This window comes from Orcinus orca, chromosome 6 (assembly GCF_937001465.1).
Source record: "Orcinus orca chromosome 6, mOrcOrc1.1, whole genome shotgun sequence".
NCBI lineage: Eukaryota > Metazoa > Chordata > Mammalia > Artiodactyla > Delphinidae > Orcinus > Orcinus orca.
Genome location: NC_064564.1, coordinates 41,272,301 through 41,416,479, shown reverse-complemented (window position 1 = coordinate 41,416,479; position 144,179 = coordinate 41,272,301). Strand labels below are relative to the sequence as shown.

Genomic DNA, 144,179 nt, shown 5'->3' with positions numbered 1-144,179 from the left:
CCACTCGTGCCAGGCACCCACCCAGGATCACTGTCGCATGTGTGTAGAGTTGCGTGGGTACACAGGTGCCCATTTAATCTCATTGATCTTTAATGCTGATAAATGTACAAAGTAAAAATGAAGGGACTGGAAAGAAGCACTTCCAGAATGGTGGAGTAAAAATGGAAACTGAGGACTTCCCTGGTGCAGTGGTTAAGACTCCACGCTTCCACTGCAGGGGGCACGGGTTCAATCCCTGCTCAGGGAAGTTCCACATGCCGTGCAGCCAAAAAAAAAAAAAAAGAACTGAAACCGAGCAGGACTTTGCAGGGCCTTCCTGGGTACAAGCCTCTCCATGTCCCTTGCTTCTTGTTTGTAAAAAAACTTTAGTCTCCTAGGCCCTTCTCGAGTTCCAAAGAGCAGACTTAAATAGTTAATGATTAGAGAGGTGAGAAAATGCAGAAACAAAGGAAAAGCAGTCAAGCAAGAAAAGTACTAATATTTTGAACAATAGTTCAGCAATAAAACAGAGTCACAGGACTCCTAGTTTCTCCTCAAGGGATATAGACAACAATCTGGTGCATACCTTTAAGTCATTTTGTAGAAACTAAAACCCAGTGGAGGATGTTTACTACTTGCTGGTCACAAACACATAGACCCCAGACTGGTGGGAGCCAGAGACTGATGATTAAAATTCCCAAAACATCACCCTGTTACCTCACCACCAACCAATCAGAAGAGTGTTCATAAGCTGATCATGTACCCAAGGACCCCACCCCTAATGTTGCCTTTTAAAGCCCTTGCCTAAAATCTATGAAGGAGTTTGAGTCTTTTGAACATTAGCTGTCCATTCTCCTTGCTTGGACAAGAATTATTTGAGAATTATTTGCAGGGAATTATTTGAGAATTATTGCATTGCAAATAAATGCTGTACTTTCCTTCAACACACCCCCGTGTCAGTAGATTGGCTTTGCTGTGCACGTTGGGCAAGCAAACCCGAGTTCGGTTCGGTAAAGAACCTCTGAAACTCCATTCCTCCCTAAAAGCAACCAGAATACTGACCAAAAAAAAGTCAAAATTAACTTTTTCAGAACGCTATAAATTAACTGAAGGCATACAATGATCCAAGGAGTATTTATTCAAGAAAAGTGGCTGAACCTCAGTAAAAAGGGCAAACTTTGTGATGTTTGGACTTGTCCCATTACCATACAGTTTTGAATCAGAAAGTCTGCACTATTATTTGTTGAACAAATACATGCAGTTTGCTCTGGTTGATTAAGCATCAACTGGTTTATAATATGGCTGAGAAAATACATTAATGGCAAATCAACAATTTCTCCATCCATAGACCAAGCTTTGGCAGCTAAGATTTTTACCAGTAAGTGAACTGACACAGTAATTTTTTTCATGGCTTTCTGGAGTTCATGTAGATCCTAACACATGATTTTAATGAGGAGAGAATCTGAAAGCTTAAGGTACACGGCACATATTGAGTTCTTTGTGAGTTGTTAATATGCTACCATTATCACTACCTTCACTATAAAACATGCCCATGAGCTTTTAACTGAGCCTCTGCCACTGAGCTTAGAATTATAAAATAGGAGTTGTAGAGGAAGCAACAAATAACCCTTAATTATAACTTCCACTCCTGCTGGGATGTAACTCCTCCATCAGAATGAAAAAAGAATAGTTAAATTGCCTAGAACTGTTAGTGAGTGTTTCAGGACTTTTCACACTTTTTTTTTTCCAATTCATTTTTGCCAAGAGTCTATGTCCTTTTAACATCATCTCTGACTACATTGGTTGCCATGGTTTCCTAGCTTTCGCTACTTCTAGAAATAAACAACCCATTAGATTTATGTCATTGTTAATTTGTCTCTTTGTATAAAACATATAGGTGATTTGTAGCTTGGAAATCAGCACTAGTTACCGCAAGTCTCCCTTAGCAAAAAGTTGGCCCCAAAATGTTTTAACAGTATATCTAATAGCATGACTTCTATTTAGGAGACCTGTCTTCATGAAAAGGTAAGTATTATTTTTAATTAGTGTGTCAAATTTGTGTGCTTCTAGAGTTGCTAGAGACAGTTTATTTCATTTATCTTTTGTATATTTCCAGTATTATCTTGTGTCCAAGCCACTTTGTCTATAGAAAATGTGAAAATAAAAATTAGCCTAAATTGTTTCAAAAAAATCACAAATTCCAAAGTGATAGACTCCAAATGAATGATATATTTTAAAAACATATTTACTTGAAAATAATATTACAGCATCACGTGGGTGTTATTTTTGGAGATTCTAAACTGCTCTTACAAAACTTCTGACACCTAATATGTAGGGGGTTTTTTCCACATCAACCAATTTTCTAACTCTCCAGAATCAACTGGGCGTCCACAATTCAGTTTTGACACTAACTATCCAGAGTCAGCACAGAACCCCCAGGTTAAGAGCTCAGTCCCACAAGACTGAGACGCCAGTCACAAGTCCTGGGCCTCCCATACTGTTGACTGACCACCTATAAACCCAGGTTCCCATGACCCCCTCCTCAGGTTTGATGATTTGCTAGGATGACTCACAAAACTCAGGAAAAGTTTACTTACTGCCACTGATTTATTCTAAAATATACAACTGGGAAAAAAATAAATAAAATAAAATAAAATATACAACTGGGAAACAGCCAAATGAAGGAGATGCATGGGGCAAAGTATAGGGTGGGGTGCACAGAGCTTCCATGCTCTCTCCAGGTGTGCCACCCTCCAATCTCTGACCCAGAAGCTCTCCAATCTCTGTCTTTTAGGAGTTTTTATAGAGGGTTCATTAAGTAAGCATAATTAAACATTGGCCATTGATGATCAACTCAACCTCCAGCCCTTCTCAGAGGTCAAGGGATGAGGATGAAAGCTCCAACCCTCTAATCATGAGCTAGTCTTTCTGGCAACCAGCCCCCATCCTGAAGCTACCTAGGTGCCCCCAGCCACTAGTAATCTCATTAGCATACAAAAAGACACCTTATCACCCCACAGATTACAAGGGTCTTAGAAGCTCTTGTGTCAGGAACTATGGACTAAGGCCAAACATTATAACAAAAGATGTCCCTATCGTCTCTGTCATTCAGGAAGTAAGAGTTTTAAGAGCTCTGTGCCAGGAACTGAGGAACTGAGAGACAATATCACAGAAGCACATCAATTCTTTCAAGCCACCAAGAGAACCATTCTACAATCTGGTGGGTGTGACTCTCCCAAATGACCTCAGCCCCATCCAGTCCAAGACCCAAAGAGAGCTCAGGCTGAAAGACTATAAATAGCTTCATACCCAGTAGAAAGAAAGGAAGTTGAGGAAAAGTTTATAATCTCCTAAGGGACCAGGTCCTTTTTCCTATGGAAATTATCTTAGAAGCTCCTGAATCATATTCCCTTTCGATGTCATGGAGAACTGCTGCCTAAAATCTTGATGCTGGGACTTCCCATCCATCCACTCCACCCCACCCTCACCATCTCTAGCTCAGTTGAAACTTGGCATATAATACTTGCCAGTAACTTAGGGTAAAGGTCCTATCTTATTCGTTCTTGTATTGTCAGCGCATACTACAGAGCCCAGGGCATAGGAAGCTCTCAATTGTGTTGAAATATGCGGAACTTAAATATTTGTTGAATGAGCAATGTCTGCACAGGCCTACAATCATAACAAGTTGAATGTAGCTAAAGTGAGATATTTGAGGGAATAGGCCAACGTGCCCATCCTAGGCTGAGCCTAGTCAGCCTCACAGGAAGAAGGATAGCAAATCAGAGGAGAGTGGCCAAGAACCAGAACCTTCAGGAAGGTCAGATACACCTAGGCCACTGGCCAATCCAGATAACGCCAAAGGGTCAATTGCTTTCCCTACTGGCTTTGAGACATAGATTGGATTTCCAATGTGCCCTGAACCAGTTTATTCTTTTTTTTTTTTCATTTTATGATACACTCTATCAGTTTATTCTTTGATTCAACATTCAACAAGCTCACTTACAAAACCTTTCTCCGAGTGATACAAGGAAAATGAAGGCCTTCCAGAGCCTGCAGAGATCCTTTGGTGATGCACATAAGTAGCCATGACACCAACTCAAACGGGTATGGCCATAAGAAGGAGATAAATGAAGCTCCACCTGATAAGAGAGCTGGTAATAATCATCTGATTATTACCAAAGAAGTTCTTTCTCACTTAAGACTTTTCTTTCTAAATAGATATACACCCAGCAGAAAGGGATTATGAAGTGGTGCTCAGACTCGTCCCTCTGCTTACAACACTGGCTTCTCCCCACCCCTTCTCTTTCTTAAGTCCTTTCATCTTCAGGTCTCAACCTAGAAGTCTGTTCCTCTAGAACAACTTCGTTGCTCCTTCTAAGGTCGCTGCTACATGCTTCAAGACACATAGGACTTACATTACCAGAGCACTTACTACACTGTCTCCTAATTATTTGCTTAATTTTCTGTCCCTTTAATTAGATTAAATTCCGTGAAGAAAGAACTACACTTGGCCAGGTCACCCTGTATCTCTACTCAGGGTCTGGTGCACAGTAGGCCTGCAGCAAATATTTTATATGGATTTATCAATCAATCAACACAGAGCACATTTCAAGAGCCTCAACAAAAATCAAAGTGGAATAGCACTGAGTAGTCAAACTGTTCATCAATCTACTTGGACATGAAAATAGATCAATGCAAATTTTCCCCACCAAATATGTAATTCAAGGCTAAAGGCTCTGGGACTTCCCTGGTGGTCCAGTGGGTAAGACTCCACACTCCCAATGCAGGGGGCCCGGATTTGATCCCTGGTCAGGTAACTAGATCCCACATGCCTGCCGCAACTAAGAGTTCACATGCCACAACTAAGAAGTCCGCATGCTGCAACTAAGAACTGGTGCAGCCTAAATAAATAAATACTTAAAAAAAAAAAAAAAAAGGCTAAAGGCCCCGCCCTCATTATGGAAAGGAGTTCACTTGTACTAGCAATGAGTCATGAAGGAAATGGAAGCAGAGAGAGCATTTGAAACCCAAAATTATCCAACATTTGTTTATTCCTACCATTAGTTCCCTCACCACCACAATACCTTTTAATAGAACTGCTAATAAAGAAAAAGGAAAAACCATGCCCTAAATTTCCACTCCTCCCACTTCCGGCTTCTGGGAGCCTTGAGAGCTGGCAATAGCCAGAAGAAGAATGAGGAATAAAGGGAGTGAATAATCCCTGCACTTCAATTTTCAGTTGTCATGTCTGACAAACGATCAGAATCATGCCCAAGGCTTGAACAACCTGGGGGGCCAGTGTTCACGGTTCTGTATCCCCAGTCCTGGACCCCCTGCTCGGGAAGCTTCCCCATACAGCCTCTCCACCTAAGAACTAGGCTACCAGGGGAGGCTGGGTCCAACACCCATCAGCATCACTGAGTGTCATACACACCTGGACACCACTGAACGTGACCCTGAGCAGCCACATTACCAATGGGATGCAAAAAACAACCCATGCTATACTTTCCAATGGAAATGCTCCCGTTTGATCTGTATCTATACAGATTGCTTTTTCTATAAGGCTGTTATTGCATGTGATGCCTCTATTACATCCACAGCCTCTGGAACCATGGACAAGGCTGATCCTTGTCCAAAATCAAAACGTGCCAAAGCAGATCAAAATATGAAGCAGTGCTTAAGTTGAGGTGGAGAGTAATTCACAGGCACAGACATCTAACTTAACTCCTTCTTTGCTGTGGCAATTGGACTGTGGCAACCTAATTGGAGGCCACGTCACCACCCTCCTCCCTGCTCCTCAAAGCCATTATCACCACCTAGAATCACCAGATTCTACTATATCACATGATGCTATTCATTGGATTCTAGCAGAGGGGCAATGGAAACACGACAGGACATCTTCCATTTCCAAACAGAGCTCAGGGAAAGCATCGCTCCACTGAAGAATGCTTGCTTTCAGGCGCTCCCAGCTATCCCCAAGTGGTTCATACGCACACCCAGTTGGAGAGTGGCACTTTCCACCTAGAGCAGCTTCTCCACTGAGCCACCCTCAGAAGGTTGCCTCAGCTAAAAGCCAATTTTTTTATAGCAGTGCTCACAGATTAATAAAGTATGTACAAAGAGACAGCCCTCCAAATAATTAGCCTTCTCATTTCAGATCTTGGGAAGTCATGCCTGATCCAAGCCTGCCTGCAAATCTGGCTCCTTATCCAGTACAGTTGTGAGCAAATACGGTCTTCTGTTATAAATTTCAAGTGCTTTTCTTAAAGCACAGTTAAGAAACACAGTACAAAGTAGCTTCTCCCAGCTCTTACCAGAATGCAAACACACTTCTCCCTCTGACCCAGAAGGCACCGGGGGGTAACCATAAAGCTCCCAATGAAAATGAATCCAGATTGGGGAGGGGTGAGAATAAGAGCTGATGTTAGAGCTTCTTGAATCCATATTTGAGGAGGTGTGAGAAAAAGGACTGATAACGGACCTTGTTGGGATTGATTCTTACAGCTGTTTAAAGAATAATGTGTTTCTTATTACAAAGTAATTAATATTCACTGTAGAAATACCAACAAGCATGAGAAGAAAGATAAATTAGCAATATCCACTTTCCAAAAGTAAGCACTGTTAAGATTTGAGTACAATTGCTCCCTTCCATGCTTGTGTGCGTATGTTTGTTGTGAGTACTCTTTTGTAACTATTATTTTTACTTATAAAACTGCTATATAAATATTTTGTACATTTTTTAAAGACCACATGTATGGGCACTAAAAATAGCTAACATTTATTGAGCCAGGAAACTTGCTGTATTATCTCTTGTTAAAAGTTAAACTGAGGCATAGTAAACATTTTAAGATTTGAGCAAAAATCTATTCAAATCCAGTAGCGCCAAACCTGAAAGTGGTTAGGAGCGCTCCACTGACAGGAGCTCGGGGAAAGTCTTATATAGAGAAAGTGCAGAAGCAAATTAAGAAAACTGTTGATTGGCTATAGCTTAAAGCCTAGTTGGCTGTTTGTGATTGGTTGCCCTTAGCGTTTTGATTTTGTAACTTTGAGGCACTTACAGGCTTAGATTTTGGTTTGCTTACATAGGTGCAGGACGGTCTAATGGCCTTCTTGGTTAAATAATTTTGCATTCCCTTACTCTTCACAAGGACTCTCTGAGTTAGACACTCTCACATTTTACCCTTTTATAAATGAGAAAACAGGGATGTAGAGATAAAGCTGTGATGTCTCTTCTCTGTTCCTCCTCGTCCCCTTACACCATCCTCATACCAAGAGCAACAAGACAGCTTCAGGCACCTCCTCAGCTCTCTACACACCAGCTAGACCAGCCCTGAAAGAACAGGTCACCAGGCAGGTCTTCCAGGACCACCTCTGCCAGGGCAGAGCAGGTGTGCCTGCCACACACACCGCAGGTTCCCAACGACCACACCAATGCTTTCCTGCCCTGTTTCTCCCCATGTTGGACCAGGACTCAGTTTTAATACTAATATGAAGACAGAGCACCATTTTCTGTGCAGTGTTCCCTCTGTACCATTTTGAAATCATAGTTCACAGCTTCTACTTCAGGCTTGCCAGGACCAGAAATCACAAGCACCATATTTTCTCTTGTTTGTACCATCTCTTATTAAACAAGGGGTTGAATCTTGTTCTCTCCTGCTTTTTATCTCTTGTTTCGAATTATTTTTCTTCCATTTCTCTTCTCTTTCACACTCTTTCCATTACTGCTTATGTCTTTGCAAGACAAGATTTGTTCTCCTTTCTTCTCTTGTTCCCTTTGTTCACTGCACCTCTCCCTCACCTCACCCCGGTCTCCTCCACCAACTTATGAGCTCTCAGCTTCATCTTCTGGTAGAGAAGGTCCCCTTCCTATTGCCCTTAATCTAGCATGCTCATTCAAGGCTGCTCCTAGCATATAAAGGAGCCAGTGGCACCAAAGTTGTCAAATCCTCGTTCCATATAATAAAGAGATGGTAGGAAGTTATCCCATCAAGAAGAACCCACTAGCTGCTGCCACATACAAGCACACATTCCCGACTTTCCATTCGTCTGCACTCTTCCTCGGTGATCTCCAGCTACCACTAGTTCCTCATACAACCAAAACCAGCGTGATGTTGTACATGCTAAAGGGTCTTTCCTAGAGCCGCTCCGCAACGGTTATAGCTCACAAATGCAAATACAGGTAATGAGTGCAGAAAGATTACAATGCACCCTCCAGCTAACATCTGGAGGCAGCTCTGCTTAGCTTTCTGACAAAGGCTGAGGTGTTTCAGAGACATTTCACTGCAATCCAACCTGCTACCTAGAAACCAGGCTGCCTAATTTCACTTGTCACCAATAACTCAGGTTTAGGAGTCAGAACATTGCAAGCAGTTTAGGGTGAGGTGGGAGAAGTGGGGCGTCTGAAATGCAATTCATTTTGCTTCCGGGCTGGCTCTCCAGCAAGACTGTAGGCAGCACTTGTTTTTCAGCTTAATTCTATTCCTTTACCACCCCAGTGTCTCCAGCGCCTCCTGTCTCTTCTCTGTGCCCCGCCTGCCCCCCAGTTTTCACATGCACTCACACACACTCTCACACATACACACACACAAAAATATACACCCAAGATTCCAAGGCTTTCAAAATGTACTCACTGATAGGAACCAAGCGCTGTTTATAACGGGTCTTTTTGTGCGTGTTTTTAATTTTTACCATAATAGAAAATAGAGAAGAAAATTAAAGATACCACTATCAGGAGGACAAATCCCTACTTATCTGCTGCGACCTGACCACCAAACATCTCCCCAGAGGACTGGACAGCCTCCCTGGGACTAGTCCCCACAGGCTTGCTGCTGTAGGGTCCCAAGTTGTTGGCAGCATCATCTGAAAATAATAAACAATCCAAGACTGCATGCTGTGGATCTTTCTTCTAGAAGTATATTCAGTCCTGACCTGTCCCCTAATGGCAACCCTGGGAACCTATTTCACAAACATCAGCGCTGCACTGAAGAGTAAAGAGGCTCCTATTTGGATACTGTAAGATCAAAACCATGTGGCTGCTTTTCCTCAACACAGCCTCTAACTTGAGGCTAAATAACAGTGGTGCACTTCTGCTTTGCACCAAGCTGAGAAAGAGTTTGTGTGATTTTCTCAAGGATGATGGAAACATGCAAAAATATGTCAGGATACAAATATCTTACTTAAGACTGAGTGCACAGGGCTTCCCTGGTGGCGCAGTGGTTAAGAATCCGCCTGCCAATGCAGGGGACATGGGTTCAAGCCCTGGTCCGGGAAGATCCTACATGCCGCAGAGCAACTAAGCCCGTGTGCCACAACTACTGAGACTGTGCTCTAGAGCCCATGAGTCACAACTACTGAGCCCGCGAGCCACAACTACCGAAGTCCACGCACCTAGAGCCTGTGCTCCGCAACAAAAGAAGCCACTGCAATGAGAAGCCCGTGCACCGCAACAAAGAGCAGCCCTCACTCACTGTAACTAGAGAAAGCCCACGCGCAGCAACGAAGACCCAACGCAGCCAAAAATAAATAAATTACAAAAAAAAAAAAAAAAAGACTGAGTGCACAGGATTCAGACAAAGTCTGCAGAGAAATTCAAAGAATCATTGATTTGGGACAATCTCAAGCAGGTAAGAGTGAGAGGCAAGGTTTTAACTAGCTGTTGCCAGCTATAACAATCAGTGAACTGTAAATTTTTCTGACTGGAGGTTTCCTAAAACAGTGGAGAAATCCTAATGCAGGGAAAGTCACTCAAATAAATACTTCTTAAGGTAATCGATGCATTAAAAGGAAACATTTGTGGACTAAAAGCCACATAACACACAGAGGTTGCATCCTGACAGGATAGTTGTTAAAAGAATCCATTTGTGGATTCCAATACTCAGGGTCAGTAATTGCTCAGAAAAAGGTAAATGGAAACAAAACAGAACTCAGGGCACATTCTCCCAAACTATGCAGAAATGTAAGCAAAAATATACCCTTAGCATATCCTCCAGCTATAGAATGCAAAATCATTGCAACATTCTATTTAGTAGAATTTGCAGTCAATACAATGGAGAACTAAGGGAGACTAGATGTAGGGGGACATTTGCGTGATTGGGCAGAGGGACTAAATGACCTCTGGTCACTTCCAACCTAAGGCTGCAATGATTCCATGTTTGAAGGCAGAGGGTCTGGATGTGAATAAACCAGGGGGTGACTGGATGGAGCTGAAGGACTTTTCTCAAATCAGCTTCTAGCCCCAGAAGCTGCTCTGAGAATTTTATAAATATGTCACAGACTCACACAAATTATGGTAAATTGACCGAGAATGAATCCATAAAACCTAAAGGCTGTGGTCTAATCTTCCTTCCTAGAAATAAAGGGAAACCTGATCTGGGCAGCAGTATTTTAGAAATGTTGGGACAGTGGGAGTCTGGCGTGGGTTTCAGGATCTAGAGCAGCGATGTCCTTGGAACATCACGAACAGAGCAAGAGAAGGATCGAGCTAGAGAAGGTGTCAAGAGAGAGTCTAGAATCATGAAGAGAACCCAGGAGCCTCGTACAAGAGGTTTGGAACCGGGATGAATGAGCGAATATGAGGCTGGAGGGAATCCTTCCAGAAAGGGATGCCAAAGCTATCCTAGTTCAAACGACTTTTGAAAACTACACCACTGCGTTTAACAGGCCACACAGATAACCACACGAGTCAGCCACAGCAAGTACTGTGTGTCCTTTGGCTGGGGGTTATGCACGGTCCAGGCTGGTAGTGGATAGCTTTTAGCGAGGCCTCACTCCCTCCGGACTCAGAGCTAAGTGTTCTGCATTCAACATGTTATGTAGTCTTCATAGCAACCCTCCAGCCTTATCAAATCCCTCAGCTAGAGAAATAATACTTATGAAGGATTCGTGGATTCAAAATTGTATCCTTCAGCTAAACTAAATCAGAAAGCTACACAACAAGGAATGCTTGGGGGTACATGGTGCTTACCCTCCATCCTCCACCTCCAACTCCTTTAACTGAACAGCACTGTGTTGCTACCACCAGCTGACACATGTGAAGAGTAAGGTAAGAATAGTAAGAATAAGGTAAGAATAGTATCTATTACATTACATAGTATCCTCTTCATGAATCCCCAAGTGACATAATTCCTGATCTTAATACATTATACCTAAGAATTATTATAGCTCTCCTAGCACTTGGCATGTTTTTATGTTATAGACACTAGATTATGCAACTGATCCTGTTTTCCTACTAGCATTAGCTGCTAGGAAGCTCCAGTCAGATTTGTGAATCAAGTCAAGACGTGCTATTACCCTAACGACATTCCATTCTTTCTTGCTCCAGTTTAACACTTAGTTATGATTTTTCTTTTTTAAAATTTATTTATTTATTTTATTTTTGGCTGCGTTGGGTCTTCGTTGCTGTGCGCAGGCTCTCTCTAGTTGCAGTGAGCAGGGGCTACTCTTCGTTGCGGTGCACAGGCTTCTCACTGTAGTGGCTTCTCTTGTTGCAGAGCACGGGCTCTAGGCGTGCAGGTTTCAGTAGTTGAGCATGTGGCCTCAGTAGTTGTGGCTCGTGGGCTCTAGCGCGCAGGCTCAGTAGTTATGGTGTACGGGCTTAGCTGCTCCGCAGCATGTGGGATCTTCCCGGACCAGGGCTCGAACCTGTGTCCCCTGAATTGGCAGGCAAATTCTTATCCACTGCATCACCAAGGAAGTTCTAGTTATGTTTTATCTTTTTTATCCTATAAAATTTTGTACATTGCTAAAAATCCTTTATGTACGAGAGCATTTTGTACAAAATAAACATAGACATACACATATTCATATGTACAGATCTAAAAGTGCTACGGCCAAATTGTAAAAACAGTGCAGGTACTAAGGGTTTCGTGTAGATATAATTGAAATTAGTGAAATTCCTGTCCCCTGTTAAAGTTATTTATTATTAATATTTATAAGTAACCCAGTTTTCCTGTTTCACATTTTTATTAAGGAAATCCATTGTCCACTTGCCAGAAACCTGGATTTCTTTAGTCTTCATGGAGAAACCAAGCATTCTGTTTTGTATGGAACAACTTCTCCATCTATTGGCACAATTTAATATTGCAAATAATATCTTGGAATCAGATGTTCCCTTATTATGTTATGGTAAGTTTTCCCCCACTAAGAATCTCAAGAAGTTTCCACTGTCAGTAATTAAATACATCTCCCCTGCTTTAAGCTTTTTACTTTTAGGAGCTAATAAACCTATAGAAATTAAATTCATGGCAATATCGCTGGGCTGAGAGGCTTGCTGGATCACAATCCCCACCTCCTAAAGGAAGTCAAGCCAAATTTTCCAAAATAAGATGAAGAAGTATTATGCATAGACTTAGTCTAAACCAACATAGGATGTGACAATTATTTTATATTTTTATTTATTTTTTTAAATAAATTTATTTGTTTCATTTATTTATTATTTTTGGCTGCATTGGGTCTTCGTTGCTGCGCACGGGATTTCCCTAGTTGTGGCAAGCAGGGACTACTCTTCGTTGTGGTGCGCAGGCTTCTCATTGCAGTAGCTTCTCTTGTTGTGGAGCATGGGCTCTAGGCGCGCGGAGTTCAGTAGCTGTGGCTCGCGGGCTTCAGTAGTTGTGGCTTGTGGGCTTAGTTGCTCTGCACCATGTGGGATCTTCCCAGACCAGGGCTCGAACCCATGTCCCCTGCATTGGCAGGTGGATTCTTAACCACTGAGCCACCAGGGAAGCCCGACAATTATTTTTAAATCACTTTTAAAGGCTGAGTGAAATCTGGACATGACAACATTTCAATCCTCATTTGTTACACCTTATAAGTGACAAAACACATAGGCATCTAAAAGGGCCAATCAATTTTGTAAGCATGTTTCATAAACTAATACTAAAAATTGAGACAGAACCAGTCTTACCATTCCTCACCCACCAACAAATCTCTACCTTTGAATAAGTCATTCCCTTCATCTGACAAAGCAATGCCACTTTCTCATAAACAAAAGTTTTCCCTTAAAATTTTTTAAAGCATAAGATGTTTTCAAAACCCCTGTGATGTTGCAACATCTATATGACTATATATCTGCAGTGAATTTATTTATATGTACAGCTCTTATATTATTATTCTACAGATCTGAGTTTAAAATCCAATTCTTCCACTTATACAAAGTATGCAGGCTTGAGTAAGTTATTTTACCTCTGGAACCTTCTTTCCTCATGTATACATGAAAATAACACTAATTACCTTGTAGGACTGTTTTGAAGATTAAATAAGATATGTTTTTAAATACCTAGCACTTAGTAAATACTCAATAAATGGTAGATTTTAGTAATAGTTGCAGTTGTTGTAGGAAGAAGAAAAGGCTTTGTTAGATTTTTCCCACAAGTCCCTTGACCTCTCAATCCTTCACAAATTGAATCTCTGACCTGAAGAAACAACTTAAGAGGACCTAAAATCAGGGAGGTTTATAAACAGCAAGAAATAAGAGCCTTAATGAAAACTATGAAGTTTCAGACAGGAAGAAGCAAATGTGAACAGAAGAAAAAATAAGAATTAGAACAGAAATCAGTGAAATTGAAAATAGGAAATCAATAGAGAAAATCAACAAAAAGCAAAGTTAGCTCTTTGAAAAAAAAAATCAGTAAAATTGATAAGCCTCTAGCCAGGGTAACTAAGCAAAAAAGAGAAAAGACACAAATTACTAATATTAGAAATGGAAGAGGGAACATCACTATAGATCTCATGGACATCGAAATGATAATAAAGGAATACTATGAACCTCTATGCCCTCAAATTTGATAACCTAGATGACATCAACCAATTCCTTGAATGAAACGATATGCCAAAACTCACACAAAAAGAAGAGGAAAATCTGAAGAGGCCTATAGCTATTAAGGAAAATTAATAACCCTCCAAAACAGAAAGCATTAAGCTCAGATGGGTTCACTGGTGAATTTTACTAAACATTTAAATTAGAAATATTACCAATTGTCCACAGTCTCTTTCAGAAGATAAAAGCAGAGGAAATACATCCTAACTCATTCTGTGAAGCCAGTATTACCCTAATACCAAAACTAGACAAAGATATTCGAGAAAACCACAGATCAATATCTCTGATGAACATAGATGAAAAAATCCTTGACAAAATATTAGCAAATCAAACCTGACAATGTATTAAAAACATGTGGTAGGGACTTCCCTGGTGGTCCAGTGGGCAAGACTCCACGCTCCCAATGCAGGGGGCCTGGGTTTGATCCCTGATCGGGGAACTAGATCACACATGCTGCAACTAAGAAGCCTGCAAGCCACAACTAAGACCCGGCACAGCCTAAATAAATAAATAAATAAATAAAAATCTTTATGCGCACTGCAACTAGAGAGCCCACGCACCGCAACTACTGAGCCTGCACATCACAACTAGAGAGAAGCCTGTGTGCTGCAATGAAAGATCCCACATGCTGCAATGAAGATCCTGTGCGCTGCAACTAAGACCCAATGCAGCCAAATAAATAAATACATATTTAAAAAATAAATACATTTTTATAAGTAAAAAATTAAAAATAAATTTTTTAATGTGGTACACCACAACCAAAAGGGATTTAAACCAGCTATGCACAAAACTGGTTCAACATCTGAAAATCATTTAATATGATCCATCACATCAACAGGCTAAAGAAGAAAAATCACATGATCATATCAATAGATGGAGACAAAGCATTTCACAAAATCCAACACCGATTTATGATAAAAAAAAAAAAACCTCTCAGCAAATTAGGAATAGAGGGGAACTTCCTCAATTTGATAAAGAACATCTACAGAAAAACCTATTGCTAACATCAAACTTAATAACAAAAACCTCAAAGCCTTCCCCCTAAGATTAGGAGCAGGTAAGAATGTCCCCTCTCACCATTGCTTTTAACATCTTATTGGAAGTTTTTTTTTAATTGAAGTATAGTTGATTTACAATGTTGTGTTAGTTTCAGGTGTACCACAAACTGATTCATATATATATATATATATATATATATATATATATATATATATGTTGTTTTTCAAATTCTTTTCCCATATAGGTTATTACAAAATACCGATTATAGTTCCCTGTGCTATACAGTAGGTCCTTGTCGTTTGTCTATTTTATATACAGTAGTGTGTATATGTTACTCCCAACTTCCTAACTGGATTTAACTAATTCAATAAGACAAGAGAAGTAAATAAAAGGTATACAGATTGTGAAGGAGGAAGTAAAACTTTGTTTACAGATGATAGGATTGTTTATGCCGAAAATTCAAAAGAATAAACAAAAAAACTCCTGAAACTAATAAGATATTACAGCAAGGTTGCAGGATACAAAAATAAAATATGAAAGTCAATCACTTTCCTACATACCAGCAATGAACAAGTGGAATCTGAAATTAAAAACACATTACCAATTATACTAACACCCCCTAAACATGAAATGTCTAGGTATAAATCTAACAAAATATGTACAATGATGAGAGAAATCAAAGAAAAACTGAATAAAATGGAGAGATATTTCATGTTCATGAATAGTAAGATTCAATATTGTCAAGATGACAATTCTTCCCAACTTGATCTATAGAATCAACACAATCCCAATCAAAATATCAGCAAGTTATTTTATGGATATAAACAAGCTGATTTTAAAGTTTATATAGAAAGGTAAAAGACTCAAAATAGCCAACTCAATATTAAAGGACAGACTACCTGAATGCCTGACTTCAAGACTTACTATGAAACTACAGTAATCAAGACCATGATATTAGTGAAAGAATAGTCAAATAGATCAGTGTAACAGAATAGAGAGCCCAGAAATAGACCCATAAAAATATAGTCAACTGATCTCTGACAAAGGAGCAAAGGCAATACAATGGAGCAAAGACAGTCTTTTCAACAAATGGTGCTGAAATACTAGACATCCACGTGCAAAAAAAAAAAAACCAAAAAACCAAAACACAGACTTTACACCCTTCAGAAAAATTAACTCAAAATGGACCACAGACCTAAATGCAAAATCAGAACTAGAAAACTAGAAGATAATGTAGGAGAAAGTCTAGATGACCTTAGGTATGGCAATGATATTTTTTTAATTATTTTTTATTTATATTTATTTATTTATATTTTTTATTTTTGGCTTCATTGGGTCTTCATTGCTGCATGCAGGCTTCCTGCATGCAGTGAGTGGGGGCTACTCTTCATTGCGGTGCACAGGCTTCTCATTGCAGTGGTTTCTCTTGTTGGGAGCACGGGCTCTAGGCATGCAGGCTTCAGTAGTTGTGGCACAGGAGCTCAGTAGTTGTGGCGTGCAGGCTCAGTAGTTGTGGCGCACAGGCTTAGTTGCTCCACGGCATGTGGGATCTTCCCAGACCAGGGCTTGAACCCGTGTCTCCTGCATTGGCAGGCGGATTCTTAACCACTGCACCACCTGGGAAGCCCTCCTCTAGAACTTTTATAGTTTTAGATTTTAGATTTAAGAATATGCTTGAGGGCAGACAGCAGAAGCAAGAACTACAATCCTGCAGCCTGTGGAACAAAAACCACATTCACAGAAAGACAGACAAGATGGAAAGACAGATGGCTATGTACCACATGAAGGAACAAAATAAAACACCAGAAAAACAACTAAATGAAGTGGAGATAGGCAATCTTCCAGAAAAAGAATTCAGAATAATGATAGTGAAGATGATCCAGGACCTCGGAAAAAGAATGGAGGCAAAGATCGAGAAGATGTAAGAAATGTTTAACAAAGACCTAGACGAATTAAAGAACAAACAAACAGAGATGAACAATATAATAACTGAAATGAAAACTACACTAGAAGGAATCAATAGAAGAATAACTGAGGCAGAAGAACGGATAAGTGACGTGGAAGACAGAATGTTGGAATTCACAGCTGTGGAACATAATAAAGAAAAAAGAATGAAAAGAAATGAAGACAGCCTAAGAGACCTCTGGGACAACAGTAAACGCAACAGCATTCACATTATAGGGGTCCCAGAAGGACGAGAGAGAGAAAGGACCAGAGAAAATATTTGAAGAGATTATAGTCGAAAACTTCCCTAACATGGGAAAGGAAATAGCCACCCAAGTCCAGGAAGTGCAGCAAGTCCCATACAGGATAAACCCAAGGAGAAACACACCAAGACACATAGTAATCAAATTGACAAAAATTAAAGACAAAGAAAAATTATTGAAAGCAACAAGGGAAAAATGACAAATAACATACAAGGGAACGCCCATAAGGTTAACAGCTGATTTCTCAGCAGAAACTCTACAAGTCAGAAGAGAGCAGCATGATATACTTAAAGTGATGAAAGGGAAGAACCTACAGTCAAGATTACTCTACCCGGCAAGGATCTCATTCAGATTCAAAGAAGAAATCAAAAGCTTTACAGACAAGCAAAAGCTAAGAGAACTCAGCAACACCAAACCAGCTCTACAACAAATGCTAAAGGAACTTCTCTAATTGGGAAATGCAAGAGAAGAAAAGGACCTACAAAAACAAACCCAAAATAATTAAGAAAATGGTCATACGAACATACATATCGATACATACATATCATTTACCTTCAAAGTATGATATGATATGTATGTATGTATGATACATACATATCATTTACCTTCAAGGTAAATGGATTAAATGCTCCAACTAAAAGACACAGGCTTGGTGAATGGATACAAAAACAAGACGCATATATATGCTGTCTACAAGAGACCCACATCAAACCTAGGGACACATACAGACTGAAAGTGAGGGGGTGGAAAAAGATATTCCATGCAAATGGAAATCAAAAGAAAGCTGGAATAACAATACTCATATCAGATAAAATAGACTTTAAAATAAAGAATGTTACAAGAGACAAGGAAGGACACTACATAATGATCAAGGGATCAATCCAAGAAGAAGATATAACAATTATAAATATATATGCACCCAACAGAGGAGCACCTCAATACATAAGGTAACTGCTAAGAGCTATAAAAGAAGAAATCGACAGTAACACAATAATATTGGGGGATGTTAACACCTCACTTACACCAATGGACAGATCATCCAGCCAGAAAATTAATAAGGAAACACAAGCTTTAAAAAACACAACAGACCAGATTGATTTAACTGATATTCATAGGACAGTCCATCCAAAAACAGCAGATTACACTTTCTTCTCAAGTGCACACGGAACATTCTCCAGGATAGATCACATCTTGGGTCACAAATCAAGCCTCAGTAAATTTAAGAAAACTGAAATCATATCAAGCATCTTTTCTGACCACAACACTATGAGATTAGAAATGAATTACAGGGAAAAAAATGTAAAAAACACAAACACATGGAAGCTAAACAATACGTTACTAAATAACCAAGAGATCACTGAAGAAGTCAAAGGAGAAATCAAAAAATAACTAGAGACAAATGACAATGAAAACACGATGATCCAAAACCTATGAGATGCAGCAAAAGCAGTTCTAAGAGGGAAGTTTATAACTATACAAGCCTACCTCAAGAAACAAGAAAAATCTCAAATAAACAATCTAAACTTACACCTAAAGGAACTAGAGAAAGAAGAACAAACAAAACCCGAAGTTATTAGAAGGAAAGAAATCATAAAGATCAGACCAGAAATAAATGAAATAGAGACAAAGAAAACAATAGCAAAGATCAATAAAACTAAAAGCTGGTTCTTTGAGAAGATCAACAAAATTGATAAACCATTAGCCAGACTCATCAAGAAAAAGAGGGAGACAACTCGAATCAATAAAATTAGAAATGAAAAAGGAGAAGTTACAACAGACACCGCAGAAGTACAAAGCACCCTAAGAGACTACTACAACAAACTCTATGCCAATAAGATGGACAACCTGGAAGAAATGGACAAATTCTTAGAAAGGTATAACCTTCCAAGACTGAACCAGGAAGAAACAGAAAATATGAACAGACGAATCACACGTAATGAAATTGAAACTGGGATTAAAAATCTTCCAACCAACAAAAGTTCAGGACCAGATGGCTTCACAGGTGAATTCTATCAAACATTTAGAGAAGAGCTAACACCCATCCTTCTCAAACGCTTCCAAAAAATTGCAGAGGAAGGAACACTCCCAAACTCATTCTATGAGGCCACCATCAACATGATACCAAAACCAAAGATCAAATATACTACAAAAAAAAAATTACAGACCAATATCACTGATGAATATAGATGCAAAAATCCTCAACAAAATTCTAGCAAACAGAATGCAACAACACATTAAAAGGATCATACACCATGATCAAGTGGGATTTAACCTAGGGATGCAAGGATTCTTCAATATACGCAAATCAATCAATGTGATATACCATATTAACAAATTGAAGAATAAAAACCAGATGATCATCTCATTAGATGCAGAAACTTTTGAGAAAATTCAACACCCATTTATGATAAAAACTCTCCAGAAAGTGGGCATAGAGGGAACCTACCTCAACATAATAAAGGCCGTATACAACAAACCCACAGCAAACATCATTCTCAATGGTGAAAAACTGAAACCATTTCCTCTAAGATCAGGAACAAGACAAGGATGTCCACTCACGCCACTATTAGTCAACATAGTTTTGGAAGTCCTAGCCATGGCAATCAGAGAAGAAAAAGAAATAAAAAGAATAAAAATTGGAAAAGAAGATGTAAAACTGTCACTGTTTGCAGATGACATGATACTATACATAGAGAATCCTAAAGATGCCACCAGAAAACTACTAGAGCTAATCAATTAATTTGGTAAAGTTGAAGGATACAAAATTAATGCACAGAAATCTCTTGCATTCCTATACACTAATCATGAAAAATCTGAAAGAGAAATTAAAGAAACACTCCCATTTACCATTGCAACAAAAAGAATAAAATACCTTGGAATAAACTTACCTAAGGAGACAAAAGACCTGTATGCAGAACACTATAAGACACTGATGAAAGAAATTAAAGATGATACCAACAGATGAAGAGATATACCATGATCTTGGATTGGAAGAATCAACATTGTGAAAATGACTATACTACCCAAAGCAATCTACAGATTCAATGCAATCCTTATCAAATTACCAATGGCATTTTTTACAGAACGAGAACAAAAAATCTTAAAATTTGTATGGAGACACAAAAGACCCCGAATAGCCAAAGCAGCCTTGAGGGAAAAAAACGGAGCTGGAGGAATCAGACTCCCTGACTTCAGACTATACTACAAAGCTACAGTAATCAAGACAATATGGTACTGGCACAGAAACAGAAACATAGATCAATGGAACAAGATAGAAAGCCCAGAGATAAACCCACGCACCTATGGTCAACTAATCTATGACCAAGGAGGCAAGGATATACAATGGAGAAAAGACAGCCTCTTCAATAAGTGGTGCTGGGAAAACTGGACAGCTACATGCAAAAGAATGAAATTAGAACACTCCCTAACACCATACACAAAAATAAACTCAAAATGGATTCGAGACCTAAATGTAAGACCGGACACTATAAAACTCTTAGAGGAAAACATAGGAAGAACACTCTTTGACATAAATCACAGCAAGATCTTTTTTGATCCACCTCCTAGAGTAATGGAAATAAAAACAAAAATAAACAAATGGGACCTAATGAAAGTTCAAAGCTTTTGCACAGCAAAGGAAACCATAAACAAGACGAAAAGACAACCCTCAGAACGGGAGAAAATATTTGCAAACGAATCAATGGACAAAGGATTAATCTCCAAAATATATAAACAGCTCATGCAGCTCAATATTAAAGAAACAAACAACCCAATCCAAAAATGGGCAGAAGACCTAAATAGATATTTCTCCAAAGACATACAGATGGCCAAGAAGCATGTGAAAAGCTGCTCAACATCACTAATTATTAGAGAAATGCAAATCAAAACTACAATGAGGTATCACCTCACACCAGTTAGAATGGGCATCATCAGAAAATCTACAAACAACAAATACTAGAGAGGGTGTGGAGAAAAGGGAACCCTCTTGCATTGTCGGTGAGAATGTAGACTGATACAGACACTATGGAGAACAATATGGAGGTTCCTTAGAAAACTAAAAATAGAATTACCATATGATTCAGCAATCCCACTACTGGGCATATACCCAGAGAAAACCACAATTCAAAAAGACACATGCACCCCAATGTTCACTGCAGCACTATTTACAATAGCCAGGTCATGGAAGCAACCTAAATGCCCATCGACAGACAAATGGATAAAGAAGATGTGGTACATATATACAATGGAATATTACTCAGCCATAAAAAGCAACGAAATTGAGTCATTTGTTGAGACGTGGATGGATCTAGAGACTGTCATACAGAGTGAAGTAAGTCAGAAAGAGAAAAAAAATATCATGTATTAACGCATGTATGTGGAACCTAAGAAAATGGTACAGATGAACTGGTTTGCAGGGCAGAAGTTGAGACACAGATGTAGAGAACAAACGTATGGACACTAAGGGGGGAAATCCATGTGGGGGTGGGGATGGTGGTGTGCTGAATTCAGCGATTGGGATTGACATGTATACACTGATGTGTATAAAATTGATGACTAATAAGAACCTGCTATATAAAAAAATAAATAAAATTCAAAAATTAAAACAAAAACAAATAGAGACTTGAAAGTCACCTTAAATTCCACCATGTGGAGGGAACTAGTTAAACATGTGTTTGTGTATTCTATAAACTGTAAAGATAACATTTTGGTAAAAAAAAAAAAAAAAAAGAATGTGCTCTATTTTGAGTAATTCTTGAATATAATATGAGGTATGGGTTGAAACCGATTTTCTTAGATATGGTTATATAATTGTTCCTGCCTTTTTTTCCATTGACTTACATTTGCACCTTTGTTGATAATCAATTTTCTTTGAAAAAGATACATATATGTATGCATGTCTATTTCCAGACTCTCTATTCTCCTGCATTGATCTATGTGTCTATTCTTTTGCCAATACTACACTAACTTAATTAAAATAGTTTTACAATAAATCTTGAAATCAGGTACAGTGAATGCTTCAGCTTGATTCTTCTTTTTCAAAATTGTTATGGATATTCTATTTCATTTGTCTTTCCATCATAGGAAATTTTAGAATTAGCTTATCAACTTCTACCAAAACAATCCTGCTGGATTTGATTGGTATTGCATTGAATCTACAGTTCAACTTGGAAAGAACTGATATTCCAACAATATTAAGGCTTGAAATCCATGAACACTGTATGGCTCTCTATTTACTTAGCTCTTCTTTGATTTCATTCATCAGTGTTTTGTAGTTCCACATACAGATCCCTCACATATTTTTTTAGATTTATACCTAAGTATTGTATAATTTTCATATTATTATAAATAGTACTGGTCTTTAATTTTAATTTCCAACTGTTTATTGCTAATTTATAAAAATACAATTGAATTTTATATATTGAACTTGTACCCTAAAATTCTGCTAAACTTAATATTAGTTTTAGTAATCTTTTTGTAAATTCTTTGGGATTTTCCTCATAGTCATTAATGTCACCCACGAATAGAATACAGCTCTCTCTTCCCAGATTGTATACCTTTTATCCTTTTTCCTGGCTTATTTCACTGGCTTGTATATGGAACAAAATCAAATAGAAGTGATAACAGTAGACATCCTTGCCTTGTTTCTGATCTTACAGGGAAAGCAGTCAGCCTTTTGCCATTAAGTATGACATTAGCTGTAAGTTTTTCATAGATGCCCTTTATCAGGTTGAGGAAGTTCCCTTCTATTCCTAGTTTGCTGAAGTTTTTATTGTGAATGGATGCTGAATTTTGTCAGATGATTTTTCTCCATCTATTGAGGTAGTTATAGTTTATCTTAGTCTGTTGATACAGTGAATTACAGTGGTTAATTTTTGAATGTTGAACCACTCCTGCTTTCCTGAGATAAATCTCTTTTTCATGATATACTATCCTATTTATTTAGTTGGTAAACTTGATTGGCTAATATTTTGTTGAGGATTTGCCTGTTCTGGACATTTCATACAAATGGAATCATACAATATGTGGTCTTTTATGACTGACTTCTTTCATTTAGCATGATGTTTTCAACATTCACCCATGGTGTAGCATGTATCAATACTTCATTTCTTTTTATTGTCAAATAATATTCCATTATATGGATATACTACTTTTTGTTTATACATTCTTTAGTTGACAGACGTTTGGGTTGTTTCTACTTTTGGCCATCATAAATAATGCTTCCATAAACATTCATGTATAAATTTTCATACGGACATATGTTTTCATATCTCTTGGGTTTATACCTAGAAGCAGAATTGCTGGGACATATGGTAAGTGTGTCTAACCTTTGAGAAATGTCCAAACTGTTTTCAAAGTGGCTGCACTATTTTACATTCTCACCAGTAATGTATGAAGGTTCCAGTTTCTCCACATCCTCATCAATACTTGCTATTGTAATTTTTTAATTGTGTTTGGTTTTTAAATGTTTCTGCTTTAAATACCAAATATTTCTACCATGTAGCCCATGTATTTCCAAGAGAATCTTTTATATTTTTGTTTAATTATAACAAGGTCAATAAAGTCATAATCAGTTAGTGAAATAGTATGAAATCCAAATATAAATGTCTATAACCTGTGTTAAATAAATAAAATTTTCTACTCCAAAATAGTTTTTTAAAATAGTCCCAAAGTTAAAAATCAGTGTGTCACTGGAGAAAATCTTGCTGATAAACTAGCCAGATCCAAATTCACGATGACAAAAATATATTTATACATATATATATATATATATATATAAAATTTGACTAGAACTTTATTCTCCAACCTAATTAATATTTATACTTCTTTTTCCCAAAGGGCTAAACCGTTTTTTTCAGCTGTACTGCGGTGTAATTAACAAATAAAAATTGTATATTTAAGGTACACAATGTGATAATTTGATATATGTATATTGAGAAATTATTACCACAAGCAATTTAATGAGCACATCCAACACCTCACATTGTTGCCCTTTTTGTGTGTGTGGTGAAACACTTAAGATCTACTTGGTTAACCAATAAAACTATACGACATTAATGAAAAAAACTGAAGCAGACAAAAATAAATGGAAAGATATCCCATGTTTATGAACTGGAAGAATTAACATTGTTAAAATGTCCATACTACTAAAAGCAATCTAGAGATTCAATGCAACCCCTACCAAAATTCCAATGGCACTTTTCACAGAAATGGAAAAAGCAATCCTAAAATTCATATGGAGGGCTTCCCTGGTGGCACAGTGGTTGAGAGTCCGCCTGCCGATGCGGGGGACACAGGTTTGTGCCCCGGTCCAGGAAGATCCCACATGCCGCGGAGCGGCTAGGCCCATAAGCCATGGCTGCTGAGCCTGCGTGTCCAGAACCTGTTGCTCCGCAACGGGAGAGGTCACAACAGTGAAAGGCCCGTGTACCGCAAAAAAAAAAAAAAAAAAAAAAAAAAAAAATTCATATGGAACTACAAAAGACTCCAAATAGCCAAAGCAATCTTGAAAATAACAGTGCTGAAAGTATCACATGTCCTGGTTTCAAACTATATTACAAAGCTATAGTAACCAAAACAGTGTGGTTCTGGTTAATATTACACTTTAAAAATATCAAGTTTTCAGCTTTTGCCCTCGTCTCCTTAATAGCATAAAATCTCAGTGCTTTACACCTTCAAACCATCCTTGTCAACAATTATTTTTCTTCTCAAGATTCCTGCTACTGAAATGTGTGGCCTCTGGTTTCAGCTATAATTTTGATCAAAGCTAAATCAGGAATATTTTGATCTTATAATTTTATTTATAAATTAATATTCAAGAAATAGAAATTTTTAACAAGTACAAATTATCAATTTCTCCCATCAAATTAAAAAAAATTAATATCCAGCATTATGAAGGATCCCAAAAGACAGTTATTCTGCCTAAGAAGGTGGAAATTTAAACTATTATAAGTTTTCTGGAGGATAATTTATAAACATAATTTAAAAGTTTTAAGAATGTACAAACCCTTTGAACCAGCAATTCTTCTTCTAGGAATTTTTTTTCCTATTTTTTGGCCATGCTGTGTGACATGCAGGATCTTAGTTCCCTGACAAGGAATCGAACCTGTGCCCCCTGAAGTAGAAAGCACAGTGTCTTAACCAGTGGATTGCCAGGGAAGACCCCCTTCTTCTAGGAATTTGTGCAAAGGAAATAATTATAAATGTGGTCAGAATTTTATGCATAAAAATGTTCATCTTTATAATGGAAAAATAAGGAAATTTTTACATAGCTAAAAATGTAGAATGGTCAATGGTTAAATATTGGGTTGGCCAAAAAGTTCGTTCGGGGTTTGCTGTAACATCTTAATGGAAAACATGAACTAACTTTTTGGCCAACCCAATGAAATACAATCTATTTGTGTGATGCAATATTATGCAGCAATACAAAAATCATGGTTTCAATTAACTTTCAATGGTCTGAGAAAAGTTTTTAATGTTATGTTTTGACAAAAATGCAACATACAAAACTACCTGTTGTGTGTTCCCCACTATTGAGATAAGACGGAGACCAATAGAGCTAAACATACTGCCAGTGATAAGTCATTCATGGGTGGTAGGATTATGGGCAGTTTTTAATTGAGTGTGTATGTGTGTGTGTGTGTGTGTGTGTGTGCATGTGCACATGGGTATATTTTCAAAGTTTTCTGCAGTGTACGTGTTTTACTTTTACAATGATAATGAAAGTGATGTACAAAACTGTTCTTAATTTCTATTTAAAACCACTTTTTTATTTCACTGCACAGCCATAAATGTCTCCTTCATGAATACCTCATTTTGCTTTCTCCAAAAGTTGCAAAAACAACTTAGATAATGAGCAGTTTATTTGCAGTAATAACGTATTGGCTCCACTTAGGGAAAAAGCTCACAGAACTTTTCCCTATGGCAAAACAAAAATGTCATACAAAGAGGCATTACAATGTTTATGCTAACTCTGGCATTTTACATGCTTGAGCTCATTATTATTCTCATTAATTTTGTGACTGTTAATAGTGCTGCTATTTATATGATGACTTAACCTTTACAGATTTCAATCAAAGATTTCAAAACTTAATGAAGAATGTGTCTAGAATGTAAGAGGATGTATCTCTGAGTGGTTTTCCCCAGCAGGAGGCATATTTTGATCCTCAATATACTTAAAAGACTGGGATGCCTAGCTAGGGAGAAGTCAAGAAACAATTATTTTATCAGTACAGGTATAAAAATTGTAGATGAGAAATTGGCCTTCATAAAAATATGTATGAATGTCAAAATATACATGAAATGAAAACAAACTACGGGGGTATTTTCTAAATGGTCCCTTTTATGTAAGTAATCTTAAAATAAGCAAGGAGTAAAAACGTTTTTTAACGAAAAGTCTTAATTTATAGCAAAAGCTGTTCTAGGATTAAATCTGAGCAGGATAAACTAAAATTTCCAAGGGGTAGAAATACAGAAGATTCCACTGTTCGCTTTTGCCAACAGATGGTTTAGGCCATCTTGCACAACCATTTTATCCTTGGTCATAGAGTTGTCCATTAGTCTGTGTCAGCTGTGTTTCTGTATAGTTGTGTAGTGTTTTACAAGCATTGTTAAAGCCATTTATGCATGATAAACATAAAAGCAGTAAGAACTATTATATCTTCCATCTTTTTCTCTACTTCAGAACAGTTTATAGGGCAGATAATTACCTGTTGTTTAAAAGAACCATCTGATGGCAAAAATCTGCAAGTCTGATGAAATATTCCATCGCTAAGGCTGTGGTGAAAAGGCACTGGGTAATTGAAATGCTTAACAGTTCTACCACACCTGTGGAGATTATGAAATTGCTGCCGCTCAGCTCCAAATCTAACCTTTCGTACTCTGCTTTTTGATCCTGGGGCCAGGACTCTCCAACCACCTTTCTGCTTGGTCAGGTGGCTCTAAGTTAGGATGTGTCAGTGGGAGCCTGAGAGGCTACAGGAAGACGAAGGGACTTGCTTCTTCCTGTCTGCTTCCTGGGGGCTTCCTGTTTGTTTGCCGTTCCCAGGAGCCGGCCCTGCAGTGCCTTCACTCTGCAGCAGCAGGTACCTTTGCAGAGCAGCAGCCAAATTCAGTTTTCAGTTTTCCCCATACTTGCAAACCCGTCTCCCACAGAGACATCAGAATCAGCTGGCCCTCTCCTCCTGCAAGGCCTGGGCCCCAGGCCCATAAGGCTCCCCGTATCAGACTCAGAACCTCCCACCAGTCCAGTAGTACCATCTCCTCGGAGTTCTGAGTTGCAGCTCCATAGGACCTCTCCTCTAAGTTTCCTCAGCTGGGGGTTGGGAGCAGCTGCCTACAGTTGCTGCCTTTTGATACCTTAAAGTTCTCTTTTTACCTTCAGCTATTAATAACATTATACCTAATTAACAAGCCTTTATATTAAATTCTTTTGGTTCACATAACTGGTGTGGTCTCTGTTTCCAAATGTGACCTTGTCTTAGTCAGTTTAGGCTGCTATTACAAGTTACCATAGACTGGGTGGCTAAAACAGCAAACATTTATTTCTCATGGTTCTGAAAGGTAAAGTCCAAGATGAAGGTGCTGGCCTGGTCGGGTCCCGGTGAGAGTCCTCTTCTGGGTTGCAGAAGAAGTTACAACTGCTAACATTGTATGTTCACATGGCAGAAAGAGACCTAGCTAGCTCTCTAGACTCTTCTTCTAAGGGCACTAACCCCATTCATGAGGGCTCCACCCTCATGATCTAATCATTTCCCAAAGGGCCCACTTTCAAATACCATCACATTAGGGGAGTCAGGATTTCAACATATAAATTTTGGAAGGACATAAACATTCAGTCCACTGTAGAACCCAACTAATACAGAAAAGAAGTGGGCAATATCTAGCAAAAATGACATGGACTTACACTTTGACCCAACAATACCACTGCTAGTACTCTATGCAGAAAGATATATGATCTTTCTTTGAAATGCTATTCATAATAGCAAAGATTGGAGACAAAAGTCTACCAATGGTACATGCACATAATAGGATATTATAAAGTCATAAAAAGAAATGAGAAAAGGCACTATATACAGCCATGGAGTGATCTCCATGATATGTGGTTAGGCAAAAAAAAAAAAAAAAAAAAGGCAAGAGGGAGAAAATGTGTGTAGGATGCTGCTGTTTGTCTAAGAAAGGAAAGAATAAGAACACAGTCACATATTTACTTTTATTAAATTAAGTTGAAGGATAAACCAAAAAATCAAAAAACAAGATACCCATTGGAGGTAGGAAAGAATAGGTTGAAGAAGATTGGGACAGAAGCTAGACTTCTCTACATTTACCTTGTTTTACAGATTTGACTTTAAGAGGTTCTGGTGAACAATTCCACCATGTAGGTGTGTATGTGGAGTGGGAGTCCCCACACCAACAAGCAATTCTTCAACACCAGCTAGGTGTCCTACAAATCAACTGAACACTGACTATACCTGGAGATGGCATCAGATCCCACAGGTTAAAGGCTCCATCCTATAAGACTGTCCCCCTGACACCCCCAACTTTAGACACCAATCACAAGCCCAGGTTATCACCTGTGCTTCTGACCAACCAACAGTAGATTGGAGGCTCCAATGACCTTCAAATTCAATTAACTTGCTAGAATGACTCACAGAACTCAGAGGAACATTTTACTTACGAGATCCATCAATTTATTATAAAAGGATATAACTCAGGAACAGCCAGATGGAATAGACACACAGGGCAAAGTATGGGGAAAGGGCATGGAGCTTCTATGCCCTCTCCAGGCACACCAGTCTTCCCAAATGTCCACATGTTCACCAGTCTGGAACCCTCCAAACCCTGTCCCTTTGGGGTTTATGGAGGCTTCATTACATATACTGGGTTGATTAAATCATTGGCTATGACTGATTCAACCTCCAGCCCCTCTCCCCTCCCTAGAGACCAGGGGTTTGGACTAAAAGTTCCAGCCCTAATCACAGGTTAGCTCCTCTGGCAAACAGGTCCCATCCTTAGGTGCTTTCCGAAAGCCACGTCATTAACATAACAAAAGATACCTTTATGCTCTTATCACTCAGGAAATCCCAAGGGTTTTAGGAGCTCTGTGCCAGGATCAGGGACAAAGACCAAACATATATTTCTTACTACAAATCACAATATCACAACTTTGCAACCATAAAAATCATTTAAATAATCATAAATAATATTTAATTTTTTAAATGATGTATTATATAAACAAATAAACAAAAACTATATCCACTTAAAAGGCAGTGTTTCTACAAAGACCAATCCAACAGCAATGAGGACCCCTAGTGCCCAGGTTATGACTCTAAATACCATTTCCCACTAAGAGGAACCAGGGCTCCTTTGAGAAATGGCAGATTCTAGGTCAGGAGCAGAAAATGTACAAAGCAAGTAAGGAAGCTCTTGTTACACCAAAAAGCAAGAACAGTATCAAGGGACTTCCCTGGTGGTGCGGTGGTTAAGAATCCGCCTGCCAATTCAGGGGACACGGGTTCGATCCCTGGTCAGGAAAGATCCCACACACCATGGAGCTACTGAGCTCGCACGCTACAACTACTGAAGCCTGAGTGCTCTACGGCCCACGTGCTGCCACTACCGAGCCCATGTGCCACAACTACTGAAGCCCGCGTGCCTAGAGCCCATGCTCCGCAACAAGAGAAGCCACCACAATGAGAAGCCTGCGCACCGCAACAAAGAGTAGGCCCCGCTCGCTGCAACTAGAGAAAGCCCACACATAGCAACAAAGACCCAACACAGCCAAATATAAATTTAAAAAATTTTTTTAAATAATATGTTTAAAAAAAAAAAAGAACAGTATCAAGGATGACTGGGTTCTGTCAAAAGGACTCAGGAGTCAACTTGAAGAGATTCTATTAGAATATCTTCATTTGCAAACCCTAATGATTAATGAGTCTAAACATTGATCATCAATGCCTGCTCACATTCACAAAAAAAGAGAGACAGTCAGATACAGCAAGTCCCCTACATACGAACAATTTCTGTTCTGAGAGCAAGTTCGTAAGTCCAATTTGTTCCTAAGTCCAACAAAGTTAGCCTAGGTACCCAACTAACACAATCGGCTATATAGTACTGTACTGTAATAGGTTTATAATACTTTTCACACAAATAATACATAAAAAACAAACACAAAAAATAGAGAACACATTTTTAATCTTACAGTACAGTACCTTGAAAAGTATAGTGGTACAGTACAACAGCTGGCATACAGGAGCTGGCGTCGAGTGAACAGGCAAGAAGAGTTACTGACTGGAGGAGGGAGAGGAGGTGGGAGATGGTAGAGCTGAAGGATCGTCAGCAATAGGAGACGGAGGGCAAGCTGCAGTTTCACTCACGCCTGACTTTGATGGAATGCATCTTTGAAATTTTGCAACTGGAAATTTCACAACTTGAAGGTTCGTATGTACTGGACTTACTGTATTATATACCTCCTGATAAAAGTACACAGTATCATCTTTGAAGTATTCTTGTGCAAAACATGGGAACCATAATCTAATCAAGCTTCAAGATACATGTATCTATTTGCAGGAGACAGAAGAACATATTAATGACATCATGGAGATGCAATTAGCAAAATCCAGGTGGTAGAACACAACTATTTCTTCAACAAATAAACTACAAGAAAAAAAATAGAGTGTAAATCTGTAACTTAACAGAGAAAAGATAATGGGCCTGATTTAAATAAATTGTTTCAAAAACTTTATAAGACAGGGAAATTTGAACATGGGATATTTTATGATTTTTGGAATTATTTTTAACTTTGTTATGTGATGATACTATAGTTACATTTTTAAAACAAAATATATAATACATGAAATTGTATAAAGACAGGTATTTACTTCAAAACTGTCAGGTTGGGCTTCCCTGGTGGCGCAGTGGTTAAGAATCTGCCTGCCAATGCAGGGGACACGGATTCGAGCCCTGGTCCAGGAAGATCCCACATGTCGCGGTGCAACTAGGCCCATGCACCACAACTACTGAGCCTGTGCTCTATAGCCCGCGAGCCACAACTAATGAGCCCACGCACCACAACTACTGAAGCCCGCGTGCCTAGAGACCATGTTTTGCAATGAGAGAAGCCACCACAATGAGAAGCCCGCGCACAGGAACAAAGAGTAGCCCCTCTCGCTGCAACTAGAGAAAGCCTGGGCGGAGCAGCAAAGACCCAACACAGCCAAAAATAAATTAAAAAATAAAAATTAAAAAAAAAACAAAAACTGTCAGGTGTGAGGAAGAATTGAGTGAGGATATAGAAGAAAGAAAATTGTCCAAGAATTTATAATTGTAGAGTCTGGGTCATGGGCATGTTGACTGAAAAAAAAAACATATGATGTAAAAGTAGTAAGTTTCAGTTTTATTTGGAGATCTTTCTGAGGACAATAGCCCAGAAGACAGCCTCTCAGGTAGCTCTGAGGAACTGCTCTGAAGAGGTAGGGGAGGAACTAGTCTATATATGAATTTTTTGGCTGAAAAATACATGTAGTCAAGCATACATCTTGGCGAAAGGTTACTGCTAATTACAAAAAAAGATATCTCAAGCTAATGACTTTAGTGTTTTTCTGTGAATGGGAAGATGCAAGAATCTGGGGTCGTTGAAATTCTTCCTTAGATATGCATCTTAACTATCTAGTGGCCCCATACCCAAAGCACAGAATGCCATTTTCCCATTTTTCTCCATCCTGAATTCCCCTCAGGCGTGCTAAGACTAGGTGTGCTAAGACTGGGCGTGCTAAGGCGTGGGAGACTGCAGCGGGTTTCCATTTGACCGTTTGGATCAGGGTGACACTCTTTGTTCTTTTTGTTTACAGGTACATGGGGGTTCATTATAACGTTTTTTATACGTTTATATTTTCCATAATAAAAAGTCCAGGGCTTCCCTGATGGCGCAGCGGTTGGGAGTCCGCCTGCCAATGCAGGGGACGCGGGTTCGTGACCCCGTCCGGGAGGATCCCACATGCTGGGCCCGTGAGCCTTGGCCGCTGGGCCTGCGCGTCCAGAGCCTGTGCTCCGCAACGGGAGAGACCACAACAGTGAGAGGCCCGCGTACCGCAAAAAAAAAAAAAAAAAAAAAAGTCCATTTAAAAGGCAAAATCATCTCACATAAGAACATTTTTGAATGTATCTCTTTGATAACTTTTCCTATTACTTGAGTGATTATTGTACTAGCCAAGTTTTTCATTTCTTCTAGAGTCAACTTTTGGTGATATAATAATGTCAACTTCATGTGTATTTATGTAGATTTATTAAAATAAAAAGCTTAAGCGATACATTTACCACTATGTACAGCTTTGGTTACCTCCAAAATATTTCAGGTGTCAGGGAGAAGGAGAACTGTGATGCTTTTTTTATAATTATTATTAGTGGAGCAATATATCCTATGTGCACAAAATAGCTCTTGAGAAATTCAAAGAATACAGATACTTTAAAACAAAGCAAACTCCAGTTAATGATTTTAAAATAAAATATATTACAAATGAAATTATATGATTTTATAAACATGCTTCAAAATTATCAGGGACGGGAAGCAGATATAGAAATAAGAAGACTGGCTATGAGCCAGTTGAACTGAGTGATGTCTATATGGATGCTCATAATACTAATATCTCTACTTTTGTAAATGGCTGAGATTTTTCATTATTTTAAATCTTTTAAATAAAGCGAAATTTAAAAGTTCTAAATTTCCAGCTTTGCAGAATTTGGCACAGCTGAAAGACAAGTTTAATAAACTGAATTTTTTCCCCTCAATGTAAAAACAAAATTACACAACTAAATTTGCGCCTGGTGATTTCAAGCAAACACCACAGCATCCTTCACCTTCCCCAAAAAACACAGATACCTATCAGGGTTTGGGATTTTACCCTACTTACAAGCTAGTAAGAGCCTGTTACTATTTTATGAATATTGGCAGGAGACAGGAGACTCCTAAGTCAAAGAAAAATGTTATTACTCAAGGCACAGCGAGCAGCTTGAGCATCAAGTCCTTGCCTCGGGTCCCATGGGGGAGATGTGGAGGGTCCAGAAGGATGTAATACATACAACAGGTTTGTGCTGCAGAAGAGGAGCACTGAGCTTGGGAATTCACTGCTTTTATGGTGATAACAAAGTCTGCACTTTGAACCCACATGTACCCATGACCCAGACTCAACAATCATAAATTCTTAGACAATATTGTTTCATCTATACCCTCATTCAATTCTTCCCCCCACCTAGTAATTTTGAAGCAAATGCCTGACTTTATATAATTTCAGTGCTCAAAGCCGCTCTCTGTAATCACCACCCTAAGGAACGGCCTGGGTAAAGAGTAGTCAGGACCTTGCGTACTTGGCATACCCAGCAAAAATGTGCAGGGCTGCTCAGGGCCCATGAAAGTTTGCCTTCCCCATCAATCTACCTGTTGTCCCTCCACGTCTTGGCTTCTGGCAAAATTCACAAACACATGCCACTCTGTTGACCACTCCGATTAATTTAACCAACAGAGGCTAGAACTAAATCTGTTCAAATGGCCTCATACAGCATTTAATTAAGGTTACTATCAATAGGACTCCAAACAAGCCAGACAAAGTTAGCCTGCAGTATTGACCTCAAATATGCCTTTGGGGGTCCTGGAGTCAGACAACTGGCCCGGGGAGACCAGAGGATTTTATTTCAGACAGTCAGGATGTAGTCTAGTGTAAGGCCAGTCCATTATCCATTACAAGCCATGAAACAGAGTTTACACAGACCTGCTGATCTTTGGTGTCATTGCCAATAATTACAGAAGGCAACAGATAAGCCAAAAAAAAAAAAAAAAAAAACACCCAAGACAAAACAAAACAAAACAAAAAAATATCCATCCCCAATGGAGAGATATTCTATGGCCCATTTCCAGTCATATGCAAACCCAAACAGGCACAGGTAATTCTGATCAGGTTTTTCATTAAACTTGATTTGGATCAGCCTTAACATTGGTTAAGTCGCACGGGCAGTGTCACTGAGTGGTTGTAGCTGGCATAACCTAAAACCTCTCAAGCATCAGAAAAGCACGTGAATTTATAACAGTCAGAATGAAACAAGGTTGTACCAGCCCGTGTGTTTGTACCTGCTTAAAGGGGGTCCGTGTTGAGAGCTGCTATCGATGGCATCAGGCACAGCAGAAGAATTAAGAATCAGCCATGTCCATAGAATGTCAGCTGCAGCTGCTATGTGACTCAAGTGGCAGTGGTAGATCTAGGGGACAAAGAGGTTATTAATTGCCCCCACCCTTACACATTTTGGGTCTAAAGTGTTCCCATCAGAGGTGCCAGGGTTGTTTAATCTATGAGTCTATAGTATTTCAATTGACAGACCAGATAGCAGACCAGGCAGCTAACTCACTGGCAATATCCCAAGAATCAATAAAAAAAAATCTTTCATCAAAAGGAGTATTGGCCAGAGTTATGAGAATGGCCTTGAGTTCTGCCCACTATGTGGACAACCACACCAGTTTTCAAGATGGTATATATTGAGCAGCACTTGAACAGCTGAAGCAGCCCGGTGGACACTAACAGGATCCAACTAAGCCAAACCACCAGTGAACAAGGGTTAGGCTTTAAGGAGAACCTCTGTGAGTCAAGGGCCCCATTAAACCAATGGATTTATTTCAGGTTGTATACGTAATGGAGAAGAAAGTTTCTCCAAAACAATAGCTGCCCCTTTTTCATATACACTGAGATGCTGTTGGGGCCAGGTCACTGTGTCCTTAAATATACAATCTCCATTTGACAAGCAAGTAGACTGGACCTTTTCCTTATTAGTTGTCAAGTCTGAATTGACCCACCCAAAAGTGGGGACAGCAGGCTGCAGAGTCCTAAGCCCTCTATGCATGGATCAGGCGTTCAGCTTGGCAACACATTAATAGCCACCCCACTTTTTACAAGGGGTGTACTTAGCGCCTGCATCCGGCAGGTGGCGATGTTGTACTGGGAAATTGCCTCTCTGAGCTGCCACCATTTAAGTCTTTAGAGCTGTGATTTCCATTTCTTCTCAGATTTTATATTCTTTTGGGAGACGGCCGGGAAGAGGACAGAGATTATCTCTCTACACGCCACAGTGCCTGAATGAAAGAATCCCTTCTGGACTTCATGAGCATTTACAATACAAGCATGTACAACATAAATATCAAGTAGATGTTCAGCAGTGAAAGACTCATTACCAAATCATTTTCTGGAAAAAAGTATTAAATAAGTCAGTAGGAGCAGCCTCAGAACAGTAAAATTACTGCTCCTGATTTCCAACACCTCCATCCCCAGGATGGGGAGTTTCTTTACCTGTGTGCACCTAAATCACAGGGCAGCAGCAGGGATCTCCATATTACCATAAGGGAGAAGCAGCCCTGAAAATTTGTGAACAAGGAATTCTAGACCATATGGGAACAGACCAAAGTTCCCTCCTAGAACATTTAAGCTCCTCTTCCTTTCTGCAAAGAATTAATAACTTATAATCTCATGGTATCCAACGATTTCATTTAAATAAAATTATATTTGTTTGCACAGGGTTTCAAGCACAAGCTCTGGAATTAAGACCAGGCTTTGTTCAAATCCCAGCATCACCATTTACAAGTTATGTGACCTGAAGCAAATTACATAATCATTCTGAATCTCAGTTTCCTCATCTGTGAAATGGTAACATGCCACCAGATACAAAGTGTTCTCGTAAAGATTCAATGGGACATTTAATCACATTTGGTTTTTATTATTAGCTTTGTTGAGGGGAACGGTGCTTAATTGTAAAGCCAATGGCCAGAGGACCCTGGTTCCCCGGGGAAGGCAGCTCAGGAGTTCAGGCATTTAGGCAGTAAGAAAGCGCAAAAATTAAGACTATGAGAGGCATGGAAGGGGATGGCAGTTGGATATCTGTGGGGGGCCAACATAAGCCTAAGAACTGCCTTTCCTTTTTATGAATGTAGCATTTTTTTGTAGAAGAACAGAAAACATTTATCTCAAACTTCCTCTGATATGAGGAAGAAATACATTCAGTGATGAACTCAGGCATTCTTGAGTCATACCAAACAGGAATTTCAGAAGGGACCACTTTATACTTCATTCATTGCCATACAGATATCTCCCCTCTACTATGCTAGAGAATACTGAATGGTTCTACTATGCTAGAGAACACTGAACACCAATGGAGAGCACAGAGTAGAAGGCAGTAATTAGTCAGCAAACTTGTACTGAGCACCTTCTATGTGCCAGGCTCTGTGTTAGGGGTGATGAGCAAACTGACATTATCCCACCTTCAGGGAGGGTACATTTCCAGCTTGCAGTTCCCTGGGGGCAATCTGCTGAACATACAAGAGCAGAATCACCTGTAGTATTTAGAGCCCTCAAACTCTGAGCACAGATCCTACTCCTGAACTAATTCTAGGTCGGGGCACAGGAGGCTGTATTTTTAATAAATTCTAACACCCAGTTTGGGAACCACCACTGGTGTTACTCAAAGGGTAGTCAGACCCTCACATTCAGTCTGTCTAAGAATGCAGTATAGGAATGTGTTTTTTCAATGAACCTCGAGGTTTGAGAACTGCCATGCTAAACTGCCTCTCTCTCTCTCTCTCTCTCTCTTTTTTTCCCTTTTCGGCCACGCATGGCATGTGGGATCTTAGTTCCCCTGACCAGGGATCGAACCCATGCCCCCTGCAGTGGAAGAGCGGAGTCTTAACCACTGGACCTCCAGGGAAGTCCCTAGACTGCCTTTCTCTTACACCACTTCCTTTCTATTAGATAATATGTGTGAAAATGCATTATGACAGCAAAGCATGATGCCAAGTTAGTGGGGTCCAGTTTATACAAGCAACTGAAGTCAATGTGGAGTATAATGAGGCATTCCTCAGAGTTTAACAGGTCTCTGACCAAAACCTCATGATTCTTTCTCTTTTTTCTTTTTAAATTATTTTATTTATTTATTATTTTTGGCTGCGTTGGGTCTTTGTTACTGTGAGCGGGCTTTCTCTAGTTGCAGTGAGTAGGGGCTACTCTTCTTTGCAGTGCGCAGGCTTCTCATTGCTGTGGCTTGTCTTGTTGCAGAGCATGGGCTCTAAGCGTGCGGGCTTCAGCAGTTGCGGCATGCGGGCTCAGTAGTTGTGGCTTGCAGGCTCAGTAGTTGTGGTGCATGGGCTTAGTTGCTCCGCAGCATGTGGGATCTTCCTGGGCCAGGGCTCGAACCCGTGTCCCCTGGATTGGCAGGCGGATTCTTAACCACTGTACCACCAAAGAAGTCCTCATGATTCTCTTTATAGTAGCATAAGCTTCTGGCAGGTAAGGCTGATAGAACAGTGCTGTTACCTCACTGAAGGCCCTTCTGCCACTGGCCCCTGGAGCGGATTCACGGTGCCTGAGCAGTCACCACACCTGGAGGGCTTCCTCTCAGAAGGCCCTTAAAGTCTACACATTCCTCTGGGCCACTTGCAGAATCTTTTGTATCATGACCGAAATATTTATTAGGCGAAACTTGTATGAGCATAGTGATATGGTTCTAACCCCCTTAAATGCTTTCTCAACACACCATGAAATCCAAACTCAGGATGTGGGATTCAGGATGAGGAAGAAACAGGATGGGTTGGAGGGGACAGGCAGATGTCTAGAGAAGACACTGAACTGCCCCTTTAGATGTGAAGAATGGCAAGTGCCTTGGGAATACTCAGGTGGTGATGCCCCACAAATGGCTGCTGACAAAGAGTGTGGAGATCTGAAGAGGGTTAAGGTCAATGACAGAGGCAGAGGGGACTTCAGCTGGAAGTTTGCATACAGAGTAAGTAAATGAAGCAGAATTCATCAATGTATGGAGTCACATGTGAAGTGAGAGGAGAAAGAGTGCAGTGAAAGGGCCTAAGAAAGAGGGACCAAATTCAGAAGTGAATCATGAGAGCAGAAGGCTCTAAAGCCAAAGGAGGTTAACATCTCAAGGAAAGACCTGTCAACCAGTGTCAAACACCACAGAGCAGTCAGCAAGGGCAAGAACAGAAGAGAGGTCACTGGATTTGCAATCCGCACATCACTGGTGACGTTTCCCAGAGCAAAAGAGCAGAGTGATGTGGGAACTATTTCCTTCATGGTTTTGGCCAGAGTGTTTACTAATAAATCTCAATTCCTTTTATAGTTCTGATTTAATTATTTCCTGTCAAGGATTACCAGTTCTTATATTATATGTATGTTATCACTGAACATTAAGAAACTTTGCTTTTTGAAGGGCTCCCTCAGTAAGAACCAAAATGTAGCTGGATGTCTTTTCTCCCTACCCCTCAGCTTTCCCTACACTCTAACTTCCGAGGCGACCCCAGTATTATTTTTCGGGGTTTGTGGTGAGCCTCTGGTATATGGTGGCCACTCAAGGAAAGTTTGCTCAATGAATGTGAATGCAAGGACTTTAGGAAGTGGGTGGGAAGAAAGTCTTCTCCCATACAGTAAATACGTAATATTTACTATAGTAATATGAAATATAGCAAATATGTTCTCTTTCAAAATTAAATATAACCAGGGAATAGCTGTACCCTGCAGTGCAACATGATGAAGTGTGGGCTTAGGAGTCAGATAGAGCTGAGGACTGAATCCCAGCTATGGATGTCTGTAAAACAGGGTCATATTCCTCACTTCATGGGGCAACTGGAGGAACTGAACTAAATAACATATGTAAAGACCCCATCATCGAAGCCTGCAAAGAGTAGGAGCGTGGTAACTAGTAGAGATCAGTATCAGTATCAGCTATTAGTTAGTCATCTTATAAGCTGTTTATTCAGATAAGATAGAAAACGACAATAACTCTCTATATAAGTTGGGCAGGAAAACCTCACCTTTCATCTAGAAAGATCTAATCACCCAAATTTACCTCAGCGGGCGCAACTCCAACCAACCTACGGAAAGTAGGTGCGGTGAAGAAGGCCCTCTCAGTGTATGCTGAGCCATTTCTCTGACTTCTGACAGGGTGAACAGCGTACATTAGGAAGAGTTGTTACACGTTAAAAATAAGTAAGTTGATTAAACATTGAAACTTTGCACTCCTAGCCACGGAAACGTTGAAGTCCCGCCAGGTCACTCAGCACGCTTTACAAGGCATTAAAGTGGCGATGGGGTGAGGGCAAAAGGGAGAGAGGGGAGGTGACCACACGTACCGGGGTGCCAGATAGGGAAGCCTCCAGCTTGACGGCCAAATCATTTTAAAAAGTGGCATTTTCCCCTCGTCCCTTCGGCTCGCCTCCTAGAGAGCTGGACAGTCACACTCCACGGCCCAGAGCGAGCGAGTCCCAGGCCTGGGCCCGCATGGGAGGAGCCTGCCGCTGGCCCCTAGCAACCCTCCCTCCCGTGGGGGGCGAGGTCTCCTTCGCCCCGCAGACCCCGCCCCGCCCCGGCTCCGCCCCTCGGCCGGTGGCCCCGGGGCGACAAGGGGAGGAGCTCGGCGTCTGGAATCGCGCAGCGCACGGGATCGTGCCCCGCAGCCTGGTTCCCGGCCGCCGGTCGGAGCCTGCAGTGCAGTTCGCGGTAAGTGAGTACGTCGCGGCCCGACCGACGTCCGGCCCCGGGCGGGAGCGCCGGCCGCCCTGGCCCTGGCAGGGTGGGCGCGAGTCCGCGGCGCCCCGGGCACCTTCCCCGAGCCTGGACTGCCCGGACTGCAGCGCGCCGGGCGGCCCGGGGCGGGGATCCGGGGAAGGCCGAGGGGAAAATCGGGGACTAGTTCCTGGGGACTGACCCCTTCGCCCTGTCCCCAGCCTGTGCTGAGCCGAGGACAGGTCTTGGGGACTGGAAATGGCTCTCCTAGGCCTTCTTTGTCTGGGCTGTGCGGGCCGCCCAGAGTCCACGCTGAGACTGTTCCGGCCGACTGAACTGGGGAGTCCTAACCTCAGGGAGGGTGTGCGGGCCTCACCGGGGAGTCCTCGCCGAGCTGGGGGTGGCGGGATAGGGAAATCCTCAGAGGTTCTGACAGATGGGGGAAAACACACCAAGTGGTAAGGGGAAAACGGAGTGCGGGGGGAAGAGACCCTCGGTGGAAGGGGTGGGGATAGAGCCCATCCTAATAGATTCAGAGATCCAGGAAGGAGCACGGGCTGCCTTTACTAATTCAGCCAGCACATCAGAATGGCACATCTTCCTTCCTGCCACATACATAACCCTCCTTACAGCGGGTGTGTGTGTGTGTGTGTGTGTGTGTGTGTGTGTGTGTGTGTGTGTGTGTGTGTGTGTGTGTGTGTGTGTGTGTGTGTGTGTGTGTGTGTGTGTGTGTGTGTCTTGGCGGGGATGGGGGTAGGGAGTCGGGGACAGCCTCTAGGGTAGCAGTTCTCAAACTTTTCTGGGGGCGGTGCTCAAAAACCCCTTTAGACTCTTAAAAATCAGCATACTAAGGAACTTTTATGTGGGTTATATATTTCAATATTTGCCAAATATAACTAAAACTGAGAATATTTTACTACATTTAGTAATGCATTTAGACATAATAGTGGACGTATTGTACATAACATATCTTTATGAAAATAACCATCCTTTTCAAAACAGAACGTTACTGAGAAGAGTGACATTGTATTAATTATATTTTTGCAAATCTCTTTAATGTCAGGTTTAAGAGACAGCAGCTAGATTCCTTTTTTGTTTTTCATTTGCTTTTTCATCAGCTAGATTCTTATATCTGCTTCAGCATTCAGTCTGTTGCAGTATTACATGTCATATAGCCTCTGGAAAACTCCACTGTGTACTCCGGCAAATGTGAGAGTGAAAATGTCAAATAGCATCTTGGCATTGTTACGCAAGTGGTTTTGACTTTGTGGATCCCTAGAGTCCCCTGCACCACACTTTGAGAGCCACCGGTGTAGGAAATGCTTCAGAGGCTTAAATCATTGGGCCTGCTTCTTGTTTGTGATCCTTCCTCTGAATGGGAACACACACCACACCATGCATGGATGGTTAACCTCTGGTAGTTGCAACCAAGCTTGACCCCACTCTGGAAACCAAGAACTAGGTCCCCACATAAGGCATGATGAGCCCTGCTGGCCTCCTGAAAACTGGCAAGGCTCTCAGATGCCTTTGGTTATTTCTGTTCCTACAGAGGTGACCTGTGCGTAAGTCCAGACTGTAGCAGTGATGTGGCACACAGGACCCACGCATTCGGAGACGTGCCCATGGGGACCCCATGCCAAGTGTGGAGGGGTTTGTGTGAGAGTTTGCAAGTGTTTGAGAAGTGATTTGCAAAAGAATAGGGAGGCGTGTTGTTGCCTTCCTGTCCTCCATGATCATTTCTGTTTGTGGTTGAGCAGCCTTGAGTTTATTGGAATATGACTGGTGAGTAAGAGCACCCAGCCTTGGTGCTCTTTCACTTTCCACTTTCAGAGGGGTGTCCCTGTGAGTGGTCCTTCCTCAGCCTCTGCCAGAGCCCAGTGCCCTGCATGCTGCTGTGTGGTAGGTGGGATCACTCACTGGATTCCTTCCGTGGCTCCTTGTTCTGTCAGCACAAATTCCAGATAGAAATTACATACATATTTAGCCTTATAAATGTTTGGAAGACAGACATACCAAACTATCAACAGTAGCCAGTTCTGGACAGTGGAGTCGGAAGGAAGGCAGGGAAATTATCTTTGTTACTCTTTGTGGTAACATATGTCTGCCTGCCTTGCAGCATTCATGTCTTGCTTTTATAACCTGAAAACAAAACAAAAAACTAAAATCCCAACAACCTATACTTTTTCAAGGAAGATAGGATTATTTCTGTTAGAATGTTACCATCACTCCCTCTCTCCTGCTAAAACAAATTACTGCATCCTATTTCTAAACTAGTATATATGATACTAGTATATATTAACTCAAAGTAATATTGAGAGACAGAGTCCTCTCAGACCAAAGCATTTTACTGAACAATATTTGTTTGACGTAAGCCCCTGTCCAAGGTTAGAAGCACCAGATCAGACTTTTTAAAAAAAAATTTTGAATTTTATTTTATTTATTTTTTTATACAGCAGGTTCTTATTAGTCATCCATTTCATACACATCAGTATATACATGTCAATCCCAATCGCCCAATTCATCACACCACCACCCCCCTGCCACTTTTCCCCCTTGGTGTCCATATGTTTGTTCTCTACATCTGTGTCTCCATTTCTGCCCTGCAAACTGGTTCATCTGTACCATTTTTCTAGGTTCCACATATGTGTTAATATACGATATTTGTTTTTCTCTTTCTGACTTACTTCACTCTGTATGACAGTCTCTAGGTCCATCCACACAGATCAGACTGTTTTCTAATGGACTACTGTGCAGCCCTTAAACTGATGTTGTAAAACGCTGTTTCATTAAATGCCATGAAGTATAGTTTTAAAATTGAAAAACATGTTACCCAAGACTGTGATCCTACTGTGACGAGGAGAGAAAGCATGTGCGTGTATGTACAGATGTGCACACGCGTGGACAGAGGCAAAGGATGTGCCAAACGCTGGGTGGTTTTTCTCTTGGTGGCGGGGTACAGTGGGTTTTTAATTCTCTTCACTTTGCTTATTAATATTTTCTAGCAAGTACTAAACAAATATTAAAATTGACTTGACCGGACTTCCCTGGTGGCGCAGTGGTTAAGAATCCGCCTGCCAATGCAGGGGACACGGGTTCGAGCCCTGGTCCGGGAAGATCCCACATGCCACGGAGCAACTAAGCCTGGGTGCCACAACTACCGAGCCTGTGCTCTAGAGCCCGCGAGCCACAACTACTGAGCTCCCGCGCCACAACTACTGAAGCCTGCGCACCTAGAGCCTGTGCTCCACAACAAGAGCCACCACAATGAGAAGCCCGCGCACCGCAACAAAGAGTAGACCCCCCTCGCCGCAACTAGAGAAAGCCCACGCGCAGCAACGAAGACCCAACGCAGCCAAATATAAATAAATAAAATTTAAAAATTTAAAAAAAATTTGACTTGACCAAAAATAACTCCTACAGTTATTTGTACATTGAGGGCAACATAGTTGGCTTCGTTTTTCTTAGACTGACTTAGCACCAACTTGGCCAGTAGCAGACCCCTGCTACTCCCTTCCTCCCAGTGGGAAATTGAGAAAGAAGTATGGAGCGAGAGGCATGGGGAACCGAAAACAGCCCTTAGTTATGTTGTGCAGTATCTGCTTCTGCCTGTGGAGTCAGCTGCAGCCTCAGTCCTGCCCGTTCCCTCCAACTGACCTAGAGGTTAGAATGTTCTTATTGGATCAGCACCATCACCTGAGAAGCCATCAGCTGACCAGACTGAATGGCCTTCATTTCTTTTTTAGCCATTTTTAATGGAAAATTGCAGACATCCAAAGAAGTGGAGAGTATACCCCCACCTCCAGCTTCAACAATTATGAACATTAGCATTTGACCGATCTTGTTTCATCGGGACCTTTCCTCAAACTCACTTCTTTTTTTCCCTCTTCCAGGAGTTAGCATCTTCATTTTCAACTGTATAAACTAACAAAGTATCTTTGTTATGTCTTTTAGTAACAAGCATGTACTAACTGCTTTAACAAAATCTTAAAACTTCTGTCCTAATGTCAGCACAACCGAACCCCCGGGCAGACTTCGAATACTTGCTGTGTGGTCCCCCTCCTCTGCTTCTGCATTTCCTCTCTTCTCTGCCTTCTAGGCTAAATCAGTCTTCCCTCTTTCCTTCTTCCAATTCTCTGTTAAGCCTTTCTCAACTCCCTTAGTTATAGCTGTCACTTTCCTCTGACCTCTCTTATGACCCTTAGCATATTATAGTTCTTTGTGAGCTTATCTCAGTCTCCTTAGATCATAATCTTCGTGTAAAACAAGATTTTCCTTATCTCCCTTTCTCCTATGCTACTTAAAAATGCTTAATGCAAAGAAGATGCTCAAGAAATAGATGCTAAATTAATTTAAATTGATTAAGTTCATTGGAGAAAAATTTTGATTACAAAAGAAATGCATTATGTTCAAAGGAAAAATTTCAGATATTGCCTAGGACCACGGACATTTTATCTCACCTGCAAGATTTTTAAAGATTTTAAAGTACTGCAACAAAAAGAATCTTCAATTTGAGTCAGTATAAAGAAGACATCTTTTTTTTTTTTTTTTGAGGAAAATGGTCTTTATGGTCTTTTGTCATTTTTTTCACATATATCTGGAGCGTTTAGGTCTTCTCTTATTCTAGAATGCTTTTTCTCCCTTGGTAGGGAAGAGTGACTCTGACAACATTAGAATATCTATTATGTTTTAAGATGTAGGTTTAAATCTTCAGTAGAAGAAACTGGCTATGTTTAGGGTCCACATGCCCCATGAAGTAAGTTGGTATCAATCTCATGAATAATGGCAGCTCACAGGTACAGAGTTGCTCCCAGTGTGCACCATCTTTTCATCTATTGCCTCCTTTAATTATCACAGTGGCCCTTGTGAGCTGGGCAGGGCAGTGCAGGGCAGCTATTGTTGCCTTAAATCTGCAAAGAAGTAAACTGAGGCTTAGGCAGATAGAGTGAATCTTGTCTACGGCAGAAAGTGGCAGAGTCTGATTTTAAGTGTAGATTGGAAACCAAAGGGCTTTGGGATTGGATGTTGGGAACATGCAAAGACGGGAAACTCTCTCTCCAAGCACTACATATATTTGGGAGCCAGACTAGGTTCTCGAAGTAAGTATGTATATCCCACTGCGTAGAACTATCAAAGTGATATCACACTCTCTGAGCCAATCACTTCCCAGATTCCTCAGGTTCTGCTTTAGTCTTTGTCGTAGAAGTTAATCCACTTTCTGATGAATTGGCAAGGCTGCTGTGCCTGCGTGCTGCTGGGGTTCTCTCTCATTCTCTTTTTGTGACTTAAGAAAAAATCTGGGGAAGTCCATCTTTGAACAGTGTGAACTGCCTGAGCTGTTGCTCAGACTGACATGTATGGAACCCTTAATTATTCCTTAACCTCGTCATCCTTTCATGACCATTACTGTAAAATTACAAAGCAAATTGTACACATTGTGGCCTAGTTCATGAAGAAGGCATGTTGGTCGAAGACAGTGTCCTCCTACAGGATTGCCAGGTTTGAATTTTTGGTTGAGAAGCAGAGAAGTGAACGAATCATTGTGGACAGTCGGTTACATGCAAGAGCTACACAGATACGTGCAGGACAGTTCTATAATAGTGGTGGGATAAAGACCAGCCTCCAGACTGGTCTTAAGAACTGCTATGTTTCATAAAAGCCTTATTTGCTTAGATAAGGAATCAGTTACATTTTAAGGGTTGGTGATGCCTGGTGATGGGTTTTTGACATCAACCCATACTTTAAAAGTTATCTGTCATACAAATTTTGCCAAAATCAAGGATATTTTAGGGGAAATTAGAGGTTGACTATCTAGTCCTCGCATATACACCTTACAGTTTGAAGACTGTTTTAAAGTGCGATTTAACTTTTTTAGTCCATTTGGTGAATGTGGGTTTTGGGATGAGGAGTGGCTATAAAATGCTATGCCTATTTGGAAGCAGCAGGGTGCGAGGAAGTTGGCCCTGACATCAGGGGCCCTGGGTTTCACTCCCAATCTGGCCACTTACCAGCCACAGGGCATTGGCAAGTTACCCTCTCTGATCCTCAGTCTTCTCATCTGTATAATGGGATGGTAGTCCCTATCTCACAGTTGCTGAGGGACCATATTAGACAATGTGGATAAGATATCTGGCACTCCACGGGCACTCGGCCCATGTCAGCAGGCTGCAGTGCCTATGGAGTGATATAGCACTCATGGCAGAATGCCTGCCCAAACTTCTCTCAGCCCAGACCTCCTGAGCTCCTGGCACATATATGCTGCTGCCTGCTGTTCCTCTTCATCCCAAATTCCCCATGTCTAAAACCGACATCCCGGTTCCCATTGTGGTCATTGGCTCTGCCAGTTTGCCCAAAATCCCAGATCTCTCTTTCTCACCCACCCTCAGTCCATTCTCCTTTCTTAACTCTCCCTGGGATTTATTGCCCCTGCCCCCTTCTTCCGACTTGATGACTGTAATAGCACCATAACCTGCCTCCCTGACACCCATCTAGCATCCTTCTCCCAAGTCAGCTCTTAACCACTACCAGAGTGATCTCTGAAAATCAAATCAGGTCTTGAAGATTCCAGCTTAGAATCTTTTAATGTGCTTCCCTGTCTTCAGGATAAATCCGAGCCTTTCTGCGAGGTCCCTCATGATGTGGACCCCGCCCCTCCCTTTCCCTCTCCTCTTACCCTGCCCATCGTGAACCCTGTCCTTCGTCCACATGGAACTGCTTTATGGCTCCCACAGGGTCACGCTTCCGCACATTTTTTTTTTTTTTGTGGTACGCGGGCCTCTCACTGTTGTGGCCTCTCCCGTTGCGGAGCACAGGCTCCAGACGTGCAGGCTCAGCGGCCATGGCTCACGGGCCTAGCCGCTCCGCGGCATGTGGGATCTTCCCGGACCGGGGCACGAACCCATGTCCCCTGCATTGGCAGGTGGACTCTCAACCACTGCACCACCAGGGAAGCCCTTCCGCACCTTTACATGTGCTGTTTTCTCTGCCCGGAATATTTTTTCCCCGACTCCTTCCCTCAGTGTAGTTCTGGAAGGCTTGTGCATGGCGTGCCTGTCCCCGGAGGTCTTCCTGACCCCCTCCCATGCTGGATTAGGTGCTATCCCTAGATGCTTCTTTTTTTTTTTGCCTGCACCGTGCAACGTGCAGGCTCTTAGTTCCCCAACCAGGGATCGAACCCGTGCCCCCTGCAGTGGAAGCTCGGAGCCCTAACCACTGGACCGCAAAGGAATTCCAGCACCCCTAGGTGCTTCTTTATCGCTCTCCATCCACTGCTGCTGTAGCATGGACTGCTTGATAGTCTCATAAACTCCTGACCAGTCTGTGTGTGACTGAAGAGCAAGCGGACTCATCTCTTTTTCCCATCAATGTCAAATCAGTGTCTATCAATGTCAAATGTATGAATGAATCTGGGTCAGTCCCTTTCCTTAGACAAGCTGGCGAGGCCCAGGTAGTAGATGTGTCATGGTCGAATGCTGCTCTATTACTTGTCACATCTTTGACCCAATGAAATGGCCATTGCGTGTAGATGCCATGCCACTCTGTGGGGCACTGAGATGGGACTAGAGCATCATTGCTTAAGAGCTGGGCTTAAGGCCAGATGGACGTTCCCTCCATCTGGGTTGAGTTCCCTCTCAGCACGCCTGCAGTCTGGCTGCAGCTTCCCAGCTCCTAACCACATGGTTATACCACTGCGGGGAAAGAACGTGCTGGTCAGAAAACAGGAGCTTCAGGTCCTCCCGGCAGCTGCCTTTCTTCTCGAAAACCAAGAAACGTAGGCTTATACCACAAGCTTCTGGGAACTCTATTAGTACGAGTCATCATTCTTGGGTCTGAGCAGTGCTGAAGTGGGTTGGGGTAGATGACCTCAGAAACATGGTGAATTCATGGAGAGAAATGCTGCCCTGTGAGACCTCCGGCAGCCTGACACCCAGTCTTTCGTGGTGACACTCTTTCTAATTCCTAAAATTTGAGTTAGAAAAGTTTGTTACCAAGGATCTATGAAATGAGTTTGGAGCTTGAGGAAATCACGCTACTCTTAAAGGATGGCTATCGACGAGGCCTGCTCTGTAATGCTAGTAACAACTACAGTTGCTGCCCCCTCGCACCCCCTACTCTTAGGACTTAGATGCAGTAGGACTTCGGGGCTCTGCAGGCATCATTTTTGAAGCCCTGCTGGCAATGGTGGGTTGCTGCAGGGTAGGGGACCCACAGTCTGAGAAGGGGCTGAGGACTGGCCTTAAAGAGGAGAGGATGGAGCTTCCCTGGTGGCGCAGTGGTTGAGAGTCCGCCTGCCGATGCAGGGGACGCGGGTTCGTGCCCCGGTCCGGGAAGATCCCACATGCCACAGAGCGGCTGGGCCCGTGAGCCATGGCCGCTGAGCCTGCGCGTCCGGAGCCTGTGCTCCACAACGGGAGAGGCCACAACAGTGAGAGGCCCGCGTACCGGAAAAAAAAAAAAAAAAAAAAAAAAGAGGAGAGGATGAGGTCAGGAGCTGAGGACTGGCCAGGACACCTGGTTCTGAGGGGGTCCTGCCCTGCTTCTTCCTTTACTTTCTGGACAAATGTTTCATGACCCCACAAAGACTTTCCTTTCTCAGTGCATCTCTGGAATAATAAATCTGAAGTTCAGCAAGACTTTTTGTGAAACTCTGTTTATATTAGTTCATAGTAATACCAGAAAATAAAGGTAACTATTTCTGTTCTTTGGAGTTTGTGCTACTGCAGTTAATTTAAAATGAGCTTAAAGGATGTGTCAGGGAAGTTTTCTCTTGGGAATTTCATACGATGTTGTGCTGTCTTGGCCACTGAGCACAGCACAGTGCTGGGGCAGGGGCTGCTTGATCAGACAGTGCCGTGGTCACGGCTCTGGTCCCCCAAATCCTGACCATTACCTTTGGCAGTGGCTATGGACATCTGCTGAGTGAGTCATGATCATTTTTATGATACATCCTGAAAATTTCCAGTGTTACTTAATGAAGTTCAGGGAAACAGAAGGGTTAGATTTCAGGAAGTAGCTACTTTTTAAATGGCAACTTAATGTTTTCATAGTATGAGTTAATATCTTACCAAACCTAAATTCTGATGTTGGAAATGTACAATTTAAACGAAGTGTAAAGTTAGGAGAGTACTTTGTCCTTAGTCAGAGTTCCTACAGTAGCTGACTCTGCCACTCCCCACCTCAATCTTTTCCTTTTCTGCCCTCGCTCACTCTGCTCTGGCCTCCTTGCCTTCTCTCAGACCCACCTCAGGACCTTTGCACATGATCTGACCCCTCCTCAAGATTGCGCTGAGCTTGCCCCCTCACTTCCTTCAAGCTCGTTCTCAAGTGGCTCCATATCAGTGAGGCCTTCTTTGATCTCCTGATACGCTTCACGGCGACACTCCTTAGTGCCCTGTCCTGCTTTATCCACAGAACTGGTCACAGTCTAACGTTCTGCTTCTATGTTTGTTTACTGTTTAGTCCATCTACCTCCACTGAAATGGAAGCACCATGAGGGGGCTTTGTCAATTTTGTTCCCGGGTTCATCCCTGGTGCCTAATACAGTTCCCGGCACACATTACGCAGTTAACATAAATATGTGTTGAACAAATGAATGAATGAAACAGAATTTTTTCACCCAGAAGGGACTTTTTAGATCATCAAGTAACCTTATATTACAGACTGGGAAACTGAGGCACAGAAAGTTTATGTGGCTTATTCAGAATGAAACTGAATCATTTAAAAACTGTTATAGCTCTTTTTAGAACTCTAGGAATATATGTGGAGCATTCTGGTCAGTGGTCCAGGATGAGACAAAAGAGTTAGTGAAAACAGACTGATAACTTAAAATTTTAGCAAAAAGTGACAAGTTATTGTGTGATGGCAAAGCTTTTTGAAAGCAGAGTCTTGTTGACTTTTGTGGTGTAAAGTGCACTTTGCATTAATTAGTGCCCAAGAAAAATGTGTTGATGGATTTGGTTATACTGTCATAATGTCATTCTTTCTCTAAGACCCTCCTTCTGCACTGAGACAGGAGGGACAGGGGCAAGGCACAACCTTTAAAAGAATGACATATCCTGAGGATATGACAAAAACTCGTTAAAACCAACTAGGTCCAAGATGGCAGAAGATTTAACTTCCCGTAGACCTTGAGCCTCATTATACACTCATTGTAATATATTAGCATATGCTAAACAACACACAGACAGGCACCATGACAGTTCTGAGGCCAACCATGAAAGGCCAAAAGGTGGGTGGTGCCCTAATTCCTGGAAATCCCCGCCCCCTCTCCAAGATAGAATATTCCACTTGTTAGCTATGAAATTGCCCAGCGCATAGAAACTAACCAGCCCCACATTTCAGGGGCTGCTCTCACTTTCCAAGAGGACCCCACCCCTGGGGCTGCTTCTTTCTGTGGAGTGTGTACCTCTGTAAATAAACCCACTTTCACTTTACTATGGCTCACTCACTTGGCCAGCCATCCCAAGGACTCTAGGCCTGGGACATGACCATTCTCTCATGCCCCATTTTCCCTACAACAGTACTACTCTTTTTCCATTTTTGTTTTTTTTTTTCCTTTCTTTCTTTTTCATTCTCTCCCAAAATATACAATTGCACTTATGGCTTTAAAATTCTTTTGGTTACAAGTATCACATTTAAGAGATTTTTGTGTTGTTTTTGGTGTGTGTGTATTTTTTTTTCAATACTTTTATGAACAGCTAAGAAGATCAAAGAAGTGACTTGGTCTCTGGGAAAATTCAGAGCTATTCAGCTATTCCATTTTTCCAGATGCGTCTGCAACAAATAAAGCAAAGAACTAATATTTCTAGTTCTCCGCTTTGTAAAAGAACCGAGTTGACAAGCCATGGTGGTTTGAGGGCCTGAATGGTTCTGACCTCAATCTTGTTTATAGACATCCTTGGAATCTCACTTTTGACAAAAAGTTGTTTATAAGTAGCATGATGTTTAGATACACAACAGTTTGGGGGTGGGACCAATTAATTTCTCTTTAAACAGAAAAAAATGAAGCACAGCTAATCTTTTTAGTGAACTGAAGTAAACCCTAAAAGATGCAGTGATACTGCTTTAACTTCGGAGTTGGAAGCCATGAAAATTCAGGGAGGGTATATTTAGGAAAATGTGAGAAGAGAGGAAGAGAGGTGGGTAAACCACATGAATACAGAAGAAACCTCTTTCTGTTGTTAGCATAGATTTAAAAAAAATCTACTCTTGTGTGTCTTTAGATATCCTAAATAAACAGTTCTGAGGGTGTGTTGTCTGTACTTTAGACCACACAGAGCAGTGATTCTCAACTAATCACCTGAAGGCTCTTTCAGACTATCCAAACTCTCCAGGAAGCTGATTACACACAATCTCCACCCCACCCCCCAACTTTATTCTCCCCATCCCATTACTGAGGGGAATTCTGCTGCCCAGGGTTATGCCTGTCCTCTGCTCTTTCCCACTGATGCGTGGAAATCCTGTGGTTGGTGGTAGGGCCCATTCATATGCATGCCTCTTTCTCTATCATAAGACCTAAGAAGATTCAACTCCGACAGCATAAGCAGCTAAATCTTAGATTTATATACTCCAAAGGCTAGAAAAACACCCGAAAACGTGACTTATTTTATCTGATCGTTGGCATTTAGCTAAAATCAGTCGACTATTCCAAACATCTCTACAAATCTGGCTGTACCAAACAGGCATCATGACTGTCAGGTGGGGTATAGTCCCAGGCGATCCTCTAGCAAGAGCAGTGACTTAGCATTGTACTGTCCATATGCTGTACTCGGGCTCCCTCACAAAACCCATTGGCAAGACTGCTGCCTGGGCTTGGAAATGGTCTGGGTTACAGGTAGCAAAGCTCACTGACCCCAGTGGGGATTCTGCCTGTGAGGTAAGCTACTTGGTCACTTACTTAGCTATAACCAACTAGGTTCCCAGTGCACCTGAGCATGGGGTCAAACTGTGCATTAGATTTTAGGGCTCCCTTCAGGTAAAGGGGAATCTTACACACTGCAAGTCTCAAGATCAGGTAGAGGCCCCAGGCAGTCCTTGCCTCTCCAGGACTACAGAGCTGAGTCTCACCCACAGGAACAGTGCAGTGAAGTCCCCTCGGAGATGAGAACATTTGGTCTCCAGAGGCCATCTTAGTGACCCTCAGTTTGCCCTTTCTGGCAGACAGGGAGTTTACAAAAGAAGAAATTCAGATTCTAACAGAGGGATGGAAAGGTATTCACCTTCACTAGCAATTAGAGAAATGCCCAAGGTTAGCTTTTTAATCTCTCAGTTTGGCAAAAGGTAAAGACCAATTATGTTGCCTGGTTTAGGCACCTTCATTTACTCACTGCTTCAGAGAAGGGTCATAGAATTGGTACAGCCTTTGCCTGGCAACCTGGTGATGTGCAAGCCAATGGAGATATCAGATCCTTTCACCCAGCTGTCCTACTTCTAGGAACTGAGAGCTACGAGTTTATTTTAAGGAAATGGATTAAGGAGCTATTCGAAGAAATGTATACAAAAGTTGCAAGCGGTATTTGAATGTTAGTACTTGGAAACAACCTGTGTATTTTAATAATAAGAGATTTAAATAAATTATATATCTGAATGATAGATTTTTATGGTGTAGTTAAAAGTGATATAAAATATCACATGATGGCTCTATAAAGATGTTTGTGGTCTACTGCTGAGTGGAAAAAAAAGCAAGTTACAAAACAATGTGAGGTCTAATCATTTTTTAAAAATCCAAGTACATTTAAAAGTCATGTTAAATGAAACTCCAAACCATGGTATTACAGATGACTTTCATTTTCTTCTTTTTGTTCACTTGCATTTTCTTTTTTTTTGTGAGTTGTGTTTCTTTTTTTAATTAGGTTCTACTTCTATACATTAGTGCAATCTGATCATACAGTATTTGTCTTTTTCTGACTCATTTCACTTAGCATAATGTCTTCAAAGTCCATGTTGTCACAAATGGTAGGATTACCTCATTTTTTATAGCTGATTAATAGTGTTTCCACAATGAGCATCTATTTTTAAAATTTTCTTTTAGGGACCTCCCTGGTGGTCCAGTGGCTAAGACTCCATGCTCCCAATGCAAGGGGCCCAGGTTTGATCCCTAGTCAGAGAACTAGATCCCACATGCATGCTGCAACTAAGAGTTCACATGCCACAACTAAAGATCACACATGCTGCAACTAAAGATCACACATGCCACAACGGAGATCCCAGGTGCCCCAACTAAGACCCAGCGCAGCCTAAATAAATACATAAAAATTTTGTTTTTAAAATTTTCTTTTAATGTATTTTTCTGATCTTTTTTCTAAGTTTTTTTTTAAATTGAAGTGTAGTTGATTTATAACATTATATAAGTTTCAGGTGTACAATATAGTGATTCACAATTTCTAAAGATTATACTCCATTTATAGTTATTATAAAATATTGGCTATATTCCCTGTGCTGTACAATATATCCTTGTAGCTTGTTTATTTTATACATAGTAGTTTATACCTCGAAGACCCCTACCCCTGTCTTGCCCTCCTCCCTTTCCTCTCCCCAATGGTAACCACTAATTTATACTCTATATCTGTGAGTCTTTTTTTATACTCACTAATTTGTTTTATTTTTTAGATTCCACATAGGTTATAACTGGTCTCATTTTTTAATTGAGTTGTTTGTTTTTTTGGTATTGAATTGTATGAACTGTTTATATATTTTGGATATGAACTAACCCCTTATTGGTCATATCATTTGCAAATATTTTCTTCCATTCTATAGGTTGTCATTTTGTTTTGTCCATGTTTTCCTTTGCTGTGCAAAAGCTTTTAAGATTAATTAGGTCCCATTTGTTTATTTTTGCTTTTGTTCCCTTTGCTTTAGGAGACAGGTCCAAAAAAATATTGCTATGACTTATGTCAAAGAGTGTTCCATCTACGTTTTCTTCTAGGAGTTTTATGGTTTCTGGTCTTACATTTAGGTCTTTAATCCATTTTGAGTTTATTTTTGTATATGGTGTTAGAAAATGTTCTAATGTCATTCTTTTACATGTAGCTGTCCAGTTTTCCCAGCGCCACTTTTTGAAGAGACTGTCTTTTCTCCATTGCATATTCTTGCCTCCTTTGTTGTAGATTAATTGACCATAAGTATGTGAGTTTACTTCTGGGCTCTATAGTCTGTCCCATTGATCTAAGTGTCTGTTCTGTGCTGTTTCTGTTTTGTTATATTCATTCGTTTTATTCTTTAGATTCCACAGGTAAGTGATAACCTTTCTCTGTCTGATTTTTTTCACCAAGCATAATACCCGCCAAGTCCAGTTGTTACAAATGGCAAAATTTCATTCTTTCTTATGGCTGAGTACTATTTCATTGTATATATGTACACCACATCTTCTTTATCCATTCATCTGTTGATGGACACTTAGGTTGCTTCCATATCTTGGCTACTGTAAAGAATGCTGCTTTGAACATCGGGATGCATGTATCTCTTCAGATAAGTGTTTTCGTTTTCATCGGGTATATACACAGCAGTGGAATTGCTGGATCATGTGGTAGTTCTGTTTATAGTTTTTGAGAACCTCCATACTCTTTTCCACAGTTGTTGCATCAATTGACATTCCCACCAATAGCGTACGAGGGTTCCGTTTTGAGGGTTCCGTTTTCTCCACATCCTCGCCAACATTTGTTTTTTGTGGTCTTCTTCATGGTAGCCATTCTGACAGGTGTGAGACTGTGGTTTTCATTTGCAAAACCACTGACATTGTGGTTTGCATTTCTCTGATGATTAGCAATGTTGAACATCTTTTCATGTGCCTGTTGGCAATCTATATATCTTAACTTTACTCTGTATCTTTCTTTTTTGTGTTCATTTGCATATGAATGGTATGTGGGTCTGATATTTACATCAACAGAATTGATTTGTCATTCCTCTGCCTCTCTTGGAATAAACTAGTCATCAAGAGCAGTTAAAAACTTAACCACAGGTTGTTTTCCCAAAGTTTAGCTGTCAGTCAGTTCTCTGGAATTTTGAACCACGGAAGGTTCAGTGAATGATTATAGAACTAACTTACAAAAGTGCCAGAAGACTGTGATACGCCTAAGTAGTACTTTTTTCAACTCTACTTATGAAGGATTTTAAGGTGTTTTTGTTTGTTTGTTTGTTTTCTCTGACAGAAATTTGCTTTTTTACTGGAGGGAAAATCAGCTATATTTCTCCTGGTGCTACCCCTTATAATCCTGTGACCCCAGGCCATCAACTTCCTTTTAGGGCCTCTATTTTCTCATCAGGGGAATGTTGGTCCCCTGATGTAGTCCTAGGTAAAGTTCTTTAAGGTAGGCTCACCATTCTCTGATTTATCTCATTACCTCCTTAGCATCTAAGATCAAAGTGTCCCTAGCCTGTGGTGACGGATCAATGCCAAGCCACACATGTACAAGTGAAGGTGCCTCTCCAAGTAAGTCACATGCCAGTGTCCTAAATTGAGGCCAAAGGTCAGTTGGCAGCAACACTCTCTGTGGCTGGAGAGGATCCCCACCACTGAACTCCCTCAACCTTTTTCACTGGGAGAGTAGTTCATGTGTTAAGTGTCTCAGATCTGCCTGCCTGTGCCTACTATTGAGTATTTTTAGTAATTTACTTTAAAAATCTGGTGTCCAGCACTCCCTTCCCTACCCCCACTCTTCGATGCACAAAATGTATCTGTAAGGATCATGCCAAGTCACCCAGCTGGTATTTCAGGATGGGTTAGCTTTGAGAGACACCGTTTTGCTACCAAATAATTATCTTTTCTTTCCGAATGTGAACAGATGTAGTGAAGGGTTTCAGAGATGGTGCAAGTGTCTCCTTTTGGATTCCTTTTCTTTGAGAACTGTCCATGGGTCCCACTTGATTCAGAGGCCAGGCAGATATCAGCACTCCTAGCCTTCTCAACACAAGTGTTCAGGAAGGGCAAGTTCTGAGTGAGCTGTAAACGCGCTGCTTAAAAGATATCATTTGCCCTTCTTTCCTTTTTTTTTTTTTTCTCTTTTTTTTTTCCCTTTGCCTCCATGCAGTACCACCTTATTCTGTGGAACACAAGAGGCAGCAACCCAAACATATTTCCATGCATACTAATTCTTCCCTCTTCCAAAAGAGAAAAAAACCTAGGATGACACTCCACACTCTCCCCCCAGATCCTCTCTGTTTGCTCATTCCTCTCTTTTATTAGTATTGAATGGGGATTAGACAAAACAGAAAAAAAGGCAGGAACAATGCAGATAAGAAAGGAATTGAAACAGTGGGGTCTGTGCTTTCTGTGGTTGTGGAAGTAGACAGGATTCCCTGGCCAGTTGGTGGCGTTTCTAGCAAAATCACAGATCTTGGGATAATTTGGGGTAATACTCAAGGTTTGGGGATGGGCTAGGATTCTGGCCAGGGTAAGGCAGACCTAGGTACATTCACAATGCCTAGATTCTACTTTGTATCTGGACTGTTCCCAAACCAAAGATCTTTCCCCTCACACCCTGCTTGGCACGTGGTTGTTTTGGCTCCCTCTTGGGACTACTAAAGCACTGGGAACTCCTATAAGGTCATTTGAAACAAGAGTGATAGAATGAGTGAAACTGTGGAGTGGCTCTGATTTCCAGAACCCAACAGGCTTATAAGGGGGTGGTGGTGGGGGGGGAGGTCCATTTCCCAACTTCCAAGCAAAACCAGTTTGGGGTTGCAAAAACACAGCTCCTGTTGCTTTCCACTGACCTGTGGCTCAGAGTGGCAAGGGACATGTGACAATCAATGCCTGGCTCAGGCCACTGTGCTGGGTGACCCCTAGAAAGAAGGAAAGGCAACTCTAGTATTCAGAACTGCCTCTTGGAGGAGGATTTCTCAGGCCCATGCATCTCCTGGCTTTTTTCAGCTCTGGGGGTTGGTTGGTGACCTCCAGCCAGCGCCATCTTCAAACCAGGAGTTGCCACACCTGGAGAGGCAGCCCCAAGGGGCTGGTGGAAAAAGCCAGAGTTCAAAACCTAGCTCTGCCTCTTACTGGATGTATGCCCTGAGGCGAGTTTTTCCATCTCTCTCTGAGCTGCAGTTTTCTCAGCTGTAAAATGGGAGTAATGATAGGCTGGAATTTACAGAGATGTTGCCAGAGTTATAGAAGATGGTATGAAGCACTTGGCATGCGCTGATACTTAGTAATTAGTCACTGGCTCTTCTCTCTCCTAACTTCTACAAGTAAAATTTCCTTCATTTATATAGTGAAACTACACAATTATCTAGTCTCTAAGGAAAAAAGGAGGCAGATGGCGAGTGCTTTATACGACACATTTTCTACAAGAGCCATACTGGTCACTATATCCATCCTGAAATACCAGCTGGGTTTGTAGGGTGGTAGGAACAGCAGGAATCGTGTAAGGCTTCCAGAGTCCTGCCAGGGCATTTATAAGGTACGGGGAAGCAAACTGACACGTTGTGTCCTGTGTCCTCACTGCATCATGGCAAATATGGGTACAATTTGGCAACTGGTTTAACCATAGAATTTTGGCAAACTGAGCCCCTTCAGGGATGATTCAGTGACTTAAGGCTTTTGAAAGATATGAACAGCCCACCGTGCCCAGTTCAGCGAGGGGTTCCTACCACTTCCGGAGTTTCCTGCCTGAGTTTTCTCTCTGTAGTTACCTCCCATTCCTCCAAAACATCTGCTAGGCTAAGTTAGAACACAGGTCAGGTCGTGCCCCTCAGGCATGTTTGGTTTGGCCATTGTGCTGCAGGCCCACTCAGTAGTTTAAAAAAATCTAGTTACTGACATTTATAAATCAAGAATGTTCGTGTAGAAATCCAGATTGCCAGCCTCGCTTGAAAACTTGGCTCTGTCCACACTGGGCTGGCATATTCCAGCATGCAGCCCGCGGCTGGAGCCAAGTGGCTGCCGCTCCCTTAGCCGGGCAAACGTTGCCCAGGCTGCCAAGCCCCTGTGCTGCCTGCTTCACTTGTTCAGGCCCCCTTCCTGAACCGTGTGGTATTTTGGTTGCGATTCACTCCCCCTCTCAAACATATACTTTCCATGGTACCTCCCTGCTTTCTGAATCAAGTGTACCTTCTTCACCTGGTCCTCCACAGTGTCCAGCAATGATTCTCAAACTGGACACGTGCTAGAGACACCTGGGAGATTGTCGAATTCCTGGCGCCTCCCCCAGTCCCTTCTGATTCAGTAGCTCAGCGGTGGGACTCGGGAGCCTATTTTTAACAAGAAAGAGCCCCAGGTAATTCTACTGCAGATGATCTAGGGCACGCCCCAGCATCCCGTGCTAGGCTTTCTTTAGTTTCAGTTCCGGAATTCCTAGAGAAGTCAGTTGGCCTTCCCTCTCCCCCACCAAATGGCAGCTCCTGCAAAAACCACGTGGGACTAGGGGAAAGAGGCGATTCCCAGTAAAAAGGTGCTCGGCAGACCACCGCACTCTTCCTTCTCATTCTCTCACGCCTGTTGCCGGTGCCCGGCTCATCCCATTGTCTCTGCACTCGTAACTCCAGGAAGGCAGGGGTTGCTTCTCACTCAGCTGCCTCTCCCCAGAAGTGCCTGGCCCTGGACTTCAGACACAGTGGGTGTGCTCATCATCTATCTCTTTTAAGTTTTTAACTAGTTTTCAAACAGTTATATTTGTACAGTTAAAAATGCAAATAATACCAAAGGATATACAATGAAGCTGAGTCTTTCTCCCAATCCTGACTTCGAGGCCGCTGTCTCTTTTGTGTCTCAACGAAGACATGGGCCTGTCTATGGAGACAAGGCCCACTTGTCACTTTTTATCCCCACAAACAGTTGTTTTCTGTACAAATGGTCCTCGACTCACAATGGTTTGACTTACAATTTTTTGACCACTTTGGTGCAAAAGCGATGGGCATTCAGTAGAAACACACTTTGAATTTTGAATTTTGATCTTTTCCCGGGCTGGTGATATGCGGTACAATACTCTCTTGTGACGAGTCCCAGTCAGCCACACGATCAGGAGGATGAACAACCGACACCCTTACAACCATTCTGTACCCAGACAACTACCCTGTTTTTCATTTTCAGTACAGTATTCAATAAATTACATGAGATATTCAGCACTTCGTTATAAAATAGGCTCTTTGTTAGATGATCTTGCCCAAATGTAAGCTAACGTAAGTGTTCTGAGAATATTTGAGGTAGGCTAGGCTAAGCTGTGATGTTCAGTAGCTTAGTACATTAAATGCATTTCAACTTACGATATTTTCAGTTTACAACGGGTTTATCAGGGTGTTACCCAATCATAAGTTGAGTAAGATATTGTACTTTGTTTTCATTTTATAGTAATATGTTGATCATTCCATATCAGTCATCCCCAAAATAGGTTTTATGAATATTTATTCATAAAAACCTTGGATTAGATAGGAGAATGTTACTATAATTATCTTAAAATTAAGACTATTGGAGAATGGATCGATTAAAAGACTTTTGCCCAAGGGGTAGGACTAGAAAGCAAGTCTTCCGACTTCCACCCCGGAGTGTTTTGCTCTAAGTTATACAGTTATTTGAAATTGCTGTTTATCTGTGTGGTGGAGGCCAGGAACAGTGTCCTTTCTTGTTCACCACTTATAATTTATAAAAAGATAAGGAGAGGGCTTCCCTGGTGGCGCAGTGGTTGAGAGTCCACCTGCCGATGCAGGGGACACGGGTTCGTGCCCCGGTCCGGGAAGATCCCACATGCCACAGAGCGGCTGGGCCCGTGAGCCATGGCCGCTGAGCCTGCGCGTCCAGAGCCTGTGCTCCGCAACAGGAGAGGCCACAACAGTGAGAGGCCCGTGTACCGCAAAAAAAAAAAAAGATAAGGAGAAATTCTGCCCAGAGCTGGGGTAGAGGGTCCTCTCCAAACATATCTGGGGAGTTTGGGCATTTATGCCACCACAGTGTACCTTAAAGATTACCTGATGTGAACTCACTCTTGCTACCAACTCAAAAGTGAGTTGGGAAGACTTCCAACTAACAGGTTTATTTAAAACGCTGCAGAGACAGTTACAACAGAAAACAGCTGCTTTCAAGTCCGCTCTTCCAGAGTTCGAGTTTTATACAGTTGCACAATGTCACCTGCTCCGGACCTCTTAACCTCCTATCAAGCAAAACATGAGTCCAGTTCAGAGGTCTGTCCACATATTCGAGATTCACCATGCAACACATCCTTCATTTCCCTTCCTCCTCATGACTTATCAGTGCAAGAATTTTGGAAAGTTGTATACAGATAAGGCAAAAGAAGTTTGGAATTGTATGCACCCTTGAGAGGTGAATCCTAGCTTTCACAAATAGCTTCACAGAGCCCACTTTCTTTGCTAAGGATATCATTTTTTATTCATTTATGTCCCACCTTTCCCCTACTCTGAGAAGATAAGTGATTTCTTGAAGTGAATGTATCATAATCGTTGAAGAGGGCAAACACTCATTGAATAAATAAGGTCCAGCTTTGAGAGTAGAAATTAAATGTTCTCTGTCCTTTTCAGGGACACGTGGCCATCAGGAATAATGAGCAACCCATTTGCACACCTCGCTGAGCCTTTGGATCCTGCACAACCAGGAAAGAAATTCTTCAATTTGAATAAATTGGAGGATTCAAGATATGGTAGGTACATGGCTCTATGATGTAAGTGCTCTGATAGTAATTGGAATATCATTTGCATAATAAGTAAGCTACTTAATAAATTAGGCTTTAGGAGAGTTGGAAGAGGGAGTAGCAGAGATGGCTGAATGGTCTTGGGTTAACCACACAAATACACACCTTTCTTACATTGCTCGTTTTCAAGTAGATAATAATGATTATATATAACATTTACATAACATTTAGTATAGAGAGTGTTTGTACATATGTATTGTTTAATCTGAATAACAACCCTATCATGTTATGTTTAAAAACATAAGAAGTCCTGAGGAAGCTGAGGCCCAGAGAGAGTAAATGATATGATTAAATAACAACTATGTAGGTAGCAGAAAAGGATGAAAACACAAGCCTTTTTTATTCCAACTCCTATGCTTCTCTACCTTTGTAGTCTTGCCTTTTCTGGATAATACTGGTAAATAATTCTCATGTATCCAGATGGACCATTTCTTTTATAAACAAAATAACTTTTCTTAATGAATTACCATTGTTTTATTCTAGAAAACACAGTTACCAATGACCACACTACATGGTGTTTAGGGGTTTATTTCCTTTGAAAGATGTATCTGACTATTCTTTAGTCTTATTATAATAATTGTAAAGGGGTTATTTCTCATTTCTTAAATACTAGGTTTCATAAGAAATACTACTGTATGTGTGTGTACTTGCTAACAGTAATACAGTAAATTATCTAGACTCATGTCTCTCATGATGACTTAAGGGAAATTCTGTTACTGGATTCCAAGGCTAGGCAACCATTTATTATGAAAGATTTAAGTGTAATATTTTCTTTTTGCCTAGGCTGTTGGTATTTTCTAGTACTGTCTCCTAAATCCATTCAATAGTCTTATATTTTAAACTGTTGGAATCAGTTTAAATTTATTCTCTTTCCCTGCTGGAAGAATAGTGTGATGGCTTGTATCAAGTTTGTATGGAGTTTGGCTTTCGAGAGCTCTTATAATAAGATGTCTCATGGGTTTGGTTTTGTTATACTTTCTCCTCTACTCCTAGGACGACTACCATTTTCTATCAGAGTTCTCCTGGAGGCAGCCATTCGGAACTGTGATCAATTTTTGGTGAAGAAAAATGATGTTGAAAATATCCTAAATTGGAATGTCATGCAGCATAAGAACATAGAAGTGCCGTTTAAGCCTGCCCGCGTCATCCTGCAGGACTTCACGTGAGCCTCATGTCACTTCACTCTGTTTTTCTCTGCATCCCTTGTCAGCCTTTAAAGAAAGCTTCTTAAAAGCAAAAATAAAAAACACAGTGACTGTATAATTTTTCACTCAACATTCAGAGACGGTTGAAAGCAAAAGAGGGCAGTCATCACAGACGGGCAGAGATAATCTCAGGCAAATCAGGATGCATACTCACTCCACCTTTTCCAGTGGCAAAGATCTTTGTCCTTGGTCTTCAAGATCCTAGTCCTAAGTGTACTAGCAAAAGTTGAAAGAAACAGTATGGAGTGGAGCTATCTCGGAATCTTTTCGCCCCTATGTCCTATCACCCAAGGAGCCAGGTTTCAAACAGCTGTCCTTGGAACGTTGATATGTGTCACCTGAGGGGAGATACGTAGTTCACAAGGCGTGATGTGTTGCTGTTAAGCCTCTGTTCACATCCTGCTATTCCCAGGAATTGCTCCCTATCACGGCTTCATTTTGAGACATTACCGTTTCATTTTGAAATGATGTTATTTTATTCCTTCTGGAGAGCAAATTTCATTTTTTTTAGAGGAAAGATCACCCAAATTTTATTCTCTAATAAAAAGGAAGCATTCACTTAGTATAAATTTGATTCACAGCCTACTTTTCTGAATTATATCCATTCCTTTAAATTTGGTCTGAAGTTGAAGGGTGTGATCTTGTACAGGTCTTTGTCAGCCCACCATATGAAAAGGGAACAGTGATGGCAGAAAAAGTTCAAGAGTTTTTAATTGCCAGCTTTCCCACAGCCTCTCTGTTTAGACCATGTTGGCTGTGACCTTCAATGCAGGGATAAAATTGCATATAGAGATACCACTCAGTCGCGGCACTTATTACTGATGTGATTTCTGCTGAAGGGAATGTGTTTAGACACTTTCACTTTTCTAACACATCCATTGTTAGCACCACTGATGAAACAGCCGATGAAACAGCCCCATTGCCAATATTATCAGCAGAGGCAAAAGCTGAAAAATCCCATGGCACTTGTTTAACAGATTTGTTTTCTGCTTAATCTCCCTTTTCTTAGGGGTGTGCCAGCTGTAGTTGACTTTGCTGCCATGCGTGATGCTGTGAAAAAGTTAGGAGGAAATCCAGAGAAAATAAACCCTGTCTGTCCCGCTGACCTTGTCATTGATCATTCCATCCAGGTTGATTTCAACAGAAGGTGAGAGACTAGGATGAATAGTTGGGTTTTCTGCTTTGTGCAAAATCTCAGAGTGTAAGTCTTTTTTGTGTGTAAAAGGGAACCCTCCTGCACTGTTGGTGGGAATGTAAATTGATACAACCACTATAGAGTTTCCTTAAAAAACTAAAAATAGAACTATCATATGACCCAGCAATCCCACTACTGGGCATATACCCTGAGAAAACCATATTTCAAAAAGAGTCATGTACCACAATGTTCATTGCAGCACTATTTACAATAGCCAGGACATGGAACCAACCTAAATGTCCATTGACAGATGAATGGATAAAGAAGATGTGGCACATATATACAATGGAATATTACTCAGCCATAAAAAGAAACAAAATTGAGTTATTTGTAGTGAGGTGGATGCACCTAGAGTCTGTCATACAGAGTGAAGTAAGTCAGAAAGAGAAAAACAAATACTGTATGCTAACACATATATATGGAATCTAAAAAAAAAAAAAAAAAGGTACTGATGAACCTAGTTGCAGGGCAGGAATAAAGAGGTAAACATAGAAAATGGACTTGAGGACACGGGGTGGGAGGGTGAAGCTGGGGCAAAGTGAGAGTAGCATCCACATATATACACTACCAAATGTGAAATAGTTGGCTGGTGGGAAGCAGCAGCATAGCACAGGGAGATCTGCTTGGTGCTTTGCGATGACCTACAGGGGTGGGATAGGGAGGATGGGAGGGAGGCTCAAGAGGGAGGGGATATGGGGACACATGTATGCATATGGCTGATTCGCTTTGTTGTACAACAGAAACTAACACAGTATTGTGAAGCAATTATACTCCAATAAAGATCTATTAAAAAATAAAAAAAATTAAAAAAAGAAGAAAAATCTTTAAAAAGTATATTCAGGAAAACTCAAACTTAATAAATATTTTCCCCTGAAGTTTTTTTTTTTTTTCAGGGTGGGGGCAGGGGGGATTAAGTCTTTTTTTTTTTTTCTGTTTACTTCTTGGGTGAGAACAGCCTGTGTTTAAGCTTGAAGTCTGGGTGAAAAACACATACAAATTCTGCCATGAGAGCTTGTCAATACAAGTATGTGTTTGACTTTAAAAGAGTTTGGCTTTTTTTTTTTTTTTCCAACCACTGGAGTCTTATTCCGTTTTGATTCCAAGTAACTATTTCATATCTGGCCATCTCTGCCTCTCCACGTGGGTGTCCATAAACTCTACCCTTTTCCTTATTTCCTTCTATTGTTCAGGATATCCACTTCTCTCTTCCTGCTAAAATTGTACCAACAACCTACCAATCCTACCAATAAAATCTCAGTAGCAGAAGACAATAAGAATTTATTTCTTACACATCTACAAGTTGGGTGGGAGCTCAGCTGATCTCAGCTGAATGCAGTTGGGCAGCTGTGCCTCACCCAGCCTTGGCTGGGTTGACTGCTTACACTGCACTGCACATCGGTAGGGCAGCTGGGACAGCTCCATTCTATGTGTGCTTCTTTGGGAGCCCAGGCTAAAGGAGAAAGCAGCTATGTGGTGATCACAGAGGCTCAAGAAGGCAAGCGGGACCCTGCAACATCTCTTGAGGCTTAGATGAGGACTGACATAGGATCACTTCTATTCACAATCACATTAACCAAAGCAAGTTGCACAATTTAGCCCAAAGTCAGGGGTGAAGGAGTACACTCCAGTAACTGCAAGATTACACAACGAGGATTTGGATACAAGGAGGGCAACCAGGTACTACTAGAAGGCTGATATCTTAACCTAGAAGTATAACTAAATAAATTATTTCCAACTTTAGATAGAACTTTAGTTAGAAAGAAATAACTGTTCTGCATACAATGCTGGGAAACTTAATTATTTGGTAGAGAGAACAGTTCATATAATTTAAAGCATTAATATTTTAAAAATTAAATCATCAAAGATTTTAAAGAAAATTTAATTATATAGTGTCAAATGTCTTGATAAGAAAAACCTTTCTAAATTTAGAAGCAATGAATGAAACAAAGGGGACAAAAAATCTATAGATTTAATGACTTCAAAGTTACCAGGAGATAACTTGAAAAATATTTTCAGTAAAGAGTTAATATCCCTAATATATAAAGAGTATGTATAACCTATTAAAAAATAGTAAAACCCAGCAAATAAATGGGCAAAGGAAAGTGGACATTTCACAATAAAAGGAAATACAAATGGTAAACAGTATATAAAGCCTTTTCAACTTTACAAGTAATAAAAAGGTAAATTAAATCCTTGAGATACCATTTTCTCTTATCAACATAGTTTAGAAAATAAATGTTATTAATTATAAATGTGTCATGAGGGAGACACTTTTATACACTGCTGATAGCACTACAAATTAGAAATGATGAAAGCAATGTGCCATATCCTTTGTCCTGGAATTTCCACTTCTAAACATACACTTTATAGATATCTGAAATTCAGCAAAAGCTTAATGACTAAATGGTGCTTATTAAAGTATTATTTATAATAGTGAAAATTTAAAAGCATTCTAGGTGTCCAACAAAGGAGAGTGATTTATTAAATTATGGTACATCCTTAAAGTAAATTATTAAGTAACCTTTACGGTTATATTTTAATCCTTAATAACATCTGGAACATGCTCATGTCTTGGCTCAATGAGCTAGATAAAAATTGCATGTATAGAGTGATCTCAGCTCGATGAAACTCTAGGCAAAGATTACAAAATTGGAAAGAGAAGTGCCAAACTGCTAAGCGATTGTAACTATTCTTTATTTTTACAATAAAAAGCTATTGTTTTTATAATAGAAAGTCATTTAAGAATATGAAACCAACCACTCAAAAAAAAAGCAAAAACGTTTATTTGCTTCCTTGGGGATTTAAGTGGGTTCTATACAGCCTCAAGAGAAATGTAGAAACTGGTCATTCTCAAATTAGTATTGCCAATATCCAAACCAGAGAAATTCAGGAATAGAGAGAAAACTGCTTTGTCTCCTGAATTGATGGTTCTTGGAACAAACAGACTGGATACTTGCTAGCTCTTTCCTTTTCTTTGGACTCAACCCATCCTTGGGCAATATGTCCTTTTTTTTTTCTTCCTTAAATCACATAAGCTCAATTTAATGTTTTGATTTCAAAGGGAAGACTTAAAAATACACAAACTATTATCCTATTGGAGAGTATGTTTCCTAAAGTCCCACTTCAGAAATTATTAAAAGTAGCCTCACAAAATCATGGGCAACTTTTTCTTGAAGACTCATTGGTGTTGATGGATTTACCTTCATTTCCCTGGCCTGGAAGGTGAAAGTACTGGTGGAGACAGAATTGTAATTGTTTTAATTTCTAAAGTTATTTGACTCAAAACTCAAAAGAGCTCCTGACAATTAAGCAGGTAAAGAATCTGAGTCAGCACCAAGTTCATTGTGACTTGGTTTCCTCCTTAAACCTTGACATCCATCAACTCTGGTTTCAATTTTTTATGGACCTTTTTCATTTATACTGTAATACTAAAAACATTATGATGAAAATAGCAAAGTCTAGTGGTGAACTTTGATCCAAAATGATATCCAAATCTAGCAAACACTTTTTTTTAATTAAAGAGAAACACTTCTATGAGAAGTATTTTCTTTTTTTAATAAATGTATTTATTTTTGGCTGCGTTAGGTCTTATTTGCTGCGCACAGGCTTTCTCTAGTTGCGGTGAGCGGGGGCTACTCCTCGTTGCAGTGTGCAGGCTTCTCATTGCAGTGGCTTCTCTTGTTGCGGAGCACAGGCTCTAGGTGCGTAGACTTCAGCAGTTGTGCCACGTGGGCTAGTCAGTAGTTGTGGCACGTGGGCTCAGTAGTTGTGGCTTGCGGGCTGTAGAGTGCAAGCTCAGTAGTTGTGGCGCATGGGCTTAGTTGCTCCGTGGCATGTGGGATCTTCCCGGTCCAGGGCTCGAACCCGTATCCCCTTCATGGGCAGGTGGATTCTTAACCACTGCACCACCAGAGAAGCCCGAGAAGTATTTTCATTGCTAGTGTTTTGTTTTTATTTCTTGAGTTTGGTTTTGCAATTTGACCTCCCAGTCTCTTTCCTCATTTTTGTAAGGAATTAAGTGTGATGTCTCAGCTTTTGTGGAACTGTGTGCTGTGGGCTTATTTCCAGCTATTTCCAGAATGAAGTAAGGAGTGGTGGGATGGTGAATTTTCTCAGTTAAGTATTTCTAAGCTCTTTCCCTGCTGTGAATAATAGTAATTGGCTTCACACCATCTTTAGGAATCGAGGATCTAACTAACGCATTATTGTAATGTTTTACAAAGTTATCTCAGAAATAACCTTTTTAAAAATCCCAACAAGAGTATCATAGCAATTTCTGACCAGATTTCATGAGTGTCAAAACTATCTTCTCTATAAATACTGTCTGTGGATTTCTGGAGTACCATTAAATGTAATACTCAGAAACTTTGAACTACATCCAAATCTGATTTCAACTTACATAAATAAGGAGAAATTTCCTCTTTAGTGTGTGAGGCCATTCACATTCAGAGATCTTATTGAAAGCTTACCAGATTGGGTAAATCTAGGAAAGTTCTGAGTGGTGGAAAAATCTGAATTCTAGGTCTGTTTATTCATTCGAATAACTAGAACTAAGTTAACGAGCCAAGGTTAGCATAAAAGATTTTTTGTTTTAGTGAGTAAATAGGGTTGTTTTTTAAATTTTAATTTAACTTTTTTTTTTTTACCTAGAATTTAACATATCTTAAAGCAGCCTAAGCATTTCTGGCTTCTGCTTGTCCTGTGACTATGTCATGTATATTGAACTGATGGTCCCAGCATTCTCTGGGGTAAATGGTCCTCTTCCAACCTTGCTTCTGTTTTGAGAAACTCTGAAATCCTTCCGGAGACAAAAGGACAAGGCATAATGACTGGGAGTCCACATGTGCTCAGAGCTCAGCAGAAGAGATGGGGCAGGGCCATACATGATTAAGAATAATGTTCCAAGATGCCTTCCCTCTTTTTTGTAAAATTAAATCCATTTAACAGACCTATTGTATGTCAGTATTTATTCAAGAAGCAGGTTAGTCTAGAAAAGTAGAGAGATTAGGGAATGCACAGCTTGAATGCAGTTAGTAAGTGTAGGAACCAAATCACTAACTTGGAGAGTCAGGGGGGCTCTTCCAGAAGTGTCACTTAATCTGGGTCCCCAGGCATGTTTACCAAAGAGCCAAGAGCTGGAAAGGCATTCTACACAGAGAGAACAGAGCATGCAAAGGCATGGGGAAGGTGCGGTTTGAGAGAGTATGAGGGCCAGAGTGCAGCTGAAACTAAAAGTTTGGACTGGAGGATGGGAGAGGACTCATAAAGGAAGTCTGACGTCAGACTGAAGGACCTTGTTGTTGTTGTTGTTGTTTTTTTGTGGTACGCGGGCCTCTCACTGCTGTGGCCTCTCCCATTGTGGAGCACAGGCTCCGGATGCGCAGGCCCAGCGGCCACGGCTCACGGGCCCAGCTGCTCCGCATCACGTGGGATCTTCCCGGACCGGGGCATGAACCCGTGTCCCCTGCATCAGCAGGCGGACTCTAAACCATTGCGCCACCAGGGAAGCCCGAGATCAGCAAACTTTTACTGTAAAGGGCCAACAGTAAATACTTCAGGTTTTGCTGGCCACATACTGTCTCCGTTTATTTGTTTTCCAACCTTTAAAAATATAAAAATTATTCGTTGCTTGACAGCCAAACATACACCGTATTGGGCCAGATTTGACTCATGAACCATAGTTTGTGGACCAACCCCTGCTGTAAGATACTCTCAGAAATTGATTCCATCAAAGCAACTGACACTTATCTGGAAGAATATTCACATCAAGAGAAAAAGGAAAACATCCGCATGGTAACTGAATGTGTATTTGTAGAGTAAATAGTGCGTGCCTCCAGTCTTTTTCTTCTCAAGGAGTGCCCGCCTACCCATGCTCATCTGGCAGACACCCCCTCGCCCTCCAGGCTACATCGATGTCATCGCCTTCTGGAAGGCATCCCTGGCTCCCTGGTCTGAGTTCATGGCCCTTTCTGGGTGCTCCCATGGCACCCTGTACTTCCCGTATCATGACATTGATAATCACACTCTCATGGTTGCCTGGTTGCTGCTCTGTGTCTCTCGCTAGGCTCTGAGCTCTAGCTGGGCAGCACACATGCCCCTTCTGCACATTTGTATGCCCAGCATGTGGCACCAGGTAGGCTCTGTAGATCATTAACAAGTGACAGAAGAAAGTGGGTATAGTGGTTAAGGTAGAGGCTCCAGGACCGGTCAGACCTGGGTTCAGGTGACCACTCTGTAATGTACAAGCATCTGACCTTGGAGAAGTTAACTAATCTTTCTGTGCCTCCGCTTCCTCTTCCATACATTGGGGTAATGGTAGTACCTACATGAGGGGTTGTTAGGATGATTGAATGAGTTCATGTGTGTAAAGCACTTAGAGCCTACGATGCACCGTGCAGTCTTGCACTTTGGCTCCTGCTGTTATTATTATGGTAGTTGTTGCTATTACCACCACCACCATCACTGCTACAGTTTCTGCAACTACTACTACAGGGAGGCAGCATAGGGACTTAGAGCATCATTCTTGAGTCAGACTGCCTGGGTGTCAATACCAGTTCCATCATTTACTAGCTGTGAGGTCCTGAACAAGTTTCTTACCCTCTCTGTGTCTGTTTCCTCTTTTGAAAAATGTGGATATTAGTTGCTCCTAACTCAAAGGGCTATTTTGAAGACTAAATTAGAAAATAAATGTAAAGCACTTTGGTGCCTAGTTCCCAGTAATGTCAAAAGTGTTAACTATCAATTAGTGAAGTCTGACTTGGGTCTTAGCTATTAATTTCACTATCATTTCCTATGTTCACTCAACCCATGACAGTTTGTAAGCACTTCCTGTGTGCTAACCATGCCGAGTTGTCACTATGACTTACTCTACCTCAAAACAATGTAGTTTGATTATAAAAATTCTGGAAAAGCTTCCTGATGCCCTGAATTGTCCATGTCAGTCCTGATGAACTGAATGACTTGGAGCAAACCTCGGTATATAATCTGGGCTTTACTCATGTTCTTGAGTGTCACCATCCTCCTCATAAACCTCCTTTTGCAAGATAGGAGATTGTGATTCTATAAATTCCTGTGCCTCCTGGCATCACTGGTTCCCTACCTCCCAACATAAAACAGATGAAAATGCCAGCCCAGATATGGCTCAGCTCAGAGAGGTGTTATAACAAGGTCATAGGTAAGAAAGGAGTACAGAAAGAAAGCTTCTTTAAATATCTAAGCTGCTATTGTCATCATAAATGTCTTGAGTCTGTTCCTAAGAGTCAGACTTTATGATTAGAATAGTTTTAACTTAAATCCACTTAATGTTTTCTACCCACAATGTTTAAAGGCATTATAAAAATCACCTGAAACCAAAAAATAATTATTCTTTTTACTTTCTTTAATTACCTTTCCCATGTTAACGAATGCATACCACCACCCAGCAAGCCTGCAGATGAAACTGCCATTTTCTTTATTATCACCTATAAATTTGACCAGTAACATTTTACGCCTTAAAATTTATACATTTAGTCTTTCTCTTTGACAGGGCAGACAGTTTACAGAAGAATCAAGACTTGGAATTTGAAAGAAATAGAGAACGATTTGAATTTTTAAAGGTATGGGCAGAGTTTGGCTCCATTGGTTGATTCTTTATGTGTGTGGGGTATGAGGAAGAGGTGCCAAGGAGGTGAGCTGCATAAAGGTGTGTCTGGTATTCATCGTGTTCTCCCCATTTTTCAATCCCAGTGGGGCTCTCTGGCCTTTCGCAACATGCGGATTATTCCTCCTGGCTCAGGAATCATCCACCAGGTGAATCTGGAGTATTTGGCAAGAGTGGTATTTGATCAGGATGGATATTATTACCCAGACAGTCTTGTGGGCACGGATTCGCACACTACCATGATTGATGGTTTGGGCGTTCTCGGTTGGGGTGAGTGTTCTTCTGGGTTCCTATTCCACTTATGCTGTTCTATGTAAATACCTTGATTTACTTTGATACCCTTATATCCCAGCAGCATGAATTTGAGTGACCACAAATATCAGAGAGGTTTTTTTGGTCTGTTTTCCAGTAATTTCCAGTACCCGGAAAAGTGTCTGATGCCTTTTAGGCACTCAGTATAATGTTTGGAAGAATGAATTGGAATAAACAGCTGGAATTGGAATAAGCAGCTGGAATTGGAATAAGCAGCTGGAATTAGAATAGGCGAAAATCAGCTGGGGTGTTTGTTAAAAACAGTGACTCCTGAAGCCCATTCTTCTTTTTAGTGTGGAATCAAGGGGATTTTGACACAGGTGTTTGGGGGACCACACTTTGAGAAACACTTGTTAAAAATTCTATAGAGGGAAATAGAGAAAAGATAACTGTCCTTTATGGAAATATAACTCTACACTAGTAAAACACTATAAGTGGGTTGACTACTTGTTAATGACAGTGAACTATGCCTGAGGGATATCGTGAGGACTAAGGAAAGCATTACTCTGTCACGCCTTTCCACACAGGTGTGGGTGGTATCGAAGCAGAAGCTGTCATGCTGGGCCAGCCAATCAGCATGGTGCTTCCCCAGGTGATTGGCTACAGGCTGATGGGAAATCCCCACCCCCTGGTAACATCCACTGACATCGTGCTCACCATCACCAAGGTAACAATGTGCTGCCTCTTCTGTGGTCTGAGTCGCAGTGACAAATAGGAGGAAAGTCCATGATGGAGTCTCTCTTGGTTTCCATGTGCTCTAGAAGTGCTAGGAAACAGTACGTTTATGACTTTAAAAGAGACGACATAAGGAGAGAACTGCAGTTAGGTTCCAGATCATTATGTTCATTTTACTCTTCTGTTGCTGCATGGATCTTTTTCTTTAAAAAAATTCTTTGAAACTGTGAAATAGTTTAAATACACAGAAGTTAAAATGACATTTATATGCCCACCATGTAGACTTAACAGATGGTAACATTTTGCTGTATTTGCTTCAGAGCTCTCTCTGTATGTATATTTTTTAAGAAGTGAAATGTAATATTTATGGCTAAAGCCACCCTCTTCATTTCTAGAGATAATCACTGTCTTGAGGTTATAAGAAATCATTTCCATGCATATGTTTTACTTCTACATTTTTTCCACATGGTTCTTCTTTATATGAAAATAACAAACTATGAATAATTTTTGACTATTTAAAATTCCATTCTCTGTATTATAAGTTACATTATTGTAACAGATGTTTCTCCAAGCTGGAAAATATTAGTTTTGTTTTGTTTTTCATTTGCCCTTGTCAGAAATAATCCTTTTTGGTGATTTGCTTGCTTTGCAAAAAGAAGGCAGTTTCATTTTGAAAGACTATTAGAAAAGTAATTTTTTTTTATTATCACACAAGTTTTTCTGGTTGTATAGTTTGAAGGCTTGGGTTATGTGGGATGGATGCTATACTTTTGATTTAATAGTCATGGACATCGGAATCGGATTTATTTGAACACTACAGCTCATCAGAGATGTCCGCATCGTTCAAGTGTGGAATAATATAGGCTCTGCCCACAAAATTTGGCAGAATTCCATGTAACCAAAAGGGCCTGTCCGTGTGGTTGTCCACACTTCATACAGCTGATTTCATGCAGAGCCAAGCCAGTCATGAGGCTCCAGCCCTGGCTGATGGCTGGTATGGAAAAGGTGTGAGAGTCAGACTGCCTGGATCTTTTGGTTACACTTGACTTATACCTGTGTTCAGGATATTTGTTCATTATACCCTTGAAAACAAGGCATTTGCTTATTCAACAAGTGCAAATCATAATTTATTCAAGTTGAAAGAATTTATTTAATTTTTAGAAAGAAGTTTTCTCATTTGGCAAAACTTCTTATTATTTGTGTTTTTATATTACTTTTTCTTTCTTTTTAAAGAAATGTTTCAACATAATTTTAGATTTACAGGGGACTTGATGTAAAGGTAATACAGAGTTCCTGTTACCTTTCTCCCAGCTTCCCCAGATGTTAACATCTTACATAACCATGGTATATTTATCAGAAACAGAAGTAGTTAACATCGGTATGACATTTTTAACTAAACCAGAAACTTCACCAGTTTTTTCAGTAATCCCTTTTCTGTTCGAGGATCTACTCCAAGATACCATGTTGTATTTAGTTGGCCTTACTTTTTAAGTTTTATTTTTAAAAGTAATCAAACATATGTTGGGCTAATTCATTTTTTGTGTTTACTCACAAGGCTACTTTATGAGAATTGCAAGGGGATAGTTCTGCAATTTAAATACAGGTTATCAAGTCTCAAACTCTGCTATTGTTCTGTTGCTCAGCACCTCCGCCAGGTTGGGGTAGTGGGCAAATTTGTCGAGTTCTTCGGGCCAGGGGTAGCCCAGTTGTCCATTGCCGACCGAGCTACAATTGCCAACATGTGTCCAGAGTATGGAGCCACTGCTGCCTTTTTCCCGGTTGATGAAGTCAGTATCAAGTACCTGGTGCAGACAGGTAAGTGCAGAACCCTGAAAACAGAAGGCCGTTTCTAAAGTTCATAGAACGCTGAGAATTGGAGCACTACCTTCTGCCTCTGTCCCTCGATTAAATAGTTGAGGCACTCAACCTAAAGAAGAGAAGAGAAGGGATGGTGGGGAGGGGAAAGCTGCAAAATACATCCAGAGATGAGATTAGTTTCTATGGCTCTAGAGGTGGCCACCGAAACTCTTACTGATCTGGTACCGAATTTGTAACATCTACTGATTTGAAACCAATGGTTTCAGAGAAGTTGAACACTTTCTTAAACTGAAACCTAAAAGAAATTTCTCCTGCATGTCTTCGTGGAGAGGATGACAGGGGATGTAATGAACACTGGGGCCCAACAACAGGTCATGATAAATGTTAACAAAGATCAGACAGTCATCTGTTATAAGGTCCATGCTGAAAGCTGATGACCTTTACAATTCAGTTAAAATGAAGAGGCGAAAAAAAAAGAATGCTGATCTGTTGTGGATCCAAGAATCAAGCTCTCAAACAGGCTTATTTAACTGTCAGAGAACTGGGAGAACTCCGTGTCCATTGGGCAAACCGTGCGTATTATCTCCTGCAACCAGGGTCTTGATCAGAATGAAACAGCAGCGCTTTCAGGGTCATATTCCTGGTGATATAGCATCACAAGTTAGGACTTTGAACTCAAATCTAAACTCAGCTTCGGATCCTGGTTCTGCCATTTACGGCCCGTGTTCCATGGGAAAGTTAATCTTCTTGAGCCACTATTTCCCCATCCATAAATGAGGATAATAACAGTGCTTTTCTCATAAGGTCATGATAAAGGATTAGAGAATGAAATAATGCATTTAAAATGTTTAGCACACAGTGCTGGGCATACAGCTGGTGATGTGTGGTGGGAGACTGCGGGGATTACTATAACAAGAATAACGTGGAATGCTGAGGGTCTGTGGCCAGTTGAAGGCAGATGCGCCGGAGGTATGCTTTGACAATTCGCCGAGGCTTAGGATCCTCTTAATTAAGACCCATAACCAAAGAGAGACGAGTGCTTATAAGTGAGAATCTTCTACAAAAAATGGTCACTTCGATAGAACAGCAGATCAGTTAATGGCCCCTAGTAAGCAGCAGCATCGGCTAGAGAGTCAGACTGTTAGCCTGAAAGCTGCCATATCAGCAGAGCTCTTGGTGTGTGTTTAAGTGAAATGCCCATTACTTGTATAGCTTCTGGTAGAGGCATTAGTTTAATCAGGAAATATTAATATCTGTTACTTGTTACTTCTTAAAATGCCCATTAGGTCGTGATGAAGAAAAAGTAAAGCATATTAAAAAGTATCTTCAGGCGGTAGGAATGTTTCGGGATTTCAGTGACTCCGCTCAAGACCCAGACTTTGCCCAGGTATGAGAGTGCCTTTCATAAGGTCATGATAAAGGATTAGGGAATGAAATAATGCATTTAAAATGTTTAGCACACAGTGCTGGGCATGTGTTTCCTCTTTCTCAAGCCTGTGGTTTTAGTTGTGAATGTTTTTTCTTGGGGGGTGTATTTGTAGGAAATTAGTCACTGCCAAGTTATCGCAGAAGAACAGCGTGTTAAAAGGCTAAAAAATCAAAAAGATAAGGAATTGTAGACATAAAATAACGTAACTTGTCCCATTCTTCCTGGCCATTAGGTTGAGTATGCTCCCGCCACCCACCGCTTCTTTTTTAATAAATTTAATTAATTTATTTATTTTTTGGCTGCGTTGGGTCTTCGTTGCTGCGCGCGGGCTTTCTTTAGTTGCGGTGCGTGAGCTTCTCATTGCGGTGGCTTCTCTTGTTGCGGAGCATGGGCTCTAGGTGTGAGGGCTTCAGTAGTTGCAGCACGTGGGTCCTAGAGTGTGTGGGCTTCAGAAGTTGCGGTGTGTGGGCTCATTAGTTGCGGCTCGTGGGCTCTAGAGCGCAGGCTCAGTAGTTGTGGCTCACAGGCTTACTTGCTCCGTGGCATGTAGGATCTTCCCAGACCAGGGCTTGAACCCATGTCCCCTGCGTTGGCAGGCAGATTCTTAACCACTGCGCCACCAGGGAAGCCCTGCTCCCCTTTTTTGCTTTACTCCTCTTATGTGGAAGATCTTTGGAAAAGGAGTTTAGAAGGACTGGAGCTATTTAAAGGCTGATAAGCACATCATTATTATAGATGGGGAAAGAAATGGAGGTGCAAGCGAATCAATTTGTTCTGATTTACCCATCGACGTACTTATCTTCATTCATTTTCTAGGGTGCAAACTGAATCCACATTTTTCTCAGCAGCCAAGATTGGAGGGTAAACCAGATGCGGGATCCTTGTCTTGTTTCATATTACATTGATGGAAGGAAATATTCAATTAGACTAGGGCCCATTTCTTGGCATTGATGAGTTAATGGCTGCATTCCCCCAGTCATCTTAGAAAAATTACAATGGTTTATCTATCATTTCAGTAGAAAATCCATCTCATTGACTAACTTAAGCAATAAAAAGGATGTATGAGCTGCTTTGCAAAGATGGCTGAGTGAAAGACCCTGGCGGCAGCCACAATCCCCACCCTGGTCTTTCTGAGAGGTGGCAAGGCTTCTGCCTGTCCCATGCTACCGAAGTGCTCATCTGGAACTTTGGAAATTCATCCCTTCAGTGTAAAATGGACATTGACTTCCTTGGTTTTGAATGTGCTAGTTTAGTTTATTTTTATTGTTGTGGTGTTTTAAATTCTCTGGCATGGCTGTGTTTTTTTCTTTGTGAGTATAATGTCAATTCCACGGTTCCTTTTCTTTTGGGTGCACAGGTTGTGGAGTTAGATTTGAAAACAGTAGTGCCTTGCTGCAGTGGACCCAAAAGGCCTCAGGACAAAGTTGCCGTATCTGACATGAAAAAGGACTTTGAGAGCTGCCTTGGAGCCAAGGTAGGGACCTGGGAGAGGTGGGTGGAAATCCTCCCCAATCCTGCCCCATGCTTGGCTTCTTTGTGCACAGGCTTCACCGCCCTCGATGATGAGTCTTCCTGAAGCCTTGGTGCTGCGGGCGTTTCCTCTCCATCCTATAGTCCTCGATGCCTCCCTCTGCATTAGCTAAGAGCCAGGCAGCTTCCTTAGAGCACTTGATTGCCTGTAAACACAACTCAACCCTCCTTTTCCAAAGCATACCTCCTTTTCACATGACTCACCACGGTGTTCACTCGGCTTGCCCAAACTTTTCTGGCCACTGTACTTTTGTTCATGCCATCCCCTGCCTGCATGTCCCTTCCCCGTCTGCATGCCCTAATCTCTCAGCTCTTCCACAATGTGGCCTCAAATCCCATAGCACAAAGTCATCTCTCCCTCATTTGAACCTTCATGGCATCAGTGGGAAACCCTGTGATGGTGTTTCATAGCCTTTACTTTCATTGTTGGTACTGTATAATATGTGCATGTCTGATTTCCTTTACTACACTGTAGATTGAGGATAGGATTTATGCACAGTCACCTTTGTATCCCACAAAGTGCCCAGCATAGTATCTTGTACACAGTAGATTTTCAATGAAGATTTTTCAAATGAATAAGATTTGTGATGGATTTTATCCGCGGGATGCCAGCATTTTACCAAATGTTCAGCTGCACTGTGTTAGCCTTACTGCTTATGATTGGTTGAATCTGGCCAAAATGGCACCTTTTTCTAAATTTCCATAAAGGTTAGTATCAGCGCCCTCAGTGTAGCCATTACATCTGTACTAATTAGCTCTAATGAGACTAAGCTAAATTTGTAGTTTTAGTCTTTCGGTATTTGAGGTGGGGAAGAATTGTTAATAATTTCAAAGCAAAATCAGATTCAGAAATCATGACTCCCTTTTATAAAGATTTTAAAAGAGTAAATTTAATTTTTCTGTAGCATTTCAGAGTTTACCAGCTGAGATGTTTATGTTTTGTTAAGAATTGGCCTTTAAAACTATAGTTACCAAAGTATTTCTTCTTCTTCCAAAGTGAGAACTTTTGACCACATATTTTTTTTTCTTTTTTTCTTCCTATAGCAAGGATTTAAAGGATTCCAGTTTGCTCTGGACCATCATAATGACCATAAGACATTTATCTATAATAATAGCGAGTTCACCCTTGCTCATGGTTCTGTGGTAATCGCTGCCATTACTAGCTGCACTAACACCAGTAATCCATCTGTGATGTTAGGAGCAGGTAAGTGCCTTTGATGGTCATGTGGACGTGTAGGTGAAAATTTCCCAAGACATGACCCAGGGGCTTAACTGAGTTCTACATATAGTTCCCTGAGCCTTATCCTTTCCAGATGCAGAGATTAATTGGCCCAGAAATATTTACACAATAAATAATGCAAAGTATTTAAAGTAGTATAGTCTTTAGAATCAACACAGAAAAGAAGGAGAAGAGAGGAAAGAAAGATGAATTTCTGGTAAAGCCTAGAATCTTATGTCAGACTTTAGAAGAAAAAACCTGTTTTCATTTCACAGACTGTTTTCTCCATAAAACCCCTGATAGGCCTTTTTGTACAGTGGAATTTAGTCTGTCTTAGATGCATTGTCAAGTGCATCTGAATTATGGCACAGGGCACTGGTCGATAAAACTTATCTACCTATTATGCAATTCTGTTTAATTATTTAATATTTACATGCAGAGTTTCATTACTCTAATGTCCCTTTAGTTTCCAAATTTTAAAATATCCCTAAGAGTTCCTCTTGTGTCCACAAACAGTTCTTTCTTTATGAATTGGACAAGTGCGTAAGGAGAACCTTCTTTGTCCAGGAATTCATCTGTTGCCACCTAAGCTTTGGACAAACCAATTTCCTTAAGATAAGATACCAGCTTGTCTGTAGCCTTTTGTCTCTTTATACCCCTGACTCCTTATTTCTTTCCTACTTCCCTGATATGTCCTAAGTCAGAGCACCCAGTGTCCCTGTAATAAATAGTCTCTGTATTTGCCCAGAGTCAAGTGGCCCAAGAGCCCTTGATCTTCCTCTTCAAGAAATATCTGAGGACTAGATTTTATCTTCTAGGCAGACTGTATTCCTCACCAACAAGTACACAATTCATATACTTTAAGAAGGGGCCCTTCCTATTATTTTTCATCTAAATAAAATATAATTAGAAAGACTGCTTTCCCTCCAAAAATTAAAAACTCATTCTATAATACAATCATGAATGGTTCAGGTTTATCTCTTTTTTTTAAAAAAAAAAGGCACAGCTCTTTTTATCTTTTTCTTCATGTCCATGGCTAATTTTGAGTTTACTGAATACACGTAAATGACTTTGGGCCAGCGAGCTTTTGATTTCTGTCAGGCAACAAAGATGGCAGAAAGCATCAACATGAATGGGGCTCTGTCAGGCAGTGCAGGAAGTGCAGACTGAAGTCAGTCTCCTTCCTGAAATGTCCGTGGCACCTAGAGTGGGCAGCCCCACACACCGTGTCTGTGTTTACCATTTCACAGGCTTGTTAGCAAAGAAGGCTGTGGATGCTGGCCTGAACGTGAAGCCTTACATCAAAACTAGCCTATCTCCTGGAAGTGGTGTGGTCACCTACTACCTGCGAGAAAGTGGAGTCATGCCTTACCTGTCTCAGCTTGGGTGAGGGAGAAATCTCTTGCACCATTGCTTTTGTTTTATTGTATTCCACAGGTATTTTGCTAAGTCACCTTGTAATGGATGTAAGCTTATCTGATGGTGTCTAATTGCGTAGTCTTCTGTCAGATGGTAAACAGACAAACCCTCACATTCCGACAGAGCAGGGCCCTCCTGTACAGTTGTACTGGTTGTTCATCAGACAAGGGTGTCTGTGAAGAGAGCAGGGGCTGATATCAAGCCTGTGCTCTGCTGTAGCGCTGCACTCCTGGGGCAGGGGGCGTCTTTTCTCAGTTGTATGAAGGTGTGCTATGGGCTAGTGTTGGCTCTGCAACTGAATCTGCCCTTTGGTATGAAAATAATTATTTCCCATGCCTGAAAATGTTCTGATTCCTTGAAGTCAATTAGTTATTTGTTGCCAAATACAGTTTCTCTAATTAATCCACTATTCCTCATTTGGATGACATAGATTTTTGTCATGTGCCTCATAAAAGTCAGAAGTCCTTGGGATTATATAATAAGAGTAGTGAATAAAGACATCAAATGGCATATCTGATTTCAACTTTTAAAAATTACATATCATTCAGATAGACTCCTTATAATTTTCTTATAAATTTAAAAAGTAAATTACTTATAAAAGTAAATTATATGGAACAGAATAGAAAGACCAAAAATAACCCATACAGCTATGGTCATTAATCTTCAACAAAGAAGGTAAGAATATGCAATGCAGAAAAGACAGTCTCTTTAGCAAGTGATGTTGGGAAAGCTGGACAGCCTCATGTAAATCAATAAAATTAGAATATTGTCTCACACCGTATTCAAAACTAAACTCAAAATGGTTTAAATATCTAAATGTAAGACATGACACCATAAAACTCCTAGAAGAGAACATAGGCAAAACATTCTCTGACATAAATTGTAGCAATATCCCAAGGCAAAATAAATAAAAGCAAAAATAAACAAATAGGACCTAATCGAACTTAAAAGTTTTTGCACAGCAAAGGAAACCATAAACAAAACGAAAAGACAAGTTACCGAATGGGACAAAATATTTGCAAATGATGCGACCGACAGGGGATTAATTTCCAAAATATACAAACAGCTCATACATCTCAATATCAAAAACAAACAAACCAACAACCCAATCAAAAGATGGGCAGAAGACCTGAATAGACATTTTTCCAAAGAAGACATACAGATGGCCAACAGGCACAGGAAAAGATGCTCAACATCACTAACTTTTAGAGAAATGCAAATCAAAACTACAATGAGGTATCACTTCACACCAGTCAGAATGGCCATCATCAAAAAGTCTACAAATAATAAATGCTGGAGAGGGTGTGGAGAAAAGGGAACCCTCCTACACTGTTGGTGGAAATGTAAATTGGTGTAACCACTATGGAAAACAGTACGGAGCTTCCTTAAAAAACTAAAACTAGAGATACCATATGATCCAGCAGTCAGTGGAATATATCCAGAAAAGACAGAAACTCTAATTTGAAAAGATACATGCACCCCCATGTTCATACCAGCACTATTTATAATAGCTGAGACATTGAAACAGCCTAAGTGTCCATCAACAGATGAATGGCTAAAGATACATATACACAATAGAATACTTGTCAGCCATAAAAAAGAATGAAATATTGCCATTTGAAGCAACATGGATAGACCTTGAGAATATCGTACAAGTGAAGTGAGTCAGAGAAAGACAAATATTATATATTACCACTTGTATGTGGACTCTAAAAAAAATAATACAAATGAATCTATTTACGAAACAGAAACAGACTCACAGACATAGAAAACAGACTTATGGTTACTAAAGGGGAAAGCAGGGATTGTGGGGAGAGGTGGGATTAGGAGTATGGGGTTAACAGATACACACTACTATATATGAAATAGATATGGGACTTCCCTGGCGGTCCAGTGGTTAAGACTTCGGGCTTCCACCGCAGGGGGTGCGGGTTTGATCCCTGGTTGGGGAACTAAGATCCCGCATGCTGCGTGGCGTGGCCAAAAAAAAAAAAAAAAAAGATAAACAACAAGGATTTACTGTATAACATAGGGAACACTATTCAATGTCTTGTAATAACCTCTAGTGCAAAATAATCTGAAAAAATATGTGTGTGTGTTTGTATATGACAATCACCTTGTTGTACACCTTAACATAATATTATAAATCAACTATACTTCAGTTTTTTAAAAAAGTAAATTATAAAAAGGACTCTTAATTGAATGATCTAGAATGGATGAATAGTAGATCAAAATGTTCCCAAGAATGAAAGCTTTATAGAGACAGCCCTGTACTAAACTTACTTAAGTCAGTGGTCTCCAGGAACCGTAACCAACAGGTGAGCCCACTGAGAGTCATTCTCCATCCTGTGCTTCTCTCTTGCACCTAGGTTTGATGTGGTGGGCTATGGCTGCATGACCTGCATTGGCAACAGTGGGCCCTTACCTGAAGCTGTGGTAGAAGCCATCACGCAGGTGATTACAGAGGAATTTGTGGGTCTTAAGAGCTGTTGTCATGTTTCATATGATGTGTGATCAAAAGGCTGGTAATTTTAAGAAGGTCCAGGGAAGCATAGGATGTGGTTAAGAGTACGGTCTTCGGAGTTGAGCGAAACTTATTAACTGTATACCTTTGAGCAAGTTAATTAACCTCTGTGCTCAGTTTTCACAACTGTAACTGGAGACAATAATAGCACCTGTTTCATAGAGTTGTGAGCATTAAGGTGATAGTGGACACGAAGGACATAGTGCAGCGCCTGGCACACGTGTGGTCCCTAAACATGGTTTTGACTGCAGAAGGCGCCAGAATCATTTGTTCCTGTTGTCTGAAAACTGGTTCCAAGTCAGACAAATGAATGTAAACTAAATTGCATTGGCTTGATTTTTGGCCCATAAATTCTGTAGCGTTGAGAAATACTATTTGGTTTGCTTTGCATTAATTATAGAATCCCTATCAGTCAGTGTGGCTTCCTTTAGCTTTCAACTTGCAGTCTTCCCCGCCTGTTCTCAGGCCCCAGCAGCAAAATAACCAGGATGCCACCTCCTGACCAACCTGCTATTTTCTCATGAGCAGAAACCACTGAATGTGTCTCTCAGCTGCTTTTGACCCAGAGTGTCTCCCACAGGGTCACCCTGTGTGCTCTTCTTCCCAGGGAGAGGACCAGGTGAAGGGGAAGCTTAAAGGGAAAACTTTGACAAATGGAGCCTAGGCATTCTCTTCTCTTTGCGACCTGCTTTTCCCCTTGCCTCACACAGGGGGACCTTGTTGCTGTTGGAGTACTGTCTGGGAACAGGAATTTTGAAGGGCGAGTCCACCCCAATACCCGGGCCAACTATTTAGCCTCTCCGCCTTTAGTAATAGCGTATGCAATTGCCGGGACCATCCGGATCGACTTTGAGAAAGAGCCACTGGGTAAGATCTTTTCTGGGGGGTTACAGTTTTTCCAATGTATCTGAAAACATTACTGGGAGAAAGTTATTGCTTTCCTTAATAAATAATGAAGGCTAGACCCTCCAGAGATCAGAGGAGGAGTCTTTTCTTTATGCCCCAATACACAGCTAAGACATAACTGAAATAGTTAAACAAGAATTTACTAAAGGGGGAGGGACGACAAAAGGGGAAGAAATACCCAAAGTAGTGGAGATCTTGCCATTCTGGCTTCTTCTCCAGTCCCTTCCTTTCCAGCTCCCACTTTAATCTAATGATAGACACTGTTTTAATGTCTCCTCTGTACGAACACATCCACATAGTACAGCTTCTTGAAATTCTGGGGACAGGATGCTTTGCTTCCTTTCCTCTGGTCTCTTTGCTGTACCCTCCTCAACCTATGCTAATAAGCAGATTAGATAATATGAAAATGGTGCCCTGGAATTTACTTTCAGGAAATCATAGCTTTAGACATACAGTTTATCCTCATTATATATGGATTCCATATTTGCAAATTTGACTACTCATGAAAATGGATTTTAACCCCAAAATCAATGCTCATCACTCTCCCATGGTCACTCACAGATGTGCACCGGGTGGGGGCGAGGAGGGGTGCAGGTGTGAAAACCTTGAGTCCCTCACTGTGCCTGCTCTCAGCTGAGGTCGAACAAGGCAACATTCTGCCTTTTTTTTTTTTTTTGCTGTACGCAGGCCTCTCACTGTTGTGGCCTCTCCCATTGTGGAGCACAGGCTCCGGACGCACAGGCTCAGTGGCCATGGCTCACGGGCCTGGCCGCTTCGCGGCATGTGGGATCTTCCCGGACTGGGGCACGAACCCGTGCCCCCTTCATCGGCAGGTGGACTCTCAACCACTGCGCCACCAGGGAAGCCCCATTCTGCCTTTTTATTGCAGGTCTTATACTGCAAACAAGTGTCCTGTTCGAGCTCTGTTTAGCACCATGTTTTTCACATTTTTGTGCTTTTTATTGGTGATTTCACTGTTTAAAATGACCACCAAGAGTAGTGCTAAAGTGCTGTGTAGCGTTCCTAAGCCCAAGAAGGCTGTGACGAGCCTCGTGTTAGACAGGCTTGCGAGTTCAGTGTGAATGCATCAACAGTATGTATGAAGTAAGGTGTCATGAAACAGAAACACGCATAAAACAGGGTTATGTCTTGATCAGTTGATGACAGTGTTGTGGATGGAGGCTCTTGGGAGCCTAACCTGTGTGTCCCCTGGGGGCAGTGACTGAGTATTCTCTGAGTGTGCACGTAGGCTTTACAGAACGTAACTACCCTGAACGAGACTTGACTGACTGTACGTGGCGATGAAAATGGGGTATGAGATGTTTTTCTCACTAATAAACATTTTTTTCCCCAGGGGTAAATGCAAAGGGACAACAGGTATTTCTGAGAGATATCTGGCCAACCAGAGATGAGATCCAGGCAGTGGAGCGTCAGTATGTCATCCCTGGGATGTTTAAGGAGGTCTATCAGAAAATAGAGGTGAGGTCCCAGCCCACCTGTGAGGGAAAGCTGCTCTTATGCATCATCTCTGCCACCCTTGAGGCCAGTGGCGGTGTCAGCTATACAAAGTAACATTTCTTCAGATGATTGGGGAAGTGGTTACCCATCATTTTTCTCCTAAGACTCACGTTTTTCCGGACCCCACACTCCCCAGATGTTCCCAGAGTTGGACAAGTGAGCGGCAGCCTCAGGAGGAAAGGCCTCAGCTGTGTGTGGTTCCTGGCCAGCTCTCCACAGCTCCCCCCTTCCTCAGGCAGCCTGGGGCATGCATCAACTATGGTTGAGGACCCCCTGATGTCACTGTAGTGTGTCACTGAGCCATCAAATGGTTGAATGCACCTCTCAGATGTATTTGCATGCTTAAAAAATAATAATAAAAATAAAAGCCACTCAGTAGGAAACACCACCCTATCAAACTACCGAAATAAAAAAAAAAACTTGGTGTGCATTTTACAAATACAGGGAAAATGTATGGGGCTCAGCATCATTTTCTGAGCCCCTTGGATGTTACCACTTTCCCTAGTCTCTGTGATAGGCTGACCCAAGGGCTTCAGCCTGGGGCTGGTGGTTTGAATGAAACAAGAGGGAAGACTGGGGAGCAGAGTCACACGGGGGTCATATTCATGCACTGTGAATCCCACAAGCTGCTCATTGGGAAATGGTACAAGGGAGTTTGGTAGATATTGGGTTAAATGTATTCCTCCAAAGTCTGAGTCAATGGACATGTAGAGCTAATTCAAGCCAATCTGAATGCATAGCAGCTGTCTTTTACTAGCTAATGTCCTTATGACCTGGAGGTCTACTTCCCAGAATCTTCAGAGCATACCTAATTTCCCCTGGGGTACAATCTGGATTATTTCATAAATTATAAGTATATGTATTAGTTATCTATTGCTCTGCAACAAATTACCCCCAAACTTAGTGAGTTAAAACAGCAAGTTTTTTTGTGGTACGGGGGCCTCTCACTGTTGTGGCCTCTCCTGTTGTGGAGCACAGGCTCCCGACGCGCAGGCTCAGCGGCCATGGCTCACAGGCCCAGCCGCTCCGCGGCATGTGGGATCTTCCCGGACCGGGGCACGAACCCGTGTCCCCTGCATCAGCACGCGGACTCTCAACCACTGCGCCACCAGGGAAGCCCACAAGCATTTTTTTATCTCACAGTTTCCATGGGTCAGAAATGGAGGTGCGGCTTAACAGGGTGTGTGTGCCTTCACAAGGCCCCAGTCAAGGTGTCATCTGGGGCTGCAGTCTCATCTGAAGACTCAACTGGGGGAAGATCCATTTCTAAGACCACTCATGTGGTTGTTGGCAGGATAAAGGACCTCACGTGCTGTGGGTGAAGGCCTCAGCTCCTCACTGACTGTCAGCTAGAGGCTGCCCTCAGTGCCTTACTAGTGGGTCTCTTCACCTGCTCTTCACAGAATGGTAGCTGGCCTCCATCAGAGCAAGTAAGCAAGCAAGCGAGGGTAAGAGGGTGAAAGTGACAGAAGGCAGAGTCTCTTTATAACCTAATCCTGGAGGTGAGTCACTAGGCCCAGCCCCTACTCAGCAGGAGGGGATCACTTAGGGGTGTGAATCCTAGAAGGCAGGTCCGTGGGGGCCATTCCAGAGGCTGCCTATCACAGAGCACATGTATTTTTAAATTACTTAGCATGGTGTTGTCTTAGTATAGAGGAACTCTGTTGTGTGACCATTTAGAATAAGAATGGTTTTCACTGTGCTCTTAGCTTGAATATATGTTTGTGTTCGCATGTTAAATTTTCCTTAGGATGGACTGTGATTAGATCTGCCTTTCCTTTTTTCTTTTTTCCCCAAGACTGTGAATGAGAGCTGGAATGCCTTAGCAGCCCCATCAGATAAGCTATATTACTGGAATCCCAAATCTACATACATTAAGTCACCACCATTCTTTGAAGACCTGGTAGGACTTTTTACTTTTTAACAAAACGAGTTCTTCAAAAAGTTTCTTGCCTTGCAAAATCCATATTTAAACCTTATATCCATAAAAACAAGGGAAATCTTCTCTGAAACTGATGATCAAGGAGTCTGCACTGCCCTGGGTGGGACGGGGAGGACTCCTGCTGTCCTTAGCATCTGAGGCCTTCTCTGGATATGGAGAAAGAGAATGTCGTTTGCAGCAGCATCCCTGTTGCTTTCGAGGGGACAGTGCCAATACTTCACCTCCCTTCAAGAGTGAGATATGAATATTTTGCATAAATTCACCTCACCTTTCTAAACACCCCTGAAAAAACCAATAAAACTAGAATTTTCTATGCGCTGATATAGGGCTGTCATCTGGTTCAGGTCCATGGACCGCTACTGTTGGGGTTCCCCTGGTGACATGTTGGAGAAAACCTGGGCAAACACTGACTTACTGTGTTCTTTGGTAGACTTTGGATCTGCGGCCCCCTAAATCGATAGTGGATGCCTACGTGCTGTTAAATTTGGGAGATTCAGTAACAACGGACCACATATCTCCGGCTGGAAATATTGCAAGAAATAGCCCTGCTGCTCGCTACTTAACTAACAGAGGGTAAGTAATGAATAAGGGGAGGAAGGCCTGAAGGCAGAAATGGAGAGAGTGAGGCCAGTAGTTCTCTTTTCATGAGGTCTCCTTGGAGTCACACTTCGGTTTTTCACTGAACCCTGGGGCTTGAAAACCAATTGGTCTTTCTGTTTGCTGCTTCGAAGCTTCCCTGGGAGAATCCATCAGCACGTGAACGCCAGCAGGGATGAGGACCTTCTTTCTGAGCAGGTGTACTCATTAGACTCAGCTGTCATCCCAGCCCCCAGCTTGGCTGACTGTTAAAGTACAAGGCTCTGCTCTTCACCTGTGGCACAGTCTGGTTACACTTGAAGCACTCGACAGGGCTAGAACTGGAAATGCATTGATATTTCCTGGTTGAGAGACATATTCTTTACAGAGATCCACTTCAAGGATTTGCAGTTTACGCATCCATTCAGCAATCCTTCAGTCACATACCGATTTTAGCAGTATTATCCACTGTTATTTAGTATACCACTATCAATCAATGTCGGTCCCCAATGGGACTTTCCATGAGAGTCATCTGGGGATTTAAAAGTTCCTGGTTCCCGTCCCCACCTCCTGAATCAGCTTCTTCAGGGATGGGGCCCAGAGCCAATTTGAGGAACGAAATTCAACACTTTTTTTTTCCCAGTAGGAGAGGATAGCTGCCTTGCCCCTCATCTCACTTGCCTGGTGACTAACCCATTTTCTTCATGAATTTCCCTTTCTATCCTGCTCACTCATCTCTGCCTTTTCCTAGTGCACCCTATGGGACAGTCTATTCATTCAGACCAAGAATATTTCATATTCCCCAGAAATGTGAGTGTTGTAAGTTTAAGAAGATAGCCCACATCTAGAGGAGATGATGCACAGTGGGTCTGTGTCAAGATTTTTCTTTAACGCAGGGCAACTACTTTTCAAAATGTGTGGGAACTGCCTATACACAGATACATATTGTGAGATTTTAAAGGGATATGATTCTGCTTTGAGTGGGAGACACAAGTCCATCAGCAAGTAGAAAAGGGCAGGTGATATTCAAGATGAGTCAGTGAGTCCCTGCTCTTCCACTCACCCACACTGCTCGGGACACATTGCCCACCACCTTGTTCATTGAATGATCCAAGCAAGGCCAAGTACCCTTCTGCCTGAGAGCCTTTGGTTGAGCTGGCTGCTTTTTCCTCTTGGATGCCCTTCCCCAAGATACCCTCTGAGCTAACTCTCTCACCAAGTTCAAGTCTCCCTCCATGAGTTCACCAAGTTCAAGTCTCCCTCCATGAGTTCACTCCCACCATACTCCTGTTCTCCTTGCCCTGGTCTACCTTTTCTTTTTTCTGAGGTATCAACCACAATCTAGGAACACTTGCGTAGGATGCTCTTTAAAAAAATTTCTTTGTCTCCAGCTTCTAGAATGTAAGCCCTGCAAAGGCAGAGATCTTAATTTGTTTTGTTCATTGTTCACCCACAACAGCTCCTGGCACATAGTTGGTGCTCAATAAAAAGTTGTTGAGTGAATGAATGGGAGAAAAGGCTTCTAAGAACAAACAGAAACTAGAGAAACACAAGATTGAGGCTGGAGGAAGAAACTAGAAAATGAGCAGTGACCAACACCTTTTTAGACTGGTGATTATTGATACTCTAGAGAATTGAATGAAAGGAGATATACCTTCTCATAAAAATGTACATGCACATTTTGGACATAATTTCAGGGGTTCATAGCCACACTCACCTACTCCTGAAGCCCATTCATAGACTCTCAATCTTCAAATTAGATCTAACTAATAAATCATTAACCACATGCTTCCTAGCATTATAAGAAACAGCCCAGTGAACTGGTCACCATGTTCATTTTAAGATGTTGTTACTCATTTTGCAAAGTGTCCTTTCATTGGGACCCACAGACAAGATTTTTCTTTGATTTTAGGACCACCGATAGCTATTCCTGTCTGCCTCTTTGGCACTGCCCTGATTTTGATCTTACGAGAATTCTAAGTCATGTCGCCAGTTATGTGTCTTTTCACTGCACTGAGCTCCTGGTAACTTGGGGACAAATTTGAACCTACTTCTGTTTAGTTTATAGAAGGTATTTTATGTGTCCCCATTCTTGGCTCTACCTGACTGGCCTACCCTGAGTATTCCCTTTGCTTCCTTTGTTTTTTTTTTTTTTTACCCATTTTTAGTATTTTACCTTTTGTGAAGCTTTATAGGCTACCCTACTGAATCAGTAAAATAAATACTCTTATTAAAGTCCCTCCCGATTGCTCTACTCAGGTTTATAAGACTGTAGGTTGCTGCTGGGAGCATACTGATTCACAATCCCACCTGCCACCTCTCACTCTGCCCTCAGTTGAAGCCATGGGAACAGCTTTTCTGCCTTGGAGAACAATACTTAGCAGACTTAGAGAAACACCTAGGTTTGTGGGTTTTCTCTTTTCTCGGGGTAAGCCAAGTTTAATCTTCTCTCAGTTCACTGAACCAGTTCCCCTCCTGCTTTCGTTATCAGCTTGACTCCACGAGAATTCAACTCCTACGGCTCCCGCCGAGGTAACGACGCCATCATGGCGCGGGGGACATTTGCCAATATCCGCTTATTAAACAAATTCTTGAACAAGCAGGCACCACAGACTATCCACCTGCCTACTGGCGAAATTGTGAGTATTGTGTCTTCTACTTCATTAAGAAGCCAGAATTTCTCAGGCTCTGGGTGGTTGGATGTTGGCACCATCACTTTCCTTTTGGTCTTATTTTTATTTCACAGCTCATCCTACCTCTTGCTTTGTACAGTCCCTCTTGCCAGGTGTCCATGTATATCAGAGTTCATCCTTGATGGAGAGGCCCTTTACACTGGGAAAGCTTTTCCTGCTTAGAGATTCTGCTTCATGTTTTAACTAAGTCTAGTCTCCTCGGAGTTGAGCTTAAAAACCTCTGAGTGAAAGTTCGTCAGCTCAGAGTACTTGAAGGGGAAATTCCAGGTTAAGGTGGAGGATATTTATGAAGAAGTGCTATTTTATTGGGTTGGCCAAAAAGTTCGTTTGGGTTTTCGGTGGCCTCGTATGGAAAAAACCCGAATGAACTTTTTGGCCAACCCAATATAACTTTAATAGCATTTAATTAATCTACCATATCACTAGGAAAAGAAGGAATGTACGGGATTGTGCAGGCCTGCTTGGGTCCTAATGGGAACCACTTGGAGTTGGCATATTACAGCTGGAATTGTCCGTGCACAGATGGCAGGCATATGAGAGGTGGGGAAGCCTGCACTTTAAGTCAGACAGGCCTGGGTTCAAGTCCCAGCTCCACCTCATATCAGCTGTGGAGCCCTCAGCAAGTTATCTCCCTCTCTGAGCCTCATTTTTCTTACTTGAGAAGTAGAAATAATATCTACTTTTTAAGGCTCTGAGGCTTAACCTGGAATGGAATGACACGTAAAACACCTAGCACAGCATCTGGCACAGCAGTAGGTCCTCAGGGTCACTTCCCTTCCCAGTGAATGCTGTGAAACCGCATGAAAACTGGTTAAGCTACTTAAGAAATAACCCTCACAAATTATTTTAAAATGACAATGGCCAAATACGTCTGTGGAACTTACTCCATCCCAGGTGCTGTTCTAAGCTCTTTGCATATACTGACTTGTTCAATCCTCATAACAACCCTTTGAGGAAGGTACCATAATTCTCCTTGTTTTAAGTTGGCAAGTGGAGCCTAGAGAGCTCATGTAACTCCCTAAATTCACAAGTCTGAGGAGCTGAGATTAAAACCCATGGAGTCAGGCTCTGTCCAAAGTCAACGCTCTTTACCACCAAACACACTGCCTCACTTGTAACTGGTTCTATGTTTGTAAAGCAAATTCATCATAGATACTCTGATCACCAGGATCCAGCACAAAGTCAGTGCCCAGGAGATACTTGCTCAGTGAATAGCAGGGATGATAAACTATTAAGTGAAAAAGATACAAATAAATGGTAAAATCCCCAAGAGATGAAGGGGAAGGACTTGCAGTTACAGACTTTGGAGGCCTCCAGGATACTGTCACAATGAATCTCCCTCATTTACAGCCCTGCCATTGCACAGAACTCCTAGTCAGTTGCTTAGTGCCTCAGCTTAAATAAGGAAACAGAATGAGAGATGAAGAGACATTCGAGTCAGGCCTTGAACTTGGAAGACAGACAAAGAACAGAGGAATATAAAGGACAACAGATAATGGAAAGAGTAGAAGAAAACTAAGGAAGACAACTGTCTCCTCAGAGTGATAAGAGATGATTTTCTGTTGCTGTAATCAGAAGACAAGAAAGAGCTCCTTAAAAAAAAAAAGCCCCTAAAATTTCACAGGAAAAGTTGATTAGTTGAGAATATCTTCCAGAATATAGAAAGACAAAGGGGAAATTAGAAAATGTAAGAAAATTAAAGACTGAACTGAGGAGGGCCAACATCTGATTGAATAGAGATGCTAAAAAGAACAGACAAGATCTGAGAGGAAATTATTAGAGAATTAACACGAGAAAATTCCTCAACTGCAAAATCTGAGATTCCAGGTTCAAAGGTCCACTGAGTGCCCAGCCACATGATTAAAGAAGACCCACTCCAAGTGACATCATTATGAAATTAAGACAGCAAAGTTGGGAATTCCCTGGCGGTCCTGTGGTTAGGACTCCACGATTTCATGGCTTGAGGGCCTGGGCTCGATCCCTGGTTGGGGAACTAAGATCCCACAAGCCGCGCGGCACGAACAGCAGAGGTAAGGAGATCTAGAAACTTCAGAGAGGGAAAAACAGCTTATGTGCATTGTCCTGGGGATCAGACGCGCTCACGGCAGCCCAGGAAACAGACTGAGGAAAGTTACTGGGACCCTAAAATCTGTGTCCCTCATACTTCCAGCCAAGTGAGATTAAAGTAATAACACATTCAGCTATTCAAAAACTTTAAAAATACCCTCAGTCACAGTCTCAAGAAGCTACTTAGTAAATGTATTACACCAAAACGAGGTAATAAACCAAAAAAAGAGGAAGATGTAGGATCCAAGAAAAAGAAATACAGGGAATCGACAGGATGTTGGGGAAAGAATAGGAATGCACCATGTCCTCAGAGAGCCATCAGTCCACACAGGAATGTTGGGTTCCAGGAGTGACACCCCATGAAAAAGATTTTTAAATTAGACTGCCTGATAGATTCGAATGTCTTTAGAGAAGACCTGTATTGATATTTTAGGCAGTGCATTTGGGAATTAATTAACAGGTAGGGACACAGAAATAGGTGAGCACACATGCAAAAATTTTATTCCAGTGGAAAAAAAATTTTTTAATTGCCAAGAAAAGGAAATCAGAGTATATTATATGGCTCAGCTATAAGTGGCATTTACATAATCAAAATGTATGACAATGATATTAGAAGGCCACGGAGAGTAGGGGTGGGGGAGGGGAAGGAGCGCGGTGGTTAAAAGAACTAAATCATCAAAGTAGGAAATTAACAATAAAAAAGGAGAAATGAAGAACTGGCTGATTAAATACTTAGGGATACAGAGGCACAATAACAGAAGAAACCACTAAATTTTATGTTTTCTTCAGAAGAGCGGGAGAGTACAGGAGCTGATGCTTTATAAGCTGCTTGCTACTCTCAGTTTAGCTCATGTATGAGAAAAGCCAGGAGCTTGCAATTCTAGACCTGCTTAGTCCCACTCATCTTGGGTTCCAAGACCTGCTTTGCCACGGGATTGTCAGCTTTGCGGTAGTTTTGAAAGCACTTTAAAAAACACACACTCCCACAGTCTTAATATACAAAGCTACTAATAGATATCTCTGAAAATATCAGGTAGGTTGTTTCTTTCTGGTCTTTGAAAGGATCCAGGCTATTTGGCTAGAGCAGGCTTTCACTGGTTTTTTTTGTTTGTTTGTTTTTAAACAGTTTCTATATTCATGAGCTCTATCCAGCTAAAGACATACAGAATCCTACCCAGATTTAGGCGATGCCGTGTGACATCAACCACAGTCTCCATCCTTTCACCGCAATAGTAATTTGTGAAAGCCTACTTGAGAATTTGATTAGACACCTTTCTAGAGCTCCTTTCAAATCAAATACTCCTTCTTTAGGACAGATCTTATTTTCTGACTTAAGTAGCCAGGAGAAAACAATGTTTTATTACTCACCAGCAATGATATCATCTCTTTGTGAAGTCTCAGCTCAGCAGAATATTCAGAGTTCCTGTGAGAAACAAATGAATCTATTTGTGTAAGATGTTTCTCATATATACTAAAAGGTCCATTAATCCTTTCCTGTCCTTTATTGATTGGTGCTTCCATCAGTGTTTCTACTGTCTCTACCTTGACCTCCATGTAGAAGGGTGACAAATAAGAGTTTGCATTTTATGTAATTTCTGTAACACGTGACCTTCTTTCTGTTTGGCTACCCTTCACAACTGACCATCACTGAGTTTCTGGTACTCAGTCAAGACCCAGGTTTAGGTGGGATTCTCTGCTTTAGCTGTAAAATATTTTAATCAATGGAAGAGTTAAAAAAAAACTGATCTAATTTCCTATTTTTCCCCTGATGCCCTAGGATTTGAATGTTTTTCTAACACTAGGACAATTAGGCATTTCACTTAACAGTATAAAATTCAATTTGACAGAGGTACGTAGATGGAGTTTACTGGAAATTTGTAGACCAGGCAACTGACTGGTTGAGTGTTCCATTGACTTTACGTTGGCTTGGCCGACTACAGACACTTCTGCCCCTGCATGTCCCACCAGGACTCACTGCCCTGTGTCCACACTCTGTGCCTTTACTGTGTCTGTAAAACCTTCCTCTTCTCTTCCTCAGCTTGACGTGTTCGATGCCTCTGAGCGGTACCAGCAGGCGGGCCTTCCCCTGATAGTTCTGGCCGGCAAAGAGTACGGCTCAGGCAGCTCCCGAGACTGGGCGGCCAAGGGCCCTTTCCTACTGGTGAGTAGGATGCAGAGACATCCCCGCAGGCAGCTGCCCCTCTGAACCGGAAGGGAAGCTGGGAGGGAGGCCAGAAATAAAATGCTTTGCTTTACTTTCCAAGATGTAGAAGAGCAAAGCAAGCTCGGGAAAGCAGGGAATGTTTATTCATCTCCTGCTTCTTGGTAGATCAGGATTTACTTCACTGAGTGAAGGGTAATCTAGAGTTCACCGGCTTCCCTTAGATCAAACATTGCTATCCTGGGAGCTGTGGATCTTTGGGGGTGTCTACAGAACAGTTGGGGGGAGGGTCCCGAAGTTTATCCATCCAGAAGTGTGCAGTATGTGTCTTTTTTTTTTTTTTAATGGGGAAGGTTTCATGGTTTTCATAACGTTCTCAGAGGTTAACACCTGAAGTTTATTCAAGGCTCTCGTCCCAGGTGAATGTGAGGAATAAGCTACTGCTACTGTATCGTCACGTTCACAGAAGGGAAACAGTAAGGAGCCTGAGCTTTGGATAAGCTTGGGGAATGCACTTTTTAACAGTTGCTTATCACTGCCTGTGAAAAGTCTGCATACAGGCTCAGTAGAAAAGGAAGCCCTCTCTGTATGTAGACAGTCAGCTCTTTGGAACCTTCAGCCATTTCAGGGCTTGACCTGCATCAGGTGTCCCTGTGGGAGGGGCCACGCAGGACCTTTTACCTCTCGAGCATTTGCTTGCCCTGAAAGCAGGGCACACTCCTGGTGACTGACTTTAATCCTCAGGATAGGGTAGAATAGCTTAGCTGATATCAATTTAAATAACGATGGCTCGAGCAAATCAATACACTTGGCAGATGCTAAGTAAGTTGATATCCACAAGTACAGTAAAAAAAAAAAAAAGATGGCTGTCTGGCAGGCAGCCCTCCAGACTCCCAGGCTTCTGAAAAATGTCTTTGAACATCACACCTTTTTTTTTTTTTTAGGCAATCAGTTTGCAGTGGGTGGGGGGGAGATGTTCTTATTAGTTGGTAATTTGTCAAAGGTCTGCCTTTTCTAGAAACTGCTGAAAAGAACCTAAGAAATTACAGAAGAAAGGATTTTAGGAAGGGAGCTGGGCGCTGCAGGGAGCAGTCAGGTGGGGACAGTGAGATCTGGGGAAATAAGAAGAGACCTGGCACCGAGGGGCTCTCTAGAGGCTCGCTGGGCTGCACCAGCCACAAGACCAAAGAAGGAGCCCGGATACAGCGACAGAGACATCAGTGGTTTAATAGAGGGGGGCTCTTACACATCTGAAGCAAGGTCCTGGGGCAACACCCCACCGTGTGCAGCAAACAGCAAGCAGGACACAGCAAGTCTTCCCTCCCCTGGGGGAGAAGGAGGCTACCATTTATAGGGGGGGATTGATGTCAGGTTGGCTCATCAGTTACCAGGGAAACCAGCAGCTGGGGCCTGTGCCTCACAGCCCCTCAGGTTAACCACCACCACTAGGGCAGATGTTTCCCTTTAATAAACTAGCAGGTGGGGCTGTTCTGACTTAAGGGGCAGGGGGCAAGCACATTCATGTGAGTAGGGCGGAGGTGAAGCAGGGACTGGTCGAGCAGGGGATGTACAAAGAGCAAGAGAACAGCCATCTTGAGGGGCCTGACCATACACGTCTAGACTTCTCTACAGAACTGCTCCAAGTTCTGTCTGCTCCAAGTTCTGTCTGCCCAGACAGCCGTACACACTTCATTCTGTAGCTGCCCAGCCTCGGCCACTAGGCAACCCCGGGCTGTCCTCATGCAGAGAGGGACAGACAGCTGTGATCTGCAGTGCTGCAAGGCCCTTTACACAGAGCTTGAGATGTGAATGACCTGTGTTTACAAAGATTACCACTTCCCCCAAAATAAGTATACAGTACATATATACATAAATCCATACAAAATATCTACTGTCCTAAAGAATCTGCCCTTCCTCTATAAATTTGCTTTTAAACTTGGAAACACCTTGATATTTTAAAAAAACACCTGTGCCTGGATCTCATTCCCAGAGATTCTGGTCTGACTGGTAAGGGGAAAGGCCAGGACATCGGGCTTTTAAAAGTCTCCCCAGTGATTCTAATATTCAGCAGAGTTTGAGAACTACTGCTCTATAGCCATGGTTCTCCTAAATTAAAAGAATCACTGTCTTCTCCCACCCATGCTCCCTGTTAGAGATTCTGATACAGTAGACCTGGGGTAGTACCCATGAATCTACATTTTTTTAATTAATTTTTATTGGAATATAGATTTACAATGTTGTGTCAGTTTCAACTGTACAGCAAAATTAATCAGTTATACATATACATATGTATAACTCTTTCTAAGATTCTGTTCCCATATAGGTCATTATATTGAGTAGAGTTCCCTGTGCTATACAGTAGGCTCTTACTAGTTATCTGTTTTATATATAGTAGTGTGTATATGTCAATCCCAATCTACCAGTTTATCACCCTCCCTTCCCCCTTGGTAACCATAAGTTTGTTTTCTACATCTGTGACTCAAGAATCTACATTTTTAACAAGCTTCCTGAGTAACTGATTCAGGGGATCTTAAAAGTGTACCCTAGATATTGAGACCTTTTAGGGGTATCTTACTATTATATTACAGTTAACTAACATTTGAGGATGGGATATTCTAGTTAATCAAGTATCCTGGTTTATTGATCATTGCTGTATATTGCCAGTTATAGATCATAGTAAAATGTACTTTATAGGAAGCTTTATATCAAGATTATATTCAATGTAATTTGATCCCTGAAACAGGAAGTATAAAAGCAGCACACAGTAGGTAATCATTTACTTTCTCTGTAGTATGTTCTGACAGTTGTTTTTATTAAATCTTCGGTGTCTGCTGATGCACCTACAATAATAGCAAAATTCAAGGGGAAAAATGAATTTTCTTTATGTTTCTTTGTGCTGATGTTTCCAGATACAGTGGAAGTTTGCTGAGAAATGTTGTATCACAAAGTGGCTAAGTGTGTGGTTAGACTGCATGGGTTCAGATATTGGGTAAACCACTGACTACTAGGGTACAGGGGCACAATAATAGCGAGGGTTGGGGGAGGGTGGGAGGAGAGTTCATTTCAGCGCCTACATGCTGCCTACACAGTGCAGACAATCAGTTAAGCCTGGCTACTGTGTTATTTATAACTAGCGGGCAGCATTTTATGTAAACGATTAATTGGTACTTATGAAGAATTTAGGTGTGAGAAGAGTTTTGACTTACGAAGCCTTTGTAAAGTGTCTGTGTAACTAAAGAAAAACTGTCCAAACTACTCTGTTGGCTCATCAGGGAATCAGAGCTGTCCTGGCTGAGAGTTACGAGCGTATTCACCGAAGTAACTTGGTCGGGATGGGGGTGATCCCCCTCGAGTATCTCCCCGGGGAGAATGCAGACACCCTAGGACTCACAGGGCGGGAACGATACACTATCAGCATTCCAGAAACCCTCAAACCACGAATGAAAGTCCAGGTCAAGGTAAGTCGGCACCTTTCCATGCCAGGCCCAGCTCAAAGGCCCTGTGTTCATCATCAATCTTGTTAGAAGGAAATCAGTGGGATTTGGAAGGAAAAATAAATCCCTCAGTAGACATGCTTTAGACTTAGGAGTTCTACTAGCACCTTTCTGACCTGCCAGCACAGTGATGCCACACTATGTCGGTTTATTATTTATTCTGTTTACTCATAGAGTTATCAGTTCCATCCTTCCTCCCAAACCTGCCAGCCCCACTGTCTCCTGTTCCTCCCAATCTCAGCCCAGAGAACCGTGATGAAATCTCAGCGAAAGGGCATTTTCACATTACCTTAAAAACCTTTTTAGGGGCTTCCCTGGTGGCGCAGTGGTTGAGAGTCCGCCTGCCGATGCAGGGCACACGGGTTCGTGCCCCGGTCCGGGAAGACCCCACATGCCGCGGAACGGCTGGGCCCGTGAGCCATGGCCGCTGAGCCTGCGCGTCCGGAGCCTGTGCTCCGCAACAGGAGAGGCCACAACAGTGAGAGGCCCGCATACCGCAAAAAACAAAACAAAACACCTTTTTAGGGCTTCCCTGGTGGCGCAGTGGTTGAGAGTCCGCCTGCCGATGCAGGGGACGTGGATTCATGCCCCGGTCCGGGAAGATCCCACATGCCGCGGAGCGTCTGGGCCTGTGAGCCATGGCCGCTGAGCATGCGCGTCCGGATCCTGTGCTCCGCAACGGGAGAGGCCACAACAGTGAGAGGCCCGCATACCGCATAAAAACAAAACAAAACAAAACAAAACACCTTTTTAGGGCTTCCCTGGTGGTGCAGTGGTTGAGCGTCCGCCTGCCGATGCAGGGGGCGTGGGTTTGTGCCCCAGTCTAGGAAGATCCCACATGCCGCGGAGCGGCTGGGCCCGTGAGCCATGGCCACTGAGCCTGCGCGTCCGGAGCCTGTGCTCCACAGCAGGAGAGGCCACAGCAGTGAGAGGCCTGCGTATCACAAAAAAACAAACAAAAAAACCCCACCTTTTTATTATAAACCTGTGAACAGACACACTCACCCCATCCCTGAGCCTCACCCCCAAGCGGCCGACTTTGATTAGCCCAAAGGTGAAAAAGACAGTGCCCTGGATGAGGTAAGGATGAAGAACCAGCACCATGGTCCCAGGGTGATCTAGCTGCCCAGACAGACTAAGCTGCTGAGCTGTGTCCCAGGGTCAGCAGCTGGGCCAGTGCCTAATGGACAACCTTAACGAAACATCTGCTGACTGCCGACACTTCCATCCTCGGGCAGTCCCTGGAGGAAGTTTAAAAAATATCCCAAACGCCACTACTAGCTACTGCCCTGAGAGGCTATTTCTAATTCTCAGGTGTCTCTCACTTCCATCACTTATTCTCTGCAGTGCTTGCTTTACCGTGTAGATCAGTACACTGGGCATCTTGTTAAATAAAATGCAACTTACTGCTCAGCAGGTCTGGGCTGGGGCCGGCGTGCGCCTGTCCCCGGCACTGCCGGAGTGTGGACCACACTTGGAGGGGTAGCCTGAGGGCAGGCCGGGCAGGATGCCTCTGGAAAGGGCTGGCTCACCTCCTCCCTCAGCGATTCTTCTCTGCTTCTTCGTCCTCCCAGCTGGATACCGGCAAGACCTTCCAGGCTGTCATGAGGTTTGATACCGACGTGGAGCTCACTTATTTCCACAACGGGGGCATCCTCAACTACATGATTCGCAAGATGGCCAAGTAGGCCCTGGTTTCCTCGGAGATGGGCATCCTGGCCGCAGCGGGGAGGAAGCGCAGTGCCTACAGCCCGCAGGCCCTGGCATGGCAGTCTCTCCACCCCAGCCTTTCCCCTCCCCTCTCCTCCCCTCCACGCAGGGGCGCTTCCAGCCCAGGGTGCCCTAAGGTTCCGGTGCCCATCCTCTGCACACAAAATCAGCAGTCTCTACATGCTCTATTTTTGTTAATCTTTTTATCTTTTTCTAGAATTTGGAAGCTTAGAATGGTGGGATTGTCAGTTGTGCCAGGAAGGGAGAGCTGAGCCCTTTACAGTTACTGATCACAGAATATGTTGATTTTTCACTCTTAGCCTGTACTGTTCAGCTGAACACAAATGTCTCCCGCCCGATTTTTGGTTTCTCTGTTACCCTCTGCTCAATGAAACCTTTCCCTTGAGAGTCCTTTGCCTCTGCATACTGTCCCAAAATTAACTGACAAGGCAGAGAAGAACTTTTTCACACTTCAAATCCTAGCCGTGACTGTGATCCCCTCGCCCCGCCTTTTCCTCCAGAGTGAATGATCCAGACACCTCATGGATGGCTCAGAGGTTGAAATTTTTTGATTATGTACCTTTTGATAGATCAACACTGAAGAAATATGGAGGTTTCTTTTACTATATTCAAACATTTTCCCCAGAAAATGTTTCATGTATCGAGAGAACTTTAGATGTGGTTTTGGAGAGAGATGCAGAACATTTCTAATTTGAATACGATTAAATCTATTTTCAAGGAAAACTTTTTGACTTTGATACTGAATTCTGCTGTGTGTGTGCCCCTCGTTTTGGGATATGTAGAGCAGAGCAGATCTCAGACTGCAGGATCCTGAAGCCTGGATGACCTTCGAGTTCTCCTCTTTTTGTAACCACGTCAGTAATATGCAGGTTAAATGGCTGTGTTGAACCTCATTTGGGAGCAAACAAGAAGGTAGCAATAGCCTGGTAGCAGTAGCAATCATGTAGTCTGGTGAACGGATCATAATTTTTTTATTTTCATCTAGGTTATCTGCTCATTTTCATCACTGAAGTCATTTCAGGGCACATGTCTTAAGCTACTCCAGCTGCCATAATGAAATATCATAGGCTGAGTGACTCAAACATCAAAAACTTATTTTCTCACAGTTCTGGTGTCTAGAAGTCCAAGATTGAGGTTCCAGCAAATTCATTTTCTGGTGAGAGCTCTCTCTCTTCCTGGCTTACAGCCAGCTACCTTCTCACTGTGTCCTCACATGGCCTTCCCTTAGTGCATGTGCACGGAGAGAAAGCACGAATGAATGAGCTCTCTGGTGTCTTCGTCTTACAAGGGCCCTACTCTTGTGACCTTTTTTAACCTTAATTACTTCCCTAGAGGTTCCATCTCCAGAGTCACAGTGTCCGGGAGGGCTTCGACATGAATTTTGGGGGACAACATTCAGTCCATAACAGGGCACCTTAACAGCTTACAAATTAATCTTCTTGTAATGAATTTTAAGTCTCAACTTTAGCACTCAGGGTTTGTGCGCTGGTCAGTAGAACACCTAGGATCAAATCCTGTCTCCACCTCTTCCCAGATGACGGACAAGGCAGGTTATGCAGCTATGACTTCTGGAATGGGGTCTCTTCACTTCTGGACTCTCCTCTACCTCCAAACACACTATCTTGTTCATTGATAAAATGTCTCAGCCAGTGTCCCATCCTTGCTCTCCACAAGGCTGAACAAATAGACCCCTTTTACCTGGTTTCTCAAGAAGGCACTGGGCTGCTTACTCTCCAGATTAGAAGTGTGCTGCTCTATGCTAGACCCAGCCCCTCCTTCCTCTCTATGGGGTTCCCATCTCCTTTGTTCTTAGTTTTCCAAATCCATTCCTGTCTGATCCCTCCTAGGGAAACAAGCGCTCCTTGGTGTGCACAGTGAGTTCACTGACCAACTTTTTTAATGCAGCAAATAAGCACATGTGTCTTTGGCTATGGGACAGCCTTCGTGTAAGTGAAGAATAATCTAGGAGAAGGATATATTAGTCATGACTCTTAGTTGTAGTGTTAGAAGCACAATTCAAACTGCCTAAAGCAAAAAAAAAAAAAAAAATTGGCTCAAAGAACTTGAAGAACACGGGTGGCCATGGCGGCAGGTCTGATTGGATCTATGACTCAAACAGGTTCCTTCCCTATCGTTTCCCCTCTTGCCCTTCATTTGTGACGGCCTCTTTCTGGGGCGGGCCGTGTGCGGGGGGATATGGCCACCGGCAGCTCTGGGGTCACAGTTAATAATTTGTGGTTGTAGAGATCTGTCTCCCAGTATTCCCTAGGCTAAACATACTGGAAGTTTGCTAGTCACCTAAATGAAGAACCTTATTTTTGGCACAGTTGGCCTTTCAGGGTTGAGTTAGGACAGTGTGGCGCACCCTGCAGGTTATGAGGAGCAACGGAGAGCTGCTTCTGAAAAACAGGAGCCAAGGTTCCACTGGCTACCTTCTTTGGAAGTTGTTAAATGTCATGACCACAAACAGAATTTAACATCCAAGTAGTTTTTGTTCACCCAGACAGCCTAATCATTGTGCACAAAGATTATAGAATTACAATGATATTTTTAACAGGTTTAATAATTTGCATCCCCAAAACTGAGATCTACTTTTTAAATACAGATTTGTTGAGTGGAATTTAGTTTTATTACATAATATAATAAAAGAGTTACTGGTATGATCCTGAAATTAATACTCCAGTTTGGTTCTGGTTGTCTAGTCAGCATCAGGACTGAGTATCTGCTACTGTGCTTCTACAGGCTGTTAACAACGTCCCATGAATAAAAGGGGTCCAGGGTCAGGGTATCTGGGAACCACTGGGTTAAACGGGCCTTATTACCACAGAATTGACATAAGGACACACAATGGCAGTGTGTACTGGAAATCACTCATTTGAGGGGAGAGGGGGCAGCAGACAATACAGAATCCTATCTGCCCACAGAACTGCTTTCTTCAGAGCATCTCACAGCACTTGGGTTTCAAACGACACATGTGAGGAAACACTGACCTGATGGCTTGTTTTTAAATTCAAATAATAATGTCAGTTTTAAGGGTGGGAATCAGTTTACTGGCCTTGTGACACAATCAGGCATTTGACTGAAGGTGACTTTTCATTTCAGGTGAAAATATCACAAGGTGAGCACTGGTGGGGACCACAGAGTTAACAAGATGGAGTGGTTGTTATCAGATTATATCAGAACCACCTGAGGAACTTCAAAACGTACACGTGGCTAGACACACCCTGGCAGGATGTTCTAAGGGGGCTGGGCATGTGCCATGAAAAAGACTCCCCAGTTGGTTCTGAAATGCAGCCTTTGACCTAGAAATCCAACGACCAGCATTTGGACATCAGTTAAGAGTGCGCAATTCTTAAAACCCTACCTACTGGTTTCTTTCATTCAATAAATATTAACCAAATGCCTACTCTGTTCCATGCTCTATGCCTGCAATGGCTTGACTCCAGGCTAAAGTCAAACAAGGAAATTATTTTTCTTGTTTCAGCTTTAGACTGCATTCTTCTGTTGGCTGTACTATTCACCTTCATCCAAATTGAATTATTTAGATACTTGCAAGAACTTTTCTCAAATAGATTTCCAGTGGATGTTGTATACATCCTATTGGAGTCCTTAAATAGCAGCGTCCAAAAAGGGCACTCACATATACAAAGAGATACTTGTTAGATTGGGATTTATAAGAAATATATATTTGGTCTTTGTCCCTAGTTTCTGGCACAGAGCTCCTAAAACCCTTGGAATTTCGTGATAAGAGCAACAAAGGTGTCTCTTGTTATGTTAAGGAGCGACTCGTGGACCACCCCTAAGGATGGGGGCTGGTTACCGGAAAAACAACCTTGTGATTAGAGGGTTAGACCTTTCAGTCCCACCCCCTGACCTCAGGGGAGGAGAGAGGGGCTGGAGGTTGAATAAATTACCAATGGCCAATGATTTAATCCATCATTCTTACGTAATGAAACCTCCATTAAACCCAAAGGACAAGGTTCAGAGCTTCCAGGTTTGTGAACACGTAGAGATTCAGAGAAGACACAGAAACTCTGAGCCCCTTCCCCAAACCTTACCCTATGCATCTCTTTCATCTGGCTGCTCCTGAGTTACTTCCTTTTATAATAAACCGATGATCTAGTAAGTAAAAGGTTTCTCTGAGTTCTGTGAGCCTCTCTAGCAAATTAAGCCCACAGAGGAGGTTGCTGTAACCTCTCATCTGTATTCAATTGGTCAGAGGCACAGGTAATAACAATTTGGCTTCTGAAGTAGGGAAGAGGTGGGGCAGTTTTGTAGGACTGAGCCCTTGACTTGTAGGGATCTGACGCCATCTCCAGGCAGATAGTGGCAGAATTGAGTTGAATGGTAGGACACCCCGTTGGTGAATTGCTTGGTGGTGTGGGAACAAAGCCCATATTAAAACTGGTGACCGGAACGTTAATACTCTAATAAAATATAAATGGAAAATGAATAAAAATTAGCAAGCAAGTTGGCTTAAATAACCCATTTTATTGTGTCTTACTAAGAATACTATTAATAACCATTATCAAACAACTACTATGTATATCAAGTACTTTATGTTATTTCAGTTAAAAACTCTCTACTAACTCTTACAGGTACGAGTTATCCTTGTTTCGCAGATGAAGAAAATTAAGCCTAGGAGAAGTTATGTAACTGGCAAGTTCTCTGACTCTCATCAGATCAAAAGGAGGAAGAGGTGGCTGCAGCAGGTCACCCCACTGATCTCCAGGACTGACCTGGGGGTCTGGGTGGCCTCCTGGACACCAGTAAGCCTTCAGATATAAGTGCTATCTGAAAAGAGTTATGCGACCCCTTATGCTGAGCATATTAACATTTTATGATGTTTGGAGGTTTGTTAAAGCCATTGATGGTCCTAGTGAATTACAAACAACTAATCTGAATCTGTTTTAAGAAGATGCTTAAATTACTACAGAGGCTATCCTGAGCGGAACATAAAATACCTTGGCCTGGATGGAGACAGTAAAACTCAGGTAGTTGTCTCCATGTCTGGAAAACCCCAAACAAAGCTCTGGAGCATCAGCCTTGTTAAATGACACAGGAATGCCATTCGGGTATGTATTCTAAGTTTTTAAATAGAAAGGACAGCCAAATTAAACTGCCTCTTCAGTATCATCCAAGGGACCTACCTGAGAACAGAGTCCGAATGTTGACCATCAACTATTACTGGAAAATGGCTTGAAATGACCATTCGAAGGGAACAATGGCACAGGTTAAGAAAACAAATTAATCGGTCAAGATGTACAGTAAACCAAAAGAACAGAAACCAACTTCTCAATGAGTACTGTATTATTTAAATGCCCCCATAACTAAAAATTGTCCACTGTAGAATTTTAAGATCAGATGCCACACATAGAGAACACAAGTGTATGTGACTATTATGCCTGTATGTGTATATATATTGAACCTTTGGAATTACCAACGTGTAAAGGATCAGCAAAAAGGAGCCAACAGAAAAGACTGGGGTAGAGTTAGAAGCGCTAGTGGCCAAGAGGGAGTTCCAAGAAAGGAGTATTCAACAGGGCCAAAAGCAGCAAAGAGGTCAAACAGAGGGAAGGACTAAGACGTGCCCAGTGGATTGGGCCACCAGAGTCGCTGGTGACCTTGACAAAAACAATTTCAGTAGATTATTAAGGGCAAAAGCCAGTTTACAGTAGGTTAAGGAAAGAAAGGGAAGCATGGGAAACCTTTCAACATTCCATTCACTCATTCATTTATCTCAATGTGTACTGAGTGGCTAGCGGTGCACACTGGCAGTGGGTTCTGAAGGGAAGAATGGCAATAAGTTAAGCCTTTTTCATTTTTCCCAAGCTCTACTGACCTACAAAGTGATTCACTGAGTGCTGTGATTCATTCACTCGTGTTTTATGTAAGTGATACAGTACAAACTGCTGAAAACAACAGAAGTTAAGTGATATATACTCAGTACAGTACAAGCCTTAGGGAAAATATCCTGACAGTGGTACAAGTGATCTGTGATTCACCCACTGGTCTAATTTCTTCCTCACTCAAGGTCACCCCTTCCCTGCAGACTGAGGTCCTGAGCTCAAGTGGACATTTCTGCAGCATCAAATGGGATCTTCTCAAAATGAAAGTCCTTCCACTTTGCATACAGTGTCTGAACTCCAGTTGCAACATCTTCCACCACAAAACTTTCAGTCTTTATAACTGGAATCTCAAATACCTTATACTTCACATGGATTCCCCAGTCATAGCTGCAGTCCTCCCTGGCACAGAAGATCTTTGCTCTCTTCTCAAAACTCCCAAAGCTCTTTGGTCTGGGGTGTAACTTACTCACAAAATGCTCCCTGAAAGCAACTCCAACCATAGTGAAATGGCATTCCTACGGATGAAGGGATCGAGTAGCATACAAAACAGAACGTTAGAACCAGAACATAACTGTGATTTAAAAAAAAGAAAACTCCACAATAATCAGAGATGATGAGAAGGCGGGATCCCAATTCTTTTACAGATGGAGTAAGAAGGAAATGTGGATTTGCCTCAAGGCCAGAGTAGAATCCACGCAGCCTGACCACCAGTGACACAGGTGGAGGTTAGGGTGGAGGTGGAGGTGCAAGTGAGGGGGCAGGGGACACCTCAGGAAGAGGAGGACTAAGAAGTTTCCAGGCAACCTGGCTCCCCAAAATAGATACTCCTTATTAATTCAGAAACAAAGAGGTATTTATTGAAGATCTGTGAAGCCTGAGTTCACCAGTGGCCCTGACAGGAAGAATCCAAAGGATACAGAGAACAACAACAAAGGGTCAATGTGTATCTGAAGAGGCTCAGGGACTAATGTGTCCACTGGCCCCGCCCCCAGTCAACGTTAGAATAAACCTGAACAAACACCACAGTGCACAGAACAAACGCAGATCCTACATAACCAGTCCCTCGGGAAAACATAGTCTAAAAGGGCCATTTCAACAGAAGATCACCCAAATTGGAGCTGAAAGGACCTTCCTTTTACTGCTAAAGAAAAAGACTCAGAAAGGTATGGGAACTTGCCAGTATTACCCCTAATACGCTTCTTGCTCCAATGTTGGACTGATTAAAGACTCAGCTTTCTGAAGACTAAACAGAACCCTAAAGTAATAACTCATCATCTGACCCGGCCCAGGCCCTCCACCCTCCCCAATCGGCAGCAACAGTTACATCCAATTTTTGTCTTTGGAGATTTTTCTAACCCTTATCTAAGAGTTTTAGAAAGCTACCCTGCAGATGTCATGTTTTTAAAATAAGGAGATTTTGCTTCCATTGTAAAAGTGATCCATATCCTCAGAAGAAAGTTTAGAAAACACAAAATAGTAGAAAGAGAAAAAATCATGGTATCTCACTGCAAAATATTAATACATTTTAGTATACTTCCTCTAGCCTTTTTTGGTACAAACATAAGTGGTTTTTTGGTGGTGGTGGTGATGGTGGTATTGCTGCTATTATTTTGCACTGCTATGATCATAGCATATTTACTACTTTCTATCCTCGTTAATTTTCCCACTGTACCATTAGTTTGTAAGAAGTTTTTCATTATACTATATAAGCTTCCTAATCACTTTGTTTAATAAACTTTATTTTCGAGTAATTTCAGATTTACACTGAACTACAGGTTTTACCACTTTTTCTAATAATATCCTTCATCTGTTCTAGGATCTAATCCAGGATACCATGGTGCATTTAGCATAACCATTATTTGTAATGGCTATGTAATATATAATTAAGTAGCTGTGCAGCAATTTTTAAGCTATTTCTTTATTGTTGAACATCAAGGGTTTCTTTTAAACTTTTTAGCCTTTTAAAAATACATGGACCATGGCCATGATAACAACAGAATAATAGTATTCTTACTATAAATATCTCACTGATAGATAATAAGCTTTAATGAGTGCTAAAAAATGACCCAGTGCTATTTGTTAAAAAGACTGCCTATCTCCATCACTCTTATATCAGCTGTATAACATGCAAAGGTTTTGCACTTTCTGCAGAGCAGTTTTTTATTTTCCTTATCAAGCACAGGTTTTACTTTTCCTTGATTATCCCTGATGAATTTTTCATGAATCTGTATCTGGCAAACCTAGATGCTAAAAAAACAAAACAAACAAACAAAAGAACCTCCTCAAATATGTAATTTGAATATAACTAGGATATATATACACACACATATATATGTACATAATCATTCATTCTTATACAACTTCCATGAACATACAGTACCTGGCTTTGTTCATAAAAATCTCATAGGTAATTTTATTGATTCTCCTAATAGGAGAATTCTTTGTTAGTTAATGTTTAATTGTGGCCTCCAATTAGCCTTTTAATATCTTCATCAAAGATGCCCATAAAAGCACTAAAGATGTCCGTGATGTGAACCATGCTTTCCACTTTAGTAGTTGGTAAAACTTTAAAAATCCTTCACAGGGACTTCCCTGGTGGCACAGTGGATAAGAATCTGCCTGCAACGCAGGGGACATGGGTTCGATTCCTGGTCCGGGAAGATCCCACATGCAGCGGAGCAACTAAGCCTGTGTACCACAACTACTGAACCCACGTGCCACAACTACTGAAGCCCGTGTGCCACAACTACTGAAGCCCACACGCCTAGAGCCCACGCTCCACAACAAGAGAAGCCACCGCAATGAGAAGCCCGCACACTGCAACAAAGCCCGCACACTGCAACTGCATAGCAGCAAAGACCCAACACAGCCAAAAATAAAATAAAATTAAATCTTTAAAAAAAAAAAATCCTTCACAAACAGACATATGATATGCATTAACTGTTTCAGGAATAATTACACCCACTCTCAAGGCATAAACTCACTGAATGGAACAGTAGGCAGAAGAGTCCCTCACCACCTAAAATCTTTTTTCTCTCTTCCTTTCCAACCACAGAGAGTATTGTTGAATTACAGTAAAATTAAATGTCTGTATAGGATGACCACATTCTATCTCAAAATTTAGGCCTTGGCTAAGTACAACTAAGAACCCTGGACATTATATATAAAATAAACATAAGATCTGTAGGGTGAAGAGAGGAAGGCAGACCAGCTAGGAACCTTGGGACCCTAGAAACAACATGGTAGTGAGTTTCCTGGGTTTTCGTTTTGCCTCTTATATCCCAGACATGGAGCTGAAGAAGCTGGCAACCAGAAATGACTATGGGGACAGACAAAGAAATCTCAACAAAACCCTATCTCTCTAGCTACTGGTCAAAAGACCAGGACAGGGGCAGCCACCAGGACAGGGGCAGCCAGCAAGACAGAAAACTTTCAGACAATAGCTGTTCTACCAAACACCACAGGAAAAAACAGCAACAACAATAACAACAACAAAAAACCCTGAACCCTGAGGCTAAGTGTGGAACCTAGATCTCCACTCTGCAGGTCTGTTAACAAAGCACCTCAACACTCCCACCTGCTGGTGTCAGAGAAAGCCAGGATTTTCAGTCCTGCCAAATGGTAGCCCCCCTCACCTGTGGCGTCCATGGAGACAACATGAGGGGCCAGAACTCCCATCCCCACACAGCAGTAACAAGGAGCCTCCCCTTGCTGGTATCAACAAAGGCTGAGTAGGAGACCAAGACTTCTACCTTTACCTGACAGTGATGAAACAATGTCCCCCATCTCCCCTGACAGAATGATATCAGAAAGAAGCCAGCTGACACAGAAGGTTAAGTAAGATCCCAAGTCTCATCATATAGTATGAAAATCTCTGGGTTTTGATTAAAAATCACTCTTCATAGCAGAAACCAGAAAGCTCTCAAACTGAGTGAAAAAAAAAGACAACCAATTGATGCCAACATGGAGATGACAGAGATGTGAGAATTATCTGACAAAGATTTTAAAGTAGCAATAATAAAAATGCTTCAATGAGTCATCATAAACACTCGAAACACGAACAAATATAGAGGCTCAACAAAGAAACGGAAGACATAAAGAAGAACAAAATGGAAATTTTACAACTAAAAGATACAATAACCAAAATAAAAAACTTAGTGGATGGGCTCAACAGCAGAATGGAGAGGAAAAAGAAAAGAATCAATGAACTGGAAGACAGAATAATAGAAATGACCCAATGCAAACAACAGAAAGAAAACAGACCAAAATAAATGAATAAATAAATAAATAAACAGAGACTCAGGGACCTTTAGGACCATTTAAAAATATCTAACATTTATGACACTAGGGTCCTGGAAGGAGAGGGGAAAAAGCAGAGCTTAAAAAGTACTGGAAGAAATAATGACGGAACATTTCCCAAATTTAACATAATGTAACATAAACCTACAGATACAAGATGCTGGACAAATCCAAATAGGATAAACCCAAAGAAACCACACCAAGACACATTATAATTAAACTTCAGAAAACTAAAGACATAGGAAAGAATCTTGAAAGCAGCCAGAAAAAAACTGACACCTGACCTATAGGGGAAAAACAATCTGGATGACACCAGATTTCTCAGCAGACACTATGGGAGAGCAGAAGAAAGTGACACAGTATTTTTCAAATGCTGAAAGAAAAACCTGTCAACGCAGACGCCTATATCCAGCAATATATCCTTCAAAAATGAAGAGGAAATCAAGACATTCTCAGATGAAGGGAAACTAAAAGAATTTGTTCACCAGTAGACCTTCCCTAAAAGAAGAGCAAAAGGAAGTTCTCTAAACAGAAGGACATGATAAAAGAAGAAAACTTGAAACGTCATAAAGGAAGAAGAAACATGGTGATTTCCACAGTATCAGCTGTAGAAGGATCCGCTCTGTCCCAGTGGTTTGTGGCGCTGCCTCTCTTTTATCAAGTGTTCCAGGTGGAACCAGATAGCCTAGGTGCAAACCCTGTTCCTACCACTCAGCAGCTGTGTGATTTGGGGCAAGTGCCTCAGTTTCCTCAATTATTATACAAAATGGGAATAGTAATAACATTTACTTTGTGGGCTGTTGGGAGGTAAGGTGAGTTAATAATTGCTCAGTGCTGCCTGGCGTAGCTCTAATGCTCCTTGTTGTTAGCCTCGGTCTGTTAGGCTAGTCTTTTGCTGAGAACCATGAAAATGTTAATGATGGTGATTTGTACTTTAGTATTGGGTAGGGCAATACCCATTCATGAGTTATTTTTTCAGAAATGTCATAGCTATTTTCATTTATTTATTCTTCTGTATAAACTCAGGAACCATTTTACCAACTTAAAATATCATTTAGGGCTTCCCTGGTGGTGCAGTGGTTAAGAATCCGCCTGCCAATGCAGGGGACACGGGTTTGAGCCCTGGTCCAGGAAGATCCCACATGCTACGGAGCAACTAAGCCCGTGCGCCACAACTACTGAGCCTGCGCTCTAGAGCCCGCGAGCCACAACTACTGAGCCCACGTGCCACAACTACTGAAGCCCGCGTGCCTAGAACCCATGCTCTGCAACAAGAGAAGCCACCGCAGTAAGAAGCCCGCGCATTGCAACGAAGAGTAGCCCTCACTTGCCGCAACTAGAGAAAGCCTGCGCGCAGCAACAAAGACCCAATGCAGCCAAAAAGAAATAAAGAAATAAATTTTAAAAAATCATTTATACTTTGATTATGGGTTATGATAAACCTATAAGAGAATCTGCAGCAAATGCACATCTTTAAAATATTCAGGCGTTCCATTCAAGAGCATGGCATTTCTTTTGTCTTAATCTACCTTCTATCTCTAAGTAAAATTTTTTTAGTTGTCCTTATTTACACTTCAAACATTTCTGGTTAGGCCAATAGATGTAGTAGTTAAACAGATGGGCCCTGCCAGCTCCACCCCTAACTAGCTGTGTGGTCTACTGACACTGAAAACTTCCATGCCTCTGTTTCCCTCCTGGAGCATGACATAATAAGAGGCTCTACCACATGGAACTCTGTGAGGCCCGTTGATATAAATAAACAAGCATTTGCAGGGCTTGGTGGAGAGCCCATGTTCTGCATGTATGAGTCACAGTTATTGTTGTCACTGTGAATGGAAATGTCCCACCCCCGTATATCTTGTATTGGTTACTGATCATCCATAGAGAATCCATTGATCTCTAAAGCACTTCAAATTCAAATAAAATTTGATTTATATTTAAAAATTTAGGCCTGGAATATAGGTTAGGAAAACAATCAAAATATGATTTTCTGTCCCCCAACTCCCCACCCCATCCGACTTGAAATTACCTTCATTGTTTTTGTAAGAATAAAGGATGCTTAATGCTTCCTATTTTCAATTCAAGTTTTCACTGCCGTAAAACTGTTGCATTATGTATATTTAATCCCGTTATTTCCTTTGGGTAAATTTCTAGAAGTGAAATTCCTGGGTTACATGATATACATTTCCCTATGAGCAATTTTAATTTCTTTTTCTCAGACACGGTTCTGATCACTACCTAATGCAGGCTCACGGTGGGGGGGATTTGATAGGAAAGAGGGTAAAAATATAAACTTGCCCTTTGGGCATCCAATTAAAAAAAATCACTTATATCTAATGATATTCAATTATATACTAAAATTCATTAACTATTAATAACCTCAAATATTTTAAATGTCACTAAAGGCAATAAATATAAATCCTAATAAATTAAAACTAACTATTACTGCTATACTGAAGACTAAGTAAAACTCAGTAACTGGATAAAGAGGTTCAACCAAAGTCACAAATTAAGTCTAGAGCACACTGCTTCCCCATTGCCCACCTGTGGTTGAGAAGCAGCCTAACTCCCTGCACTGAGGTGGAAAGAGCGAAACTATGAAACCCCGATTGCGTGCAGTCATGGGTACACATCACGTTGGAAGTTATTCCGTCAAATTGAACTTTCAACCCATAACTTATTCTCTACTCATAAGAAAGGAAAGTAGGCTTCCTCATTTTGATTTCAAATGACCCTCCACAACTAGAACTGTGAAAAATATCCTTTATACTTTATTCCTCCAGAACGAAATACTACCAGATCCTGAAGCTTCCATCATAGAAATAAGTTCTTGGATGGTTCTGGGCTCTCTACATGTTCAGATGGCTGGAGAGTAACCAGAGATTCCCCAAGGGCCACAGTGCTCTGGTGAAGGTCAGCCACACGTAGACAATGGACAATGCAGCTGTGGGTGCAGAGAAGAGAGTGTACAGTCTCCCTCCCCCCTACCCAGGGATTACCCTAGAGATCTCTGAACTGGTTCCCTCTCTTCTGCAGAGTTTCTTTGATATGAAGGGCCCAGGTGCTCAGATCCAATGCCCAACCCTTAACAAAACACCAGAGAAAGGGGGCTTACCCCAAGAACCATAATTCCTTCTAGTTTTAAGAGCATACCGTTTTTCCCTAACTTATTATACACTTCTCCTAAGCCTTTGAAAGCAAGGTCTTCTTCTTTCAACAGAGCAGTGGAGGCTGGTCACCAGGATAGGACAGGGATGACACCAAGACTCTGAGCTCCCAGCTGCCATGGCATTGCCAGCTGCCAATGACTCGTGGCCACACTTGTGCTGGGCCCTTGCTGATTCTTTACCACCTCTGCCGGTTTTTGATCTGTGGGTGTTAGGGGAATCCCAAATGCTATTAAATAGCCTAATTCAACAGATATTAAACCATTTTCTCCTCACCCCATTCTATGGCCTGGTGTACTGCCTACAAAAGAATGTCTATGTGTTTGTTCCAGCCTCCGTCTGCCTCAAGACTTTTACTCTATTGCTTCTGCCACATGTGAGTGTAAGCACCTTGTTACTCAGTGGGGGAGATAAAGAATTATGCCAAAGCTAACATCGTTTTAAAGCCTTTATTAGCAGTGTCCCTGTATTCTACAAAATTGCGAAGTGGCTCAGTGAAAAAACCCTATCCTAAGTAAAATTAAGGAGGGAAATTAAGAGGAACTAAAGAATTGCCCTTCAATTCTGTTCAGTGAAAGTGTGGAAGAGGTATTTTTAAATATCTTGTTCTCCAAACTTTAGGAAGAAATGTTCTTTAAAATGAGTCAACGCTGACATAACACTGTAATTTTTTCCTAAAATAAGTATTAGTTTGCTTTAGATCATTCATTGCTTCTCAATACTTTTTTGAGCTACAAATTATGACTTTTCAAAATTATGAACCCTATGGAATCAGTCTACTAAATTGTAAGACTCATCTTCATGAAGTTTAAAGTAGGCCTCACGCCTCTGTCCAGTAACAACTCCCATTTTTGAGCACTTATTTTATACCACGCACTGTAGGAAGCAATGCATATGTCTCACTTTATCCCCCAAACTACCCTGTGAGTCAAATACTGTTATTTTCCCAACTTTACAAACAAGGAGAATGATGATCTCAAAGAGGAACTACCTGAAGTCATACATTTTGTAAGTGGCAGAACTGGGACTGGAACCACTGATTCTAATGTTAAAGCTCCTGCCCCAGACTTGCAGAGTTCAATGCTTCCAAAGAGTCTGAGATAAAATCTCTGCAAATGGTCTGCAGAAAGCATGGGTGTATGTGTGTGTGTGTGTATGTGTGTGTTTCCCCAATCTGCCCCCCATTTTTCTGTGTTATAAAGGAAATTACAACCAAACTAAGGTCACTACCGAGATGCTGGACTGAATCAGTGCGCCACTCCAAAGTTCACACGATTATCCATACCTACGTACTTCCAACACTGGGCACACCTCCCAGGCACAGTGCACTGGAAGCTTTTCCCTGAGAACTCTGGATGTTAGAGAGAGAGAGATTTGAGGAAAAGACTAAGAAGAGCTGTGTCTTGCAGTGTTAGGGTGTAGTGCTCATAATGAACTGTCAACTTAAGAGCAATTTTAGCTCAGTTTGCCTTTTAGATCTAAAAACATAGTTTCAGGTATTAGCACTAATACAATATATTTTAACTCACTGAGACTCAAAGCAGAATGAATCTGATGCTCACTACAGGGTGAAATTTTAAGCATAAACTTATGGTTCTAAAATAACACTCTGGGGATTTCCCTGGTGGCGCAGTGGTTAAGAATCTGCCTGCCAATGCAGGGGACGAGGGTTCGAGCCCTGGTCCGGGAAGACCCCCACATGCCGTGGAGCAACTAAGCCCGTGCACCACAACTACTGAGCCTGCACTCTAGAGCCCACGAGCCACAACTACTGAGCCCACGTGCCACAACTACTGACACCCGTGTGCCACAACTACTGAAGCCTGTGTGCTGCAACTACTGAAGCCCATGTGCCTAGGGCCCATGCTCCACAACAAGAGAAGCCACTGCAATGAAGCCCGCACACCGCAACAAAGAGTAGTCCCCGCTCGTTGCAACTAGGGAAAGCCCGCACACTTGCAACTAGGGAAAGCCCACACACAGCAATGAAGACCCAACGCAGCCTAAATAAATAAATAAATAAATAGAAATGTTAAAAAAAAAATTTAAAGTAAAATAAAATAACACTCAGGGAATTCCCTGGCAGTCCAGCGGTTAGGACTCCACTGCCAAGGGCGCAGTTCAATCCCTGGTCAGGGAGCTAAGATCCCACAAGCCGCACAGTGCAGGGAATGGAATGGAATGGAATAGTAAAGTAAATAACACTCAGAGCAATATGATAACAGGTACCAGCCATGCTCACAAACAGGGACTGTTTGTGACTTACAGTCAGATTCTGAAAGAGTAACACAGATACAAAGACTTACTTTTTCTTTAAATACTGCTTCATCTCACGTCTGCAGGCTTAAAATGGAGTCATTCATCATTTTTTCTTCATATATGCTTATTTTTTCTTTTTCGATTACATCGGCATTACTAGTCAGAAGGAAACACTTGCTCCCTCTTGCTCTTCCTCTGCCTATTAGAAAATAAATATTTTATTTGGTGTCTTTGACTTAAAACTCTGATAAATCTGAGAATATGAGAGAAATAGGGGTATTCCTAAGATTCAACTTTGGTTCACTGAATCCCACTTTCTAGAAAAGCTGAGCTGGTAGGGTGTGAAGTCTAACTCAGGTGTGCACCTGCATATTAAACATTCGGATAAACAAGGAGCCCACCTTAGGCAGGCTTCCTCGGGGTCTCCATGGTACAGTGTGACTGGACAGGCACATTATTGGAAATACTGCTTAAAGACAATCTGGCATGAAACCTCAGGATGACATGGTGAGGGCCCCAAAGATGAATAATAAACAGATGGGGAAATGGGGAAATAAGATATGTTCACAACCACCGGAATATAGGTGGAAAATGATAACTGCTATAAGAAAGATGGATAGGGAGGGCTTCCCTGGTGGCACAGTGGTTAAGAATCTGCCTGCTAATGCAAGGGACACGGGTTCAAGCCCTGGCCCGGGAAGATCCCACATGCCATGGAGCAACTAAGCCCATGTGCCACAACTACTGAGCCTGAGAGCCCGCAAGCCACAATTACTGTGCCCACGTGCCACAACTACTGAAGCCTGCGCACCTACAGCCTGTGCTCTGAAACAAGAGAAGCCACGACAATGAGAAGCCCGCGCACCACAAGGAAGAGTAGCCCCTGCTCACCGCAACTAGAGAAAACCCATGCACAGCAACGAAGACCCAACACAGCCAAAAAATAAATAAATAAATTTATAAAAAAAAGAAAGATGGATAGGGACTTCCCTGGTGGTCCAGTGGATAAGACTCCGTGCTCCCAATGCAGGTGGCCAGGGTTTAATATCCCTGGTCAGGGAACTAGATCCTGCATGCCACAATTAAAACCTGGCACAGCTAAATAAATAAATAAATTTTTTTTTTTAAAAAAAGAAAGATGGATAAAAGGGTCATGGGCATTCAAATTAGAGATTATTGCCAGCTGGGAGAATTAGGGACAGGTGATGTGGAGGCAGGAGAAGAGGAAAAACAAAGGTCAGCAGAAGCAGTACTCGTACAATTCCTTCAAAAAGGAAGAAATGATACAGTCAGGTAGGCTGAAGTGGCTAATGAATAAAATGGAAGAATGCGGAATAAGGTTGGAAAGATAAGTGGGTGCTGGATTTTGAAAATGCTTTAACACCAAGAAAATTGGGGAAACACTGGAGTTTCTAAACAGGCAAGGGACATGCTCAGAGCTGTTTTTCTGGAAAAAAGATGTGGCAGCCGTTGTTATGGAAATTAGAAAAAGTAAGAGAGACCAGTTAGGAGACTGTCTAGTTCAAGTGGGACACAACTCCTTGGAGTGTCTCTTCTGGAATACAGGGAGCCCACCAGCACCTAAGCACAACCAGAAAAGGTCCACATGTGACTGCCAAAGCGTCAATCAAAGTTGGAATTATCCTTCAATAAATATGTCAGCCAATGTCGGTCCAGTAATCAGTATTCATTGTGAACAAGAACCAAAATGGAGTATATGTTAGTGGACAAAACTGTAGCCACCCAGTCCTGACCAAGTAAGCCACCTTTAGGGCCAATGATACCAGGGTCCACTGTGCCATTGGTCACAGTAAAGGAGAAAGGCTGGAATGACAGACACATTCACAAATCAGATAAAATGGCAGCCATTTAGTAATGGTATGAAAGCTTTTCTTACCTCTGGTTTGGATCATTTTGGCGACATTGCCCACATACTCATATAGGAGGACCAGATTGCACTGAGCAATGACAATGCCTCCATCAGCAACTGAGGTGGCAATCAGAATCTTGTTATCTCCGTCAGTTCTGAATGCATCCAATACACACTTCTGTACTGGGAGGGTCATTCCTGTGTCAGAGTCAGAAGGCAGGTATAACTCACCAAGAGGGAACTTTACCCTTGAAAAAATAGCTATTAATTATGGAATACTTACGACATGCCAGGTACTGTGATAAGTGCTTTACATTCATGATCTTACAACAACCCTTAGCGATAGGGCCTATCCTTGTCTTTGTTTTTGAGAGGATATTTAAGGTGGGATCCAACAACTTGGACTCTGCCACAAGTCTGCCTGACCTAAAATCCCAGCTGTGGCAACTACTAGCTATGTGGCTTTGGTCATGGTATATCAAAACAAATATTGATTTTTTTGCAAAAATATTAACAGCTAATTTTAGCACATTTGCACACGCACAGCAGTTTTCAGCTAACAAGACCATTTCACATCTACTTACTCACTGGAATTTCACAAGGCCATTTTAGGTTGATGTGGCAAACGTTAAGATTCCCCTTTGTTATAGGTGAAGATCTTGACGTTTTGGAGGTATAGTAAACTGACAGCTAGCTAGCAGCAGAATCGGGCTTTGAACTTAAGTCTAGGATTCAGCAGTATGCAGTTCCCAGCCACTGATACACTGAGAAGGAAAGAATTTCAGTGGTCTCCACCTCAGAGTTAATAGAATTTATATATATATATATATATATTTTTTTTTTTTTTTTGGCTGGATTGGGTCTTCGTTGCTGCCTGCGGGCTTTCTCTAGTTGTGGTGAGCGGGAGCTACTCTTCATTGTGGTGTACATCTTCTCATTGCGGGGGCTTCTCTTATTGCAAAGCATGGGCTCCAGGCACGCGGGCTTCAGTAGTCATGGCACACAGGCTTAGTTGCTCCGCGGCACGTGGGATCTTCCCGGACCAGGGCTTGAACCCGTGTCCCCTGCACTGGCAGGCGTATTCTTAACCACTGCTCCACCAGGGAAGTCCTGAATTTATAAAAGTTCCATTTTTTCCCTAGTATATAGAAAGCCAAAATCTTGAGATATATTTTGTTGAGGCCAAAACAATTTTTTTCCACCATCATTTCTACTGAACAATGAACATGCCCAAGACAGACACCATACTTCACTAATTTCTGAACTTATCCATTTGTTCATCAAATATTCATTCAGCAGTTATGGTCTGTCAGATAAGGCTGGAATGGTGAAAAGGTTCATTTTTATCTACAAGGAGCTCCTAGTTTGTGGAAGAAGGATATAAATAGGAAACTACAATTCAGTGTGATGAGCAATGAAATGGGGGCGGAACTGGGTGCTGCGGGGCCTGGAGGAGGGATACCCCTCCCTGGTGGTCTAGTCTTAGGAGGAGGGGAACGCTGCTTGGCAGATACACAGTGACTGGAACAGAGTAAGTTCTAAACGAATGCGGTGGATGGATGGACGGACGGACGGATGAATGGAGGGACGGACGAGCAAACAAGTATGAAAATAGTTTCTGGGTGCTTATGTGTGGAGGAATAACAAAGTTTGAAAATCAAATTAGACTCACGCTGGAGTCATATGGCAGAGAACTCTGAATTCCAACCACAGTAATGTGGTGTTGGACTTCATCTGGTAAGCCAACTTTTCAAAATCTGACTTTACTTTTTAGATTCATGAAGTTTAAATTTTGCATAAGGGGAAAGTGCAAGGGTGACAACCGAGGACTGGCAGCAAGGGGACTGCTTATTATAAATAACACTAAATAAGATATACAGTAAGGACCTGTCATTGCCGGTCACTGAGGCATGGGGAGCATGGCTGTGAGAATGTCAGGATGAGGACCGGCCACCTAGAATCCTCCTGGGTGACAACAGAGGTAGCCTTTCATCCTTTTTTTTTTTTTTTTTTTTGCGGTACGCGGGCCTCTCACTGTTGTGGCCTCTCCCGTTGCGGAGCACAGGCTTCGGACGCGCAGGCTCAGCGGCCATGGCTCACGGGCCCAGCCGTTCCTTGGCATGTGGGATCTTCCCGGACCAGGGCACGAACCCGTGTCCCCTGCATTGGCAGGCGGACTCTCAACCACTTTGCCACCAGGGAAGCCCAGCCTTTCATCCTTTAACCCCCTACCTAGATTTCAGGATTATCTCTAGGACTTTTTTAAAAATTACAAGATATATAATATTTTATAAAGTATCTATAGTTTAAAGAATAACAATAAAATAGAAAGAGAACATTTCTGTTTCCAGTTAATCTTAATCTATTGGCTGAGAATTTGAGCAAGAGAGTAACATACTCAAACAATATTAAAAGAAAAACTTTGGTTTTGTCTATAGGACTTATGGAAGGAGGCAAAGTCTACAAATTTCTGGCATTTGAGCACTGTGATGGCTTTCTGATGTGTCCACTTAGTTAGGCTGAACTGCAGTCCCCAGATATTCACCTAGGTGCTTCTGTGAAGGGAATTTGCAGATGTAATTTAAGTTCTTAAATCAGTTGACATTGTTACTCAAAAGGGACTTCATCCTAGGTGGGCCTGACCTAATCAAGTCAGCCCTTTAAAAGAGAGCTTAGGTGACCCCTGAGCTCAGAGACTCCAAATAGCTCGTGCCTGTGGGGTTCCACCTGGTCCTGCACCTGCCCTATGGACTTCAGACTTGCTTTGCCAGTCCAAGTGTCTATGTCAATTCCTTGTAATAAATCCCTGTGTGTGTGTCTGTGTACAACATATGTATGTTTCAATATATATATATGTACGTATATATGTATGTATGTATAATCTCCTACTGGTTTTGCTTCTCTGGTTGAACCCCGACTGATACAAGCAATAAGAAAGAATTCAAATATATTATATATGTTCTTATATATATATAGTATACTAAATCTAATCCACTATATATAAATACCTATTTTCTGATTTGTTCTGCCACGTCCAGTCAATATGCCAGGTTTGAGAAAGCTGAGCTTAGGATTTTCTTCAAGCCATTTCTTTAAAGCCTGAAAATACAAAGCAATTATCAGTTGGATACTATTTGTATACTATCTGTATTAATTCAATATTGAATATATGCAAAAAACTTAAAGTAAACCGTAATGGAAAAGAATACAAAAAAGAATGCATGTATATGTATAACTGAATCACTCTGTTGTACAGCAGAAATAAATTCAACATTGTAAATTAACTATACTTCAATTAAAAAAAAGTATACAGACAAGTATACTTACATAGTTTTCAGACTAATAAACCTGAGGGAAAAAAGCTTCTTGTAATTGAAGTCTATGCAATAATTAACTATAATGGTATGGATCTTTATAATCTGATATGGTTTAATCTCTTAGATATTTTTTAAGTGAAAAAGGCAAGGTTCAGAATAGTGGGTATGTAGAACTAATAAGTGAATTTAGCAAGATCTCAGGACACAAGATCCATATACAGACATCAGTTGTATTTCTATATACCAGCAACAAACAATTAGAAGTACGGCTTATAATAGCATTAATACTTAGGTATAAGTCTAACAAAATATGTGCGGAATCTGTATGCTGAAAACGACAAAACACTGATAAAAGAAACCAAAGAATATGTGGCAGGTGGCCTCGAAGGTAGCCCTGAGGGATTTCCACCTGCTGGTATTCAGATCCTGTTTAATCCCCTCCCCTCAAGTGTGAACTGGACTTACTGACTTGCTTCTTCTTTTTAATTTTTATTTTATATTGGAGTATCGTTGATTAACAATGTTGTCACTTTCAGGTATACAGCAAAGTGATTCAGTTATACATATACACGTATCTATTCTTTTTCAAATTCTTTTCCCATTTAGGTTATTACAGAATATTGAGCAGAGTTCCCTATGCTATACAGGGTCCTTGTTGGTTATCTATTTTAAATATAGCAGTGTGTCTTATCGACTTGCTTCTAATGAACAAAATATGGCAGACCTGAGGGGAATCACTTCCAAGTTGAAGCTATAAAATGACTGTGACCTCCATATTGACCTCAACCTCTCTTGATCACTCACTCTAGAGGAACCAGAGGCCATGTTGCGAGGCCAGCCTGTGGAGAGGTGCCCGTGAGTGAGCGAAGCACATCTGCCAAAAGCCATGCAGTAAGGTTGGAAGCTGGTCCTCTGAGTCAAGCCTTGAGATAACTGCAGCCATGGCCAGCACCCTGACTGCAGCCTCATGAGACACCCTGAGACAGAAATACCCAGTTGTTTCCAGATTCCTGACCCATACATATTAAAAGATGACAGATGTCTGTTGTTTCCAGCTACTAAGTTTTGGGGTAATCTGTTATCAGCACTAGATAACTAATACAGAAGCCCTCTATAAATGAAGAGATATACTATGGTCATGGACTGGAAGACTCAATATTGTTACAGTGTCATTTCTCCCCAATTTTATCTATAGATTCAATGTAATCCCAAATGAAATTCCAGCAGACTTTCTTGTAGATGTGGATGAGCTGATTCTAAAATAAAAATGGAAAGGTAAAGAAAGATAGCTAAAACAATTTTGAAAAGAATTAAAAAGTTGGAAGACTCATACTACCTGATTTAAAGACTTACTATAAAGTTACAGTAATCAAGACAGTGTAGGATGGGTGCAAGGATAGATGTATAAATGAATGAAACAGAATAGAGAATCTAGAAACAGACCCACATAAATACAGTCAACTGATTTTTTTTTAAGTTATGAAGGCAATTCAATGGAGAAAGGATAGTCTTTTCACCATATATGCTGAAACAATTGGATGCCCACATGCTAAAAGAAAAAAAAAATCTCAACCCATACCTCAAAATGGACTGTAGACTTAAATATAAAATGTAAATCTATAAAACTTCTAGAAGACAACATAGAAAAAAATCTTTGTGCTCTTGGGTAAGCAAAGGTTTCTTAGACACAATAGCAAAGCACAATCCACAAAAAGAAAAAAAATGATAAACTGGACTCTGTCAAAAGTTAAAGCTTTCAATCTGTAAGAGATACTGTTAAGAGAATGAAAAGATCAGAAGAAAATATTTGCAAATCACATTTCTGACACAGAACATTTTTGTCAGAAAAAAGAACTCTCAAAAACTCAACAATAATATGATAATTAACCCAATCAAACCCCATTTTTAAATGGGCAAAAGATGTGAAAAGATACTTCACCAAAGGAGATATATGAATGGCTAATAAGTGTATGAAGAAATGCTCAACCGTATTAGTCATTAGTGAAATGCAAATTAAAACCCTAGTGAGGTACCAGTAGGTACCCATACAATAGCTAAAATTTTTTAAAGTGATGAAAATAATTAAAAAGTATGAAGTGCTTTCTCTATGGGTATTAAAACTTACTATAAATCAGAGTGATTGAGACAGTGAGGTATTAGTGTAAGGATAAACAAACAGAAAATCAGAATAGAATAAAGAGCCCAGAAACGGACCCACAGATATATGGATGCTTGATTGCAAAGCAATGAGGAGAGGACAATCTTTTCAATAAAATGGTACTGGGCCAATTTGTTACCCACAAAGCGGAAGAAGCTTACATCCATGAGTGCTCTGGTTTTCACAAAGAGGATGATTCTGGTCTCTGGGCTTAAGTGGTACTCTTCTTGCAAGATGAAGCAGAGATCTTTGAGTTTAGGGTTCTCATTGCTGGGATCCATGGAAATACATTCTAGTTCCTGCAGCTTCTCTGCAAAAGGGGAACATTTTACAAAAGGTTTATAAATTCTAGCAACGTAGAACACACTGTGACCTTTAGCTATAGTTCAAACAGTTTATCTCCCAATCTCTGACCAGAATTTTATGAGGAATAACCATCAATTTAATGCATACATTAAATATACTGATAAATGCATACATTTTTTTTCCCCCAGAAATCTGGTTGTTCAGTGTTTAGCAGCACACATATGTATAGTTAATACTTTGGTAGGCAAAAAAAATTAACAGTAATTACCTTTGGGAAAAGCATTTGAGAGAGGAAGAAGAGAGATTTTTCAGTTAATATTTTCCTATATTTTTCTTAATATGAAGGCAGTGGGATTATGAGCCATGTTGGTTTTCTTCTTTATAAAGACATATATATAATTACAGTCTTAATATCATTAAAACACTTTTAAAAAAATTTTTAAACCTTTATAAAATTACTAAAAGTTAAACCAAAAAATGCTACTATCAGTTGACTATTTTGATGGGATGTATCCTTTGCAAATCCTATTATTTTTTCCTTCTTCAAAACAAGAAATAGTATAAGCAGCAGATTATTTTCATAAGCGCCAGATTTCCCTGAAGCATCATAGTCCTGACATGTATAATACCTTCTTAAGCCCGGGACAAGTCCCTGAGCATAACCACGTGTCGCTAAGTGTGACACAATATGTGTAGGCTGCCCTTGGAGTCTCCAGGCTCCACTGGCCTTCCTCTCCTGGAAATGCTACCCATCTTCAAATCTCTGAGTGAGCGCTTGCTCAATCTCATCAAATCCTTCTGCTTGGACATTTCTGAAGAAGTCTTTTAAGTAATCCAGAGCATCTTTCATTCGAGCATGCTCATTGATAATGAGGGCATCATTGTATCTCTGTTGAAAGTGAAAACAGTTTCAGTATGTTTCTAATGCCTAGTGCATTCGCTGTACTCAAGTTCAATTTGCTGTCATTAACACAGAATTAATTTTAATAATAAACTTGTCTCAAATCTATTCCAACTTAGTTTTTTTTAAGATGAATGGTCTCTAACAGTACTATAATAAAACCTTAGAACCACACTATAAAAAAGAAACCCTCAATTAGCTAGACTCATTAATTAATTAGGATCACTTTGGATTCTAGAATTCTACCTTAGAAGAGAAAGAAAATTCCAAGAAAAATGCATGTCAAAGATTAAATCACACAAAAATATAATTCAGACATTCAACTTAACCTTTTTATACACCCAAAGCCATCACTGAATTGTAATGGCACCTGTTCAGAATGATGGTGCTGACCACTTACACCAGATAGTCAATTAAATTCATTAAAATTCTACAAATTCATACTGACTGAGTGCATTTTAAAATATTTTCAATGGCACGACAAGCAGAGGTGATGATGGTTGTTGTTGCTTACCTTCTTGATTAGCCAGCAAACAACCAGAGACTCTGGATTTCTCAGCATGTGGCTTGACCAAAAGCAGAAAGACATGTGCTTCAGGATATGGCAACACAACCCACCTACTGAACTTTAAAGATGGCTGTCACTGGTCACGTATCTACAATAATGTGCATCACCACCCAGTGTTTTCCAATTATGCCAATTATGGGAATGCTGAGGCACAACATACAACCTCGGCCTTTGTTTCTGTCCCGTTGCCTCTAGTGCTAGGTTTCAGAGAGCAAAGAAGACGCTGAATGGGATAACTTTTGGAGTTTGCTTCATAAGAACCACCTGGCAAGTTCCTAAGTGATGCTCTCTCAGCTGCCACAGTGCAGCTCCCAGTAGGTGACACGACTGAAATATGCTTTTCCAAAGAAGCCACATACCCACAAATGCGATGTGTAGAAAAACAGTGCTTTACAAATCCTGCTCTCTTCATCTTTGGCATCTGAAACACCATGCACGCTTTCTGAACTGCGATAATCCACTGTTCATATCTCTGTGTTCCAAAATTCCTATTTTGAATTTGAGATAAGTTTTCTGAAAAAAAAAAAGTTTTTCATTGTGCCATCTGGCCAGTCATTTAAGGTTCTAAGCATGCCTTGCCTTCTAATTTTCTTCCTTACTCTCTGTACACAGATATTCCTCTCAGTAGTGTGTCTGTGTACATATACGCTTGTTTACTGAATACCTACTATGTACCAAGAACCAACATGTCTTACATTTAAAATTTCACTTCAGTTCACAACCCCATGAGGTAGATATTACATTTTACAGATTAGGAAATGGAAGCTCAGAGAAGCAAAATCATTATGCTAAGTCACAGAGCTAGCATACAGGGGAAACCTGGCAAGAGAAGCAGAACCAGATTGCACGAGCAGGGCGCAAATGGGCAGGTTAGAGCTCGGCCTGGAAGAACAAGGATGCCAGCAGGACACTGACGAGATAAAACTGGTAATTTCAGGCAGACGAGCCAGGTAATGGGGGTTCAATGGGAAACAGAGGTGGACAAATGAGGTGTTAGAATAAGTCTGAAATCAAGCTGTGAAAGAAAAGGAAAGAGAAAAGCAAATTAAGTGTGAGAGAAGGCGAGACACCAGGAGTTACCTTGCAGACATCAAGAATTCAACATCTCCAAAACTCTGAACTCACCCGTGTCTGCCGAAGCTGCTCCTAGCGCTAGAACCAGTACCACCTGCTGGCGCACACACAGGTGCCACGCCACCCTGGCCCCCCGCCTTCTCATTCCCACCGAAAGCCAGCTAGCCCTTAAAGCTGAACACTTCCTGTCTACACAAGCCTCCTCCCTTCACCACCCCATCTCCACCGCCTCTGTTTGGCTCTCTTCATTCACTGGTGTCCTCATCTCAGGACTAATCAGTTTAAAATCACCCGCTGCTTCCCATTGCTTTTAGGCTAAAATTCAAACTCAGCTTGGCCTACTGGGCCCTTCACTGGCCCTTGCCTCTCCCATTAGCCTCACTCCTTTCTACTACTCACTTGTTAGAATTATCACGAAATCTTGCAGGTCCTAAAAATTTACTGCACTCTCTCCTTCCTTCTGCGTCTGATGCCATTTCTTTTCTTTTCTTTTTGTTATAAATTTATTTATTTTAGTTATTTATTTTCGGCTGTGTTGGGTCCTCGTTGCTGCATGAGGGCTTTCTCTAGTTGTGGTGAGCGGGGGCTACTCTTCGTTGCGGGTGCATGGGTTTCTCATTGTGGTAGCTTCTCTTGTTGCAGAGCAAGGGCTCTAGGTACATGGGCTTCAGTAGTTGTGGCTCGTGGGCTCCGTAGTTGTGGCGCACGGGCTTAGCTACTCTGCAGCATGTGGGATCTTCCCCGACCAGGGCTCAAACCCGTGTCCCCTGCATTGGCAGGCGGATTCTTAACCACTGCACCATCAGGGAAGTCACTCTGATGCCTTTTCGACCTCACTTGATTACCTCTCCGTCTTAACTTGGCTGACTTCAAGATCTGTCTCAGGCATCACCTCCCCCGGGAAGTCTTCCCTGCAGCCCAGTCCATGCCTAAGCTCCCATATGCTCCCATGATGCCCAGTGTGTAACTCTGCCCGACGGCATGGCAACTATTCGCATCTGATTCTCATTGTTTGTCTGTGAGTTCCTTGAGGGCAAGATTGTCTTTAATCTTGGTGTTTCCATTACCTAGCATAGTACCTGGCACAACACCTGGTGAATTAATTAATTAACTAATTAATGAATTTTAAAAAGGAGAACAGAACTTGGTGACTTCATGAGAGCCTCAAAAGAAGAAAGAATCAAAGATCACCCCTAGGTTTGAATCTGAGCCTTCATGGGAATGGTGGTTTCATTCATATAAATAGGGAGGTCGGGATGGAAAGCTAATTTGGAAGGCCACGAAAGCAATGAATTGATTTAAATACAGTATTTTTCAGGTGTGCATGTCCAGATGGATTTACTTTGGATTTAAAAAGAGAAAAAAAAAGCAAGAGAAAATAAAGGAGGACTAAGAAGTTTCCTTAATAACCTATAATCAAGAAAGTCAACCTCTAGATATGGTCTTGACATTGTCTGAACTAAGGAGAGTGCAAGACACCAGTGAACAATAGATGGCTGTTCCCATATGGAGAGAGTACAAAATGAGGTTATTCTCACCGAGAGTTATGGTACCAAGTTCTTCAAAGATACTCTTTACCAAACTCTGTCTCTATCATCAACTGAGATATGTTGCATTTAAAACTGTTGGTGGTCCGTGATTCCACTTTCCTGAAAACTAGAGCCATCAAAGGAAAATGAGTATTTTTCAGGAAGCACACTCCATAGTTCAAAGCATGCCTCTCCAAACCTTTCTCTGCCTTTGTTACTTCCTCTGTAAAACCCTAGGCCCCAGGCTCACAGGCAAGTCATCTGAATGATAAAACAAATACTCAGTAACCTTGCAGCGGCTCCCTAGTGTTTAATGCACTGATTCTAACATCTCCTTCACTGTCTGGGTCTAATTCAACTTCTTACTCAGGCTTTCCTGTTACTCAACACATAGGCCCTGCTCTGACAAGTCTGATAGCCATCTTGCTCCTGAAAATGCCACATTTTAAACACTGTCTCTGTTCTTTGATCTTCTCCCTTCCCACCCAACCCCCAGGAGTGTTCACAATGTTCCTAACATTCATTTTTGCATTGTATCCACAGAAACTTATTAATCATCTACCACATGCCGCGTTCTGGTGATAGCTGAAAGAACAGGCTCTGTGCTCCAGAGAGGTCTGTCTTCTTAGGGGAGAGAAAGATACACAGCCAAATGACCACACAGAGTGCTGTGACACAGTATGTGCAAGGTGTCATGGAGCATGGGAAAGACTCTCCCATTCTTCCGTGGGAGGCAGTGTCGTGGGATAAAGAGGCTAGAAGGAGTGAGCACAGTCATGTGCAAATGGACAAAGCTTAGAGACAGAACACAACACATGACCCGTTTGAGGAGCCCAAGGAATGCGACTTGGTTGGGCTTATGGGTCGTGAGAGGAGATGAAACTCAGGGGGCAGGGGGGACTGGACTATAAAGAAATTTGTACATGATATTAAAAGGTGTAGACCGGGTACCTTCTCTACACTCCTTACAAGCAGCTCCCTGACTATTTCAGGTATGTATGTTCTGCCTTTTACTCATTCAGTCATATCCTGTTCAGAGAGCAAGGGGATGAACTCATATGCATCTTCTGTACCCATCTCCCTTGCTGGGTTAATATAGCATTCATATTCAAGAAACATTTGTTAGTTGATTTTATTAATAAAATCCTATTCTGATCTTCTGAGGGAAAATATGAGTTCAGATAATTTCACTTCAACCAAAATTACCAGATACATATTCAAATGATGAATGGGAACTCAGTGTCTGCCTCAGGCACGGAAAGCAGGGAAGGACTGAGCCACCTACATGATTTTCTAAGCACCCATCTCTCACTGCCAGTACATTTATAAGAGTTTTGCAGAAATGAAGAGTAAGAATGTTTGCTGTCTACAGGCCACTCCTGAACTTCGTTGGGGAAAGAAGTTGGAAATGTGATTACTTCCCAAGTCTGGGGTTAAATATTTTCCACTAAACAGAGGAAGGGTAAAAATTCAGGGTTCATCTAAATGGCCCTGCACTAGAATAGCAGAGAGTAACAAAGTCCCAAAGGGCTTGTTACTGGATCCCACTTACACTTCTGGGGCTTATAAACAATCTCCTCCAGTTCCTCCAAGTTGTCTTCGTTGCTACCACTGATATGTCGAGAGAAGCACACAATTTGCAGATATATTCTGTGGCTTCAGCTGTATTTCTGGCATCCCCAGTGCCAACCGAGGCAGTCAGCCTAATGACCTGTGAGGAGCACTCCAAACCGTTAGATGTCTGGGAAATAGCATGATGTTTCCACAACCCTTCATGTAACTCTTTCCCACTAAAGTAGGTTTTGTTCTGTTTTTTAAACTAACTTCAGATAAAGAGCAAGAACGTTATATTTTTTTCTGACATTCTCCATGACATCAAAAATGGAAAGGTCCCCATTAGGCAAAGCACTGAATAAATGCAAGAATAGTTACTCAGCACTGAATAAGTTACTCAGCAGCTAAACACAAATCAGCATAGAAGCCAAGAGAAGAAACCCTTTCAGGGCAGGACTTTTCTTTACCCTTGTTTCCCCCATGATGTGTAGAACAACATACTGAAAAGGAACAGGACTAAAATCAGACACGCTTGCATTCCAATCTCAGCGATGTCACACTGTCTGTGTGTCCTTGGACAAGTATCTTCAGCTGTCTCTAAAGTTGGGAAACAACAGCCATTTAAAATGGTAGCTGTGGGACTTCCCTGGCGGTCCAGTGGTTACAACTCCATGCTTCCAGTGCAGGGGGCATGGGTTCGATCCCTGGTCGGGGAACTAAGATTCCACATGCTGTGTGGTGCAGCCAAAAAATAAAAAACTTAAAAAAAAAAAAAGGTAGCTGTGTGACATAGAGAATCGACTTGTGGTTGCCAAGGGGGAGGGGGGTGGGAAAGGGATGGATTGGGAGTTTGGGATTAGCAGATGCAAACTATTATATATAGAATGGATAAACAACAAGGTCCTACTATATAGCACAGGGAGCTATATTCAATATCCTGTGATAAACCATAAAGGAAAAGATTATTAAAAAGGATGTATATCTATGTATAACTGAATCACTTTGCTGTACAGCAGAAATTAACACAACATTGTAAATCAACTATACTTCAATTTTTAAAAAACGGTAGCTGTGTGAATTCAGTAAGATAACATTTGTAAAGAATTTAGTTTAATGGTCTCCGAATAAGTATTTATTCCTTCCTCTCATAGCCACTCAAATATTGAATGACTGAATCATTCAATCAAGCAAGGAATCTAGTTAACTACCAATTTTATTCTAGAAGAAAAATCTGTAAGAAATGTGATTTCTACTGAATTTTGTCTATGGGCACCATACTGAATTTCTTTTAAACTGTGCTTCCTAAACGGGTAATTATTAAGGTTAGAGAACATAACTCAAATGTGAGATCAGTAAGCCATAGTCATGGTTTCCAACCTCATTTGGCCCCAATATGACCAGGCGATTCTTCTGTGTTCCTCTCAGTTCTGTCTCGACCATTTCAAATCCTCTCCATACACCCTGAGCTCCCTCCTCCATTCCCATCTTGATTATCCTCAGTGAACGATCTCTCTCTCCTACATTCGAGAGAAAAGAGAGGTTATACGCCAGGGATTCCCTACCCTTCCTGCCTCCATCTACTCTCTGTCTTGACTCTCCTCAGCCACTCCTCTCTGATGACACCAAAAATGGTGTTTCATCTGCTCTCCCGTACTAATGCTTCTACTTGCCTACCTATCCCTTACCCTCTGGTCTCTCCTGGAATCCTGTTCTGTCAGTCATTCCCTCTCTCCCATCCTGCCTCACCAGCTGCTATTCACTACTTCACGCTCTGCACTCAGGAAATATCAAGAACCTCAATATTCTCGGGAATTCCCTGGTAGTCCAGTGGTTAGGACCCAGCACTTTCACTGCCGTGGCCCAGGTTCAATCCCCAGTCAGGGAACTAAGATCCTGCAAGCCGTGCAGTGTGGCCAAAGAAAAAAAAGAGAACTTCAAGCTTCTTGAGCACCCCATGCTCTTTCATAACTCTCTGCCTCTGGACATACAGTAGCCTTTACTGAAAACCATCTAGCTGTCTACCTTGTAAACTCTTGTTAGTTTTTGCCTATCCTAACTTCTGTTAGGTCTTGCCTTACTTTCATAGCACATTTAGGATCTCTGTCATTTCTGTTCTGTACCACTCCACCATGTGCCATCACCATAAATTATAACATAATTCTCACATATTTTGCTCCCCACAAAACTTAAGCTGTTTGTGGGCAAGTACTATGTCTTTTTATATTTATACCCTAGTGCCTAGCACAGTGCGTGACACATGGAGGCACCTAATACATATTTGTTAAGTGAATAAATGAATGAATCAATCAAAATTAACGAATGAGTTGTACAATGTGCACTCAGGATCTCAGAAGGACATCCTCAGTATGGCCACAAGGGTAAATAAACAGGATTTAGGAAGGTTAGAACTCTTCTGAGAAATCCATCTGACTTTAGAGATACCTGGGGCAGTGAGTCTGAAGACCCTCCAAACTTCTGATCTAGACAATTAAACATGATCATATTATAAGGATGATGTTTACTAGTGTTGTGGCATTCATCAAATATCATCAAAGACAGAGAGTGATGGAATAGTCCCATTTTTAAGGTTGTTCACAAGAATCTGTGGAGTTAAAATGATGATGCCATTGTTCTCAACAGTCTGTTCCACTGAGACATTGTCACATGTTACTCCAGAAATGCCTACAACTTTGTACCTGGAAAATGACAGAAATTTCCTATTACCAACCATGATGTGAATGACGAACCACAAAGATATGAAATACCAGGTCAGAATATCGAGGGATTAAATTCTCCCTAAGTTCAAAAGGAACAGATCTGGAGAAAAGTTAAGTGCCAGCACGAAGCCTGACACATAGTAAGTGATCAATAAATGTAAGCTAGGAAGAATTGCTAGTAGAATATATTCCATGTGGTACCTGCAGATACAGAGGGCTGACTGTAACTCTTGTAAGCCACTGAAAAAGAAAATAGTAAGGAAAAGAGTAATATTAAATAAATTATAAAATCATTAAAAAGTTAAATGTGCCATTTAAATATAAAAGTTATCTTAAGTCATTTACTCATTCGACAAGAGCTAATCAAAGGAATTTAGGATTTCAGGTCTATCTAACAAAAAAGACTTGAATCCATGAAGGAACTACATCTAGATTATATAAAAGCTTAATCTACTATAAATTTTTTGAATCATGGTTTTCCAAAAGCAACACAAAGCAGAAAACACATCAGTTACATGCAGCTACAGAAAAAGAAGTTGGACCAACTTATACCTACCCAAGTCTTCCAAAATACTTTGAGAACACAGATTTCTGCTGCCCATACACTGAGAGTTGCATAGCAAAAAAGACAGCTTTCCCCTTTTGTCCTTGTGGAAATTTTTTAAGATGATGTTCACATATAAGAAGTGAAACAAAAGTTTTTCCACAACCTTTTAACATATAAAGAGAAAGACAACATGTAACTAATAGTATACTAAAATACTTCTGTAGAAAGGTCATTATTTTAGGCTCCCCTAAACCCACTGAGCTGACAGTAAATTGGTGAAGTGGGCAGGTTAACAACTGCAGAATTTACACTATGACTGAAAAACCAAGCTGCGTCCTAGTTAACATGCATTCAGACAGTCAGGGCCTGCAGGAAGCTAAAAAGGGCATTTTTCGGGGGATTCCCTGGTGGTGCAGTGGTTGAGAATCCGCCTGCCAATGAGGGGGACATGGGTTCCAGCTCTGGTCTGGGAAGATCCCACAAGCCACGGAACAACTAAGCCCGTGCGTCACAACTACTGAGCCTGTGCTCTAGAGCCCGTAAGCCACAACTACTGAAGCCCGCGCACCTAGAGCCCGTGCTCTGCAACAAGAGAAGCCACAACAATGAGAAGCCTGCACACCGCAATGAAGAGTAGCCCCCGCTCACCTCAACTAGAGAAAGCTCGCACAGTAACAAAGACTCAACACAGCCAAAAATAAATAAATAAATTTTAAAAAATAAATGAGGGCATTTTTCTTTCCTTCCTCATGTTCCTTAAATACCTTGAGACTATATTAATAGAATGGTTGTCTCAAAAGACAAATGGAACAATCAAAAAACTGAAACTTGCCCATTGTGTCCCAGTGTTCAATAAAGGGGAAAAAAGGAAGCAAAAGAGAAACAAACTATATCAGTAATGGCAATTGGCTTACCAGTAGGAGCACACATTATTGTGTTTTTTCCTTTCTGAGCAGGTAAAGCAAGCTTTAGTTGGTAATTTCTTGGCTTCAATGGGCTGTAAGTATGAGGCACTTCTGTAAAACAAAAGAAACTAAGTTACCAGACAGTGACTGCTCTGAGGAATCAAGGCAACAGGTATTGTCCAACAGACAAGAATTCTGTCTCTAGAAAGAAAGGCCTCATTCAAGAAAGTTTAGAATCCTTGTCTCTAATTAACCATTCCAGCTTCTGCACTGACTTGAAGTACAGAATTCTCCCCAATGACAAAGTACCAATGGCAAAAAGGAAAAAAAAAAACAAACCCACAAAGATTTCTTTCTGAAACAATCATGGAAGCCTAATAAGGAGAAACTAAAGCAAGAATGGCCTAATTCAGGGCAAGATAGATGGCCACCAGTTAAAGGAAATGCTGTATGAGACAAAACAACCACAAACCCCTCCTAGATCTTTGAAAAACACCTAACTGTGAATAATGAACTCCCAAAGTAATCTCTTATTGACAAACAACCATGCTTTGTAATTCTGCAGGCTCTCACATGGTATTCTCTCTTCATAGAATCAGAAGTTTTAAAAAATAATCAGAGGCTTTTCTCACTAACAGATAAGCATACAGAATATTAAGAGCTAGAAAAGACCTTGGAAATCATCTGTTGAGTCCAACCTACCCATTTTAAAGAAAATGGGAATTTCTAAAAGGTTAAGTGAGTTCACTAAGGACCTTTACATGTCAGAAAAAATGAAAGCAATTTACATTCATTGATTTTATTCTGGAATAACAAAAAATGTGTATCATTCGGTTGCAGAAGCAATCTATAAATTTTCACCTTATGTTGTTATCCCCAAATCACATCTTTCTTCTAACACTATTCATTATCGATCCTAATTGTTTCCCTGATGCCCTTTTATAAGTAACTTTTTTTTTTTTTTTTTTTTTTTTTGCAGTACGCGGGCCTCTCGCTGTTGTGGCCTCTCCCGTTGCGGAGCACAGACTCCGGACGCGCAGGCTCAGCGGCCATGGCTCACGGGCCCAGCCACTCCGCGGCATGTGGGATCCTCCCGGACCGGGACACAAACCCGTGTCCCCTGCATCGGCCGGCGGGCTCTCAACCACTGCGCCACCAGGGAAGCCCTATAAGTAACTCTTTACTATGGCTTATTATGCAACTTTCTGGTCTCCTCATGAAAATATGCTTCAAGAAACATAAAGTGGGCCTTATAGGGCCGTTGCTAACTTATGTGAGAATTAGAGAAAGGAGCCCCTTTTGGAGGACACAGCCCCTCAGTGTATTGTTTGCCAAACAAGACAGGCTGGATCTCAGCCCCACTCAACCTCTCAGCTCCACAGGTCTGTGCAGGGCACACATTTCATCAACATACACTGCAGCCCTGAGATATTGAGAGGAAACTGAGCAGGTGACTCACAAAGAGTAGAAGTATTTCTTTAGAAAGCAGGGCTGATTTTGGATTTCATAGACATTGAGTTTCTGGGAGGACTCTATTTGCATTTTCAATGTATACATGCAAATACTTAGTGATAAAAGAAGACAAAAAAGAAGAAAAAAAAAGGGAGAAGCTAGCAATAGCTATGGAAGGGAGAGAATGACATTTCTAATTACAGAGAAAGTATCCATTTTAATATAAATTCTCTTTTCTTTCTGACTTTTCCTTAAATAACTTTTCATTAGGCTATGACTTTTGGCACTGCAAAACATGACCCCACACAAAATACCTAAAAAGCATCATTATGGATAAGAACAAACGATGCTGAGTACCTAAAGAAGGGCATGAATTAAGATTCTGGTTTTCTGGTTCTTCCCGGTAGAAAACCTGTACATCCAAAGTTTTCATTTCATCATCCTCAAAATCTTTCATTTTGACATCTTTTGCACCTTTATGAGACCAAAACACATCTTAGAATCTTTACATTATTTGATTACGATCTTGATGGTGAAAGCCCTACAAAGAGATCATAATACTAAAATTTTAAACTTCCATTAAGATTTCTCACAACTACTCCCTCCACCTTTTAAAACAACCAAAGGAATCTTTTTGATTTCAAATTGAAATCTCAATTTGGAGTTTGAACTCCAGTGTCATTTAGAACTTTATTATTCAAAGTGTGAAACATGGACCAGCAACTTCTTTAGGCGCTTGTTAGAAATGCAGACTCTTGAGCCCCGAATGAATCAGAATCTGCATTTTAGCAAGCTCCCCTGTGATTTACAATCAAACCAAAGAGAAGCACGATTTAGCAGACACTCTTGTCTTCCATTCCTGACCCGACCCAAGAAATCAGATGTATATTTAGACAGATAATTTCTGGAACAATTTGTGATCTTAAAGAAGCCTACAAAAAGGCTAAGAGCAGATGCTCAGATGGTTTATGAAACTCAGCCTTTAAAATAATGCTCTGAGAAGATGTTATTAGCTTCAGGAAGCCAAATGATGGCTCAGATACTTAATCACAACAGATTCTTTTTTCCAATCCTGTTCTAGTTCAGTTCCTGATGGCTTCCAGGCAAGAGAACCAGGCAATGTCCATCATGATTCTACTCTGAAAAGGGGGTGAGTCCTGGAGTTTGAACCTTTAACTCTAGAATTTTCAAGCTATTTCTCTGATAATCTAAACCCAGACGGCGAGCTCAGACTCTGCCTTACCCAAATGCTTTGGGCAGGATGGGCTAATTCTGGCTGAGAGTGGTTTGTTAGGGGTTATATACAACCTAACTAATTCTGTAGATTAAAAAACCACCTGCCTTCCAGAACTCAATTTCATGCTGGTCTCTCACTAGAGATGTAACCATGAGTATTTGCAGGGGAAATGCCTCTGACACTGAGAGAAAAACAGGCAGGACTGAAGGAAGCCCTAAGTAGAACTATGAGGAAGGGCATGTTTTCAGACCCTCCCACCCTTCCAAATACCCTACCTTTCTCTACCATCCACAGTTCACTGAACTCGCTCTCTTCTTTCTCCAATGCAAGTTTCAAAGTTTTCGGCCAGTTCTCCTTGTCTGATCTGAGAAGGCATTCAACCATTTTCTCTGCACCTGCCATCAGCCCCTTGTTGGAACAAATCTAAGCAAGACAAATGCAGTTGATTGATCAAGTTCAAAAGTTTTCGTTTTATGAGTTTTTACTGAAGAAATATCAATTCAACTACTACCTGATTTAAAATCATTGTGTACTTTGGTTCACTAGGTCTCCTTCATGACCGTTCTTGCCCCATCCAACTCAACCATTTAAGATACGCTTTCCTTCATCCTTGTCCTCTACATGTGATATCAACATGTCAAGCCATGTGTTCTTACCTCCTCTGAGATGTTATATGTATCATCATCAGCTATATCAGGAAGACAATGAACCTATCTGACACCCATTCAAAATATGGGTATATTGGCATAGGTATATTTGGAAGGATATGACAAAATATTAACAAATGCTTTTTTCTAAGTAGTGGGACTTACATGACTTTTATTATTAATCACAATAATTAAAATTTATTGAGCACTTATTATGTGCCAGGGATATGTAAGCACTTTACATATATTATCTCATTCAATTCCTATAAAAATACCATTTTAATAAGGTACTATTATTATTATTAATTTTATTTTTATTTTATTATTTTTTTTTTTGCGGTACGTGGGCCTCTCACTGTTGTGGCCTCTTCCGTTGCGGAGCACAGGCTCTGGACGCGCAGGCTCAGCGACCATGGCTCACAGGCCCAGCCGCTCCACGGCATGTGGGATATTCCCGGACCGGGGCACGAACCCGTGTCCCCTGCATCGGCAGGCAGACTCTCAACCACTGCGCCACCAGGGAAGCCCTGTGGTTATAGTCTTTATAGCCTAATGAAAAGAGTGTGGGCCTTATAGTCAGACAAGCCTGGTTATTCTAAGAATCTTAGGGCCAAGCATTCTTGGATTATTACAGTAGAAAATAAATTTTTCTCCTCAAATTTCCCATTATACTTACTATTCTTTTCTTGGAATAATGTAGGAGGTAAGCCCCTGAGGGGCAGGAATTAAAATTTCTATTTCTTTTTGCCTTTTTTACTAATTTGCACTGAGGAGATACTTAATAGCATGATGGTTTGACTCCTTTGAAAGGCAAATCAGAGGCTGAGGTGAAGTCCATGGGGTACCTTGGAAGGAAGATTTCATACTAAGACCAAATGTAAGACTTCAAATTTATCCTTAGTACTTTCTCCTAAGAGATGGTAAACGTTGTTAGAGGACCTGAAATGTGGGGTGCCTAAAATGAATACTGAATTTTCTTTTTGAAAGATCATAAATAATGGAGGTGATTTACAGATATGTTTTCAGTTCTCTTTCATATCATGATTTTGAGATATTAATCTCAAAGTATTTTTTAGTTGGCGTTCTAAAAGCCCCATTTTCTTCCTACTTTTCAGGTTATTCTGGACTTTATGATGCCATTGAAGGTTGGGATTTCGAAAAAATTGAAAGGTTGGAGGAGTACAGATTACTTTTAAAGTGTTTACAACCAGAATTTAAAACCACGATCAATCCAAAAGGTATCCTTCCTGAAATATCTGAACGCTTAATTAATCAGGAATGTGAAGAAGTTATTCAGGTATTTTAATTAATATTAAATATTGAATTTGGGGAAAAAATTTGATCATGGGTAATGTCTTCTATTTTCTATGCTATTTTAGACCTGAGTAAGATCATTGAAATCTACAAAAGTCCTCAAATCTAAGGCATAATTACCTAGAAGAGTACTTTTAATTGTGATCTGAGTAATTTTTGTGTCGCAAGTTTTTTTCAGGTTTGCCCTATTTTCAGATAAAATTCTTTTATTACTTTTGAGAATAATATTTTATGCAAACTTAAATACAACCAAACAGTTTAGCAAATAAAAAGAAAAAAGGGGGCTTCCCTGGTGGCGCAGTGGTTAAGAATCTGCCTGCCAATGCAGGGGACATGGGTTCGAGCCCTGGTCCAGGAAGATCCCACATGCCATGGAGCAACTAAGCCCGTGTGCCACAACTACTGAGCCTGTGCTCTAGAGCCCGCGAACCACAACTACTGAGCCCATGTGCCATAACTACTGAAGCCCGCACGCCTAGGGCCCATGCTCCACAAAAGAAGCCACTGCAATGAGAAGCCCGCACACTGCAACGAAGAGTAGCCCCCGCTCGCCGCAACTAGAGAAAAGCCCACGTGCTGCAACGAAAACCCAACACAGCCAATTAATTAATTAATTAAAAAAGGAAAAAAAGAAAAAAGGCTATGGACTCCAGTGGTTAAGTGTTCAGGCTCTGGACACAAATACATTTTGTTAATCCAAGCTCAACCACTTATTAGTGGTGTGATCTTAGGCAAGTTATTTAGTTTCTCTAAGCCTCTGTTTCTTCCTGTATGAAATAGAAATAATAATAGTACTTTATTGGGCTTCCCTGGTGGCGCAGTGGTTGAGAGTCTGCCTGCCGATGCAGGGGACATGGGTTCGTGCCCCGGTCCGGGAAGATCCCACATGCCGCGGAGCGGCTGGGCCCGTGAGCCATGGCTGCTGAGCCTGCGCGTCCAGAGCCTGTGCTCCGCAACGGGAGAGGCCACAACAGTGAGAGACCCGCATACCACAAAAAAAAAAAAAAAAAAAAACTGCAGAAACTAATCATTGGAAGTAAAACCATTAATCATTGGAAGGGTTGGTTGTCAGACCCCTTCTCAAATGATACTGGGGAGTATAACAAATCACAGAGACGAAAGGAACTGCAGGAAGGCAGCAAGTTCTCTGCCCAGGCCAATCACGCCCATTCTTGACCAAATCCCCCTCCTATCCTCTCTGGAAACTTCTCAGTAGTTTGGTGTGGAAGTCTGGGAACACGCTGGAGGGCAGTCCTTAAGAAAAGGAGCTTCTTAAAGATGTTTGCAAGAGTCTCCCCATAACAAGAGAGAAGTTAGGGTAGCACCGGGTTAGGTGGAAGAACAAAGGCTTCTTCTAACATTTTGATAGCTTCTTGTTCAAAAGTCTAAATTAATTACAGGACTAAAAGAGTGTGAGGATAGGACCACTCATGTCATCAGTAACAGTTACAGTGGACACAGCAAGCAGAGTTAGGATAAACAGAGATACTTTCATGGTCCTTTTTCCAGGCTTTCGCTAAGACGTGTAAAAAAATTAATAAACAGAAACCTCAATTAAATATTCAGGAGACCAGAAGGGGTCGCTCTCATGCCCTGTGAACATAGCAGAGCCCAAGAGGAAGAAGACAGACTCTTCTTTCCCGGTAACGACTCAGCCAATGAAAAGCCATGGACTCTTTGTTTACTACAGCCCTCCCAGCCTCCTTTCCTCTCTAAAAAAGTGTTCTCCTCCCTTTGCCCTGCAGGGACTTGCACACAGCTGCCATGGTTGCAGACCCCAGATTGCAATTCTCTGCTGACCCTGAAAAAACCCATCTTTGCTGAAGAAATACCTGGCAGTCTATTCATTTCAGGTCAACAGACAGTAGGAAATATAGCAGAAAAGAGAAAGCAAAAGAAGCTAAAGAGAAACACAGTGAGGTCAGGTAACAGAAAACTATCCACCAACCAGCTGGTGGTCATACTGATTTTGTACACTAACTCCACGCCTGGGCTGGTGACCAAAACTTTGCCTTCACATGACCTGACATTTGATAATTTTCCATTTTTTTTCCCCATTGTCAATGGAATGTAAATTCCAATGGAGTAAGCCAGTTGTCTGGCTGGTTAACCTCTGTATTTTCAGAGTTTAGAAGAAGACCTAGTACTTAATATACACTTAACAAAGGTATGCTGAATGAATGAAAGAAGAAAGAATGCATTCCTCCTCTGCAACACTAAAACAAACCCTTTTAAAGTGTAAAATTCAATAGTTTTTAGAGTTTTAAATCTAATTTTAGTGCCTTTTCCTCACTGTAAAAATAGATCTCGTACCCATTAGCAGTCATCCCCATTTCCCCTCCCCCTAGCCCCAGGTAACCACTAATCTTCTTGGGTCTCTCTGGATTTGCCGGTTTGGGACATTTCATATGAATGGAATCAGATAATATGTGGTCCTTGTGGTCCTTCACTTAGCATAATGTTTTCAAGGTTCATCTATTGTGTATCAGTTATCATTCAATCCTTTTCCTTGCTAAATAATATGTCATTGTATGGATATACCACATTTTGTCTATCCATTCATCAGTTAATGGGCATTTAGGTTGTTTCTACATGTTGTCTTTTATGAATAGTAATGCTATGAACATCCATGTACAAGTTTTTGTGTGGACATATGTATTCATTTCTCTTAAGTATACACCTAGGCATGAGATTGCTGGGTCCTATGGTAACTCCATGTTTAACGCTGTAAGGAATTGCCAACCTGTTATCCAAAGGAGCTGCACCATATTACAGTCTTACCAGCAATTTATGAGGATTCCAATTTCTATACATCCTTGCCAACACTTTTTACTATCTTTTTAATTTTAGCCATCTATATTAGTTTCCTGTGTCTGCAGTAACAAATTACCACAAACTGGGTGGCTTAAAACAATAGAAACGTATTCTCTCACAGTTCTGGAGGCCAGAGTCTGAAACCAAGGTGCTGGCAGGGCCACACTGTCCCTGAAGGCTGTAAGGGACACGGCATTTCTTGCCTCTTCCAGCTTCTGGTGGCTGTTGGCATTCCTTGGCTTGTGGCCACATCACTCCACTCTTTGCCTCTTTCTTCACATTACCTTCCCCTCTGTTTGTCTGGCAGCCGCATCACTACAGTCTCTGCCTCTGCCTTCACAGGCCATTCTCTTTGTTCCTCTATGTCTTCACATGGCTGTCTTCTTAGGAGGACACCAGTCATATTTGATCAGGAACCCAACCTACTCCAGGATGACCTCATCTTAACTAACTACCTCTGTAAAGATACTATTTCCAAATAAGGTCACATTCTGAAGCCTGGGGTTAGGACCTCAATATATCTTTTTTGGGGGATAATTCAATCCATAACAGTAACCTATCTTGTCCCCTATCCCAGCATCCTTGGGCACACAACCCTTTGCAATAGTTAATCCTTTTCCTAAACCTAGTCCTTACAGCTGGGTTCTTGCTCCCAGGCTTCGCTGCTGTTTGTTCTTCTGCTAGACGTGCTACCTATGAGCCATTACGGATAGTCCACATGGAGGTCCAGATTCGTCTAGTCACAACTGAGACCTTCCCAGGTAAACTGCCTCGCCAGATCCTGGGCAGTTTAGTTTTACTCTGCACATGGTTGGGCCCACTGTGATGCTGCCTGGTCCCAATATCTGCTGCTACTAGGTAGTGTTACTTTCCTCAAAAGCACTGGGAGTTCAATGCATGGAAACTCGCATTTTTGGCAGGCAGTATCTCTCACTCCTTTTGCCATCCTGGCCACTCTGTGATGCTATCCTCAGCTCCCCAAGGCAGAATTTCTTGGTCTTTCCCTGTGCTTTCAGTTAATTTACATGCCTCTGACTGGAGCACTGACACTGCATAGTATATAGTAATCATTTGGGGGCCTGTCTTCTCCCTTAGACCATGACCATGAGCATGTTGTACTCATTTTATCTGCATCTTTGTCTTCTAATCATCAACAAAGTGCCCGGCTCATGCATGTGTCCAGAATATGTTACTGAAGGAATGGAGAAATGCTTAGAATATTGCCTACCAGCACCCTTCCAGGATAAGGGTTAGTCTTGACTCCAAAGGCATATTGCAAAAAATCTGTAGCCCACACCCAGGTCTACATTGAAACATCCTGGATAACTTGTGAATAAGCAAAGCCCTGAGGTACCCCAGTTACCAAGCAAGCTCTCCAGAAGAAACATGGCTGCAGTGCTCCTGTTGCAAGAGGCACCTCATGCACAATATCCAACATGTGGAGAGAAGGATTATAGTAAGAGATAGTGGATGTTGCTAGTGTAATTTAAACATATTGGTGTATCTGTGTGTGTGTGTCTGGGGAATGTATGGGCATAAGGAGAGTATGGATAAGCTCCCACTGCCTTCTAATGAGGGCAAAAAAAAATGAGTCAAAAAGCTTCTATCCAGCCATAATGCTCTTTAGTGTCTGTGCTCCTTCACTGAATCCTGATGATAAAATATATTTGTCTCAGTTAAGGTTAACCAATAGAATCCAGAGCTTCCAAAGCAGCCAAGAAAAAAAAAAAAATAGGGGATTGAGAACTTTATCAATATAACAGAAAACAGAAAGAGATAGGGAGAAAGCAAAGAGTTTATGTGATAAAATATAAAGAAATGAACAGGAAAGATGTAAACCAACTAAATGAAAACAGCTGCCTCCAGGAAAGGGCTCGAACTAAAAACTCTATGGTATCGTTAACAGTCAAAATAAGAAAATATTATACAGTGTTCTTCAGCTTGCTTTCCTAACTTAGCTTTTGGTATTTTTATTGTGACTGTATTGTAACTATAAATTAAAACTAATACATATTAAAAGCTATCCCACTTATGTGCTCCCTTAGTACACTACGGTTTTCCATCAAAGCACTCAGCACACTTTATTACCATTGTTCTGTTACTTGCCTTCACATGTGCACTCTAATCCCTTAGGGCAGGAACCATTTCTATCCAGCTCACCAGTGAACCCTCAGTTCCTAACAGGATGCTTCCTATTAAATAATATATGTAGTAATATGTGTTAATTGTCTCCAATGCTAGCCTAATGCCTAACACACACCTTAACTGGGGTTAAGTTGCTGGTAATTGAATCAATACATGAGTGCATGAAAGAATGGGATTCCTAGCATTGTTAGGGTTTCACTCATTCCAAGGATTTCTAGAAAAGACAGATGTCTTGCATGGCTTACATTCTCCAAGGGCCCAAGCTACTCTTTTGTTACTTTTCTCTGGGTACAACTAGAAAGTAGGGGTCTATTTGTGTTGGTGGCATTCCTTCACTCCTCACTCCACACAACCTGTGCTTTGCTTTTGCACAACAATTAGCACTCAAGTTACCTGTCTGCTTTAATGCAATTTCCAAAAACCACCTCACATCAGGAAAGCTACGTAGGCACTTAGAGCAGATTCCTTCTCTCATCTCAACCCTTCCAGGCACCACCTCCCTTCTCTTCTCCCCAAGCCTCTGCTCACCTCTGCCACAAAGCACTTCAATACAAATTTGTAAAATGGCCATTATCCATCATCAAGGGACTTATAAATCACATGGAAATACCTGAATTGAAGCCTAAAGCCATTCACTCCAGGGAGTCTTGCTCCTCTCATAATTCAAAAAGATTCATGCACCCCAGTGTTCACAGTAGCACTATTTACAATAGCCAAGACATGGAAGAAACCTAAATGTCCACTGACAGAGGAATGGATAAAGAAGATGTGGTATGGGCTTCCTTGGTGGCGTGGTGGTTGAGAGTCTGCCTGCCGATGCAGGGGACATGGATTCGTGCCCCGGTCTGGGAGGATCCCACATGCCGCGGAGCGGCTGGGCCCGGGAGCCATGGCCGCTGGGCCTGCGCGTCCGGAAGAGGCCACAGCAGTGAGAGGTCCGTGTATCAAAAAAAAAAAAAAAAAAAGATGTGGTACATATATACAATGGAATATTACTCAGCCATAAAAAAGAATGAAATAATGCCATTTGCAGCAACATGGATGGACCTAGAGATTATCACACTAAGTGAAGTAAATCAGACAGAGACAAATACCATATGATATCACTTATATGTGGAACCTAAAAAAGTGATACAAATGAACTTACTGACAAAACAGAAACAGACTCACAGATTTCGAAAAGAAACTTGTGGTTACCAAAGGGGAACCCTAGGGGAGAGGGATAAATTAGGAGTCTGGGATTAACGTATACACACTACTACATGTAAAATAGATAATCAACAAGCACCTACTGTATAGCACTGGGAACTCTACTCAATATTCTGTAATAACCTATATGGGAAAAGAATCTGAAAAAAAATGGATATATGTATAACTGAATCACTTTGCTGTACACCTGAAACTAATACAACACTGTACAACTATACTCCAATATAAAATAAAAATTAAATTTAAAAAAAATTTCCAGTTATTTGGTAATGCAAATAAGATCGAGATCCAGCAGAGTAAGCCTCAACTTCCTTTGAGTTCTGACAGCACTTTGCAATCATTTGTGTACTTGTGTGCTCAACAGTCTTCCATCTCCAAATCCTTGGACTTTAAAGTATTTTAAGGAAGGGCTTGTATCTTATTCTGAATCTCTGATGTCAGCCCAAAGACAAACACAGGAGATGCCAAGTATTAGTACAAATAAATGAAATGGACAGCGACTTGTTTCCCCAGCTTTAAATCTAAATAGATGTGCCCCCCTAAGCAAGTCGTTTCACCTCGCTGGGACTCAGTTTCCCCATCTGGGCCTCCAAGTGCTCCTCAAACTCTGACAATCTCTAGTCTAAAACGCTGTGGAGATCTTGCCACAAACCCGGTGTTCCCAGTAGGCTACCTGTATTGATTGAAAGACCGGGGAAAAGCAAGGCGGAAATAAGTCCTGAACTGTTTTCTTGCCCCAAGGGGCAAGCGCCGCTGGGAACCACTCACCGTCCCTAAACCAGGGGGTCACGTAGCTCAGGATGTAGGTAGAGTCCACTATGTTCCTGACATGGTCCCGGAAGGCGTGCAGATTCTGCCGCTCCTCGCTCCCCGCGAGGTCCTCGCATCGCCTGCGCTCCGCTCCCTGCGCTCAGCTCCCAAGAAAGCCCAGCAAGCCGAGAGGGATTGTCCAAGAAAAGCACCCAGCGCCGAGACGCGAAGCTGCAGGGAAACCAGGACTGCCAAGGAAAAATCAAAACAGCAATCAGGGGTGGGAGGCGGCGGCCGCCCAGTCTCCGCCGCGCAGGTCCCCTGCGCGATTTCGTTTCCTCTCTGGCTGCCGGGCCCGCCCACCCGCGGGCGCAGGCTGATCCAGAGGGACCCAAGAGGAACCCTGCGAATTGCTTTCTGATGTTCATTTTATTCATCTTACTTTCTATTTTGCTTTTACATAGGTAAAATTTAGTTAAAATAAAATGCACAGATTTTAATTTACAATTCTGAGTTTTGGAAAATGTATGCGTGTGTAACCACCTTCCCTAGGTTGTGTGGGTCCTGTGGCCAAGTGTCTTAACTTTACAGGGAACTGTCACCTGTCTTCCAAAATGGCCATCCCATGGTCCCTTCCCTCCTGGAGTGTGAGACAGCTCCAGGTGATGCACATCCAGGAAATACACGCGTCGGTCAGTTTTTTTGTTCGCTTGCTTGGTTTGGTTTGGTTTTTTGCCAGGTGTGAAATGGTGCATTATTGTCAAATATATGTACTCCAGATATCTTCTCCCAGTCTGTGACTTATCATTTCATTTTCTTCAGGGTGTCTTTTCAGCACAAATCTATTTTGGTACAATCTAATTTATAGGGTTTTTTAAATTTTTGTTTACTGCCTTTTGTGTCCTCTTTAGTAAATCTTTGCCTACTCCAAGGTCATAAATATATTCTGTGTTTTCTTTAAGAGCTTTTACGTTTAGGTTGTGACCATCTCAAATTAATTTTGTTGTGGTGTGAGGCAGAGGTCAAGGTTTCATTTTATTCCTGCACTTCCAATTGTTCGGCACAAACTGTTTCATTTGTTGAAAACTCTTCCTTCTCCCATTGAATGGCTTCTGGCACCTTTGTCAAAAAAAAACAGTTGACTGTATGTGTGCAGGTCTATTTCTAACTCTATTCTGATCCACTTATCTAGTTGCTGATACTGCTTTATTCTTCTTTGTAAAGATTATATTGACTATTCTGGGATTTTGACTATATTGGGATTTTGATCAGAATTACATTGAACCTACAGATGAACTTGAGAAGTGACATTTTTAACAATGTCAAGCCTTTGAACCCATGAACGTAAATTTTCATTTATTTAGGTGTTTGATTTCCC

At 41.5% G+C, this 144,179-nt stretch overlaps 2 protein-coding genes across 2 annotated transcripts; one reads left to right on the top strand and one right to left on the bottom strand.

The window, feature by feature from the left end:
- The first annotated feature begins 39,385 nt into the window (after positions 1-39,385).
- On the top strand, positions 39,386-98,936 carry ACO1 (aconitase 1). Its single transcript, XM_004275066.4, has 21 exons — positions 39,386-39,524; positions 59,991-60,109; positions 61,154-61,322; positions 62,375-62,512; positions 70,086-70,155; positions 70,286-70,469; positions 71,039-71,178; positions 72,830-73,001; positions 74,291-74,391; positions 75,791-75,907; positions 77,008-77,167; positions 78,433-78,568; positions 80,971-81,055; positions 81,836-81,992; positions 83,386-83,510; positions 85,348-85,452; positions 85,922-86,064; positions 88,559-88,706; positions 92,866-92,988; positions 96,261-96,446; positions 98,057-98,936. The coding sequence occupies exons 2-21, from the start codon at positions 60,013-60,015 to the stop codon at positions 98,168-98,170; spliced, it is 2,670 nt and encodes an 889-aa protein (XP_004275114.1). The 5' UTR covers positions 39,386-39,524; positions 59,991-60,012; the 3' UTR covers positions 98,171-98,936.
- Positions 98,937-102,792: 3,856 nt separating this feature from the next.
- RIGI (RNA sensor RIG-I) lies at positions 102,793-134,342 on the bottom strand. Its single transcript, XM_049711124.1, is given in 19 exon segments — positions 102,793-104,579; positions 106,161-106,302; positions 113,835-113,986; positions 115,685-115,855; positions 118,666-118,756; positions 121,294-121,444; positions 122,194-122,327; positions 123,267-123,322; positions 123,325-123,420; positions 125,535-125,563; positions 125,565-125,637; positions 127,063-127,110; positions 127,113-127,221; positions 129,507-129,615; positions 129,617-129,760; positions 130,338-130,491; positions 131,243-131,344; positions 133,043-133,159; positions 134,198-134,342. Coding segments are annotated over 19 exon segments (2,346 nt in total). The 5' UTR covers positions 134,325-134,342; the 3' UTR covers positions 102,793-104,238.
- Between the last annotated feature and the right edge of the window lie 9,837 nt (positions 134,343-144,179).

Excerpts from the sequence above, each read along its gene's own strand:
- ACO1 (XM_004275066.4), top strand. The coding sequence starts at position 60,013 with ATGAGCAACCCATTTGCACACCTCGCTGAGCCTTTGGATCCTGCACAA. Across the intron at positions 61,323-62,374 it reads GTCATCCTGCAGGACTTCAC|GGGTGTGCCAGCTGTAGTTG; the intron begins GTGAGCCTCATG and ends CCCTTTTCTTAG. Across the intron at positions 92,989-96,260 it reads CCAAGGGCCCTTTCCTACTG|GGAATCAGAGCTGTCCTGGC; the intron begins GTGAGTAGGATG and ends TTGGCTCATCAG.